The sequence below is a fragment of the Oncorhynchus tshawytscha genome, linkage group LG26, assembly GCF_018296145.1.
Source record: "Oncorhynchus tshawytscha isolate Ot180627B linkage group LG26, Otsh_v2.0, whole genome shotgun sequence".
NCBI lineage: Eukaryota > Metazoa > Chordata > Actinopteri > Salmoniformes > Salmonidae > Oncorhynchus > Oncorhynchus tshawytscha.
Window position 1 is genome coordinate 30,787,422 of NC_056454.1, and position 144,179 is coordinate 30,931,600.

At 43.7% G+C, this 144,179-nt stretch overlaps 3 protein-coding genes and 1 long non-coding RNA gene across 5 annotated transcripts; 2 read left to right on the forward strand and 2 right to left on the reverse strand.

Moving 5' to 3' along the window:
* Positions 1 to 14,297: 14,297 nt before the first annotated feature.
* On the reverse strand, positions 14,298 to 42,757 carry LOC112223290. Its single transcript, XR_002949269.2, has 5 exons — positions 42,089 to 42,757; positions 19,280 to 19,387; positions 18,926 to 19,083; positions 14,798 to 14,864; positions 14,298 to 14,606 (listed from the first exon to the last, which is right to left on the reverse strand). It is a non-coding gene; the product is annotated as an uncharacterized LOC112223290 (long non-coding RNA).
* A 2,737-nt stretch (positions 42,758 to 45,494) lies between these two features.
* LOC112223576 (serine-aspartate repeat-containing protein I-like) lies at positions 45,495 to 73,835 on the forward strand. Its single transcript, XM_024386650.2, has 10 exons — positions 45,495 to 45,736; positions 60,189 to 60,542; positions 60,691 to 60,744; positions 63,497 to 63,529; positions 63,843 to 63,875; positions 68,042 to 68,125; positions 68,974 to 68,991; positions 73,390 to 73,506; positions 73,608 to 73,661; positions 73,785 to 73,835. Exons 1-10 carry the CDS (start codon positions 45,676 to 45,678, stop codon positions 73,814 to 73,816), a joined length of 840 nt encoding a protein of 279 aa, XP_024242418.1. The 5' UTR covers positions 45,495 to 45,675; the 3' UTR covers positions 73,817 to 73,835.
* Positions 73,836 to 84,935: 11,100 nt separating this feature from the next.
* Positions 84,936 to 89,773, forward strand: arsh (arylsulfatase H). 2 transcript variants are annotated; one of them, XM_024386647.1, is made up of 11 exons: positions 84,936 to 85,017; positions 86,442 to 86,588; positions 86,807 to 86,928; positions 87,048 to 87,170; positions 87,248 to 87,450; positions 87,618 to 87,838; positions 87,976 to 88,112; positions 88,328 to 88,462; positions 88,547 to 88,706; positions 88,779 to 88,900; positions 88,977 to 89,773. In XM_024386647.1, exons 1-11 carry the CDS (start codon positions 85,013 to 85,015, stop codon positions 89,390 to 89,392), a joined length of 1,791 nt encoding a protein of 596 aa, XP_024242415.1. In that variant the 5' UTR covers positions 84,936 to 85,012; the 3' UTR covers positions 89,393 to 89,773. The 2 variants fall into 2 exon arrangements, with proteins under 2 accessions (XP_024242415.1, XP_024242416.1); XM_024386648.1 differs by lacking the exon at positions 84,936 to 85,017 and adding an exon at positions 85,024 to 85,319.
* Positions 89,774 to 109,193: 19,420 nt separating this feature from the next.
* LOC112223577 (matrix-remodeling-associated protein 5-like) lies at positions 109,194 to 141,931 on the reverse strand. Its single transcript, XM_042306960.1, has 11 exons — positions 141,596 to 141,931; positions 135,784 to 135,986; positions 135,573 to 135,702; positions 133,466 to 133,704; positions 133,168 to 133,319; positions 119,754 to 119,955; positions 118,230 to 119,398; positions 117,114 to 117,190; positions 114,957 to 115,587; positions 113,765 to 114,794; positions 109,194 to 111,836 (listed from the first exon to the last, which is right to left on the reverse strand). The coding sequence occupies exons 2-11, from the start codon at positions 135,963 to 135,965 to the stop codon at positions 109,679 to 109,681; spliced, it is 5,970 nt and encodes a 1,989-aa protein (XP_042162894.1). The 5' UTR covers positions 135,966 to 135,986; positions 141,596 to 141,931; the 3' UTR covers positions 109,194 to 109,678.
* Between the last annotated feature and the right edge of the window lie 2,248 nt (positions 141,932 to 144,179).

Consider the following 144,179-nt stretch of genomic DNA (forward strand, 5'->3'; position numbering starts at 1 on the left):
TTGGTCAAATAGCCCTTAAACAGCCTGTAGGTGTGTTGGGTCATTGTCCTGTTGAAAAACAAATGGTAGTCCTACTAAGTGCAAACCAGATGAGATGGCGTAATGCTGCAGAATTCTGTGGTAGCCATGCTTGTTAAGTGTGCCTTGAATTCTAAATAAATCACAGACAGTGTCACCAGCGAAGCACACCCACACCATCACACCTCCACCTCCATGCTTCAAGGTGGGAACCACACATGCGGAGATCTTCCGTTCACCTACTCTGCATCTCACAAAGACATGGCGGCTGGAACCAAAATCTCAAATTTGGACTCATCAGACAAAGGACGGATTTACACCGGTCTAATGTTCATTGCTTGTATTTCTTGACCCAAGCAAGTCTTCTCTTCTTATTGGTGTCCTTTAGTAGTGGTTTCTTTTCAGCAATTCGACCATGAAGACCTGATTCATGCAGTCTCCTCTGAACAGTTGATGTTGAGATGTGTCTGTTACTTGAACTCTGTGAAGCATTTATTTGGGCTGTAATTTCTGAGGCTGGTAACTAATGAATTTATCCTCTGCAGCAGAGGTAACTCTGGGTCTTCCATTCCTGTGGCAGTCCTCATTAGAGCCTGTTTCATCAATACGCTTGATGGTTTTTGCGACATCAGTACGCACACCTGCCTTCCCCCGTCATGCGCATCAGCGATCATTGGACTCCCGTGATGCTGTGCATTTGACGCATGCACACACACATTGAAGGTGTTAATAGACAGCTGTACTGTATGGTTACTCTACATACTGTTATTATACACTGAGTGAACAAAACATTAAGAGCACCTTTCTAGTATTGAGTTGCACCCCTGTTGAAGGAATTCTAAATTCCTCTGTTTTAATTCCCAATCAAAATTAAACACTCTGTCAATGCATTAAGGGTTTGTAAGACCCTTATTTTATAAGAATGGACAGAGCCCCGGTCTTAAAAGTCAGGTAACAGCCTTTAATTCAAGAGAGTACTAAGTTCATACACATTTTACCACAGGTTATAAACTGAAAATGACGTCAGCGTTTTCTAAATGTTCGGTCTCTTCTTGACACTGGTAGAGAGGCCCTATAGTTCTCAAGCCTTCCCTCCTCGCCTAGAGCCAAGGTCAGTCAGTGTAGATAAGCATTCTAGACAGTCTGGAGATAGTCCGTCCCTGCCATCTGGAGATAGTTCATTAATTTGTACAAAGGAACAGACCGTCATTGTACTAAACTCCCGACTACATTCACTACATTATATTCAATAATGGGAGCAAGATAGAAAATTCATACATGTACAGTAACATAATAGCCCTTTAATTCATCCTGATTGAAATGTATACATAATTAGTCATTATAGATAAAAATTCCCTTAACAACCCCCTTTTACCGTCAGACTGCCTCAATTCATCGGGGTATGGACTCTACAATCTGTCGAAAGCGTTCCACAGGGATGCCGCCCATGTTGACTCCAATGCTTCCCACAGTTGTGTCAAGTTGGCTGGATGTCTTTTGGGTGGTGGACCATTATTGATACACACAGGAAACTGCTGAGCGTGAAAAACCCAGCAGTGTTGCAGTTCTTCTTCTTCTTCTTTTTTCTATATATTTTTCCCTCCCAATTTCGATCTTGTCTCATCGCTGCAACTCCCCAACGGGCTTGGGAGGCGAAGGTCGAGTCATGTGTCCTCCGAAACATGACCCACCAAACCACATTTCTCAACACCCGCCGGTTAACTCGGGAGCCAGCTTCTCCAATGTGTCGGAGGAAACGCCATTCAAGTGAAAATCGAGGTCAGCCTGCAGGCGCCTCGGCCCGCTACAATGAGTCGCTAGAGCGCGATGAATAAAGTAAAGCCCCCTCGGCCAATCCCTCCTCTAACCCGGACGACGCTGGGCCAATTGTGTGCCGCCTTATGGGACTCCCGATCACGTACGGTTGTGATACAGCCCTAGCTTTGCAGCTCTTGACACAAACTGGTGCGCCTGGCAACTTCTACCATACCCCGTTCAAAGTCACATAAATATTTTGTCTTGCACATTCACCTTCTGACTGACACTCACACAATCCATGTCTCAATTAGAGGTCGACCGATTATGATTTTTCAACGCCGATACCGATTATTGGAGGACCAAAAAAGCCGATACCAATTAATCGTCCGATGTTTTTTTTATATATATATTTTTTAAATATATTTGTAATAATGACAATTACAACAATACTGAATGAACACTTATTTTAACTTAATATAATACGTCAATAAAATAAATTTAGCCTCAAGTAAATAATGAAACATGTTAAATTTGGTTTAAATAATGCAAAAACAAAGTGTTGGAGAAGAAAGTAAAAGTGCAATATGTGCTATGTAAGAAAGCTAACGTTTCAGTTCCTTGCTCAGAACATGAGAACATTTAACATGAGTCTTCAATATTCCCAGGTATGAAGTTTTAGGTTGTAGTTATTATAGGAATTATAGGACTATTTCCCTCTATACCATTTGTATTTAATTAACCGTTGACTATTGGATGTTCTTATAGGTACTTTAGTATTGCCAGTGTAACAGTATAGCTTCCGTCCCTCTCCTCTCTCCTCCCTGGGCTCGAACCAGCAACACAATGACAACAGCCACCACATCGAAGTAGAGTTACCCATGCAGAGCAAGGGAAACAACCACCCCAAGGCTCAGAGCGAGTGAAGTTTGAAACGCTATTAGCGCGTGCTAACTAGCCAGCCATTTCACTCGGTTACACCAGCCTCATCTCGGGAGTTGATAGGCTTAGGTTGATAGACACACAAGAAGAGCTGCTGGAAAAACGCACGAGAGTGCTAAGATACTTAGATACTTGTATGCTTGTATGCTCAGTCAGATTATATGCAACGCAGGACACGCTAGATAATATCTAGTAATATCATCAACCATGTATAGTTAACTAGTGATTATGATAGATTGTTTTTTATAAGATAAGTTTAAGGCTAGCTAGCAACTTACCTTGGCTTACTGCATTTGCGTAACAGGCAGTCTCCTTGTGGAGTGCAACGAGAGAGAGGCAGGTCGTTATTGCATTGGACTAGTTAAATGTAAGGTTGCAAGATTGGATCCCCCGAGCTGACAAGGTGAAAATCTGTCGTTCTGCCCCTGAACTAGGCAGTTAACCCACGGTTTCTAGGCCGTCATTGAAAATAAGAATGTGTTCTTAACTGACTTGCCAAGTTAAATAAAGATTAAATAAAGGTGTAAAAAAAAAAAAAAAAAAAAAAAAAATCGGCAAATCGGTGTCCAAAAATACAGGCCCCAATTAATCGGCCCTAATTAATCGGCCATTCCGATTAATCGGTCGACCTCTAGTCTCAATTGTCTCAAGGCTTAAACATCCTTCTTTAACCTGTCTCCTCCCCTTCATCTACACTGATAGAAGGGAATTTAACAGGTGACATCCATAAGGGATCATAGCTTTCACCTGGATTCACCTGGTCAGTCTGTCATGGAAAGAACAGGTGTTCTTTATGTTCTGTACACTCAGTGTAAATGCATTGAGACATTTCATGTATTGATCCTGCTCACATTTTAGGAACTGACTGTAGACTACTTTAAATGTTGTATAAGCACTCAGAAATGAGTCCCCAGAGCTGCAGTATTGGCTGCAAAATGAGAGGAGCAGAGAGGGAGAAAGAGAGAGTTCAAATGGCTGCAAGCTGTCGCTGAAATGGTGAAGAAAAAAAAGTTTCAAAGTTTTGATTATTTATGTGTAAAGTTTGTGTTTTGATAATATAAATGTCTAATTGATTCAGTATTCGTCTCTCCTGTCACCATCAGCTCTGAGCTATACAGCCTCTGAAGACTGCAGCGATCTCCACACACTGCTTTTCTCTCTGTAATCACACACACACACACAATGCTGCTTTCTCTCTGTAATCACACACACACACTACTCTGCTTTTCTTTCTATATAATTTGCGGCAAATCAGCATATTCAAAAATGTTATCCTTATGATTCAAACAACAACACACACACACACACACACACACACACACACACACGCACATGCAAACATGCATGGACGGACGCACGCACACACAAACACACACTACACACACACAGGCCTTATACACACCTCCAGTGTCAGAATAAGATATTAGTAGCTTATTCCCATGAAGCAGCAGGAAAGCCCATCTGATAGGTGTCTGAGGCATTACCATAATGATTGGTTCTCTCTCTGCTACACACAGGAAACTCCTGCTGGAACACACAGAACACTAACCAGGACTTTCTGGAGACTGTATTACTGAGTTAAAGCCTTGGCATTCTCCCAGGGAGAAAAGGCAAGTCTTCAGGTCTCAGGCAAGGTTCCTATGACAGACATAATTGTGGGTGACTGAGTGACTGTGTATTATGTATGTATGAGGTAAATAACAATCTGAGTACTCATGAGGCAGGAAAAATGCTTCCCTACTGTCCTCTCATCCTGCCCTTAAAACATACAGCTTGTTTAGTCACTCATACTAACAGATAGTCATTCTAGCCTCTAGTCCAGCCAGAGTCATAGTAAACCCACTTATTTCCAGCCTGATACACACACACACACACACAGTCTTACCCACCTTTCCTTCTGTCAAGCCTCTGTTCAACCGTTCCTTCCCCAGGGTCGGTTCGTCTGTCTGTCGGCTGGATCTGACTCATTATGGCACTACAGGGGGCTGGACACACACTGCTCTCACATCCATCAAGGTGGCAGCCTGTTACCAGCAGGCTGGAAAGAGCTGAGGCCCGTGGCATAAACAGCCTGTTTTTAATCTGGACTCCTATGTGTGTGTTTTTGTGTATGTGCCTGCGTGTGTGTGTATGAGTGTGTGTGTATCTGTGTCAGGCAGCAGCAGAAACACTGATCCATAGTGGCAGCAGAGGGACAGTAGAGCCAGATATAACGCAGGACTGTCATTATGACACAGATTCTGTCTGTTTAAACCATCTGTAGCTTTATAGAATGACACTCATCTGCATGCATGCCTGTGTTTGATACATGTATCTGTCTTTAGTGACAGGATGCAGTCTAGAGAGAAATACGCCTGTTGGATGAGAAAGAGATGATTCACTCAGTATTACAGCACATATGCAGACGTGTATAGTGACTTGCCAGGAAGAGCACAGAGTAATGGAGGCTTCTGTTTCTTTTAACTGTAGACTTACAACACTTGAAAGTGGGAAATAACAGTAGCAATCTGTAACCCAATCTGTTCATTGGCAGCCATATTGGACTGGCAGCCATCTTGGAAAGGCGCTAAAGTAAAGAAACTAGCTAATATCAACGGCAATCAGAGATTCAGCACCACGGACAGCGGCAATCAGAGATTCGGATCCACGGACAGCGGCAATCAGAGATTCAGCTCCATGCACAACGGTAATCAGAACCCTGTGATCTGACCTTTCAGACCATCAGGTGCAGTCATCCCTGATATAGGCTACAGGAAAACCTAGTAAGCAGCTAGGAACCTGAAGGGCAAGACTCCCCACAAACTCTGTTTGCATAGACTGTTCACAAACAAACCATTTCCGAGATAGAAACATTTGATGAATCTGGTGTGGGTGTGTATGTTGGCCTTAGCAGTGGAACATGCTGCATGAATGTGTGTGTGCCAGTGTGCGTGTCAGTGTCAGTGTGTGCACACGTGCATGTGTGTTAATGGAGGACTCTCATATATGACCCTCATCCCCCCCACTCCTCTACAGACCTATTACATATCTCTGACTCCACACCTTCGTCTCTCTTCCCCCCTCTCAGGAGGAGTGCCTCTCCATTAGATCTGAAATGGAGAGTCTTGACATTGTTGTGGATGAAACAAAGGAGGCAGGGGAGGTGTGTGTTGGTATTGGTGTGTGTATTTGTGCCTGTGTAGGGAGGATGGTTTTGCTCACTGATGTGCTTTAGAGGCTGTGCAGGTATTTCCCTCTGCCAGCAGTCTTAATATAGATAGCTAGATGTATAAGTCTTAACTCTGTGGAAGTGAAGAGGTGGGGAGGGATCAAGTCAGACTTTCTTCTGGTCTTAACTGTGATCTCACAGAGATGGAGATTCTCAGCCTTATCTGTCATGTCAGCTCCTCCTCAGCCATTTCTCTTGTGCTTTTCTCATGGTAGCACTCTTATACAGGTGTGTGTTTTTGTGTGTGTGTGTACTCTCATCATTGATAGAGATTATTAAAAGCTCAGATCAGAAGGAGTCATTTCAGCAGATCTTGACACCTGACACATGAGTACACACACAGGATAGAGAGAATGTCGGGATGAATACTTCAAAGATAGTATGGAAGAAATTTAGGGAGGAGAAGGTGGAGGAGAGGATGTAGGTATGATACAGCAGGAATGAGTGGGCAGAAGGAAACCATATGCCGTGGGAGCTGTTGTGCGTGTGCGTGTGTGTGTGAGCCTTATAAATAAGACAAATGATCTGTCTTCAAATAACAAGGAATAGCGATATCATCCCTCCACACGCACACACACACACACACACACACACACACACACACACACACACACACTGTGTGACCTGAAATTACCATACAAACCTGAAATTACCATCTGAAATGTAAGCTGTGATTGTTAGTATTTCTAGGAGAGGATCCGGCCTCTGCTGGGACATAAATACATTAAGATGAATCAGCGAATGAAATGATCAGTTACTGAATGAATCATTCTAGATGTGACTTCCTGCTGTGTTGCTGTTCCTCCACACTCATATGCTTTCTTCTTTTGTTATTCTCCTCTTCCGTTTTATTCTGCCCCTGTGGAACATATTTGTTGTTGATTAATTGGAACATTTGGAGGAGGCAGCTCAAATAGGAGAGAGATGACTCATAGCAGGAGGGAACAGGATTGTGTGTATGTGTGTGTGCATGCTCATGTCACTGATGTCCTCTACGACTTTCAGCTTCATCCCTCCTCTGGTGCCGACACACACACCAGCAGTCTAGTGATTCTGAATGAGGCATTTGGTATTGTTGATGGCAGAGGGGAGATGGTCGTTAATTACAGAGGGGAAAGGTAATGACTGTGTGTCTGAGGGCAGGGTAATGGCTGCTGCCAATACTCTGGTATGAGAGCCACACAGGACTCAGGAGACTAACTATGATGAATAGCGAACTAACATCTCTCAATATGCTAACGCCAGTGAGAGTTCTCACTGTGCAAGTGTGTGTATACAGTGCCTTCGGAAAGTATTCAGACCCCTTGACTTTTTCCACATTTTGGTACTTTACAGTCTTATTCTAAAATTGATTAAATAATAAGAAATCCTCATCAATCTACACACAATACCCCATAATGGCAAAGTGAAAACAGGTTTGTATTCATTTTTGCAAATGGATTTAAAATAAAAAACAAAAATACCTTATTTATTCAGACTCTTTGTTATGAGACTCGAAATTGAGCTCAGGTGCATCCTGTTTACATTGATCATCCTTGATTTGTTTCTACAACTTGATTAGATTCCACAGGTGGTAAATTCAGTTGATTGGACATGATTTGGAAAGACACACACTTGTCTACGTAAGGTCTCACAGTTGACAGTGTATGTCAGAGCAAAAACCAAGCCATGAGGTCGAAGGAATTGTTCTTATAGCTCCGAGACAGGATTGTGTCGAGGCACAGATCTGGGGAAGGGTACCAAGAACACATGGGTCTCGAACATCCTTTGGAACAACTAAGACTCTTTCTAGAGCTGGCCGCAGGAGCAATCAAGGGAGAAGGGTCTTGGTCAGGGAGATGACCAAGAACCTGATGATTATTCTGACAGAGCAACACTCCACAAATCAGGCCTTCGTGGTAGAGTGGCCAGACCGAAGCCACTCCTCAGTAAAAGGCACATGACAGACCACTTTGAGTTTGCCAAAAGGCACCTAAAGACTCTCAGACCATGAGAAACAAGATTCTCTGGTCTGATGAAACCAAGATTGAACTATTTTGGCCTGAATGCCAAGTGTCACATCTGGAGGAAACCTGGCACCATCCATACGGTGAAGCATGGTGGTGGCAGCATCATGTTGCAGGGATGTTTTTCAGTGGCAGGGACTGGGAGACTAGTCAGGATCGAGGCAAAGATGAATGGAGCAAAGTACAGAGAGATCCTTGATGAGAACCTGCTCCAGATTGCTCAAGACCTCAGACTGGGGCAAAGGTTCACCTTCCAACAGGACACCAACGTAAAGCACACAGCCAAGACAACACAGGAGAGGTTTCGGGACAAGTCTCTGAATGTCCTCGAGTGGCCCAGCCAGAGCCCGGACTTGAACCTGATCTAACATCTGTTGAGAGACCTGAAAATAGCTGTGCAGCAACGCTCCCCATCCACCCTGACAGAGCTTGAGAGGATCTGCAGAGAAGAATGGGAGAAACTCCCCAAATACAGGTGTGCCAAGCTTGTAGCGTCATACTCAAGAAGACTCGATGCTGTAATCGCTGCCAAAGGTGCTTCAACAAAGTATTAAGTAAAGGGTCTGAATACTTATGTAAATGTGATATTTCAGTTTTTTATTTATTTATAAATTATTTATAAAATCTGTTTTTGCTTTGTCATTCTGGGATGTTGTGTGTAGATTGATGAGAGGGAAAAAACATTTAATCAATTTTAGAATAAGGCTGTAACGTAACAAAATGTGGAAATACTCTCAGTAGGGTCCTAGGAGGGTGTGTGTGGTGCAGCTGAAGGATCCAGAGATCAGACGCTGTCTGTCGCTGAAGCTTTACAGAAATGTAAAGATCATTTCCAATTGAGCCGACCTACAAATGTAGGATCTTAATTTGATTACTCTTTTGTGGCTGAGAATTTTCCTGCACATCAGGAAATGTAAACTTGTTGTTTATTCAAGGTTTAAAAAGGCCTCCAAAATTCTTAATTTGCACTTTAGTATGTCAGAATTGATTTGCCCTAATGAAAAATGTATCAACCCCTACAGAAAATGGCCATTAATTATAATCCACATAATCATTCACATTTTCTGGTGCTGCAGGATTCTTTTCCTGCTGTTGCAAACTGTCTCACATTAAGATCCTACATCTGTATACAGCACTTACCATGAAGGCAGTCTCCACTAACGCGGGAACATTGACTTTAAATTTCAATCACGCTGTAACGTTGAACTTCCTCAATACGGATTGAATAGATGTCTCTCATGGTGAACATCAGACATTCTTACACACACACACACACACACACACACACACACACACACACACACACACACACACACACACACACACACACACACACACACACACACACACACACACACACACACACACACAGCATTAAAGAGCAGGCTCAACAGTGGAGTGGCACAATGAAATGTTTATGGAGGTTTTGGGTGGTAGAAAAGGAGGAGAACATCACAACCACATAAAAATACTCTTCATATTGACAAACACTGACCTCCATATTCACACTAACCATAATCTCCATATGACACAGTCTTCATAGTGAACAGAAGTCTTTCTCCTGCAGGTATAAGGTCTTCATACTTCTCAAACAGCAGACCACTGTTTATCAAAGGTTTTTACAGAAATATGACAATAACAAGACACTACAGTTCAGTTTTACTACAGCTAAATTACATGGAAATTCAGTCGAATTCTACATTTGAGGGAGTTCAGGCACAGCAAAGCAAGAGATACATTTTCAACCAAAATATATTTTGCACATTTTAAATCAACATGATCAATATCTTGTCTATTCTCCTGTAGCCCCCTATGTATGTCAACAGTCTGGAATTCAATCAAACACATCATGGTGATGTTCATACAAACTTCTGCAAACACACACTTCTTATTTTAAAATCTGGAATTATCTACATGTGCCTGTGATGGGATTCTCACAGCTGGGAATAAAGTTATGTTTTCAGAAACCAGAAACATTCTGTGATTAATTTGACAATGGACTGTAGGACTACTGTGTTTGATTGAGTGGAGCCCTGTGTGTTTTCCCATCCGACTGGGACAGAACCATTTAATACAAACCCTAAGGGTGTATTATATGGGCTGTGTACAAAATGGCACCCTATTGCAAAGTACTCTGTTGGCCCAATGAGGTATACAGCAGATAACCTTGGTTTAGTCCAAACTAACCTGACCCTACCCAGAATAATCAACCCAAAGAGCATGCAGTCTGACAGCTACACACTCACACACCTCTCTGGAAGACATGAACCTTGTGTTCAGTAGGGGGATTCCGACCGAGCTAAATGCGCGTAAATGGAACCTTATTCTCTTGTTATGCACTTTTCTCTTCACGATTATTCTGACCTTGAATTTAAGAATGAAATATCATGCTATTCACCCACTATTCCTTTGGGGTGGAGATCAAAGAAATTAAAGTGGGGTGGAGATCAAAGAAATTCAAGTGGGGTGGAGATCAAAGAAATTCAAGTGGGGTGGAGGTGTGTCTACAGAAACGCTGTATTCTTGACTTAATTCCCTCATAATTCCACCACCTTTACGAGTGATGAAACAACGATTAAGGTCAAGAAACTACTTTATTTTTTCCAATCTACATAACGCCATTCTCCATGCACTGTATTTAAAAAAAAAGTTAGGTAAATGAGTAAATATAAATGATAATTGTTTTAGATCTATTTTACCTTATGATTGCTGAAGACAAATGTGAAACCAGTACTACAGTATGGCAGCAAACTGAAGCATATCAACATATCACCTTTTCCACAGTGCAGTTTATGAAATGCTGTCCTTATAACTTACAAGGATGACATTTGGAGACCCAAACTATAGGCCTTTATAGCCATGTGCAAATGAACGTATAGCGCCAAACCTACCAAGTTGATTTATGATGTCTAGAGTTTTAATTATATGGTCAGACTTTTCACTGTATTTTTTTACGATTGGTTTCATGTTTTACGATTGGTTCCACCGTCAGTTATACCCACATACATGTATAACTTTCACTTGTGTTCGTTTCCTTACATTTTGCATCATCACGTTTGTTGCGGTTGTTCCTGAACAATATTTAATGAATTGAACAATTAAATATATGGCAACTTTCAGGATGAATCAACAAATATATTTAGTGCGTAAAGGCTCTCCAAATGTTATTTTATTATTCATAAATACTTTCCTAACCCTAAATAATACAAGAGTATTTTTTAATTTACCAATTGGTGATGAAAAAGAGACAAATGAATTTAGGCCTACATAGCTTTCTTCTATTGATCCCTAATATACTGACCCATTCTCTCCATATATTCTAGTGAACACATTTAAAAGAATGTCTTTAGATAAATGTACTGAAAACCCTATGAAAACACCACGAGAAATTCTGTTGGCCAGCAATTGAGAGGTTTTTCAGCAGTTTAAATATATTAATTCAGCGTGTACAAGGGAACCATGCCTGCAAAGCCTGTTACACACCTTCATAAGGTAAGTCTGAAAGGCGTGCGTAAGAAAGGCGTACACTTCCTATGTTGGAATCAGCCCCTAGGAGACTGGAAGGGTAAAGTAAAGGAAGGTTACACACAGAGTCTGTAGTTATCCCCTGTCCTGATATACTAGTCTCTGTGGGAATGTGTGTGTCATATAAAGGAAGCTAGTTTGATATAAGCCTGTAAATCAGAGCACTGTTGGTAGATAAATCACAGTGGGTATGGTTTGGCCATGAGCAGGGGAAGACTGGCTGGTCCGTTTTTAGCACATTGGGCTAACTTGGGTTTTTTGGGCAAAATTAGCATTATCTGGCTAATAATGGGGGCCTCAATTAATAAAATGGGCCATTGTGTTTGAAACTCCAGGGCCAATTTCTGGTCCCAGTCTGCCCCTGGCCATGAGAGTGTGACTTGATTGTTTCGATAAGTCTGTGCTTGGTTGCACAGGTGGTTATGTGTGTGTGTGTGCGTCTGTTTGTCTTTGTCTTCACTTTGCATAATTTCCACTGGGAAATCTACCTCCCACATGCACTGGGAGCAAGGGAAAATGAGGTAGCAGCAGCGAGAGAAGATGAAACACCACAGAGGAAGAATCTCTCTCACTCTCTGTCTCTCTTTCCCGCTCTCACCGCCACATTCATCCGTATTGGTTTCAGTTGTACAGCCGTTTTATTGATGCATACCAGTGGTGGATTTAGGTACAGGTGACATGGGCAGCACGGGACGCCCACACAAAAACGTAATGGTGACATTTGCGCGATCGGTTTTCTATCGCTCAGTTGCACGTCACGTCAATGATATCATGTCACCGTGTGGGACTGTGGGTCAATTAAACTTGTCGGAGTGGGTGCCCTGATTCTAGTTTGTGAGCTAGACAGGTTACTGCCTGGGAAGGTCTCCCACTCAGAAGTACGAGATGGGAAGGGGGCGGACGAGATGACGAGAAGTACGAGATGACCTCAGGTCTCCCCACTGGAAGCCAGAGGTAGGGGGAGTGAGGGAATCTATCAAATAGCGCACCTCTAACTCTGTACAGTACTAATGCAATTAGTAAAATCGGTCACACTACGAAAGTATACCAAATAAACCACCATAAATAACCACAGTTTCACAGACATATTGTTGCATTTTTTTCTGGACACCACCAAGGTGAATTGGTTTAATCTTGACTCTTGGTTAACAGTGTTGGGGGATGGGTAATGGGACGATGTTCAAGTGCCAAATCAACACAAATTTGTTTCTATTTGTCTTTGTTACTTCTTTTTGATATTTATGCATCTTATTGTTGTATATATTTTTATATTTATATAGTTTTAAATGATGATTATTTATTTGCGTTGTTCCAAATGTCTGAATAAAAGTACAGTTAGTGCAGAATTGTGTATTTTAGAGGGGGGGGGGCGTGCTGAAGGGGGGGTTCGCCCAGTGAGCCATACAAGCTAGAACCGCCACTGATGCATACAAACCAATGACTGTAAGAAACACACAAACAGTGCACACTGAAAGACACACACACACATACATACTGTGCCCAGAAACACACACAGCAACATGATGTATTGAGAGAGGTGTATGTATGTATTGATAAAACATCACTCACCTCTAACAGTAACAAAGGCGGACAAACACCATGACACAGTGTGTGACTCACAGCCCAGCAGATAGGACACAATCTAAAAGCATTCATTCTCTCAGATGGTGTTGGCTCCATGGGGAAGTAACCCACAGCGTTGGGGAAAATTCCACAAAATACCTTTTGCTTGCTTTCACAAGAACTGAAAATATCAGTTTCAGGCTGTGATTTACTGATGTTATTGCCATGCCGGCTTGTTCCTTGGTCCTGGACCATCCAGTCAGGCAGGGATCAGGATATGTTTCATAGACACAGGATGCTACTGACAAAATCACTCACACACACTGATAACTGATACGGACACATACACACACTGATGACACTTGTTTATGGTTAAATCAAGTTTTCCCATGGAGGGAAGGTTCTTTCTGTTCTGATCTGTGTACCAACCGGCATAAGGTTGCTATACATTTTCAAGAGGTCACTATGAACACTCATAGCAGCACTATAAACACTCATAACACAGTGTGTGTGGGTTCACAGTGCCTGAGGGAGAAGGTTGGTTCATTTTCATCAGCCCATTCATCTGAAGAGTATGCAACAGGTCTTACCGCTTCACTAACCAATCACAGTCCAGCCTTGGTCATCAGTCTTTATCCAATCACAGTCTGGCGGTGAGGAGATTGTGAAAACAAAGATAATGGCAGGATGACAGATGAGGTGTTGGGTCTCAGCCATACAGTGTTGGTGTCAGGGTCATGGACTAAGAGCTCAGGGGTTAGAGGTCAGGGGTCATGGTTGGTGCTGCTCCTGCAAGCTCACTAGTCTGCAGCTGAAGTCCCAGAGGCTGAGCTGGAGCCTGGGGTGGTAGGTGTTTGGTGTTGACATCTCTGTGCGTCCGTTGCTCCAGTAGCCCCCTCTCTCCCCTTCCAGAGACGGAGACAGAGAAGTGTAGAGGACCATAGACGCTGCCTGGGACGGGCTCTGGGGACACGACAAACACTGTCAGAATGTTACACACACACCATCCCATCCTCCAGACATGAACAGTGTCTCCAAGCCAAGTAATGATGTAAAAAATGCAACACATTCTAAAATAACCCCACTAAAATAAACAAGTAAGTAAGCAAACCATCAAATGTTTTAGAACTACATTTTCAGATGAAATACGTGTGTGTGTGTGTGTGTGTGTGTGTGTGTGTGTGTTTGAGAGTCATGGGATAATGATTTATGCATTCAGAATTTTCCCTCTTAAGCTTGACAAGTTCTCTCTCCGCCTAACTTTGCCTATATACTGACTTAGTGAAATGCCACAGGACACATTTTAAGATACTTATTCTGTAATTAGCATCTTGAATAAATCATTCAGATTTCTTCTGAAAACTTTGACAGTAGTGTCAGTGATGCTCAAGTTAGTTTGGGGAATTATCACTTATGTCCTCTCTTTTTTTTAGATACTGGATTAGTACCGTGTGTACCCTAAAGAGTAGGCGTGTGATGGCTGTCTGTGCAAGACGACCGGGGGGGAAGAGGTGGCGGTAGAGCGACGTGTCGACCATCCCAGGGTCCACTGCACATGAGCTCACTGGGAACCCTCTTCTATACAGCCTCTGTTGCAGGTGGGACAAAAATAAGAGCAGCGCCAGCATGGGACGAATAATAATGTCTAAAGAGAGAAAGATGTTGAGAAAAGTGGGAGTGTGAAGAAATAAGGAGAGGTGGAGTGTGTTTATGTGTGTGTGCGTGCGAGTGCGCGTGTGCGCGTGTGCATATGAGTGTCATGTGCAGCAGTAGGCCCCACCTCTTGAATGTCTTGATGAATTGCCTTACTGACAGCAAAGACGCCAAATCCAACTGCTCAAACACCACTGAGTACAGAAAACACGCACAGAGCAGTCACTTAAATACACTACACACTACACACACGTATTTATTTATTTATTAGAAATGTTGCAGGATGAAATCTCTTGAGACGCACCATCTAATTTTCAACAGTATATTCAACAGTATATACATATACTATACACACGAATAGATTGTCCTTTGGGCAGATCATCTGAGCGCACACATAAACACTCACGCACACTCACGCACACTCACGCACACACACCCTTACAAAAAAAACATGTCAAATAGCTGTTTTCACATGTCGAGCTTAAATTTCACGTGAAACCATATTTTCACATGTATTACATTTTGAGTTCACACGTTAACACCACCATTTCACATATAAGGAGAATAACATGTTTTCACCTCACATGTAAATTGCCGTTTCACGTGTGAGAATCGGATATGCAGTTTCACGTGAAAATCTTTCACATGGGAAAATCTAATTTGCAGATTCATATGTGAAAAACTTTCACGTGATTGTTTTTCACATGTGAACTTGCAATTCCACATGTGAAAGTGAGATTAACACATGTTAAAGTTTCACATGACACTGCAAATTAGATTTTTACATGTGATTGTTTTTTACATGTGAACTTGCAATTCCACACGTAAAAGTGAAAATCACATTTGCAGTGTCATATGTAAGAAAACTCCACATTTACTCCAATGTTTGTAAACAAAGTAATGCAAAAAATAAAAATTAAAAATAAAAACTTTATAGCCTAAAAACATGATTAAAACTATAATTTTGATATCATGGCTTGTCAGTCCTTGCATCCATATTGTAGTCTATGGATTTGAGAGTGGTTGCATTTCTACAGCCTCATTGTCACGCCCTGGCCATAGAGAGGCTTTTATTCTCTATTTTGGTTAGGCCAGGGTGTGACTAGGGTGGGCATTCTATGTTCATTTTCTATGTTTTGTATTTCTTTGTTTGGCCGGGAGTGGTTCTCAATCAGAGGCAGCTTGTCTATCGTTGTCTCTGATTGAGAACCATACTTAGATAGCTTTTTCCCACATGGGTTTTGTGGGTAGTTGTTTTCTGTTTTGTGTCTTTCTGCACCAGACAGAACTGTTTTGGTTTTTGTTCATTCTCTTTGTTATTTTGGTTAATCAGTGTTCAGTTCCAATAATAAAGATGAACACGTACCACGCTGCACCTTGGTCCTCCACTCCTTCCAACAGCCGTTACACTCATCCCTCAGCTGTTTACAGAACTGTGGCTGGGATAACACTTTGTTAATGTTTCAATGAAGGATTGCTGCTTTAAACACCTTTAATAGAGTCATGGTGTTATTACATGGTGCAATCCTCTAGCGTGAGTTCCTTTTGTGCCATTAATACCAAGCAAAACAACTGAAGTCGGGAACAACATTCTTAGTATTGCAAACAAAAATAATGATATTAAAAGCAAAACATAAACCCAATAGTAATGATACGAAAACATGACAAGGAAATCATTAAAAGCGAGAGCCAATTACAGTGGCAAGAAAAAGTATGTAAACCCTTTGGAAATACCAGGATATCTGCATAAATTAGTCATACAATTTGATCTGATTTTCATCTAGGTCACAACAATAGACAAACACAGTCTGCTTCAACTAATCACACAAACAATTATACGTTTTCATGTCTTTATTGAACACACCGTGTAAACATTCACAGTGCAGGGTGGAAAAAGTATGTGAACCCTTGGATTTAATAACTGGCTGACCCTCCTTTGGCAGCAATAACCTCAACCAAACGTTTTCTGTAGTTGTGGATCAGACCTGCACAACGGTCAGGAGGAATTTTGGATCATTCCTCTTTACAAAACCTTTTCAGTTCAGCAATATTCTTTAGATGTCTGGTGTGATCTGCACTCTTGAGGTCATGCCACAGCATCTGAATTGGGTTGTGGTCAGGACTCTGACTGGGCCACTCCAGAAGGTCAGGACTCTGACTGGGCCACTCCAGAAGGCATATTTTCTTCTGTTCAAGCCATTCTGTTGTTGATTTACCTCTGTTTTGGGTCATTGTCCTGTTGCATCACCCAGCTTCTGATGAGCTTCAATTGGTGGACAAATAGCCTAACATTCTCCTTCAAAATGTCTTGATAAACTTGGGAATTCATTTTTCCGTCGATAATAGCAAGCTGTCCAGGCCCTGAGGCAGCAAAGCAGCCCCAAACCACGATGTTCCCTCCACCATACTTTACAGTTGGGATGAGGTTTTGGTGTTGCTGTGCTGTGCCTTTTTTTCTCCACACATTGTGTTGTGTGATCCTTCCAAACAACTCAACTGTAGTTTCATCTGTCCACAGAATATTTTGCCAATAGTGCTGTGGAACATCCAGGTGCACTTTTGCAAACTTCAGACGTGCAGCAATGTTTTTTTTGGATAGCAGTGGCTTCTTCCGTGGTGTCCTCCCATGAACACCATTCTTGTTTAGTGTTTTATGTATTGTACACTCGTCAACAGAGATGTCAGCATGTTCCAGAGATTTCTGTAAGTCTTTAGCTGACACTCTAGGATTCTTCTTAACCTCATTGAGCATTCTGCGCTGTGCTCTTGCAGTCATCTTTGCAGGACGGCCACTCCTAGAGAGAGTAGCAACAGTGCTGAACTTTCTCCATTTACAGACAATTTGTCTTACTGTGGACTGATGAACATCAAGGCTTTTAGAGATACTTTTGTAAACCTTTCCGGCTTTATGCAAGTCAACAATTCTTAATCTTAGGTCTTCTGAGATCTCTTTTGTTCGAGGCATGGTTCACATCAGGCAATGCTTCCTGTGAATAGCAAACTCAAATTTTGTGAGTTTTTTATAGGGCAAGGCAGCTCTAACCAACATCTCCAATCTCGTCTCACTGAATGGACTCCAGACTCCAGGGTTCACATACTTTCCCCAACCTACACTGTGAATGTTTAAATGATGTATTCAATATAGACAAGAAAAAGACATTAGTTTAAGCACACTGTGTTTGTCTATTGTTGTGACTTAGATAAAGAGCAGATCAAATTTGATGGCCAATTTATGCAGAATTCCAGGTAATTCCAAAGGGTTCACATACTTTTTCTTGCCACTGTAATTGTAAAATATTTTTATAATGCAATTATATAAAACGCCTCTCCTTTTCCTGCAATTTCCCCCATCTTTGGTTATGTTACCCTGGCCTTTAATTTCTCTGCCTTTTTATCAGTTGCAAGTTTTGCCACATTAATTCCATCAACATAACACCCTGCATCCCACAAATGGTTTTCATCTGAAGCTAGGCAAGGTCGTGAGGGAAAAACACATGAAAAATGTACATGTGAAACTTCACTAACTTCACTAGTTTTTTTGTAAGGGAGCATGCATGCACAAACACACACACACCCACCCACGCACGCACACACACACACGCACACACACACACACACACACACGCACGCACGCACACACACACATACACACACACACACTCACACACACACACACACACACACACACACACACACACACACACACACACACACACACACACACACACACACACACACACACACACACACACACACACACACACACACACACACACACACACACACACACACACACACACACACACACACACACACACACACACACACACACACACACACACAAAGGAGCTAGAGGACATTTGGTGAGAAGCTCTTTCCTCACATAGTAATAAACCTTCTGTCAGATTGTCATTCAGAAACATGCACGCGCATGCAAGTGCATACACTCCTCCCTACCCCCACCTCATCGCCCCATCGGCACATTGTCATTCAGAGGACAGAGCTAGATGCTGCTCACCTCCCCCTACTTCCTCCCCCTCCCAACTCACCCCCATCAATCTGAGCACTGTCACGCTGACCCCCCCCATTCCCTAACACCCCTCAACGCCTGCCTCTTAGTCTTAACAAAGAGAAATCGATCCTGCAACAGTCCCAGCCTGGAAATCCACTTCAATGATGCCCTCTCTACCTCTAACTGATGTGACGCACTGGAGCAGAGGGTCATTCTGTCTTATAACTAGGGAATGATTTCTACCTTTGAAAAGGTGTGTTCACTCTCCAGCCAATCAGTAATATCCAGAGCCAAGGAGACACAAAACCAAACAGGGTTGTGGGGACTGTGACCTTTGGCCTCTCTGTTCTCCTCACGAATCCTCTTCACAGCAGACACACCCTCCCGCTCCTGCTGTCCAGCTAGAGAGAGAAAAGGGGGAAGAGAGGATACTGAGGTATTTAAACTCCTAATTAAACACACCCAGTAAACACTCAGAGAGAGAGAGAGAGAGAGAGAGACACACACGCACAAACATGCACCTGAACTATGTTAGGAATAATACATTCACACAGGTAGGCCTATAGAGTACAGTATGTTGTGTTACTGTAGGCCTACCTATGATAAAGTGTGCCCCCAGGCTGGCCATGTGTCTTGCGGTCTCAAAGCAGATTCCACTGATGCCTCCCGTCACTATACCAACTCTGCCATGTTGTCTGGGCAGCTCTGGAGAAAGGAAGTAAATAAAAGTACAAATGGAATGGAGCAATAAACATGAACGTACTTTTGTGCGAAAAGTGGAAATCAATCCCAGAACAACAGCAAAAGGCCTTGTGAAGATACTGGAGGAAACAGGTACAAAAGTATCTATATCCAGAGTAAAACGGGTCCTATATCGACATAACCTGAAAGGCCAGTCAGCAAGAAAGAAGCGACTGCTCCAAAACCGCCATATAAAAGCCAGACTACGGTTTGCATCTGCACATGAGGACAAATATCGTACTTTTTGGAGAAATGTCCTCTGGTCTGATGAAACAAAAATAGAACTGTTTGGCCATAATGACCATCGTTATGTTTGGAGGAAAAAGAGGGATGCTTGCAAGCCGAAGAACATCCTCCCAACGTGGGTGGCAGCATCATGTTGTGGGGGTGCTTTGCTGCAGGAGGGACTGGTGCACTTCACAAAATAGATGGCTTCATGAGGATGGAAAATTATGTGGATATATTGAAGCAACATCTCAAGACATCAGTCAGGAAATTAAAGCTTGGTCGCAAATGGGTCTTCCAAATGGATATAGACCCCAAGTTGTGGCAAAATGGCTTAGGGACAACAAAATCAAGGTATTGGAGTGGCAATCACAAAGGCCTGACATCAATCCCATACAAAATTTGTTGGCAGAACTGACAAAACATGTGCGAGCAAGGAGGCCTACAAACCTGATTCAGTTACACCAGCTCTGTCAGGAGGAATGGGCCAAAATTCACCCAACATATTGTGGGAAGCTTGTGGAAGGCTACCCGAAACATTTGACCCAAGTTAAACAATTTAAAGGCAATGCTACCAAATACTAATTGAGTGTATGTAAACTTCTGACCCACTGGGAATGTGATGAAAGAAATAAAAGCTGAAAGAAATAATTCTCTCTACTATTTCACATTGTTAAAATAAAGTGGTGATCCTAACTGACCCAAGAAAGGGAATTTTTACTAGGATTAAATGTCAGGAATTGTGAAAAACTGTGTTTAAATGTATTTGGCTAAGGTGTATGTAAACTTCCCACTTCAACTGTACATTTTGGAAGTTAATAGATTGCATTTAGTTAAAAGACAGTATTTGTAATCATAAGATACTATTAACATGTCAATATTATTGGTAACAGAATAAATATCATAAGAATAACTGCAGATTAAATAATGCTTATAATTGAAAATTGTACACCCAATCTTGGTTACTGCCCCTAGAATAGAATTGAGTTAGGGTACAAAATCTATTCTATGTTGTGATTCTCACCAAATATGTTGTCTTCTCAGACTATTCAAACCCCACCATCAATAAACAGCTTATGAAGCTCTATTAGCCGATAGATCACATATTGAAAACAAATCATCTGAACTGAAAACTCCACACATATTTTGGAATTTCTATGCATCCTTGACAATTGCTAATCAATATCCAAAAACAGCACACATTTTTTTCTGCGAACCTGCACATGATCTTCTTCTCTCATTTGTGGCACCAATGTGGGGGGTTGTGGCAGGGGAAATGGTGTTGCAGTAGTCTAGTGTGTGGTGAGGGTATCAACTGGGGAGCTTTGTGTTCATATTGCCTTAAAAAAGGGAACCGAACCGTGGAATTCAAGCGAACCGAACTCAGACCACCTCTCGAGATGTTGTGTTTGTGTGTGTTTGTGAGTGCATGCTCAGTAGTAGAGTTGGGACAAAATATGAATTATTCTACAGTACATAATGATATGGTTGGGACAGTAGTTTACAACATGATTGACACGATAGTTTAGTATGTGTGTGACAGGCCTTAACAATTCCCTTTACACAGGGTGCACAATGTGCAGGCTTTAGTTTCAACCCATCTCTAGCAAAATCTTGTCCACCTGAATAGGTGCTGTGCAAGTAGTGTGCAGTTTGAACCCGCTTCAATATGCTTTGTGTTGTAGTCACGATAGACAAATATATACAGTACTAATCAAACGTTTGGACAAACATACTCATTCCAAGGTTTTTCATTATTTTTACTATTTTCTACATTGTAAAATAATAGTGAAGAAATCAAAACTATGAAATAACACATATGGAATCATGTAGTAACCATAAAAGTGTTAAACAAATCAACATATATTTTATATCTGAGATTCTTCAAAGTAGCCACTATGACATATTCGCACACTCCTGGAATTCTCTCAACCAGCTTCTTGAGGTAGTCACCTGGAATGCATTTCAATTAACAAGTGTGCCTTTTTAAAAGTTAATCTGTGGAATTTCTTTCCTTCTTAGTTCATTTGAGCCAATCAGTTGTGTTGTGGCAAGGTAGGGTTGGTATCCAGAAGATAGCCCTATTTGGTAAATGACCGAGTCCATATTATGGCAAGAACAGCTCAAATAAGCAAAGAGAAACAACAGTCCATTACTTTAAGACACAAAGGTCACTCAATCCGTCTGGGTAGCCTAGTGGTTAGAGCGTTGGACTAGTAACTGGAAGGTTGCAAGTTCAAACCCCCGAGCTGACAAGGTACAAATCTGTCGTTCTGCCCCTGAGCAGGCAGTTAACCCACTGTTCCTAGGCCGTCATTGAAAATAAGAATTTGTTCTCAACTGACTTGCCTAGATAAATAAATTACACATTCCAAGAACAGTCGCAAAAACCGTCAAGCACTATGATGAAACTGGCTCTCATGATGACCGCCATGTGAAAGGAAGAGTTACCTCTGCTGCATAAGATAAGTTAATTTGAGTTACCAGCCTCAGAAATTGCAGCCCAAATAAATGCTTCACAGAGTTCAAGTAACAGACACATCTCAACATCAACATTTCAGAGGAGACTGCGTGAATCAGGCCTCCATGGTCAAATTGCTGCAAAGAAACCACTACTAAAGGACACCAATAAGAAGAAGAGACTTGCTTAGGTCAAGAAACATGAGCTGGTGACACTGATTTATTTAGAATTCAAGGCACACTTAACCAGCCTGGCTACCACAGCATTCTGCAGCGATACACCATTCCATCTGGTTTGTGCTTAGTGGGACTATCATTTGTTTTCAACAGAACAAGGACCCAACACACCTCCAGGCTGTGTAAGGGCTATTTGATCAAGAAGGAGAGTGATGAAGTGCTGCATCAGATGACCTGGCCTCCACAATCACCCGACCTTAACCCAATTGAGATGGTTTGGGATGAGTTGAACCACAGAGTGAAGGAAAAGCAGCCAACAAGTGTTCAGCATATGTGGCAACTCCTTCAAACTATTGGAAAAGCATTCCAGGTGAAGCTGGTTGAGAGAATGCCAAGAGTGTGCAAAGCTGTCATCAAGGCAAAGGGTGGCTACTTTGAAGAATATAAAATCAAAAATATATTTGGATTTATTTAACACTTTTTTGGTTACTACATGATTCCATATGTGTTATTTCATAGTTGTGACGTCTTCACTATTATTCTACAATTTAGACAAAATTAAGAAAAACCATTGAATGTGTAGGTGGGTCAATTTTCTTTACTGGTACTATATAGTTAAGCAAACTTCTCTATGCATGTTGTTAACCAGCACCTCAAGAACAAGATCCTAAGTAACAATTGATTGCAGTTCCCTGTGTAACATTAATATGAGTAACATCACTGCCTGGTATGGCAACTGCTCAGCATCTGACTGTAAATCAAATCAAATCAAATCAAATTTATTTATATAGCCCTTCGTACATCAGCTGATATCTCAAAGTGCTGTACAGATATCCAGCCTAAAACCCCAAACAGCAAGCAATGCAGGTGTAGAAGCACGGTGGCTAGGAAAAACTCCCTAGAAAGGCCAAAACCTAGGAAGAAGCCTAGAGAGGAACCAGGCTATGTGGGGTGGCCAGTCCTCTTCTGGCTGTGCCGGGTGGAGATTATAACAGAACATGGCCAAGATGTTCAAATGTTCATAAATGACCAGCATGGTCGAATAATAATAAGGCAGAACAGTTGAAACTGGAGCAGCAGCACGGCCAGGTGGACTGGGGACAGCAAGGAGTCATCATGTCAGGTAGTCCTGGGGCATGGTCCTAGGGCTCAGGTCCTCCGAGAGAGAGAAAGAAAGAGAGAAGGAGAGAATTAGAGAACGCACACTTAAGATTCACACAGGACACCGAATAGGACAGGAGAAGTACTCCAGATATAACAAACTGACCCTAGCCCCCCGACACATAAACTACTGCAGCATAAATACAGGAGGCTGAGACAGGAGGGGTCAGGAGACACTGTGGCCCCATCCGAGGACACCCCCGGACAGGGCCAAACAGGAAGGATATAACCCTGTAAGGTGCTACAGATGTTAATGCGTACGGCCCAATACATCAATGGGGCCAAGCTTCCTGCCATCCAGTCCTACATACTAGGCGGTGTCAGAGGAAGGCCCAAAGAAGTGTCAAAGACTCCAGTCACCTAAGTCATAGACTGTTGAACAATTAATCAAATGGCCACCCGGACTATTTGCATTGACAACCCTCCCATTAGTTTTTACAGTGCCGCTACTCACTGTTTATTATCTAAGCATAGTCACTTTACCCCTACCTACTGTACATGTAAAATTACCTCAACTAACCTGTACCCCGCACATTGATTCGGTACTGGTATATAGCCTCATTATTGTTATTCTATTGTGTTACTTGAGTACATTTTTTAAATGTTTTATTTTAGTTTCTTTTGTAAATATTTTCTTAACTCTATTTTATTAAAACGGCATTGTCGGTTAAGTGCTTGTAAGTAAGCATTTCACGGTAAGATCTACCTGTTGTATTCGGCGCATGTGACAAATAAAATGTGATTTCATCAATATTGCTACATGTTCTCTTTTTTAATAAAAAAATAATAATTTTTAGAAGAAAGGCAGACTCTATCTAACTTTGGCTTTTAGTCCATGTCTGCAATAAACTAGAATTTGAACTGAACGGTTGTTTAATGTCTCTGACTGTCCATTAAATTATGTTTTTATATTATTTACGTTCACACAAAGTCTTTCAGATGTATAGGTCTTCAGGTGGCCCTACTAGGCCTTGTGTGGGGAGTGTTGATTACATCAGGAGGTGCTTGACCTGAGATGTTTGGATCTTATTGTTGAGGTGCAGCGTCCACCTCTAGGTTGTGCTCCGCACCCTGCTGGGCATCAGCTGGTGCTCTGTTTACTGGCTCTGTGCCAGGCTCCTCAACAGTGAGGAAATCCTCTATTTCTCTGCTCTTCCTCAGGTGTTTCCTGTTCCTCCTGAAGACTTGTCCCTGTCCTGTCTTCACCTCGTAGGACCTTTGCGCCACAGGTCTGACTACTGTGGCTCTCTGGCACCACTGTTTCTGTCCTGTGAGTGGTTGAACTCTCACCCTGTCATCTTGTTGCAGCACTGTTAGTTCCTTAGCAGAGGTGTCGTAGTACTTTGTACTTTGTCTCTGCTGTCTTTCTTTGAACTTCTCCTGCTGACAGTTTGTCATCACCGGTCTAAGTAGATTTTCACTCATTACCAGTAGTGTCTTTGTATCTCTCCCCATGAGCGCCATTGCAGGCCTGCTGTATGTTCCTTGTGATAGGTATTTCTGTGATCCAACATGGGCAGGTATGGGTCAGTGCTCTCTTTCCTTTTGCCATTAGTCTTTTGGCTGTTTTCACAGTCAATTCCACTTTCTCATTACTTTGCGTGTATTCTGGAGATTGTGTTTTGTGGTTAAATTCGCAAGCCTTGCTGAAAGAGTACTGGGGGCCATTGTCTGAGTAAAGGATGTCAGGTATCCCATAGCGTGCAAAGTGTGTTTTCGGTTTTGGAATGACCTTTTTCGACTGTGTTTTCTCCAAATGGTCCACTTCCCAAAAGTTTGAGAGGTATTCAACTGTGACCATGTAGTCTCTGTCATTGAAGTGGAACAGGTCGATCCCTATTTTTTCCCCAGGGAGCTTTGGTGCTTCGTGTGGCCTCAGCATCTCTTTCTGCTGCTTCACACCCCATGCAGTGCAGGTGCTACATTGTTCCATTCATGCCTGGCCAGTAGACACACTTGAGAGCTCTTCTCAGACATCCTTAAATTCCTGTGTGAGGAATGGATTCTCTGCATTGTCTCTGACCTGAGGGCAGCAGGCACAATGACTCGCTCACCTCTGAAGATAACAATATTTTGCACACTCGGCTCATCTCTGTTGTGAAAACACATGGCTACTTCAAAGGGTACATGTTCTTTCACTTCAGGCCAACCCTGCAGGATCAACATTTTCAGTGTCTGGAGCTCCTGGTCCAGATCAGTGTCTCTCAGAATGGCCTTTAGTCTCTCGGTTGACACAGGCAGGTCGGGCAGCACCACTTGTCTTCCAGGAACGTATCGGAGACTGACCTTGTAGTTTTGGTGTCTCATGATCATGCGTTGTAGTCTTTTTAGTGTGTTGAGGAGAGGCTTTGTCATGATGCTCTCTAGAGGCTTTTGATCTGACTGCACTTCCACAGTTCGTCCATATGTGAATTTTTGGAACCTCTTCATGCCAAACACCACTGAAAACAGCTCCTTCTCTATCTGTGCATACCCTTTTTCAGTCTGTCAGGGCTCTGCTGGCATATACTATTGGTTGTCCTCCCTGCATCAAGGCTGCTCCTAACCCACTGTCTGAAGCATCAGATTGTAGTACAAGCTGTTCTGTTGGGTTGTAGCATTTCAGCACAGGGGTCTGTGCAATGGTAACCCTGATTTTCTTGAAAGCCAGCTCGTGTCTCTCTGACCACTCCCACAGTGAGTCCTTATGTGTTAGCTGCAGCAGTGGCTCACATATCTCCGTGGTGTGGCTGCAGAACTTGGCTAGGTAGTGTACCATGCCCAGGAAGCGCTGCACCCCCTGCACATCTGTAGGCCTAGGCATCTGTCTGATGGCTGTCACTTTTCCTGTGTCCACTTTCAACCCCTCTGATGTTAGCAGGGGGCCAATGTAGGGCACTTCCTTCAGCCGGAGCTGCAGCGTCTCCGCATTCAGCTTGATATTGAGCTTCCTGCATCTGTACAGGAGCATTCTCAGGTTCTTGTCATGGTCTAGTGTCGCTGCTTCATCACTGTCTCCTTCTCCCACAATCAGGATGTCATCTGCCATGATTTTGGAAGACCTTACATTGCCTGGTTCAACTTCCTCTGAAAAATGTCTGGGGCTGGACTGATTTCCATTGGCATGCGCAGCTAATTGTAGCGTCCCATGGGGGAAGAGAACGTGGTGAGATAGCTGGATTCATACTCCAGTTCCACATGCCAAAATCAGTTTTTCACATCACAAACAGAGAACACAGGTGCTCTGTTCAGGTCTGGCAGCACATCTTCAATAGTGGGAAGTGTGTAATGGCTCCTCTAGAGCGCCTAGAGAGGTTTTAGATCAATATACACTCTTTGTTTTTCAGATGGTTTCTGCACTACAATCAGGCTGCTAATCCAATCTGTGCTTTTTTCAACTGATTTTATCATCCTTCTTTTCTCTAGACCAACAAGCTCCTCTTCGGGTGGTTTATATAGTGCTGCTGGCACTCTTCTCTTTGGCAGCTGGACAGGCCTCACTCGCTCATCCATTTCCAGCTTCAGTTTGCCGGGTAAGCAGCCGTCTCCCTGGAATACATCAGCATAATCCTATTTTATTTGCTCTTTAGTCCAGGATCCTGTTGTTTTCTCGATGGCCAGGATGTTGTGATGCTGCACTGTAATCAACTCTATTGTATGGATAGCCTTAATGCCTAGAATGGGCATGTGCACGTTATTGTTGACTACGATGAACTCAACTCTATAGGTTTTCTTATTACGTGGATTGATCACTGTAAGTGTACACTTCCCCAGAGTACTCTTGTTATACATCACCAATACCTGACTGCAGGGCTATAGGTGACTGTCTTTTGTGAGGTTTGCAGGGATAACATTACAACTAGCACCACAATCTTGCTGAAATCTGACTTACTTTTGTCGACCAGCATGGTTGTTAAGAGAGCTGCATTGGGGTCTGTGGTTTTCTCCTGAACCACATTGATGCTCTCTGACTTGGCCCTAGTGTGATGCAGAGAACATCCTCACCGCTATCTGAGTCAGCTGACACATTTTCCATTGCCAGGATTCTGTTTCTCTTGCATTTTTGTAAACTGTAGAGATTGTTTTATCACAGAATTGACATTTTTGTCCATATGCAGGGCATTTTTCTTTTTTTCTCATGTGTCTGTCCACAGTATCTGCATTGTATAATGCTCTGTCCCTCTGTAGGGTCTCCTCTCCCTCTCGGTCCCTCTGTAGGGTCTCCTCTCCCTCTCGGGCCCTTATAGGGTCTCCTCTCCCTCTGTCCCTCTGTAGGGTCCCCTCTCCCTCTCGGTCCCTCTGTAGGGTCTCCTTTCCCTCTCGGTCCCTCTGTAGGGTCTCCTCTCCCTCTCGGTCCCTCTGTAGGGTCTCCTCTCCCTCTGTCCCTCTGTAGGGTCTCCTCTCCCTCTCGGTCCCTCTGTAGGGTCTCCTCTCCCTCTGTCCCTCTGTACGGTCTCCTCTCCCTCTCGGTCCCTCTGTAGGGTCTCCTCTCCCTCTCGGTCCCTCTGTAGGGTCTCCTCTCCCTCTGTCCCTCTGTAGGGTCTCCTCACCCTCTCGGCCCCTCTGTAGGGTCTCCTCTCCCTCTGTCCCTCTGTAGGGTCTCCTCTCCCTCTCGGGCCCTCTGTAGGGTCTCCTCTCCCTCTCGGACTCTCTGTGTGTTACTGCATGCACTGCTACAGGGCCCTACACATTTATGACTTTAGCTCTCTGTCTGGACAGTTCTGCAGCTCTTCCAATCTGCATGCATTTCTCTAAGCTGAGATCAGTCTCTCTGAGTAAGTGCTCTCTTAAGTGTGGGTCACACGTGCCACACACAATCCTGTCCCTGATAAGAGAGTCTGTGATTACTCCAAAGTTGCAGGGGGCCACTAGAGTACTCAATTCAGTGAGATATTTGTCTAAACTCTCATCTTGGCCATGACTGCGCATGAACAAATTAGATCTCCCAATTGTTTTCATTTTTCTTGGGATCACAAAATGCATCCAGTGCTGCAATTACTCCTCAACAAAGGGAATGTATTTTGTATAGCCCACACAGCGGGGCTCACAAATCTCTCTGCTTTTCCACCAATGAGATAATACAGTAGCTTCACTTTGTAGTCCTCAGGTTTTTCTCCCATTGTAAGAGCCATGTACAAATTGAATTCCTCTGTTCATCTTTTCTAGGTAAGTGCTAAATTGCAATCATCCGTCTTTTTCCCCCTGGAGGTTTCAGTGCATTTTAGATAGCAATTTATTTGTGGAATGAAATGTTAGGTACTTACGAATCTGCTTCTGTCCCATAGCCAGTTAGCTTTAGCATCACTCACGATAGCCAGCTAGCGTTGACGTTCGGCTCGATGACTAGCTTGTAAACGCGGCACTTGTCCAAACTACCGCCTGGGATGTATTCTTCAAATACATCGATGAGATCCAAGTTCTTTTGAGTACAGCTGCCACCATGTTTCAATATGCTCTGTATTGTGGTCACGACAGACAAAGATATATAGTTAAGCAAACTTTACTATGCATGTTGTTTACCAGCACCTCAAGTACATGAAGACGGTAAGTAACAATTTGTTTCCATTTCAAGTGTAATAACAATATGAGTAACATCAATATTGCTACAGAACCCACTGTTTATGGGGGATTTTTTACTGGGTGATTTGAAAAGTCATAGTCGATCAATAATCTAATCTGAAGCATTAGCTTCAGGTAAATGTTGCAATTCCTGGACCTGTGACCAAAAACGAGCTACATATGGACAGTACCAAAATAAATGATCTAATGACTCTGCCTCCTCGCAGCAAAATCTTCAGAGCTGGGAAGGTTGTATCCATATATATATATATATATATATATATATATATATATATATATATATATATATATATATAACATTATATTAGATAAAATAATTTTTTAAATAATTATTTAAATTGATAAATTCTACGTTTTGAATCTGGCGTCGTTTTGCGTGTCAATTCATGTTTTTAATTATTTTATTTATTTATTAACAATTATTTAACTAGGCAAGTCAGTTAAGAACAAATTCTTATTTACAATGACGACCTACAAGTGTCAATTCATAAACCACCAGCCATGGAATTGGTACATCGAAAATCTCTTCCCAACTATTTTGCAATCTATATGGCACAGCTGTCAATGTTTTGGTCCTTAAATTAAACTGGTATATATTTTTATTTATTTTCTTTAACCACTTTTGGTCTTTAATGCAGGGCCGACGGACAAGTTCCTTACTTTTTCCCCCTTCCACTTGCCTCTTCCATTTTTGCGGTGATGCTACAATTAGTTGGTTGAAATGTTGGGTAGAGCAGACGTTTCCATATATATTTGTGTTAGCTGCATGTGTGACATAACTCCACCAGTCCTATTTATGCTATAATTTACAAATATCATACCTTTTATAAACATTTAATCGAGATTTTTAATTTTAATTTATTTTTTAATTAATACATTTTTATTTCACCTTTATCTAAGCAGGTAGCCAAGTTGAGAACAAGTTCTCATTTACAACTGCGACCTGGCTAAGATAAAGCAAAGCAGTGCGACAAAAACAACAACACAGAGTTACACGTGGGATAAACAAACGTACAGTCAATAACACAATAGAAAATCTGTATACAGTGTGTGCAAATGAAGTAAGGAGGTAAGGCGATAAATAGGCCATAGTGGCGAAGTAATTACAATTGAGCAATTAACACTGGAGTGACAGATGTGCAGATGAGGATGTGCAAGTATAAATACTGGGGTACAAAAGAGCAGAAAAAAACAAAAACAAATATGGGGATGAGGTAGGTAGTTGGTTGGATGGGCTATTTACAGATGGGCTGTGTACAGCTGCAGCGATTGGTAAGTTGCTCTGATAGCCAATGCTTGAAGTTAGTGAGGGAGATATAAGTCTCCAACTTCAGTGATTTTTGCAATTCGTTCCAGTCATTGGCAGCAGAGAACTGGAAGGAAAGGTAGCCAAAGGAGGTGTTGGCTTTGGAGATGACCAGTGAAATATACCTGCTGGAGCGCGTGCTACGGGTGGTTGTTGCTATGGTGACCAGTGAGCTGAGATAAGGCGGGGCTTTACCTAGCAAAGACTTGTAGATGATCTGGAGCCAGTGGGTTTGGCAACGAATATGTAGCAAGGACCAGCCAACGTGAGCATACAGGTCGCAGTGGTGGGTAGTATATGGGGCTTTGGTGACAAAATGGTTGGTACTGTGATAGACTGCATCCAATTTGCTGAGTAGAGTGTTGGAGGCTATTTTGTAAATTACATCACCGAAGGCAGGATAGTCAGTTTTACGAGGGTATGTTTGGCAGCATGAGTGAAGGAGGGTTTGTTGTGAAATAGGAAGCCGATTCTACATTTAATTTTGGATTGGAGATGCTTAATATGAGTCTGGAAGGAGAGTTTACAGTGTAGCCAGACACCTAGATATTTATCAATTAGTATATTTGAGTTTAACCACAATAGTTAATAGTTGTTGTATTATTTGTTCTGTCTTTTCTGGTGGATTAAACTGAAATTGCAACCAACTTTCTACAGCTTGTTTAAAAAAATAATGATATTTTGGAGATGATTTCGTTTTCAAATAACTGTAAGTGGGCGGTTGGAATCTGAATAAAGGGAAAAAGGCCATTCTTGGTGAGACAAATTTAAGTATAACTTTTGTATGACTGATGCCTTTAATGAGAGGTCTAATGCTTTAATATTTTATCATTTCTGCCCTCCAAATTCATATTCATAATATAAATAGACCCTTTTAATTTTGTCTCGCTTGCCATTCCAAATAAAATGGAATATTTTTTGCTCATATAATTAAGAAAAAACAGGTCTCTAGGTGGAGGCAAAACCATAAGAAAATAGGTGAACTGTGACATGATTAAAGAGTTCCTGTCACGCCCTGGTCTAAGTATTTTGTGTTTTCTTTATTATTTTGGTCAGGCCAGGGTGTGACATGGGTTATTTATGTGGTGTGTTTTGTCTTGTTTTTTTTTAGGTAATGGGATTGTGGTTAGTGGGGTTGTCTAGAAAAGTCTATGGTTCACTGGAGTGGTTCTCAATCAGAGGCAGGTGTTTATCATTGTCTCTGATTGGGAACCATATTTAGGCAGCCATATTATTTGAGTGTTTTGTGGGTGATTGTTCCCGTCTTTGTGTTTGTTTGCACCAGATAGGGCTGTTTTTTTTTTTTCACGTTACGTTTAGTGTTTTGTAATGTTCGATATTATCTTTATTAAAGATGAATCGAAATAACCACGCTGCATTTTGGTCCTCCTCTCCTTCACCGGAAGAAAGCCTTAACAGAATCACCCACCACAAAAGGACCAAGCGGCGTGGTGACAGGCAGTGGCAGCAGGAGCAACGAAGTCTGGATTATACGACTTGGGAGGAAATAGACAGGTGGGCGGTCGACCCAGGGCGAGTGCCGGGGCCCGCCTGGGATTCGCTGGAGCAGTGCGAGGAGGGTTATAGGAGAATGGAGTTGGAGAGACGAACACGGCGGCGTGGATGGAAGCCCGAGAGTCAGCCCCAAAAATGTATTGGGGGGAGGCACAGGGAGAGTGTGGCAGAGTCAGGAGTCAGACCTGAGCCAACTCTCCCTGTTTATCGTAAGGAGCTAAGGAGGAAACCAGAACCAGAGCCGGTGTTGGAGGTGAGCGACGCAGAGACTGTGAAGGAGTTAATGGGGAAATTGGAGGAGAGAGTTATGAGGGAGTTGCTGTGTTGGTGCATGAGGCACGGAATTCGTCCGACGGAGCGTGTCGGGGATTTGATGGTACCTGGGTCAGCTCTCCATACTCGTCCTGAGGTGCGTGCTAGTCGGCTGGTGAAGATTGTGCCAGCCTCAAGCACCAGGCCTCCTGTGCACCTCCCTAGCCTTGCACGTCCTGTGCCAGCTCAGCGCTACAGTGTGCATAGCAGTGCTAACCATGGCGGGCGTGGTACTGGTCAGGCACCGTGTTATGCCGTGGAACGCACGGTGTCCCCAGTACGCGTGCTTAGCCAGGTACGCTACATCTCAGCTCCTCACATCTGCCGGGCTAGGGTGAAGATCAAGCCAGGGCGGTTGGTGCCAGCCCTGCTCTCAAGATCTCCAGTACGCCTTCACGTTCCGGTCCATCCTGTGCCACCTCCACACACCAGCCCTCCGGTGGCAGCTCCCCGCACCAGGCTTCCTGTGCGTGTCCTCGGCCCAGTATCACCAGTGCCAGCACCACGCATCAGGCCCACAGTGCGCCTCGCCTGTCCAGCGCTGCCAGAGCCTTCCTCCTCTCCAGCGCTGCCGGAGTCTCCCGCCTGTTCAGCGCTGCCAGAGCCGCCAGTCAGCATGGAGCTGCCAGAGCCGCCAGTCAGCATGGAGCCGCCAGTCAGCATGGAGCCGCTAGTCAGCATGGAGCCGCCAGTCAGCATGGAGCAGTCCATGGAGCCGCCAGTCAGCATGGAGCAGCCAGAGCCGCCAGTCAGCATGGAGCAGCCAGAGCCGCCAGTCAGTATGGAGCAGCCAGAGCCGCCAGTCAGCCAGGATCTTCCAGATCCGCCATTCAGCCAGGATCCGCCATTCAGCCAGGGTCAGCCAGGATCTGCCAGTCAGCCAGGATCTGCCAGAGCTGCCAGTCAGCCAGGATCTGACAGAACCACCAGCCAGCCAGGATCTGCCAGAGCCATCAACCTGCCCGAGCTTCCCCTCAGTCCCGAGCTTCCCCTCAGTCCCGAGCTTCCCCTCAGTCCCGAGCTATCCCTCAGTCCGGAGCTGCCCCTCAGTCCAGTGGGGCCCTTGGTTAGGTTCACTAGGCCTAGGTTGGCGGCGAGGGTCGCATATCTAAGGACGCGATGCAAGTGGACTAAGACTTTGTTGGAGTGGGGTCCACGTCCCGCGTCGGAGCCGCCACCGTGGACAGACACCCACCCGGACCCTCCCCTATGGGTTTAGGTGTGCGGCCGGGAGTCCGCACCTTGGGGGGGTTCTGTCACGCCCTGGTCTAATTATTTTGTGTTTTCTTTATTATTTTGGTCAGGCCAGGGTGTGACATGGGTTATTTATGTGGTGTGTTTTGTCTTGTTTTTTTTTAGGTAATGGGATTGTGGTTAGTGGGGTTGTCTAGAAAAGTCTATGGTTGCCTGGAGTGGTTCTCAATCAGAGGCAGGTGTTTATCGTTGTCTCTGATTGGGAACCATATTTAGGCAGCCATATTCTTTGAGTGTTTTATGGGTGATTGTTCCTGTCTCTGTGTTTGTTTGCACCAGATAGGGCTGTTTTGGTTTTTTCACGTTACGTTTAGTGTTTTGTAATGTTCGTTATCTTTATTAAAGATGAATCGAAATAACCACGCTGCATTTTGGTCCTCTCCTTCACCGGAAGAAAGCCTTAACAGTTCCACGTACAGACAACTGTTTTCCTTTCCATGGTAGCAAGATCGTATCTATTTTTGCTAACTTTCTTTTTAAATGTATTGGAGTGAGATAAATTATTTATTTCGGGATATGTTTACCGAGTATATCCACATCTCCGTCAGACCAATTTTATTGGTAAACTATCTGGTAATGTGAAAGTTGTATTTTTTTTGTGATCCAATACGTAATATAATAGATTTATCATAATTTGGTTGTAATCCAGAGAGGTTAGAAAAAGTATCTAGATCCTCTCTGAGGCTGTGAATGGATTCTAATTGTGGATTTAAAAGAACATGAATTGTCACCGTACAATGACACCTTTGTTTTTAAACCCTGGATTTCTAGCCCCTTATTATTGTTGGATCTGATTTTAATAACTAACATTTCGATGGTAATAATAAATAGATATGCCGATAGTGGACCTTTGTTTTACTCCTCTTGACAGTTTAGAACTTTCTGAGAAGTAGCTATTTACTATTTTACACAGGATTACTATACATAACTTTAACCCATTTTATAAGATTCTCCAACATTTAAATATTCCAGGCATTTATATATATTCTACATTGTAGAATAATAGTGAATAACTTAACTACAAAATAACATAAGGAATCATGTAGTAACCAAAAAAGTGTTGCACAAATCAAAATATATTTTAGATGTTAGATTCTTTAGAGTAGCCACCGTTTGCCTTGATGAAAGCTTTGCACGATCTTGCAAAGTATGCCATTCCATGAGTGCAGCATTTATTTTTCAACTCAAAACAATGAGCCCAATCAGTCCTCCATGACAACAAAATCATAAACAACGGAGTAAGGCTGGCTAATAAATCCTTAATTTTGGGGTTATGCTCAGGTAAAACAATTTGGCTAATCTATACTTCAATATTTCCAAATCCTATTCTTGAAGATCAAGGGGTATAACATTTATTGAAATGATTGGAATTCTGATAGACTTTGGTTTTTAATGTAAAGATATAATTTAATTGTATTATATGAAGTAGAAAGCGATGGGTTAAAAGAAGCCTACATAACCAACTCATAAATTAAAATGTAACATCCATATACGGCCACTATGTAAACTTTAACATTGATTTATCCTTCAATAGATGTCTTTCTAATCTAAAAGTAAAGGAATTTAATCAGATTACGTTACTGAGGTTGGGTAATCCAAAAGTTAAATTACTGATTACAATTTTATACAGGTAACTTGTAACTGTAATGGATTATATTTAGAAAGTAACATACCCAACCCTTCCACACTGGTATGCCATTCAGCCCTGGAGTTTTCCCAGACTTAAAGGCTTTAATTGCACCAAGAAGTTCCTCCTATGTAAGACGTAACCTGCGTGTGTGTATTTTATTTATTAGGATCCACATTAGCGAAAATAGACATTACAGACAAAATACTTTACAATTTACATACATTGAGAGAGAGAGAGAGAGAGAGAGTGTGAGTGAGTGAATGAGTGGGCTTCTAGGTTGAGGGTCAGTGAGGTGGCCCACCCCTCTATTGGAAATCGCATCTCACGCATGACTGTGGGATTATTTAGGATGATGGGACAGTATTGTGACAGCTTCGCGGGCGTGTACACACACACTATTGCATACACACTCTATCGCATACACACATGCACACATGAATACATACACAACCACATTCTCACATAATCACACAAATGAACACGAAACACACACATCCCTTCGGATTGTGATTGTTATTCAGCAATGTGTACTAACAAGATCATAGACAGACTTATCACATCTCTGTGTTGCTGTGTGTGTGTGTGTGTGTGTGTGTGTGTGTGTGTGTGTGTGTGTGCTACATGTTGCATAACTCAAAGATAAGTACAGTGGACATGGAGCATGACAGGACTCAAGGGTATGTGTGCTATCCAGCACAGAGAATACATTCAGCTTAGCCCAGGTCTAAGAACTTCCAAAGGCTAATGGAGCCTTGAAGCCCAGGGCTAAGGGAGGTTTGAAAGTGGAATAACCCGGTGGAGGACAAAATGGCGCCGTAGAGAGAACACAGTGTTTCAGCGAGCTCCCGTGGCATTCGTAAATTTATATTTTTACATTAATCTCCTAGCTTGAAAAATGTGGTAGAATTGGCTAAAGAAGTTATCCTATAATGAGTCTTGACGGCTATTTCGCAAAAATCTCCGACAACATGCCCAACAGAACTACTAAGAAGTCGACCAAAACCACCACCCCTGTGGATGTGCATGAGGAGCTAGCTAACGTTAGCGAAGCTAACACCATTGCGGATCCAGGCACAATGGACCTGGTGATTCAAAAGATGACTGATAACATTACTAAAGTGATCGATGCTAAGATAAGAACGGTATTGGAAGCAATAGCAGTCCATTCAGCTGAACTACAGAGGGTTGTGAAATGTGTTGTTGAGGCGGAAGGAAGAATTGCTGCAGTGGAAACTTCAACTACATCTATGGACGCTAAGATAAAAGCACTTGAGAAACAGGTGCGCGAAATGGCGGAGTACATTGACGACTTGGATAATCGAGGACGCAGATGCAATATTCGTGTTGTGGGACTCCTGGAAAATTCTGAAGGGACACGTTCAGTAAAATTCTTTGAGGAATGGATCCCTGGCTACCTACAAATGGACACTAAGGCTGGTCGTGTGAAGCTGGACAGAGCCCATCGCTCTCAAGCACCGATACCCGGTCCCAATCAGCGTCCACGGCCGGTGGTTATAAAGTTCCACAACTTCACCGACCAGCAGCGCGTCATGGACGCGGCTAGAAACATCGGCTCTGATGGTAGTCAACATAAAAGTCCAAAGGTCTCATTCTTCAATGATTATTCCACTGCGGTTGTATGAAGACGCAAAGCGTTTGATGAGGCGAAGGCTCGACTCAGGAGAATGAAGATGGACTATGCACTGTTGTACCCGGCCACATTGAAGATTATGGTCAACGGATCGCCTAAAAAGCTCTACACACCTGAAGAGGCTGCTGCGTTTATTGACTCTCTCGGGTAAATAACTTTAAGCTGCACCTCCGCAGCATTGGATAACTTTGTTTATTTTTGGTTGAATCTGATCATGAAACAGTGGTGTGAGTCCTCACGTACTCCGGCTCAGTAATATTCGTATCTTTATTATTTTTCTTGCTAAAGTAATAGCCACTATAGCTCAGGCTGAGATATGTGTGAATCCATATTGGTGCCCAGGCTTGGTTTTAGGTGGAAGAGCCTCAATCTTCTTCTATTGATTTTCTTTTCCATACATATAAAGGATGAGGCTATTGAGCGGCAATGCGGACTTAAGAGTCTACATTGGAGAGTTGAAATCCCCTGCATGTTAGCTAGTGGGAAAACCCCCTTTTGGATCTTTACATGTTTAATTTTTGGGTTTAGTATAGTTCGAGTTCAGGGTTCATATCGTTTGTTTATGCTCGGTGAGATAGAGGAGGGTTCAACACATTGAAAAAGGTACCACCCCACTTTTACAGTAGGATCCAGTCTGGATATTGAATGGTCAAGACACAATGGCAGGTAACGGACTGCGTGTATGTACATGGAACATTAGCTTCTTAAGGATGACGCAGAATGCTGTTCCCATGCAGGAACAACACTCAGCGGATTTCAGAGCGCCACCTATAGTTTTTGATAAAACTCATAATTTCATTAAACTTTCATTAAAATACACATTCAAGGTAGTGAATTAAAGCTACACTCGTTGTGAATCTATCCACCAAGTCAGATTTGTAAAATGCTTTTCGGCGAAAGCATGAGAAGCTATTATCTGATAGCATTTACCCCCAAAATACTGCAACGTCACCTAACACGACAGATTTTGCGGTAGCCGGCGCTACCCAAAATGCAGAAATAAAATATAAAACATTCATTACCTTTGACAAGCTTCTTTCTTGGCACTCCTAGATGTCCCATAAACATTTATTTGGGTCTTTTTTCGATTAAATCGGTCCATATATAGCCTAGATATCGATCTATGAAGACTGTGTAATCAAGGAAAAAACTGAGTTTGATAACGCAATGTCATTTAAAAAAATTAAAAAAGTCGATGATAAACTTTCACAAAACACTTCGAAATACTTTTGTAATGCAACTTTAGGTATTAGTAAACGTTAATAATCTATCAAAATGATTATGGGGCGATGTATATTCTTTAGCTTCACGTCTTGAAATCATGTCTGGATATGTCTCAACCAAAACATCCTGTCGGAGACCGGAATAAATCGGCTGCCTTGTTTCGGTTTGACCAAGAAACAAATCCGAGACAAATGACAAGACTGTTGACATCGTGTGGAAGCTGTAGGTATTGCAACCTCGGCCCCATTTAATGTTGGTCACTTTTAACAATGGGTTGAAGTGGCGCATGGATATATTTTCCCATTTTCAGTGATCAGATTTTCCTGCACTTTTCGATGAAACGCACGTTCTGTTATAGTCACAGCCGTGATTTAACCAGTTTTAGAAACGTCTGAGTGTTTTCTATCCACACATACTAATCATATGCATATACTATATTCCTGGCATGAGTAGCAGGGCGCTGAAATGTTGCGCGATTTTTAACAAAAAGCTGCGAAAATTCGCAGCCTCCCTAAGAGGGAGCCATAACCCCATTAAAAGGAAGAAGGTACTGTCTTTTTTTGAAAAAAGAAAATATTGATATTGCCCTGTTGCAAGAAACTCATTTGGATGATAAGGAGCACCTGAAATTACAACAAGGGGGGTTTGGTCAAGTGTTTTTCTCATCATTTACATCCAGAAGTAGAGGTGTAGCAATTCTGGTGAAAAAGAACTTACCACTTAAGGTCTTGAATTGTGTGAAAGATAAATTTGGTCGCTTTGTTATAATTAATGGTACTTTACAAGGGCAGAACATTTCCATAATGAATATTTACTTCCCCCCTGCTCACCCCCCTGATTTCCTCACTAAGGTATTTCTAGACTTTTCAGAATTAAACTCGGACACTGCAGTGGTTGGAGGAGATTTTAACTGCTTGTTGAACCCCCTTATTGATAAGTTTCCCAGCGGTATAGCTCCACTCTCTCCTCAAGCTAAGTCACTTAAAGCTATTTGTGATGATCTGGGGTATGCGGATGTCTGGAGAGCTTTTCATCCCTCCAACAGAAAGTGGAATAACCCCAACTTTAGCCCAGGGCTTAGCCAGACCTGCTCCAGATTAGGGTTAGTAGTACCGACTTTTAGATTTTCAGACAGCCAGTGTGGCCCTGGGGTTTGGTCTAGTGGTTACTGCCAACGCCTTTGGTGTATGACCATCAATATGATCGAGTGTTGGATTGAATCCCCGTCCCACCGCTATTCCCACACACAACCTTCTCTTTCTATTACCTGGCTGCTTCTACTCTCTTCATCCTCTTCAGGGAACACGTGTGAGCCGACCTTTAACCCTGGTTTAGCGTTAATCCTTGGGTTAACAAATGCCTGTGTGCAAGGAGGGTAAACTAGCCCTGGGACAGTTTTAGCCTGGGTTAAAGAGATTGAGAAGGAGGTACTGTCTGTAAGGAAGGAGAAAGGAGGGAGAAAGAGAGGGGAGGACAGAGAGGAGAGGAAGGAATATCTAACCTCAATGACCTCTTACCTCTGCCATCGACTTGTTACTAGTACCCAGTGTATATAGCCAAGTTATCATTATTCATTGTGTATTCCTTGTGTTATTCTTTTTCTATTATTTAACCTTTTTTCTCTCTGCATTGTTGGGAAGGGCCCATAACTAAGCATTTTACTGTTATTCTACACCTGTTGTTTGTGAATGTGTGACAAATAAAACTTGATTTGATTTGAAGGGAGTAAAGAAGGAGATGGAGTGACAGAAGGAGAGAGGGGGAGGGAAGGAGAGGATAATGACAAGTCACATCACAGGGACCTTGAGCTCATAGCACAGACAAAGAGGAAACCGTGGGGGCCACTTCATACTGACATCTCAAAAATTACTATGAGTCACACACAGTACAGGACTCTGGCTTTACCACTGAATGTTTGATAATAATAACTACTGAGTATGAGTATGATGACACAGAAGGTTTGTGTGTGTGTTTGTGTGTGTGTGTGTCTAGACAATCTATAGTTGACCATGATTGACCGGCCTGACTCCTAGAGAAGCAACTTCAATCACTCGTAGCCCAGTCAGAACACTGTCTTTGTGGAAGCTCATCTGTATAAAATAATGGAGCCTGCTCCATGTTGGCTTGATGAACTATGTTTTTTTGTGTAAAAATATTTCAGATTTCACAGACTGTCTCACATACCATAACCTAGTTGTAGTGTTAGTAATCTAAAGACATCTGTTCCCTATACTGTCATCTTCCTGTGTGACATGCACACTTAGTCTCGGCCCATGAAATCTCCACACACACAAGGATGGACCGCTTCACTGACCCTCAACCTAGAAATATATCTTACACACACACACACATGCGTGCACACATGCTCACGCACACACGCATCCACACACACAGAGAAGGGCGGCTATATGTTGTGTCCTTGATATGTCCTTCAGCCCCTCATGTTGCTATTCTGGATGGTTTATCTGTTTCTTCCAGGCATGATAGAAGCCGTATTCTGTTAGTCAGTTTATACAGGTTCAGCTGGATCAGAACACTGTCGGACTGTTGATCTATTTATACTTTCTTTAAGTCGGCCTATTATTTAAGTATATGGACAAATACAATGAAACATTTCAAGGGTGTGTGAGGAATTTTCTACAGACACGTTGATTTATGTTGAACATTGAATGTGCCCAAGAACACAGTGGCCTCCATCATTCTTAAATGGAAGATGTTCGGAACCACCAAGACTCCTCCTAGAGCTGGTCGCCCAGCCAAACTGAGCAATCGGGGGAGAAGGGCCTTGGTCAGGGAGGTGACCAAGAACCTGATGGTCACCCTGACAGAGCTCCAGAGTTCCTCTGTGGAGATGAAAGAAACTTCCAGAAGGACAACCATCTCTGCAGCACTCCACCAATCAGGCTTTATGGTAGTGGCCAGATGGAAGCCACTCCTCAGTAAAATGCACATGACAGCCCCGTTGGAGTTAGCCAAAAGGCATCTAAAGACTCTCAGACCATGATAAACAAGATTCTCTAGTCTGATCCAAGAAGACTAGGATGCTGTAATCACTGCCAAAGGTGCTTCTCACACGCATGCACACAGACACACTCACTCAGACACAAACACTGCCAAGTGGTCGACATGCCTAAAGGTGTATTATGTATTGAATACAACCACGCAACATTGACTCAGCATGGCTATGATGATTAGAGGAATAAATGGCATGCTCACTGCTATTCTTGTAACAAATGTATTTGGGTGCAGGGTTGTAAAGGCATATGATAGAAGAGATTAATCCCCCACTAAAAGACAGTTTTTTTTATTGGGCAGCAGCAGTCACAAACGAACGCGTTGGTCAGCGTCAGGGTATAGAGTACCAGTGTCAATCATCAAATGATTAATGCATGACACAAGAAAAGCTCAGGTAAGAAATTGGATTCAATAGGGTGAAGAACAATCTTGTTTTTGTAGCTTCTTGTTTGAACGTGTTAGGCGGCAGGTAGCCTAGTAGTTAAAAGCGTTGAGACAGTAACCGAAAGGTCACTGGTTCTAAACACCGAGCCGACTTTGTGAACGTTGCTCTGAATAAGAGCGTGTGCTAAATGTAACAATGTTCGATGTTAATGCCAATGTCAGATCGTATAGGACTATGCAGCTCATATGCTCAATCCACGCATGCACGGGCGAACACACACACAGCGATGATACATTGGTATCGCCACAGCCCAAACTTGCCCACTGGGACAGCGCCGGTTCCCGCGCAGTGTCATTGCCTGTCCTCGTGCGCTCATCTAGTATTCTAGCCGCTACCTCTCCGCTCAAACTGGAGAAGGTAACAGAACATTCCTGTCGGGGGGACATTGTGTCACCTTAGGCTCTGTGGCCAGCCCACATACTGTTATTTTGGGGCATTACAGGCGAGTAAGACCCCAATAAACCAAAACGAAGACACATTTATGCTCCTCGTTTTGTATTGTGAATGGCCAAAATATATATATAATATATATAATTCCTAACTGACCTTCTTTATACATAGATTCTAGATTATACATACATTTCATAACGGACTGGAACCTGGAGGCGCAACCTGGAACCAGTTTATGCGCGGGACTGTGTCTGTTTCTGTTTCACATGTTCTGACACTACGGAGCCACACACATACACACAAACACAGGAACGTGAAGCAGAGGAGACGCGCTGACTTACCAGGGTGACCCTCTTTCAGACGGGTCTCTATCCACCGTTAGGTTATTCGGTGGTGTTCCCGGTGTTAATCAGATCAGATACCGTGGTCGCAGTCCACGTCTCTACAGATGTACCAGAGGATCACATAGAGGATAAGGAGGATGGCGAAGATGAACAGAGCTACTAGAATAGCCTTGTTCACTGGAGAGAGAAACGACTGCATGACAGAGCTCATCGGCAGACAGTGTGTGACAGCACTGTGTGTGTGTTTGGGGGGGGGGTTCTGTGTGTGTGTTTCCACGCTAAGTGTCTCAATAACACACTTCTCTGCTCTCTGACAGCATTAACTGTTGAGGATGGACGTGCGGAATCCTCACACAATTATTCACACAGTCACCTAAACACCCACACACCCACACACACACACAAGCAAGCAGCTCGGGCTTCCCAATTCCTGAGAGTAGAAATCCAGAAATCCACCAGAAGTCCGCTCTGTTACAAAGTCGTTATGAATCCGCTGTCTCTGTCTATTAAACAAAATGGTATCTCCATGTAGTAAATTCACAGTCAACAATACTGATGAATCCAACAATGAACATAGTGATGGATAAAGACTAAATAATACATCTAAAACCAACCAGAACACATTTGAATCGGAGGATCTCCAAGTTGCGAGCTGTTGCTGTTTGCTGCGCTCTGTTTGCAAGTCGCGGAGGAAACCAGTTGATTAGCATTCCTATCCTCTCCGTGAGGCGTGCATGTGGTGAACTCGGTTAAAAGTGCCGGAGGGCGACCAGCAGGCAGCACACGCTGTGAGGGGCTTGGTAACAATGATAATAATAACACGGTCCTGTCTTGACTCGAGGCTATAGAAATCGCTGTGGCTATATATATGCTCTGTGGGTAGCTAGTAACATAACAGGGTTGTATGTTTATCATATTGTATTTTAACAGATCGCACAGCTAGGATACTTTTTTTCATGCTAGCAACAACATTCGTTCAGTTGAACATGATTAAGATTTATTTCAGAGAGCTATGTAAAATCATTAGTATAGGCCTATATTTATAGATGAATTTTTCGGTCATCAACATTAGCCTATTCATTTCATTGGGACAATTCGGATAAGCTGATAGCCCAATGGTTAGGCTACCATCAATAATAATCTAAATAGGATATCTTATTTGGTATAAACGGATTAAAATGAAAAGCCAAATAAAACAATGATCAGCATGGTGCCTGTTTAGGGTTCGTGGAGCGTAGAAATGAATCAGAATGTGATTCTTCTTAATTACCTATATTATAAGAGCGGCGAGTACTTTTATGAAGCACTAGATGGCGACAACAGACTGCTGTTTCCATATAGTAGCCTCTCAAAGTTACGCTTGTCACACTACCATTGAGGTAGTACTACCCAGGGCTGGTTCTAGCCTTTTGGGGGCCTTAAGCAAGATTTGGGCGAAGAGAAAAGGTTTCAGTTTTCTGCAATTCTACTCAGTTCTACAAATTTTTGCAAGGGGCGGAGAGAACATTTAGAACATTTTCTAAAACATTTCATGCAATTCTACTAGTTTTGCCATGGGGCAGAGAGAAAATGTAGCAGTTATAAAGCAAATTTCCTGCAATGCCACACATTTGACCATGACGTATGCTATGTTAATGTTATCTGGGTGGGACGAACTAACAAAATCAATGGGGGCCCCCTGGAGGTCAGGGTCCATGGGCACGTCCCCTGCGTGCCCGGTCGGCATTCGTCCATCATAACTACAAGTTTAGATAACTGGCTAGACTAATTTACCAATCTAAAAACTGTTAGCCGACATGGCTAATTGAGTGCATGAGAGCACCAGCTGTTCTGGACGACTGTGTGATCACTCTCTCCGCAGCCGATGTAAGTAACACCTTTAAACAGGTCAACATTCACAAGGCTGCTGAGCCAGATGGATTACCAGGACGTGTACTCCGAGCATGCGCTGACCAACTAGCATGTGTCTTCACTGACATTTTCAACCTCTCCCTGTCTGAGTCTGTAATTCCAACATATTTCAAGCAGACCACCATAGTCCCTGTGCCCAAGAACACTAAGGTAACCTGCCTAAATGACTACACCTGTAGCCATGAAGTGCTTTGGAAGGCTGGTCATGACTCACATCAACAGTATTGTCCCAGAATCCCTAAACCCACTCCAATTTGCATACCGCCCCAACAGATCCACAGATGATGCAATCTCAATTGCACTCCACACTGCCCTTTCCCACCTGGACAAAAGGAACACCTATGTGAGAATGCAATTCATTGACTGCAGCTCAGTGTTCAACACCATAGTGCCCTCAAAGCTCATCACCAAGTTAAGGACTCTGGGACTAAACACCTCCCTCTGCAGCTGGATCCTGGACATTAAGTTTGTCGATGACACAACATTGGTAGGCCTGATCACCAACAACAACGAGACAGCATATAGGGAGGAGGTCAGAGACCTGGCCGTGTGGTGCCAGGACAACAACCTCTCCCACAATGTGATCAAGACTAAGGAGATGATTGTGGACTACAGGAAAAGGAGGACCGAGCACGCCCCCATTCTCATCGACGGGTCTGTAGTGGAGCAGGTTGAGAGCTTCTAGTTCCTTGGTGTCCACATCACGAACAAACTAACATGGTCCAAGCACACCAAGACAGTTGTGAAGAGGGCACAACAAAACCTATTCCCCCTCAGGAGACTGAAAAGATTTGGCATGGGTCCTCAGATCCTCAAAAGGTTCTACAGCTGCACCATTGAGAGCATCCTGACTGGTTTCATCACTGTCTGGTATGGCAACTTCTCGGCATCCGACCGCAAGGCACTGCAGAAGGTAGTGCGCACGGCAAGCGGCAGCGCCAAGTCTAGGTCCAAGAGGCTTCTAAACAGCTTCTACCCTCAAGCCATAAGACGCCTGAACATCTAATCAAATGGCTACCCAGACTATTTGCATTGCCCCCCCCCACCCTCTATTTTATGCTGCTGCTAATCTCTGTTATTATCTATGCATACGTCACTTTAATAACTCTACCTACATGTATATATCACCTCAATTACTTCAACTAATCGGTGCCCCCGCACATTGACTCTGTACCGGTACCCCCTGTATATAGCCTCGCTATTGTTATTTTACTGCTGCTCTTAATTATTTGTTACTTTTATTTCTTATTTTTGTAGGTATTTTTCTTAAAACTGCATTGTTGGTTATGGGCTTGTAAATAAGCATTTCACTGTTGTATTCGGCGCATGTGACAAAAACAATTTGATTTGATTTGATTCTATGTAATTGGTTACTCCCCGACCCTGCCACTTAACTATCAGTTACTCTGTCCCAGCCACACCCCAGACAAAGACACACCCCCTAAAGTTGGGTCCATGTACAGACAAAAGAATACATGAGAAGATTGGAGCTGCAGCAGGGGAGAAGGCAACATGAGAATATAGCCATCGCACATCATACCACATCATACACATAGCTAGTAAACACTACCAGAAACATCATCACCATCATCATTACTACTTTTATTATTTTATTCTCACTATTTAATAGAAAAGTTTAAAACTCCAGTTTTGAAATTCAGAACTCTGTTCCCATGATGTTATACCTGTGGATTCTCCTGCTGGGCAGTTTGGTGATTGGAGCCAAGACACAAGGTAAGCACTTTAACATCCACTAATGTACTTTGGTAAGCACTTTTACAACTAGTTTTATGGTGCTTTATGTTTCTGTTTCTACTTGAGAGAAGTCAGTTAAAGGCCCAATGCAGCCGTTTTATCTCAATATCAAATCATTTCTGGGTAACAATTAAGTACCTTTCTGTGATTGTTTTCAATTAAACATTTCAAAAATTGTTTCTTGGCCATGAGCAATTTCTCAAGCAAGAATTTAGCTACGACTGTCTGAGAGTGGTCTGAGTGGGGAGGGGGAAACTGAAAACTAGCTGTTATAGGCAGAGGTTTGGAACTCTCTTTATTAGATGCCTATTAACTAATGATGATGATGTCACCAGGCAGGCCAAAACACAATCCCACCAAAACAGGCCAAAATTTCAGCCAATCTTTTAAAAAAGCTCTTAGGGGAGAGTGGGGTAAGTTGAGCCACCCTTGTTTCTAGGAAAACATACACAAAATTGATCATTTGACAAAATATTTAAGACGAGGTCCATATGGAAAAAGTGGCAAGCAATTTAGCTCCAAAAAAAGATTTTCACCAAGTCAAATTAATTTATTGTGTTGGAGGTTTCATGATGCTTGTTTCTAAAACAAAGTAGATCATTTAAAGATTGTTCTATACATCAGTTGGGGTCTATAAGCTTCAATATCAGGTCCTAAACCTAGCATGAAAATGCATCCTTGTAGCTATGTTGTCTAATATAGTCAAAATGTTCGCCGGTAAATTGAGCCAATGGCCAAGGGGTAAAATGAGCCAATGGATGAGCCAATGACAAGTTAAGCAAATTAAAGTATTTTCTTCCCAGGCATAATGCAAGGCATTATCTCTGGGATATGAGGTGTCAACAGGGCCTGGCCTATGTTAAAAGTGTTTTAAAAAGTTTAGTGTTTTTTAGGTGTAATCCTGTGTTAAAATATGATTCAAATGATTGAGAGGCATAAAAGCTATTGTGATGGTGTTGAATTGTGTTTGGTTAATAAAGATAAACATAGTTTTAAAAGGGTAGTGGTAATATTGTATTCAGTACAGAAATGTGTAGGTGGCTTAACTTACCCTGTCCCTCAGTTTAACTTACCTTGTCCCTCAGCTTAATTTACCCTGTCCCTCAGCTTAATTTACCCTGTCCCTCAGCTTAATTATCCCTGTCGCTCAGCCTAATTTACCCTGTCCCTCAGTTTAATTTACCCTGTCCCTCAGCTTAATTTACCCTGTCCCTCAGCTTAACTTACCCTGTCCCTCAGCCTAATTTACCCTGTCCCTCAGCTTAATATACCCTGTCCCTCAGCCTAATTTACTCTGCCCCTCAGTTTAATTTACCCTGTCCCTCAGTTTAATTATCTCTGTCCCTCAGCTTAATTTACCCTGTCCCTCAGCTTAATTTCCCTGTCCCTCAGCTTAATTTACCCTGTCCCTCAGTTTAAATATCCCTGTCCCTCAGCTCAATTTACCCTGTCCCTCAGCTTAATTATCCCTGTCCCTCAGCTTAATTTACCCTGTCCCTCAGCTTAATTTACCCTGTCCCTCAGTTTAATTTACCCTGTCCCTCAGTTTAATTTACCCTGTCCCTCAGCTTAATTTACCCTGTCCCTCAGCTTAATTTACCCTGTCCCTCAGCTTAATTTACCCTGTCCCTCAGCCTAATTTACCCTGTCCCTCAGCTTAATTTACCCTGTCCCTCAGTTTAATTATCTCTGTCCCTCAGCTTATTTTACCCTGTCCCTCAGCTTAATTATCCCTGTCCCTCAGCTTAATTTACCCTGTCCCTCAGCTTAATTTACCCTGTCCCTCAGCTTAATTATCCCTGTCCCTCAGCTTAATTTACCCTGTCCCTCAGCTTAATTATCCCTGTCCCTCAGCTTAATTTACCCTGTCCCTCAGCTTAATTTACCCTGTCCCTCAGCTTAATATACCCTGTCCCTCAGCTTAATTTACCCTGTCCTCAGCTTAATTATCCCTGTCCCTCAGCTTAATTTACCCTGTCCCTCAGCTTAATTTACCCTGTCCCTCAGCTTAATTTACCCTGTCCCTCAGCTTAATTATCCCTGTCCCTCAGCTTAATTTACCCTGTCCCTCAGCTTAATTTACCCTGTCCCTCAGCTTAATTATCCCTGTCCCTCAGCTTAATTTACCCTGTCCCTCAGCTTAATTTACCCTGTCCCTCAGCTTAATTTACCCTGTCCCTCAGCTTAATATACCCTGTCCCTCAGCTTAATTTACCCTGTCCTTCAGCTTAATTATCCCTGTCCCTCAGCTTAATTTACCCTGTCCCTCAGCTTAATTTACCCTGTCCCTCAGCTTAATATACCCTGTCCCTCAGCTTAATTTACCCTGTCCCTCAGCTTAATTTACCCTGTCCCTCAGCTTAATTTATCCCTGTCCTTCAGCTTAATTTACCCTGTCCCTCAGCTTAATTTACCCTGTCCCTCAGCTTAATTTACCCTGTCCCTCAGCTTAATTTACCCTGTCCTGCAGCTCAACACGTTGTGCCAAGAGACCACTTTTTTTTGACAAGCTATGTTTTAAATACTGTAATGTTTACATGAATTCTGGCAGTGGTGGAGTACCCAATTATCATACTTGAGTAAAAGTATAGATACCTTTAATTGAAAGTTACTCAAGTGAAAGTCACCCAGTAAAATACTACTTGAGTAAAAGTAAAAAAGTATTTGGTTCTATATACACTTAGGTATCAAAAGTACATTTAATTGCTAAGATATATTTAAGTATCAAAAGAAAATGTATAAATCATTTCAAATTCCATATATTTCATGTCTTTAAAATATACGGATAGCCAGGGGAACACTCCAACAATCAGATTTCATTTACAAACTATGCATTTGTGTTTAGGTGAGTCTGCCAGGTCAGAGGCAGTAGGGATGACCATGTGTTATCTTGCGTGAATTGGACCATTTCCCTGTCCTGTTAAGCATTCACCATGTAATGAGTACTTTTGGGTGTCAGGTCAAATGTATGGAGCAAAAAGTACATTATTTTCTTTGGGAATGTAGTGAAGTTAAAGTAAAAGTTGTCAAAAATATAAATAGTAAATTAAAGTACAGATATCCCCAAAACACTGCTTATGTAGTACTTTAAAGTATTTTTACTTAAGTACTTTAGACCACTGAATTCTAATTATATGTTGATATCTTTGTTCGAAAGAATACTATATTTCCCTTGACGGAGTGACGCTGAATGTAAAAGAGGGCTCAACTTTTTTATTTAACCTTTAGGCAAGTTAGTTAAGAACATATTCTTATTTGCAATGACGGCCTAGGAACAGTAGGTTAACTGCCGTGTTCAGGGGCAGAACGACAGATTTTTACCTTGTCAGCTGGGAGGATTTGATCTAGCAACCTTTCGGTTACTGGCCCAATACTCTAACCACTAGGCTACCTGCCTCCTCAAAAATACCCTACTCTCCCCTACACTAAAAGGGCGTTATCATAACGTTCACAATTTCACAGTATTATTACAACCTCATAGTGTGGAAATATACACTGAGTGTATAAAACATTAGGAACACCTGCTCATTCCATGACATAGACTGACCAGGTGAATACAGGTGAAAGCTATGATCCCTTATTGATGTCACTTGTTAAATCCACTTTAGTTGGTGTAGATGAAGGGGCAGAGACACGTTAAAGAAGGACTTTTAAGCCTTGAGACAATTGAGACATGGATTGTGTATGTTTGCCAGTCAGAGGGTGAATGGGCAAGACAAAATATTTAAGTGCCTTTGAACGGGGGTATGGTAATATGTGCTAGGCGCACCGGTTTGAGTTGTCAAGAACTGTAACACTGCTGGGCTTTTCATGCTCAACAGTTACCCGTGTTTTATCAAGAATGGTCCACCACCCAAAGGACATCCAGCCAACTTGACACAACTGTGGGAAGCATTGAGTCAACATGGGCCAGCATCCCTGTCGAACCCTTCCGACACCTTATAGAGTCCATGCCCTGAAAAATTTAGGCTGTTCTGACTGTTCTTAGGAAGGTGTTAAAGTAAAAGGTTTTGTACACTCAGTGTATATAAAACACAGGAAAATCACGTTTTGGAATTCACTTTGTCTTTAAGTACAAACCTTTCACACCTGCTACTTCTAGTACATCCTGTCTGTCTATCTGTACCTGAGGCTGAAATGTAGAATTTAAAAAAAAATGTTTATAAACCCACTCAGATTTATCATTATATTATGTCAAATGTAATTTCCCAAGACATGATGCTGGTGCTGGGAGTTGTGTTCTACTGTATATATATATAGTCCTATAGGTTGTGGCCTACTGCATGTGTCTATTCTATTTCACAGTATGCGGACACTAGTGTGGAAAATGTGTTTTATAAAACATTTTGTGACAACTGCTGATGTAAAAAGGGCTTTATAAGATACATTTGATTGAGTCTCTTAAGGGTGTGTCCTACTGAACATGTTATGTGGGGTGTGGACCATGTGAATTTGTACTGTCTAGCTGTGTCCATGCTCTTTCTTTCTTTCTTTCTTTCTTTCTTTCTTTCTTTCTTTCTTTCTTTCTTTCTTTCTTTCTTTCTTTCTTTCTTTCTTTCTTTCTTTCTTTCTTTCTTCTTTCTTTCTTGTCTGTTTCCTCTCTTTCCCTCGCTTTCTCTCACTTCCCCCTGCTCTCTTTTTTTTCTCTCTCTCTTACCAGTAGGCCGTTGTGTTTTCCTCTGAACAGCCTCAAGTCCACAACTAGCAGGGACACAGGCATCTGGCTTGAAGAATGATTAACTAATATCAGTATTGCTCACAATCTGTTGATTTACGAGTTATTAGTCTCACCTGGCTTTAGTCATGTTGGTGAATGTTGTGACATAATAGTTGTTGTTGTTAAGTGTTGTTTTCCACAGAGAGAGGCCTCACTCTCTGAGGGTTGTCAGGGAGAGTTGAGATTTGCAAAAATAAAAAAACATTTCCAATTCACACATGCTATTAACACACACATGTACATGTGTGAAATAGTACAAATATAAGCACCCATTACATGATTATTAATATTATTCTTGGCTGCCACACCCACCCCTTGGTAGACTCTGGCTGGGATCTGAAGCCAGTTCATTAAAGGTTCAGTGCAGTCATTTTATCTCAATATCAAATCATTTCTGGGTAACAATTAAGTACCTTACTGTGATTGTTTTAAATTAAAATGGAAAAAAATAGCAATTTCTCAAGCAATAATTTTGCTTGGACTGACTGGGAGTGGTCTGAGTGGGGAGAGGAAAACTGTTATTGGCAGAGAGGTTTGGAACTATCTTTCTTATTGGTCTATTAACAAATTTACTCCATGGTGATGTCACCATCGAAGGCCAAACTCCATCCCTCCAAAACAGGCAAAAATTTCAAGCGGTCAAACAGCACTTACACTAAAAGGGCATTATCATAATTTTCACAATTTCACAGGCAAATTTACATTCAATGATGAGACCGCCCATTTCCAAATGACAGAGGCAAATGCAGCACATTGCAATGCTCGCAGTTCTACCTCCAGTTACTGCAGGTGCATTTGAGCCCCGCGCTCAACAATGCCTGCCGAAGCTGGTAAATAGCAAATTTACAAATACATTTAAAAATGTTAAACATTAAGACACGATCATTAAAAGTAACTCATCAAGGTGAGATGAAGTAAAACTCATATAGGCCTATGTTTATATTATTAAACCTAATCATTTTTAGGGTTATTTTTATTTCCCTGGACTTACTTTAATTGTGTACATTTGAATATAGGAAATGACATATAGTCAATAATATTGTGTCTAAATGGTTGCCTTTTTAAAGTAGATTCAACACATCATGTTTTACAGTGTACTGAGAATGTGTCAGTACACATGTGTTGTTTCCCACCATTTGTTCATTCTGCTACATCCCATCCCCTTCTTTGATCATCAGCTGTTGTCAAACACACATGGATCTGAAAATACTATTATCTTCCTCAATATTGTGCAGCGAATTCTACTAGATAAAAGGGTGAAATTAGTATGACATCCTGGCATTTAAAGCATACTCAATTTTTAAAATGTCACATACTATAACACTTTCTGTTTTTACATGCCAAAAATGGCTTCTATTTAGAACGCAGGTATGGATATTCCTACATAGACATGTCCTACATTCCTACATGTCTTCATGTAAAGACAGGAGCAGCAGTAACTATTCTAGATCAGTGGTTCCGTAGAATTTTCTAGATCAGTAGTTCTGTGAACCACCTGGATTCTACTGTGAACCTCCAGATAATCTAAACAACTGGTATATATGAAACGGCACGCTATTCCCCACAGTGCATCATCCTGTTGTCCATTGTGCTCTGTCTGGCCAAAAGTAATGTGTTATTCTACAGGGAGAAACAACAACAGGGGTCTACGCCGCCACACAATAGAAATACCTGACAACACATTGTTCTAACTCAGGGTTTCCCAAACTTGGTCCTGGGGCACGTTTTGGTTTTTACCCAAGGATTCAAATAACCAACTCATTATCAAGCTTTGTTTATTATAAATCAGCTGTGTAGTGCTAGGGCAACAAAAAAATGCATCCAGGGGGTGCCCCATGCAGGACCAAGTTTGGTATCCCCTGTTCTAACTCACCTGAACATTACCTGTCAATCACCTCACGCATTGGCAAGGTTACCCACACAATTACTCATTAACTCTCACAGCTTATTGTACAATATAGATTCCATACAAGCTCTAACAGTCTCATGTCAGAATTAGACGTCCATCCATGTTTCTCAAATGTCCAATTTTGAAGTTGTTCCAAACAAAGTGTTTAAGGTTAGGCATTAACTCAGAATTCTTAAGTTTAGGCATTAACTCTGAATTCTTAAGGTTAGGCATTAACTCTGAATTCTTAAGGTTAGGCATTAACTCAGAATTCTTAAGTTTAGGCATTAACTCAGAATTCTTAAGGTTAGGCATTAACTCTGAATTCTTAAGGTTAGGCATTAACTCTGAATTCTTAAGGTTAGGCATTAACTCAGAATTCTTAAGTTTAGGCATTAACTCAGAATTCTTAAGTTTAGGCATTAACTCAGAATTCTTAAGTTTAGGCATTAACTCTGAATTCTTAAGGTTAGGCATTAACTCAGAATTCTTAAGTTTAGGCATTAACTCTGAATTCTTAAGTTTAGGCATTAACTCTGAATTCTTAAGGTTAGGCATTAACTATGAATTCTTAAGTTTAGGCATTAACTATGAATTCTTAAGTTTAGGCATTAACTCAGAATTCTTAAGTTTAGGCATTAACTCTGAATTCTTAAGTTTAGGCATTAACTCTGAATGGTTAAGTGTTAAGGTTTTGGGTTTTGATGTCCTCAGATATGAATAGATGTCGAATACTGACTTGTGTCACAGGTGAACTGCCTGAGATTGCTTGAATCTGCGCTGTGTGTGTAAATGGAGCCCATGTTGTGTATTCTCTTTAGGTTCTTATGACAATGACAAGTTACAGTATATTACAGTCTGTTACAGTATATTATAGTCTGTTACAGTATATTACAGTCTGTTACAGTATATTACAGTCTGTTACTGAATGTCAGAGTCAGAACTGCCCATGTAGTTAAACTCCTTGAGTTGTAGTTTGCCCTGCTTTTATTACAGCACTGTGTAGGAGAGGGTCTGCTCCCTCTCTCTCATTCTCTTGACTCTGTGTGTTTGTGTGGATGTGTGTGTGTGGGGGGGGTGTAACTCTGCCAATATCAGCCAGCCTCTTATAGTTCCTATAGGTAAAGCCCTCGCTCTGTAATGTTGTGGAGCCTCCAAACACAAACATTCTGTTCTCTTCTCTTCCCTAGGTTGTCTATTTAACACACACAGAATATAGGAAGGAGGCTTTCTATTTAACACACACATGGAATATAGGAGGGAGTCTGTCTATTTAACACACACATGGAATATAGGAGGGAGGCTGTCTATTTAACACACACACACATGGAATATAGGAGGGAGGCTGTCTATTTAACACACACATGGAATATAGGAGGGAGGCTGTCTATTTAACACACACACACATGGAATATAGGAGGGAGGCTGTCTATTTAACACACACATGGAATATAGGAGGGAGGCTGTCTATTTAACACACACATGGAATATAGGAGGGAGTCTGTCTATTTAACACACACATGGAATATAGGAGGGAGGCTGTCTATTTAACACACACATGGAATATAGGAGGGAGGCTGTCTATTTAACACACACACACATACAGAATATAGGAGGGAGGCTGTCTACTTAACACACACATGGAATATAGGAGGGAGGCTGTCTATTTAACACACACATGGAATATAGGAGGGAGTCTGTCTATTTAACACACACATGGAATATAGGAGGGAGGCTGTCTATTTCACAGATACACACACACACGGACACACAGGACACACGGACACAGAATTTTTAGATTTTACCTTTATTTAACTAGGCATGTCAGTTAAGAACAAATTCTTAATTCTTTTCAATGACAGACTAGGAACAGTGGGGTAACTGCCTTGTTCAGAGGCAGAACGACAGATTTTTACCTTGTCAGCTCGGAGATTCAATCTCGCAACCTTTCGGTTACTAGTCCAACGCACTAACCACTAGACTACCTGCCGGCCCAATATAGAGGGAGGCTGTCTATTTAACACACACATGGAATATACTGTATCTGTACAATATATCTTTATAGAATCTGAAACACAGACTGTCTGAGCAAAATTCGGTGCCGACCTGGCTAGGCTGGGAGATTTGGGAGAGGACAGGGAGTGCTTCTCACGGTCTCCCTAATCTTTGTCGGCTGGGTAGTGATACAGTATGTGCGAAGGATACCTACTGTTTGTGTGTGAAGGTATGTGCGTAAGGAGCCTGTATAAAATGGATGGTTTTGTTCAACGGACTAGGACGTCCTCGTGAATAAACATTTTGGCTATTCAACCATAATCTTACAAATTCAGGTTTGCAGACTGAGCAGTTTAATTGAAGCTCAGTTTATGAACATTGATAACATAATTCATATAACACTAATACATACTGCTCCTTAAAACTACTGTTCCTTAAGACTACTGTTCATTAAGACTACTGTACCTAATACATACTGTTCCTTAAGACTACTGTATCTTAAACATACTGCACATACATGTGGGTGGGGGATCCACATACAATTATACAGCGTGTTGCTGTTCTCCTCTGATATCAGAGCTTTTCTTAGCTGAATGACTTGTGTGTGTGTGCATGCGAGTGTGCATCTGTTTAATACAGATAGCCTCACTCTTATATTCCGTATGTGTGTGTGTGTTAAATAGACAGCCTCCCTCCTATATTCCATGTGTGTGTTAAATAGACAGCCTCCCTCCTATATTCTGTATGTGTGTGTGTGTGTTAAATAGACAGCCTCCCTCCTATATTCCATGTGTGTGTTAAATAGACAGCCTCCCTCCTATATTCCATGTGTGTGTTAAATAGACAGCCTCCTCCTATATTCCATGTGTGTGTTAAATAGACAGCCTCCCTCCTATATTCCATGTGTGTGTTAAATAGACAGCCTCCCTCCTATATTCCATGTGTGTGTGTGTTAAATAGACAGCCTCCCTCCTATATTCCATGTGTGTGTTAAATAGACAGCCTCCCTCCTAGTATATTGTTTTACCCTAATTCTGAATAAAACTACACACCTCATTAATGATACTTTTACTGATTGAAACTTCACACATCATTAATAATACTTTTATGATTCTAATCAATTTCATACAATTATATGGTTTCAGGGTGGAATATTCTAATCATTAATGTAAACATATAAATTCCATTATCAATCCACCATTAATGACTAAATAATAAACACTGAGATATCAAACACTAGATGGAAACATAAATGGTACACAAGAATAATCCAAACCAATACATGTATGTACATTCAATATTCATCCGTGACTGTTATAGGCCTATATCCAATTATAACTCTTCCTGTTAGGATTTTTATTACAATCTTCATAAAAAAACAGTCTAAACATTAAAAATAGTCTCATCCAACATTGGCTCCTCGTAGTTAAAAGAAACGGAGCCATCTACTAGGCCTGGAGGCTTGTACTCGTCATCCCACTGGCCGGAGCTCGGAATCGGTCCATATCTCACCATCTGTTGCGTCACTGACCTCTCCAGAGTCCTGGTGATCAAACCTCTCACGCATGGGACCAAACAACATCCACACAGAACCAAAACACTCATACAGGTGAAAGTTGCCCACAACACAGTGATTATGAAATTTTTCCATTTCCCAAACATACTGTCAAACCACTTTGTTAGAGAATTATCCAGCCCAGAGTTTTCTGCTAATTCGTGAGCTAATGTGGTTAAACCAGCTAGGGCCTTGATCACTGATCCATCTGGAGCTGTGTTATCGGGGATGAAAGTACAACATTCTGATCCGAATATCACACACACCATACCCTTATCAGCCAGTAACATATCCAATGCTATTTTATTCTGCCATACCATCAAACTAGTAGCAGCTGTTTGATCTGCTAACCCTTTTATCGCATCTCTAGTATAATTGGTGAACCGCTGTTGGTTATAGTAGATATAATTTATCCAATCTACATTTTTATTGAGGGTTGACCACCAGAAGATGCTTGATTCCAATCCAGCCCATATCTGATTCCAATCCAGCCCATATCTGATTCCTAGCTTTGAACTCATCAGGCACCCCCCTTGGAACCCCAATGCTATTGATGTAAACTCTATTGTCAAAGGACCCTGATGGAGCACTCCTTCTTTCTCTTCTACCTGGCACTAGGTCTTTGTGTTGGATAAGGGTGAAGGGCATGCCTAACTGCACTAGTGCACAAATACCGGTCCAATTTGTAGGCAGGTTAGGCCACAGCTTCATACCTCCACACCCCACCAAACATCCGCTCTAGGCCTTTTTATCTTACTAAAGTCCTCGGGAACTCAACCATCCAGTCAGGTCCCTCATTGTCTTGTCGGTTGTAACATTCTCTGTCCTATTGCATGTTCTTACTTCCCCTACGTCCCACCCATGTGTGATGTATCGAGCCATACAATAGTAATTTCCTCCTGTAACTGTGAAAGGGGGAAGTCTGGATGTAATGGGCACATGGGGATACAGATAATGCAGATCAATGCAACTGTCATTGTATGGCTTCCCTGCCTTCATGAACAGCTTTACCATACAGGCCGTTCCCCTGGGTGAATCAATTCCAACAAGTGGAAACGCGGTGGTTGTCAACTGAGGTTTGGCTATGGCACAGGCTTAACATTCTTCTTTAGCTACTGATCTGGCTGTATACTGAATCCATTCCAACCATAGGTTGGAATCCCCAAAACCAGTTTCCACCTCAATCACTTCCTTCAGATCTTTCATCTGAACTATCCGCACCGGTCCCTGGCTCTGGACGACTCCACGGGTAATGTCCGTTTCGTCAGGGGTACTGCTGGTATTCTGGATGGCTGTAGAACTCTCGCCAGCTCTATCCTCTGTTACCCGGAATGGTACTGTAGTGTCAACCGAAACCTGGTCAAAACCAACATACCATAACCCTAGATCCTCTTTCTTTACATTTTTAATGGTAATTCGTACCTTTATGCAATACTTCCCTTGCTCCAGGTTACAGTCAAAAACCCTCACCTTCACTATACTCCATCTTCTTCCATACTGGGTATGTGGATTTATATAACCCTCTCTCTCAGTGTGAGCTATGACCTGTTTCCATGAACTACATGGGGACCTGCACAGATATCTTCCATAAAGGCTCATAGTTCTAGACTGCCAAGGGGTTAGAGACCCCATTTGGTCTACATAGAACTCGACTGTCTCGCTATTATTTAGAATGAATTAGTCTTTCAATTTAACCTAAACAAGCTATTCAAATGTTCAGTTTATATCTTAAACAAACACTAACATCCGTATCTTTCCAGGCAAAATATATCAATAGTTGTTTTACAATCCGAAACCCAAATTTTAGTCTATCGCATCTAGGCTGAGATACAAACCAGAGTGTCTCGTGTGGTAGGCAAGAATTCTACCACTGGACCACCAACACAATTGAAATGACAGAGACGCAAATTACCCTATTATCATAAATATCTGTAGTAAAATCAGGCACGTACTACCGAGACAATTCCCAGAAAATAGCCCTAATTTAAAGGTCCAAGCATTTCTCCAGCGAGGAATCTCATTAATCTCGCTCTCGTTGTCTCTGCCTCTCTCTTTCTCTCCCGATTGTCGCACCTGTCCTTCCCCTTATGTTTGCAATTTCGGTGGTTGTGTCCTACTCAGTCACAATGTTTACAGGGAGCCTTACATTCCTGGGTGAAATGTCCTGTCTCATCGCAATTGAAACATTTTCTATTCTCCTTAACCTTTCCTCGACAACATTCCCCTGAAAAGGCAGCATGCGAATTTCAAACATATAAACATATAAAAAAATATGTAACTTTCACACAGCAAATGAAAAATAAACATCTTGTTAATCTACCCATCGTGTCCAATTTAAAAAATGCTTTACAGCTAAAGCACAACATATGATTATGTTAGGTCAGAGTCAAGTCACAAAAACACACACAGCTATTTTCCAGCCAAATATAGGAGTCACAAAAAGCAGAAATATAGATACAATTAATCACTAACCTTTGATGATCTTCATCAGATGACACTCATAGGACATCATGTAACACAATACATGATTGTTTTGTTCGATAATGTGCATATTTATATCCAAAACTCTCAGTTTACATTGGCGTGGTATGTGCAGTAATGTTTTGATTCCAAAACATCCGGGGATTTTAGCAGAAATACTCATAATAAACATTGAGAAAAGATACTAGTGTTATTCACAGAATTACAGATATACTTCTCTTTAATGTAACTGCTGTGTCAGATTTCAAAAAACTTTACGGAAAAAGCATAATCTGAGAACGGCGCTCAGAACTCAAAACAGCCAGAGTAATAGCCGCCATTTTGGAATCAACAAAGTTAGAAACAACACCATAAATATTCACTTACCTTTGATGATCTTCATCAGAAGGCACTCCCAGGAATCCCAGTTCGACAATAAATGACTGATTTGTTCTATAAAGTTCCATAATTTATGTCAAAATAGCCACTTGTTGCTAGCGTGTTCAGCCCAGTAATCCATCTTCATGAGGTGCGAGAATTTCATCCAGACGTGTCATGAGACCGAGGCTCTCTGCCAGACCACTGACTCAAACAGGTCTCATGAGCCCCTCCTTTATAGTAGAATCCTCATTCAACTTTCAAAAGACGGTTGACATCTAGTGGAAGCCCTAGGAAGTGCAACCTTATCCATATCTCAATGTTTACTCGGTAGGCAAAGCTTTGAAAAACTACAAACCTCAGATGTCCCACTTCCTGGTTGGATTTTTCTCAGGTTTTCGCCTGCCATATGAGTTCTGTTATACTCACAGACATCATTCAAACAGTTTTAGAAACTTCAGAGTGTTTTCTATCCAATACTAATAATAATATGCATATATTAGCATCTGAGACAGAGTAGGAGGCAGTTCACTCTGGGCACACTATTCATCCAAAAGTGAAAATGCTGCTCCCTATCCCAAAAAGGTTATATATTGTACAGATATAATGTTTTACCCTAATTCTGACTAAAATTACACACATCATTAATTATACTTTTACTGACTAAAACTACACACATCGTTTATAATAATTTTATGATTCATGATTTATTTAATTTATGATTTATGACATAAAATTATATGGTTTCAGGGTGGAATATTCTAATCATTCATTTAAACATATAAATTCCATTATCAATTAGGTACAGTAGTCTTAATGAACAGTAGTCTTAAGTCTCTGTCTTTCTTTTCCTGACATACAGTACATATAGTACACACACATTATGACATGCCTGCCTTGGTCATTGTTGATGGATTGTGTTTCAGGACTATTGATTCTGGTCTTTAGAACAGGGATGGGCAACTCCAGTCTCTGAGGGTCATAGAGTGTGTAGACTTTTGTTCCAACTCAGCTCGAACACCTAATTCAACTAGTCAGCTATTCAGTGTGGCCCATTAAATCAGAAGGTGGATCAGGAGTAGGGCTGAAACAAAAGCACACACTCTGCACACACTGTGCCCCACTAGGGCCAGCTGGCCATGTCTGGTTGAGAGAAAGAAGAGTGTTGGAGTGAGAAGGTAGTCTGCTGTTTCGCCTCTACACTCTCTGGCACAATGCTGCACCTTACTTACAATAGGGGAATATCACTGCCCCCTATGACTGCAACGCACACACACACACACACACACACACATACACACACACACACACACACTAGAGTAGTCCTGCCAATCTGAAAGTCGACGTCTGTCTGAATATTTATTGATGATGTTATAAAATGTGATGTGGGACACCATACCTGTTGCCTGCTAAAGGAAAAGTATGTTCCTCTCTCCAGAAGACCCTGCTGCTGAGCCAGAAACAAAGGAAGCAGAGGCAGAAGCAGCAGAGCCTGAGGCAGAAGCAGAGGAAGTAGCCGCAGAGGAGGCCCCAGCAGCTGAGGAGGGCCCGACAGGAGAAGTGGAGGAGGCTGCAAGTTCTGAGGTTGCTCTGACTACAGACCAAGAGGCTGCAGCTGCAGAAGAGGAGGCTCCGACTACAGACCAAGAGGCTGCAGCTGCAGAAGAGGAGGCTCCGGCTACAAAGGATGAGGCTGCAACTGCAGAAGGAGAGGCTTCGACAGAGGACACGGAAGTAGTAGAAGAACCAGCAGTGGAAGTAGAGGTGGCCCCTGAAGCTGAGCCAGAACCAGGTGAGCCACACGCACACGCACATACGCACATACGCACGCACGCACACACACACACACACACACACACACACACACACACACACACACACACACACACACACACACACACACACACACAGTTGTTAATGGTTATTGTTGTGTTTCAAAGGGGAGGTGGCAGAACCAGAAGCAGAGGAACCTGCTGTAGAAGAGGAAGCTGCAGGTCAGACACCCCTTATAACTACAGTACATTCATGACCTTTGCATGTCTATTAAGTGTATGTGACCCATTTCCATTCATTTAGCTGTATGGTAGTGTTGTGTATGAACAAGTTCTTGGATCCATTTGTCCTTACTTTTGGGAATCTAAAGTGGAGGGGCTGGAGGTTCAGGTGAAGTCGGTGGGGAGAGTCAATTTAGTTTGCCTTCTGAGGACTGACTGACAGAGTCAACAGCCTGCCACAGCAACAGATCCTGACATTCTAGCCAATGACCTTTTAGAGTTCCCACAGGACAATGTAGAAGTTCAATTATAGACAAAATGTATGTTGGAATGCAAGGCCAAAGTGTCCTGAAAGAAGTTTTAAACTGTTGAACTCAAACTGTATATCCAAATATATTGATACTGTGATTCTGCCAGTGTGTAGGCCTCAATGCACTCTCCTCTAACAGTGTAAATTAAAATGAATTTATATTAGTTTTCTCCTTCAAAATACACATGCTGGCATACACACTCACCCCCATCCCTCTCTGTGTAGTTCTTACTTTATTATGAAATGTGTGTTTAATGCCTAGATTCACTCCAGACCGTGGAAGATCGACTTCATGGCTGACTTCACATTTAAAGATAATTTACGTTTGAACTGGCATAATGAGCTCAGCCGCCCCCACATTCCCATGTTCACAGAGACTGCATACACGGAAGACGCTGAAACGCAGTCGAACATGGGAACATAGCCTTTAAAGGGCGGCTGAACTCACCGTTTTTGCCTGGGCTTGCTCCTAGGTTTTCTGCTGCTCATTAAAAAAAAGTGATTTGCGTAATGGGGTGTGGTTCGATGTGGGTGTGCTATGATCGCTATATCGTACCCTGGAAGTTATTGTTGTTTGTCCCTCTTGAATCCTCGCAGCCACAACATAGCCACAACCACTTCACTCTCAAAATAGTTTATTAATTGAAGATACACTATATATACAACGGTATGTGGACACCCCTTAAAATGAGTAGATTCGGCTATTTCAGTCACACCCATTGCTGACAGGTGTATCTGGAGTGGTGTAAAGCTTGTCGCTATTGAACTCTGGAGCAGTGGAAATGCATTCTCTGGAGTGATGAATCACGCTTCACCATCTGGCAGTCCGACGGATTAATCTGGGTTTGGCAGATGCCAGGAGCACGCTAACTGTCTGAATGCATAGTGACAACTGTAACGTTTGATGGAGGAGGAATAATGGTCCATACAGAAGTGGTTTGTTGAGATCAGTGTGAAAGAACTTGACTTGCCTGCACAGAGCCCTGATCTCATTCCCATCAATCACCTTTGGGATGAATTGGAACACCAACTGCGAGACAGGCCTAATCGCCCAACATCAGTGCCCAACCTCACTAACACTCTTGTGGCTGAATGGAAGCAAGTCCCTTGCAGCAATATCCAGTGGAAAGCTTACCCAGAAGAGTGGAGACTGTTATAGCAGCAAAGGGGGACCAACTCTATATTAATGCCCATGATTTTGGAATGAGATGTTCGATGAGCAGGGGTCCACATACTTTTGGTCATGTAGTGTAAATCAATAAATCTGTAATACATTTTGATGTTTCTGTCGGGGAGGTCTTAGTCGTGAAATTTCTGCTAAGGTGTTTTGTGCAGTATTTCTGAAGTATTTTTTTTTGCATGAAAACGAGTCAGCTGCTGCGGTGCTAAGCTAACTCACCATTGTTTAGAAACATGCTGTTAGTACGGACTGATTTCTGAGAATAGGTCTACAACTTCATCAGCAAGCTGTTAAACTATCCTTAATAAAGGACAAGCTACACACTGTTTATCAGTGCCCAAAATCAACAGCTAGCTAAGTTCCATTTTTGTCAATGAAGCTATCTAGTAGCTAGCAGGCACATTCAGCAAGCAGGCTACGTTAGCTAAATCAGCTTGTGTGCTTCGGTGCTGTTTTGTTTTTACAACTTTCTCACTATCTATTACCATCTAGTTGGCAGTGTTTCATAGGGAATCATGCTACAGAACAGGTTGTGATTGGACACAAGACGCTCGCAAATAGGTTTTGAATTTTGGAATAATGACAATTGACATTTGGGATGCAAGTGTGCACTGTCTAAATTCTCATTTTGCCCAAAACAGTGTGCAGATTCGAGTGATCACTGTCATATCAGCAAGTGGCCACTCGATAAAGGGCTTAGGGACCAAGTGTCCTTTCAACATAACAATGGCAATGTGTTTTCTTATGTAAACAAGTCTGAGGCGCTGCATAATGGACAGGTCTGTCTCGATGTCTGTAGGTTCTGCTATTATTAGAAATAGTGCGATCAGCGCAGCTGTTTCTCTGTGCATGACAATTCTCCCTAGGCGTTACCATCCCCGTGTAGTGGGCATCATTGAAATCAAAACCCAACCCTCAAATATCCAATGTATCTCGGAACGTAACAGATTCCCTAAATCTCGTAAATCTCGGTTTTGGAAGATACTGACTTTATGACCAGAATTATGCTATTTACACTTTGTGTAAATATAGGATGTTTCCAACCAGTTAAGATGTTTTTCGAGATCAGCTGCCCTTTAGAAGGTGCATAGCCGAAAGGGGCGATCAGATTAAATCCCGACCTAAATCACAGTTTAGATCTGTTTTCTGTGAGTGATAAGAGTGATGGGTTAAAATAGTATTACTGTAATAAGTATCACATTTGCCAATGATGTCCTCTCAGTATAGTCATGGTATCTGATAAAGGTCTGTTTGTTTCTCAGAGTCTGAAGCGGCGCCTGCACCAGAAGACGGAGGTAAAACACGTCAACACATTCACACCCCTCCTACCTCTAAACCCCTGATCTATTAACCATCACCTCTCACCTGCACACATTTACAGTTAGACATTGACATCTGAGTGGTGTTCATTAGGCCCAAAACACAAAACACTTGAAATGGAAAAATGTAAATATATAGCTCAGGTAGTACCTGCTCTGTTTTCAACGTGTTTTCCCCGGTATGCTGAACAAACAACTCTGCATCTCAGACAGTCATCAATCAACCTGCATGTGCTGCTTATATTTATCTGTGTTTATGGCTGTTTCTGTGTGTCTGTTTCCATTGCAGGTGAACTAGATCTGTCTGAAGCTGTTGAACCAGGTAAGGATGGTTTACTTACTGTGGTACTGTCAATACCAAAATAGCAGTATTCCCCTCTGCATTTATAAGACTGCAGATTTCTGATGAGACAGTAAAGATGGTTTACTATAGAACTAGTAGAACAAAACAGTTACTGTGTTTCAGAAGCTCTGTTATCAGACTCTCGCGAGGTGGCATTTATTAATGTTAGGTAATCCAGGTCACCTTCCACTGCTGCAGTTACAGCTAGGCCTACAACAGTGGTGTCACAGATACCACTAGTCTGTGCAGTCTGTAGTGCTACTGTAGTCCTCTGTGTTTAGCTTGGCCATTATTGCAGCAGTCCTATCTGTACTGACATCCATTCCAGGGCAGTGCTCTATGTTCTCATCCTCAAGGGACATTCCACCTGTTCTCTTCAGTTCTGGATGTTGTTCTTTACCATAATGACTGCCACAGCCGGGTTCTGTCAACAATCAGAATAGATACACCCGCGAGGTGTGACCATGCTCCAGAGTAGGCTACTCCCCTTACTCCAATGTAATTAGCCTACCTTTAGCGTCATCCTAAGCAAACTACTGACACGAGTTTTCAGCAGCCTCACATATCGTTATTAACATAAGTGAATGTTACAACAAATGATTTGCATGATACTTATTCTGCCTCTCTAATTTGTTAACCGGCCTTCTAACACTGACAGTAAAGCTAGCAAAGCTGTCGTATTATACTTTCTTCACTGTTTGTTAGATTTTTTGCAAGTTAGCTGACGTTAGCTGGCTGGCTAGCGAGAGAAGTTCATCTCAATCTAATTTGCTAGGCTTAGACACGTCATGTAACTACTTCCAGCCTTTGCCTGCCCTTGGAACGGTCTAGGTATATAGAAAAATTGATTATTTTTGGCTTGCCTATATGTCCTTTCAACTTGCCGGAAACCAGCTGAAGAGACAACCCTACTATTGCTCAAACAAAACGGTACCTAACAGCTTTTCGCATCTTAAAAGCAGGGTTAGTTAGCTAATTGAAGAAAGTCAATGTCAATAGGCTCTTTGGCTGATAATCATGACGTACATTCCATGCGACAGTCTGTTCATGCTAACATTTTTACGTTTAGAATGAAAGTGTTTTTTTAGGTATAATGTAGTTTGTTGATTAAGACAACAAAGTATTTAAAAAATGACCAACCAGACTTGATACATATGAATTAATTAAGCAGGGTTTATTAAAAATAGACATTTCCAAACAAATAGAAGAAGATGTTTCAGTATAATACAATACGCTATGAAAAAAGATACATTTATCAATAATAGCTGTAGATGACAAAAAGGCTTTTGACCGTCTTGAATGGCCTTTTCTATTAAAAACATTGTAAGCTTTCAACTTACCAGCTGAAATAATTAATTTAATACAAATATAATATACAGGGGGGCAATCAAGTATTTAGTCAGCCACCAATTGTGCAAGTTCTCCCACTTAAAAAGCTGAGAGAGGCCTGTAATTTTCATCATAGGTACACTTCAACTATTGACAGACAAAATGAGGAAAAGAAATCCAGAAAATCACATTGTAGGTTTTTTAATGAATTTATTTGCAATTGAAAACTCAATGCCCCCCTTGCTAAAAATATTTTCAGAATACTCTAAAATCTCAGGATATAAAACGTGGAAAATGTTATAATGGCAAAATAATAACTCACGGTGCAAGTCCTAATCCAGGCACTTGTCCTCTACCTTCTGGACTACTGCAACTCGCTCTTGGCTGTTGTAAACCCCTGCAACGTATCCAGAATGCACAACCTGCCTGGTTTTCAACCTTCCCAAGTTCTCTCATGTCACCCCGCTCCTCCACACACTCAATTGGCTTCCAGTCGAAGCTCGTATCCTCTACAAGACTATGGTGCTTACCTATGGAACAGCAAGAGGAATTGCCTTTCCCTACCTTCAGGCTATGCTCAAACTCTACACCCCAGCCCGAGCACTCCGTTCTGCCACCTCAGGTCTCTTGGCCCCCCCACCCCTACAAAAGAGCAGCTCCCGCTCAGCCCAATCTAAACACTTCTCTGTCCTGGCACCTGGCAATGGTGGAACCAGCTTCCCCCTGAAGCTAGGACAGCATATCTTCCAAACAGTATCTTAGTCCTCCTCACTTTGACCCCCCCCCAAAAAAATAAAACAAGCCGAACCAGCATTTGCACATGAACCGACCCCCTTTCTCTGACTCTACTGATAGCTACTTTGAGGAAAAATGACCTTTCTATTCCTGTGATATGTGGTTGTCCCACCTAGCTATCTGAAGATGAATGCCATTGAATGCCATTACTAAGTAAGAGCATCTTCTACATGACTCAAATGTAAAAAGTACAGATCTACACAGCAATCCTTTAAGTGTAAAACTAACAATAATCAATGCCTTCTGGGAATGATTTAGTACAAAAGTTATCGGCAGAGTCAGAAAGTTGGCTGTCATAAGTATTACAATGTAAATGTGCTTTTAATCTGTCTGCTTATTTCAAGACGTCATATGTGACTCACCACCTGGATTTGATATTATGTAGCAACATTTGAAATTGTGTTTTTTACATTGGATAAAAGGAGAGACTCAGAGCTACAAAATTATATATCATACACTGCATTTGAGGAACAATGGGAAAGTAATTCTGCTTTTAAAGTTGATAAACTTGTAAACTCACTTTTGAAAAAATGGCCTTTGAATATTTTGGTATCTAGTGAAGAGCTCTTTGTCTACACCCATTCAGCATCGTTCACATCCTCTTAAGCTTTAGCCCTCCCATCTCGTTTTGCTCTCGGAGCGTTCAGAGCGCACACTAGATGCTCTGGCCAATTATTTGTTTACCACTGGATAACATGAAAACAGCCTAACCAGCCAGTCAGTCATTCAGCCAGCCAACCTCTCACTCATGCTTTGCTGACACTGGCCATATTCAATGGGTGTTGTACCCTTTAGCTTAAGACTAGCTAAACAATGAACCTAGCTAGGTAAACTATGTGTAAGATCACACACATGTAACGATAACAAGCCAGCCACCTAACTTTACTTAGTTAAACATCAATGAACATATTGCCAAATCATGTTCTTACTAGCTAACCAACCATGTTCAATGGTTGCCAACGCAATGAAACAAAATAACCACAACCAAAATCTGTCTGTCTGCATGGAGATTGTCTCCTCAATGAATGGGGAAAGGTGCATTTATCCTGGGACACACCCGAGCCCAGGTGTGTCCCATTTCACTGACGACCCTCCGGGCTCCGCCCACCGACATCCTATTAAGGAAAACAAGAGCAAAGAGAAAGAATTCGGCAGACAGAGTGGGAGGGTCATCACACATGCAAGTTTGTTATTAAGGCACATGAAAGTTCACATGATCCAGAAGGCATTTCTGACAAAAAAGCACTTTGATAAAAAATAAAAACATTCAAAAAGCTCTGAAACGGGTCACATATTTATTTTTTATTTAACTAGGCAAGTCAGTCACAAATTCTTATTTACAGATTTTTACCTTGTCAGCCCGGGGATTCGATCTAACATCCTTTCACGATGGGTTGGCTGATGCTCTTTTTGTCAATTGTCTTGAAAAAACATATACTAAAAACTGGAAATCAACCAATTCTCCCTCATTAAGACAATCGAACAATCATATGCTTCATTATCTGAATATTGAAAGAGCGTGAGAGACAGAGAGAAACAAAATGGTGGAATTTGAGGACGTGGCAGAGAGTAGTGCAGGCACTGGAGATTGGGGTGGGAACAGGTGGGTCTGGGCATGGGTGATGTTGTTGATGTTTGTGTTTGTCTGTGTGTTGTTTTTTGTATGTGTATGTTTTGGTATCTATTGTTTGAAAAAAAATGTCAATAGAATCAACACATTTTTTTAAAGACTAACCAAGCATATCCTAAATGTTTAATTAGAATTATAAAAAAAATGAATATTGCCGTTGACGGATTATGAGTAAAGGAAGAACATTTCACATAATAGTAACGGAAGTGCCCTACGGCTGTACCCTACAGCACGTTAAAGCCATGCCTCGCCGTGAGAGAGAGAGAGAGAAAGAGAAAGAGAAAGAGAGTTAAAACAACTGAAGGACAAGAGTCTCTGTTCTTCTTCCTGTCTCACCTCTCTTCGATCCTCCCTGACAACCCCTGTCTCACCTCTCCTCCCTCCTTCACAGAAGCTGAGCCTGAAGCACAAGAGGAGAGCGAGCCCACAAAGGAGACACCCATGGGAGGGAAGAGCCGCCGAGGGGGCTCAGTTGGTTAGTATCTTATACTGGTGGTGGTGGCTACAACACATACAATATATAGGAATATATATATATATATACAGTGGAACCAGGCAGGCTAGAAAGTTATACAACACTATTAAATATAAATGTTATTACAGGCCCAGGCTAAAAGAACTGACTAAAGCACAATATAGAACCAGGCAGGCTTGCGAGTATGGAACCAGACACATGTCCTGAACATTCCTACATCATTATTGCTGTTGAATATCTTTATGTTTGAAGCCTGAAATGTCACTTGCTCCAGCATTAAAAGGATCCATATGCAAAGTTCAGCAGAGGGGCCAGAGCATCAACTACATTACAGACACTCTTTCCAGACCATACCACAGAAGCAGGCACTGTATATATATATATATATATATATATATATATACATTACCTTTACTAGGCAAGTCAGTTAAAAGGTATATATATATATATATATATATATATATATACATTACCTTTACTAGGCAAGTCAGTTAAAAGGTAAGGCACAAGGGGGTGTGGTATATGGCCAATATACCACGGCTAAGGGCTGTTCTTATGCACAATGCAACGCGGAGTGCCTGGATACAGACCTTAGCCGTGGTAAATTGGCCATATACCACACCCCCTTGTGTCTTATTGCTATTATAAACTAATTACCAACATAATTAAAGCAGAAAAAATAAACGTTTTGTCATTTATACCACAGCTGTCAGCCAATCAGCATTCAGGGCTCAAACCACCCAGTTTATAATATGTGAATTATTGTGGATGTGTTAGTGTGTGTGTGTTTTATTTGTGTGTGTGTTATGTTAATAATTGTGTGTTTCTTTCTATTCTCTTCTGAACAGGCACAGCGGAAGCTCAAGGTAAGTCCTTCTCCCTCCCTCTCTGTCTTTTTTCTCTGTGTCCATCCTGTGGAATGGTTTTTAGTTTCCATACTGTGGAATGGTTTTTAGTTTCCATCCTGTGGAATGGTTTTTAGTTTCCATCCTGTGGAATGGTTTTTAGTTTCCATACTGTGGAATGGTTTTTAGTTTCCATACTGTGGAATGGTTTTTAGTTTCCATCCTGTGGAATGGTTTTTAGTTTCCATCCTGTGGAATGGTTTTTAGTTTCCTAACTGTGGAATGGTTTTTAGTTTCCATACTGTGGAATGGTTTTTAGTTTCCATCCTGTGGAATGGTTTTTAGTTTCCATACTGTGATAGCGGGGATCATTGATGGGGGCTAAGTGTTTTACCTGTCCCTTCTTGTCTCAGAGGGTTCTCTCCCCCACATTCCATTTCTATCGTGTGTGTGTGTGTGTGTGTGTGTGTGTGTGTGTGTCTGCGTATGTGCGTATGAGGACACGGTGTCCTCTCAGACACTACTGAGCACGTGCAGACAGTGTGCATGGGGGATGTGTAGTTTCTATAGTACCTGCCTAAACCGCCCACCTGCGAACGTTTGGTGCAGTTTATTACTGTGTAATGAAATTCCGAAAATCTTGAAATCAGCATTTCTCCTACCACTTTTAAAAGGGGGAGATCCAACTCTTTTAAATATTTATAGGCCAATCTCAAAGCTGTCAACCCTGGTGAAAATACTTGAAACCCTTGTGAGTGAACAGCTAAAAGAGTTTTTATTTACTTACTCTATTTTACCAATCGGGCTTCAGGAAGAAGCATAACACAATTACAGCAGCCATGAAGGTTTTAAATTATATCACTGAAGCCATTGACAAAAAACAGCACTGTGTCTCACTTTTTATTGATCTCTCTTAGGCTTTTGATACAGTTGATCATGCTATACTAAGGCAGAGAATGTCAAGTGTAGGTCTTTCAGTGCATGCAGTTGCATGGTTTGCTAACTATCTGTCTGATAGAACTCAGTGCACTCAATTTGATGGGCTTATGTCTGTTAAATTGTCTGTCTTTAATGGTGTGCCCCAAGGCTCTGTACTTGGTCCTCTCTTATTCACTATTTAAATAATTGATTTAGACAAAATTGTCCAGAATGCGCAACTTCATTTTTATGCTGATGATACTGTTATTTACTGTTGTGCCTCGTCTCTTACAAAAGCTTTCCAGAACTAGCAAACTGCTTTTTATACTGTTCAACATACCTTGTGTCAATTGAAGCTTATCTTCAATACTGACAAAACTAAACTAATGGTGTTTTCTAAAGCAAGAAATAGACCTCTGAACCTTTTACCACCTGTCAGGGCAAGGAGATTGAGGTTGTAACCTCATATAAATATCTTGGAATTTTAATTGATGACGGCCTCTTTAGAATTGCATATTCAACAACTTACCAAAACATTTAAGCTGAAATAGGGATTTTATTTTAGGAATAAGGCCTGTTTTTCTTTTGAAGCCAGAAGGAGGCTAGTATCAGCTACATTTATGCCTTTACTAGACTATGGGGATATTGTAACGGCTTTCTTTAGGTGAAGTAGAGGCGGACCAAAATGCAGCGTGGTGGTTATTCATGTTCTTTAATTTATAAAGACACTACACATGAGATAACTAACAAAAAACATGAGAAAACCTAAAACAGTCCCATCTGGTGCAAACACAAAGACAGGAACAATCACCCACAAACACACAGTGAAACCCAGGCTACCTAACTATGGATCCCAATCAGAGACAATGACTAACACCTGCCTCTGATTGAGAACCATATCAGGCCAGACATAGAAATAGACAAACAAGACATCCAACATAGAATGCCCACTCAGATCACACCCTGACCAACCAAAACATAGAAACATACAAAGCAAACTATGGTCAGGGTGTGACAGATATTTTATATATGAATGCTTCCACTCAGTGTTTGAGATCAATTGACACCCTTTACCATGGCACTTTGAGATTTATTTTAAACTGCAAAACCCTTACGCACCACTGCACTTTGTATACCAGGGTTGGCTGGCCTTCTTTAGTCACTTGTGGGCTCAGGCACTGGTGTACTTTTATTTACAAAGCCATTTTGGGTTTACTAACTTTTTATTTGGGCATTTTTATTGTTCAGAAATGTGGTGGGTACTCTCTTCGTTCCCTCGACTTTATCCTGCTAACTGTTCCAAATGTCCGAACTGAATTTGGTAAAAGGGCTTTTATGTATTCTGCGCCATCGTCTTGGAACACCTTACAAAATACTTTTAAACTTGTCCTGATTGGTGTTTTTACTGATGAATGATCTTGAGACTGATTCCCTGACCTGTCAATGTTTTTAATTTGCTGTTTTTGATTTTGTTATACTCTTGTGAATTCTATGGTTTTTACTAGATTATGTACTTGTAGGTTTTCATGTTGTTTGTTTGTAATAATTTTTGTAACGACTTGGTGCTGCCTATCTTGGCCAGGACGCTCTTGAAAAATAGATTTTGAATCTCAATGAGCCCTTCCTGGTTAAATAAAGGTTTAAACTTCTTGGTGACAGGGGGCAGTATTTTCAAGTCCGGATGAAATGCATGCCCAAATTCAACTGCCTGCTACTCATCCCCAGAAGATAAGATATGCATATCATTAATATGCCATCTTGAACTAGGGTCACTTGAAGTGTGCTGTTAGATAGAGGTGCGTGACCAGAAAGCATGCTACAGTTTGTTTTCCTGCTGTATTGAACACAGATCATCCCGTCTTCCATTGTATCAATTATTTACCTTAAAAATACCTAAAGTTATATTACAAATGTAGTTTGACATTTTTTGGCAAAGTTTACAGGTAACTTTTGAGATATTTTGTAGTCACGTTTCGCAAATTGGAACCGGTGTTTTTCTGGATCAAACGCGCCAAATAAATGGACATTTTGGATATATATTTCTGAAACCTTGCTCCATTTCCTGAAAACATTAAACACAAAACCTCATCTTCATTATTAAGCACTATTTACATATCCTCTGACTCCTCTTGCAAAATGAAACATTCGCCTCAAAACAGTTTTACCTGTGTTCAAAATCAAGCACGGCTCTCAAATCATAAACAAAGTGATCAAAATGATATACACTCTCAACCAGTCAGTAAACAATACACCGAAAAATAGAAAACACATTGTTCAAAACATACAATTCTCAGGGAGAAGTACATTTTTAATCTAAAAAATGATGAACTTTTGATGAACGAAAACATGTTCTATCATAGTGGCTCAAAATGGATCAGAAATTACTTCTCTGCTTTGCTCTTTGCAATTTTGTTCTTCCTCCTCCTTGTACCCCTATTTTTACAGTACTTTACCCTGCATCTCACAAACTTGTCCTTTGTCTCTGTGATACTTTAATTCTTGTTCTTTGTTGATATGAACCTGCAACCAGTCAAAATCTATTGAGCAGTTAGTACTGTTAATAAATGGAAAGCACAATGTTCAGGGCCATACAATTCATCCATTGTACAGCATACAGCCTACAATGCATTGTACTACAGTATCCATTCTCAGACTTTCTCCTTCCCACCTTCAACAACCTGTTTGCTCTCTGAACTGGCTTATATTGGTTGTGTCGCATCATTTGAAACAGGTTAAATCAATTTTGGTTGTGTTCAATCAATGACATATGTTCTCTATTTGTATTTGATTGTTGCCACTTGTGTTTACCAGTATGGATGACATGTGCATTAGAGTGCAGAATGTGGTTTGAGAATGAGAATGTGTTTAGAGTCTAAGTGAGATCTGCAAATTGTGTTTTATCATGTGAAATGGTTTAAGGTATTGACAACAGACTGCATAATTAGCTAAATGAGTCCAGGCAACTGAGAACTTTGTTCAGCCAATGGGTTTTAGTGTTTTAGCAATTGAGAAAAACTGTAAACTATGGTTGTTATTTCTTGTGTGTAGTGACTCTGTTGTGATGGCATTCCGCTCTGTCGTATTGTCTTACTGTATGTGCTTCGATTGACGCAGTGACAGCGTTAAGAACTGGATGTGTTGACAGAGTTAGTAGTTGTACCTGCTGACAGTTGTGTGGAGGGTAGTGTACTGACTGTAATTATTGGATGTATGTTTCAGAATACTCTCTGGCGTTTTAGACACGCATTATAATGCAAACACATACAACCTCACCACATTTCACAAGGAACGCCACTGCTCTGGACACAAGCAGAGCCCTACAGTGTATGAACAGTATGTCTGGATGCAACATACTGTATGTCTGAATGTAACAGCATCACACTGCACTACCTGATATGAAATAAATCTGCTGTGAAAATACTGTACAGAAGCACCTAATAGAACCACGCAACAAGCTGCATTAAAGGCAGCGTTATAACCAGTGTACTGTTGTCTCTATAGGGGCTAGCTCTGGCTCGGTTGTGAGCATTCTGTGTGCTATCGGCGTGGCGATCGTTGGAGCTGCCACCGGATACTTCGCCTATCAGAAGAAGAAGCTCTGTTTCAAGAACAGTGGAGGTGAGATACCATCAACTACATAATGTACAGTCTGTTAATGTAGCTACATTTACCACTAGAGAGAGAGAGAGAGATAAATTCATTCCCTGTCTCTCCATCAGGGGATGTAGTAAGTAGCCCTAAGGAGAAGGCTGAGACCCAGTCAGATCCCCAGGGTACGTAGTACGTAATGTCTTAATAAATCAAACTAATAAAACACTATTCTGCGGTGTGGTGTTGTGTTTGTCTGGTGTTGTGATTGTCCGGTGTTAATCCAGCATGTCCTTTTCTGGTTGCAGTTCTCAGCAATTTGCTGACTAATTCATCCTAGATCATCTGAGATTCTACTGGAAAAGAACCAGGACCAGCGGCAGAGTTTCCCACAACGCACACACACACACACGCATACGCATACACTCAAACACAGATTTGTCTCAATCTTTAGGCCTTGAACTGATATAGCTGTAAAACTGTGAGATAGTTGTGTGGGGTTATGCACCTTCAGTACCACGTTAGAGTGTGAGACCAATCAGTAGTATCTCTGTGTCTTCTAATGATCACATTTGTAATCTGTTTAAAGGGGTGACAGTTTCTGTCCACTAAACCGCACCGAAACAATGTATGCCTATTTCTACTAATACTAGTCCTGGGATGTACTGTACTGTAGCTCAGAACCTCATTCTATGTTGTCTATGAGAAGGCAGCGCAATTTATATGGATCTATCGTAAACAATGTGTATAGGCACAGCTCATGATTATTAGTTTCTAGGTTATTTTGGATAAAATGGCTCCTCTATTTGAAATGGTACCTTTGTTTGTTGTTGGTTTCTTGATTTAGCCTGGTCCCATGTTGATTGTGCTGTAGCCAACTCTTTTAGCCTGGTCCCATAATGAATGTAGCCAACTCTTCTCTCATTGTCAAGCCATACACATTTGGGGTAACAATTAAGGAACTCCGAGATGAGTTGGCTAAAGCTGCAACAGACTGGACCACCTGGCTAGTAGTGTTGTTCAGGAAGCTGTATGAGAGCTGGGAAGTGGAAGCTGTATGAGAGCTGGCAAAGAGGACAGAAGATGTCGCCCCTGTTGTGTGTTTGCTTGGTATTTTTGGGGGCTTGGAGACCTTTACCGGCGGGTTGTCTAAAATGTGACAATGAATGTGAACATTTATCAAATCAAATCAGAGTTTATTTGTTGCATGCAAAGGGTCGCAGATATAATTGCAGGGTACTGCTCTGTAGATGGTTCACCTGGCAGGCCTGATCACGATTCTATCTCACTACTAGTGCCAGTCTGAAATGGCTCCCTGTTCCCTCTATAGTGGAATTATTTTGGAGCCCTGCTATGAAAGGAATAGGGAGCCATTTTGGACATAGCTCTAGACCGGGGGGGTAAAGTAGTGACCCGCCGGACACTTCAATCCAGCCCGTGAGACATACCCCCTTTTCTCCCCAATTTCGTGGTATCCAATTGGTAGTTACAGTCCTGTCCCATTGCTGCAACTCCCGTACGGACTAGAGGTGAAGGACGAGAGCCAAGCGTCATCCGAAACACGACCCAACCAAACCGCACTGCTTCTTGACACAATGCCCACTTAACCCGGAAGCCAGCCGCACCAATGTGTCAGAGGAAACACCATACACCTGGCGACCGTGTCATGCGCCCGGCCCGCCACAGGAGTTGTTAGAGCACAATGGGACAAGGAAATCTCGGCCTGCCAAACCCTCTCCTAACCCGGACGACGCTGGGCCAATTGTACACCGCCTCATGGGTCTCCCAGTCATGGCCAGCTGTGACACAGCCTGGGATCAAACCCGGGTCTGTAGTGATGCCTCAAGCACTGCAATGCAGGAGGCCCCCAAAATGATTTTAACAAACAATTGGTCCCCCAATTGTTGAATTTCAAAATCCCGATGTGGCCCTCAAGCAATTAAGGTTTGCCCACCCCTGCTCTAGACTTAGGCAGGACTGTCACACACTTCACCATGGAGACTGTCAGGGGTCTCCAACGCCCGTCCTGGAGAGCTACTGGGTGCACTGTGCTGTTAATGCAGGTCTGGAACAAAAGCCTGCACACCCAGCAGCTCTCCAAGATCACAATTTGAGAACCCAGTACCTGCTTTACACTATAGGGCCGACCCGAACAGTACTGTGCTGGCCATCATATTTTCTTTTCATATTGTTCTTTCCAACAAGGCTCCAGCAACTATGGTGGATGCGTAACCAGGCCAGCCCAGTACAGCTTCACAGTCGAAGACTTAAACTCCAGAGAAGCACTTTCTGATTAGCTTGGTCCCATGATCTGTGTGTCCTTTAGCCAACTAACTGCTCTGAATATCATTATCTTGACAAGGCCTCTTTTGGAGAAGCACTTTCCCAATCTGATCATGTTTTTAGTAATGATGATACAAGTTGGTACCGAATACTACGGTCTGCTATTTAAGGAATCTGTCTTTATCTTGTGTTTGAGAATTGTGTGATTTTAATCTTTTAGCACTTATTTGTTTTGCTTTGAATAATGTTGGAGACCTGAATAAAGGAGCTGTTAAGGGGGAACTATGTGTCATGTGCCTGTTGTGTGTGAAGGGTGTGGCAAAGTCTGGTTCAAACCCAGTCAGTAACATATGGGTCAGTGCTATTTGAGACACAGCTGCCTGTATGAATCAGACATGACCAGGACAGCTTGATATGTCAGGTATTCATCATCAGAGGGCGGACACACACACACACACACACACACACACGGTTGTAGTGATTGATAGTGACAGATACATAAAGCAAGGCCTGGAGCATAAGGTGCATTACTACAGGTATATGTGGGAACCTGCGCTGAATAACTTCTCACCTTACGGGTGCATATCATCATCATATCATCCATAAGCATTCACCAGCTAATTAGATCAGGAAGTGCACACTGGCATAATTGGTGTTTTGAAATATTTGATTGTAAGTCAAACAGACAACAAACTTGTGATCATGGAATGCAGAAACAAATATGATTATTGGTGTCACGACAGACTAATACACTTTAGTAGTTCAAGGCAAGACAGGTGGTGGTAATAAATATTGAATATCGAGGATATTGTATTAAATTGGGCCAATTCATGAATGAATTAGAGCTGAAATGTCAGAATGCGTTGTTGGCTAGACTCACAGTCATCTTAATATATATTATTCAAATGTATTTATGTGTATTGTGTGTATGAATATTTGTAGTCAACTATCCTAACCTATCAACTGTAATCCTTCCTTTGCACATGGCATTGACCTTGGTGCTGGAGGAATTTTCTGCAGCAGAACTGACAAGATGCCCTATTCCACATGATAAATAAGTGTGTCTGTCTGTGAAGGAGTGCCAAACAGTTCACTGGTCTTGACGATTATGATCCACTTGGTATTATCAATCAAGGAGGGGGATAATTTGGTTTTAAAAGCATTTGCCTTGTTCACACTGCAGGCCTTAACGATCATTTTATTTTTTATGTGTTTTGGAATACTGACGGTCCAAACAGCAATTTACAAGTGACAAAATCAGATTTATGTGTGTTCAGACAGCAATCATTTGCTGATATTGCTATGCTAGTTGTCATAGTAATGATGGGTGGTGGTGCTTGTGCTTTCTATCACTCAGAAGTCATGTAAAAAGATAAGGTTGGTAACAGCAATGCCTGCCATGGACGTTTTTCAGTTGCTTTGAGTGCTTTTTGGTTCTAGGTAGAACCCTTTTTGGTTCCAGGGAGAACCCTTTTGGGTTTCATGTAGAAAGGGTTCTACATGGAAAGGGAAAGGGTTCTACATGGAACCCAAAAAGGTTCTACCTAGAACCAAAAAGGGTTCTTCAAAGGGTTCTCCTATAGGGACAGCAACATAACCATTTTAGGTTCTAGAGACACGACATGACCAAAAGTATGTGGACACCGTTTCATTGAACATTTCATTCAAAATCATGGGCATTAATATGGAGTTGGTCCCCCCTTTGCTATAACAGCCTCCACTCTTTTGGGGGGGCTTTCCACTAAATGTTGGAAACATTGCTGCAGGGACTTGCTTCCATTCAGCCACAAGAGCATTAGTGAGGTCGGTCACTGATGTTGTGTGATTAGGCCTGGCTCGCAGTCAGCTTTCCAATTTATCCCAAAGGTGTTCGCTGGGGTTGAGATCAGAGCTCTGTGCATGCCAGTCAAGTTTTTCCACACCGATCTCGACAAACCATTTCTGTAGAACCCTTTTTTGTGTTCAGGGGCATTGTCATGCTGAAATAGGAAAGGGCCTTCCCCAAAATGTTGCCACAAAGTTGAAAGCACATAATCTTCTAGAATTGTGTAGCATTAAGATTTCCCTTCACCCAGTGTTTCATTTGAGTCACCTCTCAGTTTTGGACTGTTTCGTTTCTGAACCTATTTGCCAGGGTCTGGTACCTCTCGAGGCATGAAACATAATTTTCACTGTTTGCAATGTAAACATTAGAATAAAAGCGATCAGAGTTAATTCGAGTTGCCTCTTCTTTATGTGAAGAGGTAGATTTTCAGCCCGCGCCCGATATTCTAATAACTGATTCGGGTTGGGCCAGCACAGGTTTATGATTTGCAAATCTGTCAGTGAACAGCATGCACCCAAAACAGGCCTTTCACAATATTTCAAATACAATAATGGGATAGCACAAGTTGGAAAGCAAATGGCTCCTGCTGAAACAACAATGCTTCTCTATGTAGGCTATGAAAATATTTGATCATCTTCCAAATAGGCCTATGAGTGAACCAAATTTTTTTAACAAACTTAACTGAGAGAGATTATGGAATGCCGTTTGGGTCTTTGCGTGTCAAAAACAATACACATCAGATATCACTGTTTGACCGTCAAATAACACTGTCAGTATCTGTAGCACTGTCAAAGCTGTACAACAAAGTCTGCAAACAAGCAAACACCGGCCACGAACGGTGTGTTTACAATACAGCATTGGTAATAAAGCATTATTTGTTCGACCGAACTTCTGGGGTACCTCGCCAGTGCAAATACAACCAGCCTGAAAACAATGACCAGTAAAAACTGCAGTCATTTTCATTATTCTTAGCAATGATTAAGGAATCCTTGTAAGTAAGTATTATCTAGGTAGCCACTTGTTGTTCGCCTATTGAAATTGAACTTCAGTTCATTCAAATAAATAGCTAGCCAGCTACTTAATAGTGAAGGGTCATTCGCAAACGAGTCGGCTCTAAGAGCTGGCTCTTGTAGGTGAACGTTGAGAGCCAGTTCGCATATCAGAAGAGCTGAATCTATTTATAAAAAAAATTAATTAAATTTAAAAATTAAAAATTAATTAAGATATGAATAATCAAAAGATTTAAAGAACGAAAAAAGAAGTAAAATAATATAGGCCTAAATGCTCAAGTGCACACACATTCGTTCTGACTGTCTGCTCAGACAAACAGCCTCACCTGTTGTTCCTGTCAGACATGCAGTGTCAACCAATGAACCAAAGATGCGTGAGGGAGGGCCGAGCAAACTCACTCACAGTCACACTATCACGACTTCCGCCGAAGTTGGTCCCTCTCCTTGTTCGGGCGGTGTTGGTGGTCAACGTCACCGGCTTTCTAGCTACCGTGATTCACTTTTCATTTTCCATTTGTTCTGTCTTTGTCATTTCACACCTGGCTTCACTTGATCAATTACTTGTTTATTATTTAACCCCCTGGTCTACATGTTGTATTTGTGAGTGATTGATTGTTGTATTATATTGTGGTCCGCATTGTGTGGCCGTGTATATTACGTATTATGTTTGAAATTTTGAGTAAAGTATTTTATTACTCATATCTGCTGTCCTGCGCCTGACTCACCTCAAGAATGGAGTCAGCAGGAGCAGACGCCCTCCCAGTTGCAGTGGAGGAGCGCATTCAGCAGCACGCGACCATGTTGCAACGTCTGGGCAAAGCTATGGATCGCGTGCTGCAAACGATGGATCGTTGTGAGAGAGAGGTTATCCAGCGCCTCCACCAGTTCCACGACAACCTGTCCCACTGTCCACCCCTCTTCCACCTGGTCCCAGCGGGATTCTACTCGCGCTCCCGAGGGAGTATGATGGGACGGCTGCCGGATGCCAGGGGTTTCTACTACAGCTGGAGCTCTACCTGGCGACCGTCCACCTGGCTCCTTCGGGGCGTGAGAGTGTGTCCGGCTTCGTCTCCTGCCTCTCAGGCAAAGCCCTGGAGTGGGCCAACGCCATATAGAGTGAGGGAGACGTGCCGTTGGACTATTACGCAGAGTTCACCCACCATTTTCGGACAGTGTTCGACCACCCGCCTGAGGGTCGAGCGACGGGTGAACGTCTGTTCCACCTGAGGCAGGGGACGAGGAGCGCGCAAGATTTTGCCTTGGACTTCCGGACCCTGGCCGCCAGCGTGGGATGGAACGGCAGGGCCCTGATCGATCACTACAGGTGCAGTCTGCGCGAGGACGTCCGTCAGGAGTTGGCCTGCCGAAACACCACCCTCACCTTGGACCAGCTGATGGACATGTCCATCCGGCTGGACAACCTGCTGACTGCCCACGAACGTCCGGATCAGGACCTGTCGGTTCCATCCCCCAGCACCTCCGCCCTGACGCCCATGGAGCTGAGAGGTGCTGCACTTAATGTGACCGGAGGAGGGGCCATTCCTTGCACCATCTGTGGTCGCAGAGGGCACACTGCTGGTCGGTGCTGGTGGGGTTCCTCAGGGAGTCGAGGCAGCAGGCCTCTATCGTGTCACCCCAGGTGAGTCGGCACCAGGCTCACCCAGAGCTCTCTGTTGCTCACATGTATGTGTTTATTTCATTTCCTGAGTTTTCCCCGCATTCCCAGCATAAGGCGCTAAAAGTATACCACCCTGCATACCACTGCTGGCTTGCTTCTGAAGCTAAGCAGGGTTGGTCCTGGTCAGTTCCTGGATGGGAGACCAGATGCTGCTGGAAGTGGTGTTGGAGGGCCAGTAGGAGGCACTCTTTCCTCTGGTCTAAAAAAATGTCCCAATACCCCATGGCAGTGATTGGGGACACTGCCCTGTGTAGGATGCTGTCTTTTGGATGGGACGTTAAACAGGTGTCCTGACTCTGAGGTCATTAAATATCCCATTACACTTATTGTAAGAGTAGGGGTGTTAACCCCAGTGTCCTGGCTAAACTCCCAATCTGGCCCTCAAACCATCACGGTCACCTAATAATCCCCAGTTTACAATTGGCTCATTCATCCCCCTCCTCTCCCCTGTAACTATTCCCCAGGTCGTTGCTGCAAATGAGAACGTGTTCTCAGTCAACTTACCTGGTAAAATAACGGATAATAAATAAAATAAAATAAGGCGCTAGTAGATTCAGGCGCAGCTGGGAATTTTATTGACCGTTCATTTGCTCTTAGTTTAGGGATTCCCATTGTTCCTGTGGATATGCCCTTCCCTGTGCACACCCTAGATAGTCAACCATTATTGTCAGGGCTGATTAGGGAGGCCACCGCTCCACTTGACATGGTTACGCAGGAGGGTCATAAGGAGAGAATCAGTTTCTTCCTTATTGATTCTCCTGCGTTTCCTGTGGTGCTGGGCCTACCCTGGTTGGCCCGTCATGACCCCACTATTTTGTGGCAACAGAGGGTTCTCAAGGGGTGGTCACGAGACTGCTCAGGGAGGTGTGTGGGGGTTTCCATCGGTGCGACTATGGTGGAAAGTCCAGGCCAGGTCTCCACCGTGCGCATCCCCTCAGAATATGCCGATTTGGCTCTCACCTTCTGTAAGAAGAGGGCGACTAAATTACCACCTCATTGGCGGGGGGATTGTGTGATAAATCTCCTGGGAGACGCAGCACTTCCCAGGAGTCAAGTGTATCCTCTGTCACAGGAGGAGACGGTGGTTATGGAAACATATGTCTCTGAATGCCTGTGGCAGGGATACATTCGGCCCTCCACTTCACCTGCCTCCTCAAGTTTATTTTTTGTGAAGAAGAAGGATGGGGGACGGACTGTGTATTGACTATCGAGGGATCAATCAGATCACTGTAAGGATCGAGTCAATGCACGGGGCATGCTTCTTCACAAAATTGGATCTCAGTAGCGCTTACAACCTGGTGCGTATCCGGGAAGGGGATGAGTGGAAGATGGCATTTAGTACAACCTCAGGGCACTATGAGTACCTCGTCATGCCGTATGGGTTGAGGAATGCTCCATCAGTTTTCCAGGCCTTTGTTGACAAGATTTTCCGGGACCTGCATTGGCAGGGTGTAGAGGTGTATATCGATGACATTCTGATATACTCCGCTACACACGCCGAGCATGTGTCCCTGGTGCGCAGGGTGCTTGGTCGACAATTGGAGCATGACCTGTACATCACAAGGCTGAGAAATGTCTCTTCTTCCAACAGTCCGTCTCCTTGTCAGGGGTGGAGATGGAGAGTGACCGCATTTCAGCCGTGTGTAATTGGCCGACTCCCACCATGGTAAAGGAAGTGCAGCGGTTTCTAGGGTTTGTCAACTACTACCGGAGGTTTATCCGGGGTTTTGGTCAGGTATCAGCACCCATTACCTCACTGCTGAAGGTGGGACCGGTGCAGCTGCAGTGGTCGGCTGAGGGCTCTGACCTGACCTGAAGGCTTTGTTTACCTCGGCTCCTGTGCTGGCTCATCCAGATCCCTCTTTAGCGTTCATAGTGCAGGTGGATGCGTCTGAAGCTGGTATAGGAGCCGTGCTCTCTCAGCGCTCGGGCACGTCAGGGCAAGATGTTCAAATGTTCATAAATGACCAGCATGGTCAAATAATAATAATCACAGGCAGAACAGTTGAAACTGGAGCAGCAGCATGGCCAGGTGGACTGGGGACAGCAAGGAGTCATCATGTCAGGTAGTCCTGAGGCATGGTCCTAGGGCTCAGGTCCTCCGAGAGAAAGAAAGAAAGAGAGAATTAGAGAGAGCATACTTCAATTCACACAGGACACCAGATAAGACAGGAGAAGTACACCAGATATGACAAACTGACCCTAGCCCACCGACACATAAACTACTGCAGCATAAATACTGGAGGCTGAGACAGGAGGGGTCAGGACACACTGTGGCCCCATCCGAGGACACCCCCGGACAGGGCCAAACAGGAAGGCTATAACCCCACCCACTTTGCCAAAGCACAGCCCCCACGCCACTAGAGGGATATCTTCAACCACCAACTTACCATCCTGAGACAAGGCCGAGTATAGCCCACAAAGATCTCCGCCACAGCACAACCCAAGGGGTTACAAGGTCCAAGCACACCAAGACAGTCGTGAAGAGGGCATGACAAAACCTATTCCCCCTCAGGAGACTGAAAAGATTTGGCATGGGTCCTCAGATCCTCAAAAGGTTCTACAGCTGCACCATTGAGAGCACTGGTTGCATCACTGCCTGGTATGGCAACTGCTCGTCCTCCCACCGCAAGGCACTACAGAGGGTAGTGCGTACAACCCAGTACATCACTGGGGCCAAGCTCCCTGCCATCCAGGACCTCTATACCAGGTGGTATCAGAGGGAGGCCCTAAAAATTCATAAACTGTTCTCTCTACTACCGCACAGCAAGCGGTACCGGAGCGCCAAGTCTAGGTCCAAGAGGCTTCTAAACAGCTTCTACTCCCAAGTCATAAGACTCCTGAACATCTAATCAAATGGCTACCCAGACTATTTGCATTGCCCCACCCCCCTTTCACAGCGCTGATACTCTCTGTTATCATCAGCGTCACTGATACTACCTACTGTTATCATCTATGACTCTGTACAGTCACTTTAATAACTGCTGCTTTTTAATAACTTGTTAATTTTATTTCTTATCAGTATTTTTTAAACTGCATTGTTGGTTACATATTTTTATACATACATAGTCATTTTTTTTAGGACTATAATTTCCTCCTCATATTGTACAATATTTGTGTCTTCTCCACACTCCTAGACCTAGGCTATTGATGGATTCAAGACGAGGTCATGTTTAATGATCTCACAAACTCAGTTTGCCGGTATCAAAATAGCCTGACATTTAAATCATTGGTGCAGTATTAAAAAATATTAGGCTAAAGTCTCCAGTCATGTAAAATGACATAGAATTGCATGAAATGCATCAATAAAAGTCCCAATTTCTCCAGGCCCTTGGCTACAAAATGAATTCTGCAAGCACCTCTACTCTACTGCTCTAATCTAGACCACTATGCTAATGCAATGATATGATGGTTTTCCAGTACCTCAGAGCTCCCCAGGTCACACCCCTCTAGCGTTCACTTTTTGTTCCTCCAGACTTACAGATTAAGCACTGCCTTCACTGGAACTAAGGGGCCTGGCCCGAACCATGAAAAACAGCCCCAGACCATTGTTCCTCCACCAAATATTACTGTTGGCACTGTGCATTCGGGCAGGTAGTGTTCTCCTGGCATCTGCCAAACTCAGATTAATCCGTCAAACTGCCAGATGGTGAAGCGTATTTCATCACTGCAGAGAAAACATTTCCACTGCTCCAGAGTCCAATGGTGGCGAACTTGGCACCACTCTTGCCGATGCTTGACATTGCGCATTATGATCTTAGACTTGTGTGTGGCTGCTTGGCCATGGAAACCCATTTCATGAAGCTCCCTACGAACAGTTGTGCTGATATTGCTTCCAGGGTCAGTTTGGAACTCGGTAGTGAGTATTGCAACCGAGGACAGATGATTTTTATGCTCTACGCGCTTCAGCACTCGGTGGTCCTGTTCTGTGAGCTTGTGTGGCCACAATAACAGCACTTCAGGGCAGCTAGCAGGGCAGAAATTTGATGAACTGTTGTGGAAAGGTGGCATCCATGAAGGTGCCACGTTGAAAGTCACTGAGCTTTTCAGTAAGGTCATTCTATTGCCAATGCTTGTCTATAGAGATTGCATTTGTGTGTGCTCGATTTTATACACCTGTCAGCAATGGGTGTGGCTGAAATAGCCGAATCCACTCATTTAAAGGGGTGTCCACATACTTTTGTATATAGTGTCGCTCTTTTTTGTAAGAGCGCAGTTTAAGAACACTTTAAAAGCCTCAACGGATAAGATGATGCAACTTTCAAAACTAGTCTTTTTAGCTAACCACAGCAGTCAACTACTATCTAGGTACAGTAGCTGTTTATCTGTCTAGCACATTCACTAATTAACAAGCAATTTAGCTAGCCAGATATGCCAGATATCAGTCTAAAGATCACTTATAATAAATCTGATTTGACCATGGCATGGCCAGGAATCAGATTTTGGCTTGAAATATCTAATTCCATGTTCAGGCTGCAAGAAAAAGAACACGTTCGAAAAGAATATGCAAAGAAATGGGATTTGTGTCACTTCAAACTGCCAGTGTGAACAAGGCTTTAGATTCTGTAGTTCTGCAAGCAACTGAGCAGCTGCCCCCCTCAGATTCACAGCTGCGCATTTAATACCAACAAATCGGTAAAACATGTCGCACATACTCCTGTAACTACGGTAAATGGGGGACAGTTATACAGTGGTGTTATATTTTGGCAACTTGAATCAATCGCGTTATTGTGTTTCAGAATGAGGTAAGAGATGGTGATGTGGCAGACGGTATGGATTGAGCGCATCATTTCGAAAAGCATAATTTATGTGTTGCATTGATTATAACCTTTAGCGATCTATAAGTGTATAGATGCAACTCGATTAACCGTTTGGCTTGGTTTTGTTTCGAACGTTCAACCTGTGTTTCTATCAGGTTATTTTACTGAATGGTTTGACCTTCTGGACTGGCATAAACTAAGACGTTCACCCATAAACTAAAGGAAGTTATAGCGCTGTTACACAACACTGAAGTTAATGCGTGACTGTTTCCTTACGCAAAGAAAGTGTACGTTTATCAAATCAAATGTATTTGTCACATACACATGGTTAGCAGATGTTAATGCGAGTGTAGCGAAATGCTTGTGCTTCTAGTTCCGACAATGCAGTAATAACCAACAAGTAATCTAACAATTCCAAAACTACTACCTTATACACACAAGTGTAAAGGGATAAAGAATATGTACATAAAGATATATGAATGAGTGATGGTACAGAACGGCATAGGCAAGATGCAGTAGATGGTATCGTACAGTATATACATATGAGATGAGTAATGTAGGGTATGTAAACAAAGTGGTATAGTTTAAAGTGGCTAGTGATACATGTATTACATAAAGATACAGTAGATGGTATTGAGTGCAGTATATACATATGAGATGAGTATGTAAACAAAGTGGCATAGTTTAAAGTGGCTAGTGATACATGTATTACATAAAGATGCAGTAGATGATAGAGTACAGTATATACATATACTGAAATAACTAATTGTTCAGACTATATTAGGCTATGCAGGCCATAGTCTACTTTGTGCCTTTATCTGCGTGGAGCCAAGGAGAGATAAGCATGAGGAGGTATCAGTCAGTCGATCAGCTACCAGTGTAAATCAGAGGAAGATAAGAGGACAATCGTATATGTTGTTGACAAAACTAACGTTCTATAACGTTTCACCCTCCTGAACATACCTCATGCTATAGATCACTGAGTTAAGTTAGTGTGACTTCACACACACACACACACACCCCCGACAGATAGGTGATCATTTTCTATTTATTTAACCTTTAGTTAACCAGGCAAGTCAGTTAAGAACACTTTCTTATTTACAATGGCGGCTTCTACCGGGCACACTTGGATGACGCTGGGCCAATTGTGCGCTGCCCTATGGGACTCCCAATCACAGCCGGTTGTGATACAGTAGGAAGGTTAGAGCACCATTTGTCTCTAAGGTATGATCTATATCTCTCCATCAGGCTGTCCCTCTGTTGTTCCATGAGGTGAAATGTTTAGAACCATTACAGTTGGAAACAGTTAATTTAGCTGACTAACATGATCGCACCTGTTCTACAATATACATCTACATATCGGTGAACATTCTGTAAAATGGCTCCTGACCTTTACACCTGACCCCCAGGCTCTGTTTGCTGGCCCTGTTGCTGTTCCTGGTTACAGGAAGTGATGTCCCAGCATCAGAGGAGGACAGGAAGCCCAACTTCGTCCTGATGATGGTGGACGACCTTGGCATTGGGGACATCGGTTGTTACGGCAATGACACCATCAGGTAGCAGAGGCAACCAGGCAATCTGCAGCCTTCCCAAAAACAACTACAGTTTTGAGTTTATAACACTTGCTTCCTCTCTCTCTCTCGCTCTTTTTTTCTCGCTCGCTCTCTCTCGCTCTCTCTCGCTCTCTCTCGCTCTCTCTCGCTCTCTCTCGCTCTCTCTCGCTCTCTCTCGCTCTCTCGCTCTCTCTCGCTCTCTCTCGCTCTCTCGCTCTCAGGACTCCTAATATCGACCGTTTAGCAGCAGAGGGAGTGAAGTTGACTCAGCATATAGCTGCTGCTCCTCTCTGTACACCCAGTAGAGCTGCCTTCCACACAGGACGCTACGCACTGCGCTCAGGTAGCACACACAAGTATACATGTAACACACACACACACACACACGTACAAAGACAATATTGGAAGCATTAGAGGAGTTATTGGAATTCATGGTGTGTGTGTGTGTGTGTGTGTGTGTAGGTCTGGGCAGTACAGGGCGTGTGCAGGTGTTGTTGTTTCTGGGAGGTTCTGGGGGTCTACCCCCCACTGAGACCACCTTCGCTAAGAGACTACAGGAGCATGGATACACCACCGGACTAGTGGGTAAGAGAGAGAGAGAGAGAGAGAGACACACACACACTAACCCACACACACACTAACACACTGATGTGTACCTGTAGGTAAATGGCACCTGGGTGTGAACTGTGAGCTTCGAGGGGACCACTGCCACCACCCTAACACACACGGCTTCAGCTACTTCTACGGCCTGCCTTTCACCCTGTTCAATGACTGTAGACCAGGGGAGGGGAAGGATGTACTAGCTGACCTGCAGAACACACTGTGGCAGCTAACACTACTGGGGGCCCTGGCCCTGCTCAGCCTGGTAGGGTCCAATGACTCCTTATTCCATATGACAGAGTATCATGTCTGTTCTACATACTCTATCTCTATCTGAGTGCCTCAAACAGTTCACTGGCCTTGATGATAATGATTCAAATGGTTTTATGAAAGTCTTGTGGGTGTGTCTAACTCCTCTCTCCCTGTCTGTAGGTGTGTGTCCGTGTGTGTGGTCTGCTTGAGGTGAGTGTGTCCGTCATCGTGGCGGTGACTTTTCTGAGCCTACTGGCGTTCAGTGTGTGGTTCGTGCCCTTTGAACTCCTGATGACCTGGAACTGCATCATCATGAGGAACCAGGAAGTGGTGGAGCAGCCCATGGACCTAGACACGTTATCACAAAGACTACTGGGAGAGGCCCAAGGCTTCATAGAGAGGTCAGAACAGTCAATCAATCAATCATTACATTTTTAGAGATTTTCCCCACATAGATATAGCCAATCTAGTACATTCAGGGTAAAGGCTAGGGGTCAGTATTGGGTGAGAGTTCAAAGCTTGTTTGTGTGTTGGATAGGAATGCTGACAGACCGTTCCTCCTGTTCTTGTCTCTGGCCCACGTACACACTCCTCTGTTCTCCTCTCCTGGCTTTGTTGGGAAGAGTCGCCATGGTCTCTATGGAGACAACGTAGAGGAGGTGGACTATATGATAGGTGAGCGGTTTGTGTGTGAAAGCTCTGACCAATAACACATTGATATATTAGAATGTTTATTATGTTTACGATGTGTATTAATGATCTTACTATGATGTATATGCTCTCAGGTTGTATGACTGAAGCAGTGGACAGGTTGGGTCTGGCCAACAACACTCTGTTGGATTAGAATGAGTTATGTTTCTGATATGTATTAATGATTGATCTTCTGTCAGGTCGTATGACTGAGACAGTGGACAGGTTGGGTCTGGCCAACAACACTATGATGTATTTCACCTCTGACCACGGTGGCCATATTGAAGACGCAGATGAACGAGGACAGAAAGGAGGCTGGAATGGAATCTACAAAGGTAACAACCAATCAAATAGAGCCATTTGAGCAATCAGGAAAAATGAAACAGATGTGAAAAACATTGTCTCCTCCTCTCATACAGGTGGGAAGGCGATGGGTGGATGGGAGGGTGGTATCAGGGTGCCAGGTATATTCCGGTGGCCTGGCAGGCTGCCAGCAGGCAGAGTGTTTGACACACCCACCAGTCTCATGGACCTCTACCCCACACTCACACACCTGGCCGGCGCAACACACAGCGACAGGTACGTGTGTGTGTACTTGTTGTGTGTGTGTACTTGTGTGTGTCTGCCTATCCTCATGTCTGTATATTCCAGGTTGTTAGATGGCTATGATCTGATGCCTGTGCTAGAAGGAAGGACCGAGCGGTCGCAGCATGAGTTCATGTTCCACTATTGTGGTGCTTACCTCAACGCAGTTCGCTGGCACCCACCTGGGAGTGAGTACACACACACACACTACTATACACTACAACACACACCATCATCTGTCTCATTACATGTGTGTCTCCCCAGGTGAGTCAGTCTATAAGGTCCACTTCTTTACCCCTAACTTCTCCCCACCGGGCGCTGGCGGTTGCTATGACACCAAGGTTTGTTCCTGTCATGGAAGTTATGTGACACACCACAGCCCCCCCATCGTCTTTGACCTTCACACTGACCCCTCGGAGTCCCGCCCCCTGACCCCAGACACTGAGCCACGCTACCAGGAAGTTCTACAGCAAACTGCCAGGGCCGTGGAGCAGCACCGGGCCACCCTCACACACTCACACCCCTCACACACACAACCAGACCCACACTCTCCTCAGTCCGAGCCTGTTCTCAACCAGCTGTCATGGGAAAAGATTCTGTGGCGTCCATGGCTGCAGCCATGCTGTGGAACATTCCCCTTCTGTGGCTGTACGGAGAACACTACGTCTACTCTGGCCTAACACACACACCTCTGGCAGAGAAATGTGAAGAGAAAGATGAGGAACATAAAACTATGAAGAACTTTTAATGGATCAACTGCTTTTTAAAATATTTATAATATTTTTCAGACTAAGTTTTCAATGATGTCTAGACAATTGTACATAGCTATATGAAATATGGTAATAATTTGCTCAAAGATAATTTATGTTTTGATATCTAGACCAATCTTGTAATTTGCAATATTGATTTTGATAGATTTGTATTTTTATAACCTAAACAGTCTGAACAATCTGTTTGTTTCTTCTTTGAAGTTTGTAACTGTACAGTATGCTCCTGTCAGTTACTGCTCTTCACCACATGGTGGAGCCAGCTCCCTGGAATAAACATTCCTTTCTGCTGCAGTACATGTATGGTCTCCTTTTTTGATCTAGTTCAGCTGTGTCTATGTTTACCTGGAACTGTGCAGGATTAGGTCCCAGTAGTCTGGAGTGTCTAACAACCCACTGAGTCACAGTAACTTTGCTATTACAGGCCACGGTTACTGAGTTGGCCAAGGCTATGGCCCGTGAGAGCTTTGAGAGCTATGCTCTGTAGGTGGGTCTTAGTACCACCAGGTGGCACTGCAGCCACGTGTATCAGAGACAAACAGCAACATAGACGTCAGTACAATGTGCATGCTGTACAGTAATCAGTAGGATAATGTTTCAGTAGGATAATATTTCATCTGTGGTAATGTGTGGACCCACTGACTTCCAACTGGTCATTAGTGTGTGTATTTTATGAAAGTGATGGAGGCAGTGCATCTGATATTGTTGTGGTGACTGACACGTTTTATCCTACTCTACTGTGAGGACAGGAGACCAATTATATTTTTCTTCTGATACGATTAAAATCTCATCTCGCTTCTGTTAATCCTTCAAGATATTCTCTGTTCTGTATTAAATTATAATTTTGGGATTTTTGAGTGTTCTAAAATCACACTGACATGAATGGCTCTCTACCTCAAACACAGCCACGACTGCTCTTATCTAAATAAACAGACCACAGTCATTGTGAAGTTATACTAGAAGACATGGTTAGAGTGAAGTGTGTAGGCCTCCTGTTGAGTCTAGGGCTCTTGTAGGGTATTTTTAGGGTCTCTGTGTCTCTGGCCAGCCAGGCTTTCTCCTGCCTATTGTTGCTCCCTGGTCAGTCATCTTCACTCATTGTGTTCATGAATCAGCCCTGTGGTCATTGGGCCAAGCCTGGCAGAACTGATCACTGGCCAGCGGCGTGACTCAGTGCTTCATGTCCATATTTCTCTAGCCTCGCCTAGTCTGACCTGGACTGGAAGAAACCCTTCGGTCACCACAGGCCTACATCGACTGCAACCACTGGTTCTATCTGCTGTCTTTTAGGTCACTGGCCCTTTAACGACTTGAAACCATAAAGCATCTTTACTGGTGTGTTTCCCAACTCTGGCTGCTCTATAGAACGAGAAAGGCTGTGGTAGGAGAGCCACAGGAATTAAATCACTTCCATACATCCAGAGCATGAGGCATAGGGTTCGTTCCAGTGAGAAACAAATGTTTGGCAGCAGAGTTCAGTAGTACTGTGGCTTCTAAAGGTCTCTGTAACTCTGGCTTGAGTCAGAGACCAGAGTTTTGTAAAGTAATCAATATAGAATGAGAGGAGTGACTGAACAATAGCAGATCAACTGAAGACTATCACATGAACATTTGATTGGCTTTAAGACATGGATTTGACCAAACCAGATACAGGATCAAGGGAAACACAGGCTTTTAATTGCAGACAGTTAAACCGGTTTGTCTCTTTCAAAACAACTCCATCATGCCAAGTGTTCTAAAGAGGGATGGATGGAGTCCACTTAGGCCTGATAGACCCACAGCAATGGCCTCCATGCCACCTGCAAACTAAACACACACACACACACACACACACACACACACACACACACACACACACACACACACACACACTGGGATAATGGAGCAAGTTTAAGCTAAAGTGTTTCATGGTTGTAATTTCACACAGGGCTGCTTCCATATGGATCTCTGGCCCTGAACTGATATACTGACAACTCACCCAAACCTCTCTCCCCTGGACTCCTCTGTTTTTCCCACCCCCGCCACCTATCTTCCAACATCCCTTAATCTCCCCTCCCTCCCCCATCCTCCACCTGCCTCCCCAGTCTGCCCTGGCATCAGGAGTGAGAGTGTTCAGTCAAAAATCTGCTGTGGACTCAGGAATGTTCTGCCAAATAGTCAATAACCCAACAGTCAGCCAAATCCACACAGATGGCTTTTAGTCAGTGCCTGGGTGGAGTCATTCAGTCATGTAGTGTCTTACTGGACTCAGAGGGGCTCAGTATAAATGACTACACTTAGTCCATTGTCCTCTGGCTACAGCTTCCTATTCCCTATACAGTGCAGTGCAGGACTTTTGTCCAGAGCCCTACTGTATGATTTGTCCTATACTTCTCCATATACTGCATCCTGCTCCCAGTCCCTTTTTAACCAGAGGAATGATGACATGTCTATACTCTGAGAATCGACTGTAAGGCCTGACCTCAGTGGAAATGCTGACAACATGTCCCCCTGAAGGGGAGAGAGAGGTAAGAAAGGGGGAGGGGGGATAAGAAAGAAAGACTGTGTCTCTGTACCCAGTGTGTAGCCAACCCCCTAGTTTAGTTTGGTGGAACTATTCCAACAGAATACAGTCCATTCCATAAAAATGTGTACGTTTTATTGTCACACACCAGATAGGTGCAGTACGTTGCGCTAAATGCTTCTGAATATGTTGCCTTGTAGTTTGTCAGTACTGTCTAATAAATTGGACATCTTCAGTCAATTTATGGTTGTAAGGATGGTGGAGTTAGCACAGCTCTCTGTGTTGGTCCAGGCTAAATGATTCCTGTGTGATAATGCTCCAGGGTTAGACCACAGAAACACTCAGCTGGAGAGCTTTCATTCTGTACCCCTAGTTCACCCTAGTGTGTGCGTGTTTCTCTTCTTTAGTTTCTGTTCTAACTCACGACAATCCCTGTGGCTTCGCTGGGTTTCTACTACTTTCAGAGACATCCCTTTCTCCCCTCTCCACCTCTCTCGCCCCTCCAATCAATACCTTCCTAACCTCTGATGCTCTCTCTCGTTCTCTAACATCTTCCTCTTTTCCCCTCTAAATCCCTCTCAGTCCCTCTCTGTATGTATTTGTGTGTATGTTGGTTTTAGGGATTTGACTGTATGTAGTTGTGAGAATACGTGTTGTTAAATATTGTGATGTGATATGATGTGTAGTGATGTGATGATGTGTTGTTGTATTGGGAGATAGGTGGCCCATCTGTTCAGCATTATCATACTCTTTACAGGGGACCCAGCCTGTGACTGGCAACATGGCTTTAAGTGAGCGCTTGCTCCAGTGTGTGTGTGTGTGTGTGTGTGTGTGTGTGTGTGTGTGTGTGTGTGTGTGTGTGTGTGTGTGTGTGTGTGTGTGTGTGTGTGTGTGTGTGTGTGTGTGTGTGTGTGTGACCCGTCAAAGCAGTACCCCATCTGCTGCACGTCCCATATTCCAGGCACACACACATGCACGCTGATTAATTACCATGCTCTCACCCCACACAGCTTACGGGGCTTATTACAAACACAGGAAGTATTGACAGAGGTGGGGCCTGATGAAGGACAGATAACTGCACTGGTCTGGCTTTAACGCACACACGCACCAACACACACATACACACAGTCTACTGCAGTAACACAGCTATAATGCAGCTATACAGTTTCTGCATTCCTAAACACGCTGGGTCAATAATTGTGTTCAATTGGCCAGTGCTCTACAGGGGAAAGAGGTGCACTATGGGTGTGAGAATACAACGCTGTCAGCCACAGGAAATACAAAAAGTAAATTACCGTGTCAAGCAGCCTCAGCTATATCTCTAGTTCTTTCTTTTCTTAGTTTATAGCTTTAGCACATTGTACAACCACTATGGTCAAAGCACATTTCATTCCACTTAATGCTAAGGGCTGGTTTTACACAAGACTGATGTTTCAGAAGGTAAATGACAGAATTACAGTTCTGTTTTTACCCACCCACCCCCACCCCCCTCCTTCTTGGTCCCCACATATGCTATTGCTAATCAGCCAGTGATTTCCCTATGCAGCCATCCCCTCCTCCTCTTCTCTCCATAACCCCCAGACATCAAAGCCCTGTCAGCGACCATGATGTCATCAGGAACTGTGTCCAATAGGAAACATCCTGGAAATAGTAAACGGAAACAGTTTCCTGTAGGGGTTCCCTATGGGCCACTTCTACCTACTACCCCAGGCCTGTCGCTGTCTGTTTATGTGTTTGTGAATGTATGTGTATGTGTGTGTTCATCCCTGTTTCTATCATGAATGATCCCAGCTTTGAGAGGGAAGGACAGAGAGGGAGAAACATAAAGACAGCAAAAGATGGAAAGGTTGAGGGAGAGGTTCTGGGTCGTGGGTTGTGTTTCTGGGAATCAGTGTGATAAGATCGTAACAACATCTGCAGGGGGGGACACTAGATGGGGAGAGGGGAAGAGAGGGTGGTCACTTATCAGTAACAGTAACCCTGGGACTGCTGTCCCTACCATTCATCTCTCTGACAGACATACTGTAGTCCACTCTGACATACTGAACCTGTCCTGTCTCCTGCAGGTCAGACCTGCCTTTATCTGATGTAGAGCTATATTGCAACAGCTGGTTAGTCTTTTTAAAACAATGTCGGCCTCATCTGATCTGAGAGCAGTCGTTTGAGACGCACAGAAGGACAGCTTTCTTGATCCTACAGAGATGATGACAATCTGCTGATTCTCCTCTGTCTCTCACCTTTTCCCCAGCCGCGGGGAGTGACCACTTAGTATGAGGTAACATTGTTATGAGAAGACTTCTTCTAACTGTAAATCACCAAGCACATGCCATATCTATGTGAAGATGAACCAACTGAACAGAGAGGGTTGGTAGGACTGCTCTGTCTACTAGTTGAAGCCTTTACCAGCAGTCTGAAAGGCTGTCACACAACATAATATTCTCACCAAAAAATCTGATTGATTCTAGGTGGGTGGATGAGACTGGAGGAGGTTGAAAATGGGAGAGAGAGGTGTGATGGAGTGACAGTGAGGACAGGAGAGGGTCTGAGATGAGGAGAGGAAGTAGGATGATGAGAGGAAAGAGGAGAGGATGAGGAGGCAGGCGTGTCAGAAAGACAGACCGGCTGATGACATCTACCCGAGACGAGCCTGGGCCAAAAAGAGCAGAGAGGTGGAGGGAGAGAAAGGGTTTGGTGGTAAGGTCTTTCTGTTATGAAACTCAGAGGCAGATGGTCCTCCCCCCTCCTCTTCTTTTACTGTCCTTACCTCTTCCTCTCTCTTCCATTGAGCCTTTCTCTTTTTTGGTCTTCCTTTCTGTCTTTCTTTGTATCTGTCTGTACAACTCTCCATGTTTCTCTATGAGTGTTGGGTTGGCACACCTGTTTGGGAGTGAAAATGGGAGAACTACAATTACTGTAACTTTGGACTTAACTGTCTTTTCTCCTGACTGGACTGTCTCCTCTCCTCTCATTCCTGTACTGTCTCCTCTCCTGACTGTACTCTCTCCTCTCTTGACGAAACTGTCTCCTCTCCTGACTGTACTGTCAAATCTCCTGACTGTACTCTCTCCTCTCTTGACTGTACTGCCTCCACTCCTGACTATAATGTCTCCACTCCTGACTATAATGTCTCCACTCCTGACTATAATGTCTCCTCTACTGACTGTACTGCCTGACTGTACTCTCTCCTCTCCTGACTGTACTGTCTCCTCTCCTGACTGTACTGCCTCCTCTACTGACTGTACTGCCTCCTCTACTGACTGTACTGCCTCCTCTCCTGACTGTACTGTCTCCTCTCCTGACTGTACTGTCTCCACTCGTCTCCTGACTGTGCTGTCTCCTCTCCTGACTGCACTCTCCTCTCCTGACTGTACTCTCCTCTCCTGACTGCACCCTCTCCTCTCCTGACTGTACTCTCTCCTCTCCTGACTGCACCCTCTCCTCTCCTGACTGTACTGTCTCCTCTCGTCTCCTGACTGTAATGTCTCCTATCATCTCCTGACTGTACTGTCTCCTCTCGTCTCCTGACTGTGCTGTCTCATCTCCTGACTGTACTGTCTCCTCTCCTGACTGTACTGTCTCCTCTCGTCTCCTGACTGTAATGTCTCCTATCATCTCCTGACTGCACTGTCTCCTCTCGTCTCCTGACTGTACTGTCTCCTCTCGTCTCCTGACTGTGCTGTCTCATCTCCTGACTGTACTTTCTCCTTTCTTGACTGTACTGTCTCCTCTCCTGACTGTACCGGCTCCTCACCTTGCTGTACTCTCTCCTCTACTGACCTTACTGTCTCCTCTCCTGACTTTATTGTCTCCTCTCATCTCCTGACTGTACTTTCTCCTCTCCTGACTGTCTCTCTCCTCTCATGACTGTACTGATTCTTCTCCTGACTGTACTCTCTCCTCTCATGGCTGTACTGACTCCTCTCTGACTGACTGTGACTGCCTCTTCTCCTCTCCTGACTGTACTGAGTCTCTCTCACTGACTGACCGTACTGTCTCCTCTCCTGACTGTACAGTCTCCTCTCATCTCCTGACTGTACTGACTCCTCTCCTCTCCTGACTGTACTGTATCCTCTCCTGACTTTAGTGTATCCTATCCTGACTGCACTGGCTCCTCTCCTGACTTTACTGACTCCTCTCCTGACTGACTGTGACTGCCTCTTCTCCTCTCCTGACTGACTGAGTCCTCTCCTCACTGTACTCTCTCCTCTACTGACCGTACCCTCTCCTCTCCTGACTGTACTGTCTCCTCTCGTCTCCTGACTGTAATGTCTCCTATCATCTCCTGACTGTACTGTCTCCTCTCGTCTCCTGACTGTGCTGTCTCATCTCCTGACTGTCTGTCTCCTCTCCTGACTGTACTGTCTCCTCTCGTCTCCTGACTGTAATGTCTCCTATCATCTCCTGACTGCACTGTCTCCTCTCGTCTCCTGACTGTACTGTCTCCTCTCGTCTCCTGACTGTGCTGTCTCATCTCCTGACTGTACTTTCTCCTTTCTTGACTGTACTGTCTCCTCTCCTGACTGTACCGGCTCCTCACCTTGCTGTACTCTCTCCTCTACTGACCTTACTGTCTCCTCTCCTGACTTTATTGTCTCCTCTCATCTCCTGACTGTACTTTCTCCTCTCCTGACTGTCTCCTCTCCTCTCATGACTGTACTGATTCTTCTCCTGACTGTACTCTCTCCTCTCATGGCTGTACTGACTCCTCTCCTGACTGTACTGCCTCCTCTCCTGACTGCCTCTTCTCCTCTCCTGACTGTACTGAGTCCTCTCCTCACTGTACTCTCTCCTCTACTGACCGTACTGTCTCCTCTCCTGACTGTACAGTCTCCTCTCATCTCCTGACTGTACTGACTCCTCTCCTCTCCTGACTGTACTGTATCCTCTCCTGACTTTAGTGTATCCTATCCTGACTGCACTGGCTCCTCTCCTGACTTTACTGCCTCCTCTCCTGACTGTACTGTACTGCCTCCTCTCCTCTCCTGACTGTACTGGCTCCTCTCCTGACTGTACTGTCTCCTCTCCTCTCCTGTCTCATCTCCTCTCCTGACTGTACTGTCTCATCTCCTCTCTTGACTGCACTGTCTCCTCTCCTGACTGTACTGTCTCATCTTCTCTCCTGACTGTACTGCCTCCTCTCCTGTCTGTACTGTCTCATCTTCTCTCCTGACTGTACTGCCTCCTCTCCTGTCTGTACTGTCTCCTCTCCCCCTTCTCCTGACTCTACTCTCCTCTCCTGCCTAACTTTAGTGTCTCCTGTCCTGACTTTATTTGCCTCCTCTACTGACTGTACTGTACTGACTCCTCTCCTCTCCTGACTGTACTGTCTCATCTCCTGACTGCACTGGCTCCTCTCCTGACTTTACTGCCTCCTCTCCTGACTGTACTGTACTGTCTCCTCTCCTGACTGTACTGTCTCCTCTCCTGACTGTACTGTACTGCCTCCTCTCCTCTCCTGACTGTACTGGCTCCTCTCCACTCCTTACTCTACTGTCTCCTCTCCTCTCCTGACTACTCTCTCCTCTCCTGACTGTAATGTCTCATCTTCTCTCCTGACTGTACTGTCTCCTCTACCTGACTGTACTGTCTCATCTCCTCTCCTGACTGTACTGTCTCATCTTCTCTCCTGACTGTACTGTCTCCTCTCCACTCCTTACTCTACTGTCTCCTCTCCTCTCCTCTCCTGACTGTACTCTCTCCTCTCCTGACTGTACTCTCTCCTCTCCTGACTGTACTGTCTCATCTTCTCTCCTGACTGTACTGTCTCCTCTCCTCTCCTGACTGTACTGTCTCCTCTCCTCTCCTGACTGTACCGTCTCCTCTCCTCTCCTGACTGTACTGACTCCTCTCCTCTCCTGACTGTACTGTCTCCTCTCCTGACTGTACTCTCTCCTCTCCTGACTGTACTCTCTCCTCTCCTGACTGTACTCTCTCCTCTCCTCTCCTCTCTCCTCTCCTCTCCTCTCCTGGCTGTACTGTCTCCTCTCCTGACTGTACTTTCTCCACTCCTCTCCAAGAAGATTATACAGCAGCAACTTATTACTCAGGAGTTGCTATAAGGTTGTGGTCCCCTGGCTTAATATTATTCCTGGGGTTGGATGTCTTCACATGGGATCTGCTTCAGAAATGGTAGATTCATTGAATTGATAGGTAACATAAACATGGCCCTTGAGCAGATTCCACCAAGCCAACCAAGGCTCTGCCCCAGGCCCAAATATAATCTCTCTAGGAAAGGTAGAGGTTACTGTCTCTGAGAGTGAAGATATGTCCATGGGTTACTGTCTCTGAGTGTCACGCCCTGGCCTTAGTTATCTTTGTTTTCTTTATTATTTTGGTTAGGTCAGGGTGTGATATGGGTGATTTATGTGTTTTGTCTTGTCTAGGGTTTTTTGTAGATTTATGGGGTTGTGTTCTTTTAGGTGTCTAGGTAAGTATATGGTTGCCTGGATTGGTTCTCAATCAGAGACAGGTGTTTCTGATTGGGAGCCATATTTAGGCAGCCATATTCTTTGGGTATTTTGTGGGTGATTGTTTCCTGTGTCAGTGTTTGTGCCACACGGGACTGTTTTCGGTTTTCTCGTTTCTTGTTTTATAGTTGTGTTCATGTTTAGTGTCTCTTATTAAAGAACCATGAACTATAACCACGCTGAGTTTTGGTCCGCCTCTCCTTCCCAGGAAGAAAGCCGTGACACTGAGAGTGGAGATGTGACTATAGGTTACTGTCTCTGAGAGTGGAGAGATGACTATGGGTTACTGTCTCTGAGAGTGGAGAGATGACTATGGGTTACTGTCTCTGAGAGTGGAGAGATGACTATAGGTTACTGTCTCTGAGAGTGGAGATATGACTATGGGTTACTGTCTCTGAGAGTGGAGATATGACTATGGGTTACTGTCTCTGAGAGTGGAGAGATGACTATGGGTCACTGTCTCTGAGAGCGGAGATATGACTATGGGTTACTGTCTCTGAGAGCGGAGAGATGACTATGGGTTACTGTCTCTGAGAGCGGAGAGATGACTATGGGTTACTGTCTCTGAGAGCGGAGAGATGACTATGGGTTACTGTCTCTGAGAGTGGAGAGATGACTATGGGTCACTGTCTCTGAGAGCGGAGAGATGACTATGGGTTACTGTCTCTGAGAGTGGAGAGATGACTATGGGTTACTGTCTCTGAGAGCGGAGAGATGACTATGGGTTACTGTCTCTGAGAGCGGAGAGATGACTATGGGTTACTGTCTCTGAGAGTGGAGAGATGACTATGGGTCACTGTCTCTGAGAGCGGAGATATGACTATGGGTTACTGTCTCTGAGAGCGGAGAGATGACTATGTTTTGAAGGAGCATATCTTATCTCCTACACCCAGTAGCGCCCCTAAAAATGTGTTGGAATATGTCAGTAAGATGCGGGAGAGACTGCACGCCGCATGTGCGTTAGCCCAAAAGTCTCTCTCCTCGTCTCAAAAACGCATGAAGTTGCATTATGACAAAAAGGCTGTTGGCCGTTCATTTGCACCAGGGGATCAAGTTTTAGTTGTGTTGCCAATCCCTGGCTCATCTCTGTCAGCACGTTTTTCTGGACCATATCTGGTGGAAAAGAAAATCAATGACACCAATGATGTGATAAAGACCCCAGATCGAAGGCGTTCTTCCCGTGTGTGTCATGTTAACATGCTGAAAACATATTATGTGCGTGATTCTCCCGACAGCTCCTCAGGTAAGCCGGTCCAGCCCGCCGTCTCCAGTGTGGCTGCGGTGGTGCTGAAGCCTGGCTGGGACCTAGATGAGGATAAGGAGGACGGGTTGGAGTTACGCCATATGTTACAGCAAGGTGAACGCCTATGTAATTCAGAGATGCTGAAGAAGTTACCCTCTCAAATGGAACATTTGGATAACGATCAAACTAAGGATCTTATCCTATTGATAAACAGTTTTCTCAGTGTGTTTCAGGACATTCCAAGTCGCACATCCATCTTGGAACATGACGTGGATGTGGGGAACGCTGTTCCTATACGTCAGCATCCGTACCGGGTTAATGCTAAGAAAAGGGAGGTAATGAAAAGTGAGGTAGCTTATTCATCACAGAATGACATGGCAAAACCCAGTAACAGCTCCTGGAGTTCCCCATGTATTCTTGTTCCTAAGCCTGACGGTACGTCCCTCTTATGTACGGACCATCGTCGCGTAAATGCAGTTACAAAGTCTGATTCTTTTCCTCTACCTCGCTTAGATGACTGTATTGATAGAATAGGCTCTGCTGCTTACGTTAGTAAGTTAGATTTGCTAAAAGGTTATTGGCAGGTGCCTCTGACCTCTCGAGCTTCTGACATATCGGCTTTTGTTACGCCAGATAACTTCGTACAATACACTGTGATGCCCTTTGGCATGTATAATGCACCTGCTACTTTTCAGCGGCTAGTTAACATTGTGTTTGCAGATCTGCCAAATTGTACTGCTTACCTTGACGATGTGGTGATTCATTCGTCTACTTGGACTGATCATCTCTCCACTTTGAAAAGTGTGTTTCAGCGGTTGGAGAATGCTTCTTTAACCCTCAATTTGGCCAAGTGTGAGTTTGGGAAGGCTACAGTGACTTACTTAGGGAAACAAGTGGGATGAGGTCAAGTGCGCCCAGTAACTGGCAAAGTGGAAGCAATTGTTGCTTTTCCTGCTCCCACGACTCGCCGCCAGTTGTGCACATTCCTAGGGATGGTAGGGTACTATCGTACCTTCAGTAAAAATTTCTCAACGGTAGTAGCTCCCCTTTCATCTCTGCTTAGTCCCAAGGTACCATTCAAGTGGTCCAAGGACTGTAACTACGCTTTTGAGTCCGCTAAAGCGCTACTTTGTAGTGCCCCAGTGCTTGCCGCTGTAACGGTTTTCTAGTGGTGATGAAGGAGAGTCGGACCAAACTGCAGCGTGTCGATTGAGATTCATGTTTAATCAAATAAAGAAACACGAACACTACACAAAACAATAAACGTAATCGAAACCGAAACAGCCTATCTAGTGCAAACTAACCGAGAGTACACATAGGACACTAAGGACAATCACCCACGACAAACTCAAAGAATATGGCTGCCTAAATATGGTTCCCAATCAGAGACAACGATAAGCACCTGCCTCTGATTGAGAACCATTCCAGACAGCCATAGACTTTGCTAGATAACCCACTAAGCTACAATCCCAATACCACCACCAAAACCCCAAGACAAACACACCACAATTACAAAAACCCCATGCCACACCCTGGCCTGACCAAATACATAAAGATAAACACAAAATACTTTGACCAGGGCGTGACAGCCGCCCCCAACTTTGACAAACCTTTTAAGTTGGAGGTAGATGCTAGTATAGTGGGGGTGGGTGCGGTTCTCTTACAGGAAGATGAAGACGGAGTGTATCGGCCCGTCAGTTTCTTCTCCCGTAAGTTCAACTCGTGTCAGTCAAGGTACTCTACAATTGAACAAGAGACGCTGGCTTTATTGCTTGCCTTACAGTTCTTTGAGGTATATGTGGGCTCCAGTGCCTTGCCTGTTATGGTCTTCACGGACCATAATCCATTGGTGTTCTTGAAGCAAATGTACAACCAGAACCGCCGCCTTATGCGGTGGGCTCTGATTGTACAAGGATATAATGTATAGATCGCTTATGTGAAGGGCTCGGTGAATGTGGTTGCTGATGCTCTATCACGGGTTTACTAACTGGGGATGCATTGGCTTTTGTTATTGCAAAACTAGGTTTGCAATTTTTGTGGTGGGCGTGTTACGTTCCCCAGATTATGTGTTGTAGTTTGTGTATTTGCATGTGTTTATTTCAGGAAATGGCTTCCTGAAATCCCTCAAGCAGCTGATTGGTCGACTCCAGGGCTAATTGGAGAGCTGACCCCGCCCCCTCGTCAAGACACAGCTGTCTCCAATTACCCATTCCTTCAGAAGCTATATAAAAGCCAGTGTTCTGTTCAGGAGAGAGAGATTTTGGAGGTAGGGATTGCCGAGAGAGATTTTGCTAGAGGTAAATTTGCTGGGAGGTCATTGCAGAGAGTTGGTATGTTCTGTGAGTTTGTTGCTCAGGTAGAGCTTATTTGATGTCCTTTGTTTCTTAGTTTGTTTGTGAAAATGGTTTAATATTCTGTTACATTTGTTCCCAGGGGGGAAGGGGAAGGCACCTAGGGAGTGCTTAGGCAAGAGGCCCGCGGGCATACATATACCCGTAGTATATTCATTGTCTATGCACAATGGGTAAGACCTGGGCGGACCACCCCCTGTATTTTGGTTAGGGCACCAGGTGGTGCTAAATTAGGTAAGAAGTGGGTAGGCAGGTAAGATAGGAGAGGGGGGGCTTTGAGATTTACTTTCTTTGCTTTGGTTCCGTCCAGCCCATTTTCCCCATATTACCGTGTAAAGGAATAAAGTCCTTGTAAACAGTACCACATTCTGCCTGTTGTCATTCTTACTCGCACCTACAGTCCATACCTTTTTTCACTTCACGGAGAGTTTAGTTGTAGCAGGGTGTTGCGTTCCCTCTTCATAGAGGCGTGCGTAACAATGACTATGGGTCACTGTCTCTGAGAGTGGAGAGATGACTATGGGTCACTGTCTCTGAGAGTGGAGAGATGACTATGGGTCACTGTCTCTGAGAGTGGAGAGATGACTATGGGTCACTGTCTCTGAGAGTGGAGAGATGACTATGGGTTACTGTCTCTGAGAGTGGAGAGATGACTATGGGTTACTGTCTCTGAGAGTGGAGAGATGACTATGGGTTACTGTCTCTGAGAGTGGAGAGATGACTATGGGTTACTGTCTCTGAGAGTGGAGAGATGACTATGGGTTACTGTCTCTGAGAGTGGAGAGATGACTATGGGTTACTGTCTCTGAGAGTGGAGAGATGACTATGGGTTACTGTCTCTGAGAGTGGAGAGATGACTATGGGTTACTGTCTCTGAGAGTGGAGAGATGACTATGGAGATGGTTACTGTCTCTGAGAGTGGAGAGATGACTATGGGTTACTGTCTCTGAGAGTGGAGAGATGACTATGGGTTACTGTCTCTGAGAGTGGAGAGATGACTATGGGTTACTGTCTCTGAGAGTGGAGAGATGACTATGGGTTACTGTATACTGTTCACAGGGAAATCATAATGTATGTTATGGGGGTGATATGGTCTTTTTTTTTTGCAGTAGATGAAATATGTTGGTTACTCACCCATTTTTCAAGAGATCTATATTGTCTTAAATGTCATACATGATTATCAAATGCACATTTAGATCAATAGATGTTTTAAGTTGTCCAGTGGTAATGTCAGAGACGTGCAGTATTCCATCTGTAATCCAGTATTATAGTGTAAAAGCTGCAGGCTGTATCTAGTAACCTCGGCCCTCTGTCCAGGGGGGAAGTTTCTCCAGTTGTCTCCAGATGTTTCTATGGAGCAGAGGGGACAACAGTGATACAGTAATAACTAGCAGAGCCATGACACACGCACGCACACGCACACACGCGTGCGCACACACACACACACACACACACACACACACACACACACACACACGGTAATAATACAGTAATAACTAGCAGAGCCATGACGCACGCACGCGCACACACACACACACACATGCGCACGCGCACACACACACACGGTAATAATACAGTAATAACTCCCAGAGCCATGACACACGCGCACACACACACACACACACACACACACGGTCATAATACAGTAATAACTCCCAGAGCCTTGCCTGAATCGGTTCTATCTGCCTGTCCAACTGTAACACCCCACCCCTGCCTGACCCACATACTAAACTATCCCTGTGTGTGGGTGGGTAGGGACTGACCCAGATCTCGCTTTAGCCACTAGCTGAGTCACAAATGGACCTCATCCATCTACGTCCTCATCCTACAGCCCAGTCACATACGTATCCCTCTTCCACTAGACTGAAAAGGAATCCCCTAACTCACCATCTCCCCTTAAAATAACCCATCTCCTTTTAACTAATACATCTCCTAAACTAATCAATTTCCTCCTAAACTAACCCATATCCTACTAACTATCCCATCTCTTTCAAAATGAACCCATATTCTCCTAACTAACCCGTCTTCCTCCTAAACTAACCCATCTCCTCCCAAACTAACACATCTCTTCCTAAACTAACCCATTTCCTCCTCACTAACCCATCTCTTCCTAAACTAAGTGTTAGAAGTTTAGGTGGTGGAGATGGTGTTGTCTGGCCCATTCAGTAAGAACCCAGTGTGCTGCTCTCCCCATACCAGAACAATGTGCACGCACACGGACGTACCCACCACGGAGGGTATGGCATCATCCACCTCAATCAGACACAATTGGACCAGGTCTCACTGGGCACTGCACTTCATGACTCAGCATTTCCCCTAAGCCCCCCCACTCCCACTCCCTCACCTCCAACCCTCTCACTCCTCTGTTTTGGTATCAGTGCTATATGGGATTCAATAGACTTTGGTATGTTTTAATCGTCATGTCATGAGTCATGTCTAGTGGACCGACTGTCTGAAACCACTTGCTGACTGAAATGATCAAAACAGATGAAAAACTTTCATCCACCTGAATTGATTTTCTTACATCTGCATTAGTCATGTCTACAGACCCTTCCCATCAGATATGTAGATAAGTGAGACATATTGTCCATAGGTGAAATAACATTGCTCTATTATTATAATGCAGCTGCAATGTCCTGTGAGAGGAATACAGATAGCGATTTTTGATGAAGATTTTAGACTGTTTGTAATAAAGAAAATGTCTCTATAATACTAGTGTGATAGAATTAATACCTGTCTAATAAGAGAGTAATTTAATTAATACATGTCAAATAAGAGAGTAATGGAGTTTATAAATCTCTAATAAGAGAGTTGTAACGGTTCTCTTTTGGTGAAGGAGAGTCGGACCAAAATGCGGCGTGTAGATTGCGATCCATGTTTAATCAACAAACGTAAAACACGAATCAATACAAAAACTACAAAAAACAACAAACGTGGAAACATAACGAAAACAGCCCTATCTGGTGAAAACACAGAGACAGGAACAATCACCCACAAACACACAGTGAATCCCAGGCTACCTAAATATGGTTCCCAATCAGAGACAATGACTAACACCTGCCTCTGATTGAGAACCATATCAGGCCAGACATAGAAATAGACAAACTAGACATGAAACATAGAATGCCCACTCAGCTCACACCCTGACCAACCAAAACATAGAAATATACAAAGTAAACTATGGTCAGGGTGTGACAGTACCCCCCCCCAGGGTCTGGGTGGGCATCTGTCCGCGGTGGCGGCTCTGGTGCTGGACGTGGCCCCCACTTCACCGTAGTCTTCCTCCACCTTGTCCGCTTCCGTGACCTCCTAGCCATGGCAACCCTACTTAATAACACGGGACAGAGGGGCAGCTCGGGACCGAGGGGCAGCTTGGGATAGAGGGGCAGCTCGGGACAGAGGGGCAGCTCGGGACAGAGGGACAGCTCGGGACAAAGGGGCTCTTCAGACTCCGACAGCACAGGAGAGGAGGAAGGCTCTGGCAGATCCTGGCTGACTGGCTGATCTGGAAGAGTCTGGCAGACTGGCTGATCTGGAAGAGTCTGGCAGACTGGTGGATCTGGAAGGGTCTAGCAGACTGGCGGATCTGGAAGGGTCTGGCAGACTGCCGGATCCTGGCTGACTGGCAAATCTGGAAGAGTCTGGCTGACTGGCGGATCCTGGCTGACTGGCTGACTGGCGGATCCTGGCAGACTGGTGGATCCTGGCAGACTGGCGGATCCTGGCGGATCTAACTGATCCTGGCAGACTGGCGGCACTTGCGGCGCTGGACAGACTGGCGGCACTGGGCAGACTGGCGGCACTGGCGGCGCTGGGCAGACTGGCGGCACTGGAAGAGTCCGGTTGACTGGCAGATCTGGAAGAGTCCGGTTGACTGGCGGATCTGGAAGAGTCCGGTTGACTGGCGGATCTGGAAGAGTCCGGCTGACTGGCGGATCTGGAAGAGTCCGGCTGACTGGCGGATCTGGAAGAGTCTGGTTGACTGGCGGATCTGGAAGAGTCTGGCTGACTGGCGGATCTGGAAGAGTCTGGTTGACTGGCGGATCATGGCAGACTGACTGATCTGGCTGCTCCATGCTGACTGGCGGCTCTGGCTGCTCCACGCTGACTGGCGGCTCTGGCTGCTCCATATAGGCTGACAGCTCTGGCGGCTTCTTACAGACTGGCAGCTCTGGCGGCTCCGTGCAGACTGGCGGCTCCTTGCAGACTGGCAGCTCCGTGCAGACTGGCAGCTCCGTGCAGACTGGCAGCTCCTTGCAGACTGGCAGCTCCGTGCAGACTGGCAGCTCCTTGCAGACTGGCAGCTCCTTGCAGACTGGCAGCTCCTTGCAGACTGGCAGCTCCGGCTGCTCCATGCAGACTGACATCTCTGGCTGCTTCATGCAGACTGGCAGCTCTGGCTGCTCCATGCAGGCTGGCAGCTCTGGCTGCTTCATGCAGACTGACAGCTCTGGCTGCTTCATGCAGACTGACAGCTCTGGCTGCTTCATGCAGACTGACATCTCTGGCTGCTCCATGCAGGCTGGCAGCTCTGGCTGCTCCATGCAGGCTGGCAGCTCTGGCTGCTCCATGCAGGCTGGCAGCTCTGGCTGCTCCATGCAGGCTGGCAGCTCTGGCTGCTCCATGCAGGCTGGCAGCTCTGGCTGCGCTGAACAGACAGGAGACTGCAGCAGCGCTGTAGAGGAGGAAGGCTCTGGCTGCGCTGAACAGGTGGGAGACTCCGACAGCGCTGGAGAGGCGAGGCGCACTGTAGGCCTGATGCGTGGTGCTGGTATTGGTGGTACTGGACCGAGAACACGCACAGGAAGCCTGGTGCGGGGAGCTGCTACCGGAGGGCTGGGGTGTGGAGGTGGTACTGGATAGACCGGACCGTGCAGGCGCCCTGGAGCTCTTGAGCACCGAGCCTGCCCAACCTTACCTGGTTGAATGCTCTCGGTCGCCCTGCCAGTGCGGCGAGGTGGAATAGCCCGCACTGGGCTATGCAGGCGAACCGGAGACACCGAGCACAAGGCTGGTGCCATGTAAGCCGGCCCAAGGAGACGCACTGGGGAGAGCCGGCTTCATGGCATTTGGCTCGACGCTCAATCTAGCCCGGCCGATACGCGGAGCTGGAATATACCGCACGGGGCTATGCACCCGCACTGGGGACACCGTGCGCACCACTGCATAACACGGTGCCTGCCCGGTCTCTCTAGCCCCCCGGTAAGCACAGGGAGTTTGCGCAGGTCTCCTACCTGGCGTAGCCCTACTCCCTGTGACTCCCTGTGAGCCCCCCCCAAGACATTTTTGGGGCTGACTCTCGGGCTTCCGTCCGCGCCGCCGTGCTTGCTTCGCCAACTCCATTCTCCGATAACCTTCCGCGCACTGCTCCATCGAATCCCAGGCGGGCTCCGGCACTCTCCCTGGGTCGACCGCCCACCTGTCTATCTCCTCCCAAGAAGTATAGTCCATACTCTTGTAGTCCAAACCGTACTGTTCGTCCTCCCATGTCCATAAATCCTTATGTTTCTCCTGCAGTTGCTGTTGCCTGTTACCACGCCACTTGGTCCTGTTGTGGTGGGTGATTCTGTAACGGTTCTCTTTTGGTGAAGGAGAGTCGGACCAAAATGCGGCGTGTAGATTTCGATCCATGTTTAATCAACAAACATAAAACACGAATCAATACAAAAACTACAAAAAACAACAAATGTGGAAACATAACGAAAACCGAAACAGCCCTATCTGGTGAAAACACAGAGACAGGAACAATCACCCACAAACACACAGTGAAACCCAGGCTACCTAAATATGGTTCCCAATCAGAGACAATGACTAACACCTGCCTCTGATTGAGAACCATATCAGGCCAGACATAGAACTAGACAAACTAGACATGAAACATAGAATGCCCACTCAGCTCACACCCTGACCAACCAAAACATAGAAATATACAAAGTAAACTATGGTCAGGGTGTGACAAGAGTAATGGAGTTGATACTTGTCTAATAAGAGAGTAATGGAGTTGATACATGTCTAATAAGAGAGTAATGGAGTTGATACATGTCTAATAAGAGAGTAATTTAATTCATACATGTCTAATAAGAGAGTAATTTAACTAATACATGTCTAATAAGAGAGTAATGGAGTTGGTACATGTCTAATAAGAGAGTAATGGAGTTGACACCTGTCTAATAAGAGAGTAATGAAGTTGATACCTGTCTAATAAGAGAGTGATTTAATTAATACATGTCTAATAAGAGAGTAATGGAGTTGATAAATGTCTAATAAGAGAGTAATGGAGTTGATAAATGTCTAATAAGCGAGCAATGAAGTTGATACCCGTCTAATAAGAGAGTAATGGAGGAAGCAACTGTTTTGAAAAATGGACTCCCCGGGAAGTGTTAGTGTGACGATGTTATAAGCACGACATATCTGTCCTTTCCTGGTTTTTCTGCTGAGAGTCATGGGATACAAAGCCTGATGTTCCTAAACAAACCCAGTTTCTGTCCCCCCCAGGACACACACACACAAACACACACACACACACAAACATACATCCACACAACCACGTTTTGATGAGCAGACTGAATTCCTCTTCTCTTTTATTTATCAAATAAAGCAGTTGAAAATAAAGCATAACTTAAAAAGGCTATTGAGAGATTAGATATACAGTACATCTCTCTCTTTATGACAAGAGGCACAACATAACAACTTTACATCACAGTCTTTACAGACAAATAATTTAAATGAAATGAAAACATGAATGATATCAGCTTTCACATGGATATTACACATACTTAATGTAACACTGGAGCCACACAAAAATCTATGCTACTCTATATGAAACATATGTAATTACTACAAATACCATCTTCAAAGACTTGGTAACTGTTGTGTTTATTTGACATGATCTGGGACGTATGTATAGCCTATGACTGGAAGAGTGGTCGAGGTTGCAGGGTTGGAGAGCTGCAGACACAGAGAGCTGCAGACACAGAGAGCTGCAGACACAGAGAGCTGCAGACACAGAGAGCTGCAGATACAGAGAGCTGCAGACACAGAGGGCCGCAGACACAGAGAGCCGCAGACACAGAGAGCTGCAGACACAGAGAGCTGCAGACACAGAGAGCTGCAGACACAGAGAGCTGCAGACACAGAGAGCCGCAGACACAGAGGGCCGCAGACACAGAGAGCTGCAGACACAGAGAGCTGCAGACACAGAGAGCTGCAGACACAGAGAGCTGCAGACCCCTGAGGCTCCACAGAACTATCACTGGAGCAGTTCTGTGACCACTATCAAACATTTGATCTGCTCAACAGTACACAACTATACAACAAGATAAATAGGGCAGGTTGACATAAACATACAGGTTGTGATACAGAGCTGAATGTGTTGTATTGCATGACGTGTTTTGAGAGCTGATGCTCTTAAAGCCTGGTATAGTTTGTGTTGACACTTTATTTATTGATGATGGATGCTGGTGCTTCTCAGCTGCTGATTTCATGTACATCTTTAACACACTCTGGCTGTAAGATGCATGTGTTTGTTTTTATCTCTATTTACAATCTTTAATCAACACCTCAGTCTTTAGTTGAACAGTATCTTCTACACTCAACTTTGCAGTTTCTTTGGGCAAAAATGATGTGTGTGTTCTGTTAGATCACATGTAGATAAGAGGCCTTGGTGTCAGTTCCGATGACGTTCCGTGCAGAACAACGGTAGAAACCTGTGTCTCTGCTGGTCGGGTTCTGGATCACCAGGGAACCCTGAGGACTCAGGTACCGGTTGCCATAGAGACGGGCCTGACCTGTGACCCTGAGCTGGGATTGGTCCGGCATCTCCCAGGTGATGGTCGCTCTGGGGGTTGCTATGACGTAGCAGGTTAGCTGAACGGCAACACCAGGACGGGTGTAGGTGAGGGGAGGGGGTCCGTTGGTGATGCGAGGGGGGTAGGCAATGACAATCACTGGAACTGTCAGGATAGATGATGTGTCCTGATTGGTGGATCGGCAGGAGTAGGTCCCCCTGTCAAACACAGATACCTGCTGCACCGTCAGAGTCCCGTCATCCAGGACTGAGTACCGACCCGTCCCTGCCGCCTGGCCCCGAGACACGACCACCCCGCTTGGCAACTTCCAGGTCAGAGACTCTGTCTGGCTGGAACCCTGACTGGGGCTGTCTGTCTGGGGGCAGGGTAGCTGTAGATTGTCTCCGTTGATGATGCTGACCAGAGAGCCTGATATGCTGGTGACCACAGGCTTCCTTTCCAGGACAACACTCCTCCCTGCCTCTGGCACTGGGCCTCTTGGGTGAGGTGTGCCCCCTTGGACTGGGACTCCTGGCAGAGGGTTCTCTGTGCTGACTGGGCCTCCTAAGTGAGGTTTCTCATTGGTGACTGGGCTTGTAGGGCGAGGTGTCTCCTGGCGAGATTTCTCTGTGGTCACTGGGCCTCTGGGGCGAGGTGTGTCCTCTCTGTCTGGGCCTCCTGAGCGAAGTTTCTCTCTGCTGACTGGGACTACTGGATGAGGTTGTTCTGGGCCTACTGGGCGAGGTTGCTCTTTGCTAACTGGGCCTACTGGGAAACGTTTCTCGGTGGTCACTGGGTCTCTGGAGTGAGGTGTGTCCTTTGTGTCTGAGACCTCCAGGTGTACCATTATCCGAGCCTCACCCCTCTCGCCACGATTGACACACACCAGCATGCCGGAGTCGCTTGCCCTCACCCCCCTCAGCTCCAGGGTTCCATTGCGGTGCACGGTGAGTCTGCTGCCATAGTAGGGCACTGGGAGAACCCCGTTACCAGGCAGCAACCAGGCCAGGCGGGGGAGAGGGAAGCCCTGGGATGGACATGGCAGAAGAACTGTCTGGCCTCTAACTGCTGAGACCCTTTGGTCCCCTACTTTACAGTCTCCATTATTACTGACACAATTACCTGCACTGACCCTATGATCCCTCCCTGCAGACTGACTGATGGAGATCACAGCACTCAGTCCACTACCACTAACAACAGCTATCTGTCTGTCTGCCCCATTGATCCCACCCCCAGCCCCATTGAGAGTGAAGCTGGGTGGTGTCACCATCACCTCCACCCCCATCACCTTGCTCCTCTCCCCAGCAGCATTGCTGGCTCGGCAGGTGTAGTTTCCTCCGTCAGCCCCTCTAGCCCCCTGGATCACCAAGGATCCGTCTTGCTGCACCACAACCGGACCTGATGCTTCCACTGGGAGGACACGATTCATTGGAGAGAGCCATGTGATCGTAGGGACAGGCTCTCCTTTAGCCCCACAGTTCAGAGCCACTGTGCCCCCTTGTTGCACCTTGATTACCTCATATTTGGTACTGGGGAAGGAGGGAGGTGAGGCGAGGACTTTGACCATCACACTCATAGTGTCCCTCCCCCCATGGTTCTCAGCGTGGCAAACATACTCCCCTTCCTCCCCCATCCCCACCGAGGGGAGGAACAGTGTTCCATTGTCAAAAACAACCAGTCGCCGGCTGCGCCTCCCACTCTCTTCCACCTGCAACAGGACACTTTTCACTGAGGTTCCATCCGGGAGGCTCCATCTTACCGCGGGGTTGGGCTGGCCGGTCGCCAGACAGTCTACATTTAGAGCTGCTCCGTACAATACCACCTTCTGATTTGATGGCTGCTTTGGCTCAATCTTAGCAGGCTTTGTTGCCACGGTGACCTGGAGGAGGCGGAAGTCGTCAGCCATCTTATTTCGCGCGACACATAAATAGTCCCCCCCGTCTTTCTCCGTCACGGACTGGATATACAGCGTTCCATTACTGTGCACCTTTATCCTCTTGTCAAAACTGGAAATACAACCCAGAGAGGATGAGGTTAGATAAGCACAAGATACAGAAACTGAGTGGACAAAACATTAGGAACAACTGCTCTTTCCATGACAGTAGCTAGGTTTCCTTCCGTCACAGCAACAGATTTTCATGCAATTATTCTAGAATCTGCATTAAGAAAATATCAAAATTTTCCCATCAGTGGCATGTTTCAGATTTCAGACAAATGGACTTGTTGTGGATAGAAATCAGTGGGTTATGACATAGTTCACACAAAATGTACTTTTTCGCTTAAGTTTTCATGTACCAAATCAAAATCTAAAGTTCAATGTGTTTCCATCGCATTTTCAACTCTTTGTCACAAAAACGGTTGCCTTAAATAGCAAATGTGTCAACTCTGGTCTCATCACATACGCTCCAGCCAACAGTTCGCAGATACAGTGTCGGTATTGTGTGTTGGCTGGTTCATCTACATATTGAGATTATTATGGATAAGAGCTAGAATATTTTTATTTGTCAAATGGCAGTCAAGGATCGATCATCTTGTCACCAGAATAAGAACCTCGATATTTATTGGAAAGGAGCGTCAAGATCACCGTGCAATTTGACCACCCTGTGAAGTTCATAAATTATTTCATCTGTAGCCTAATAAACTGCATTGTTTCCAGAGTCGTAGTGGGAGGACCTCATACCATATCATTGCATGACTCCAAATTTACCTCAATGTGATGGTTATTCTACCACCATTTCCTGCACAATTAATTTTACAGACACAAAAAGACACCACCATGTCCAACGAACAAATTATCTGTCTGCATTTATACAATTACACCGAAACTTCCTTTCCAGCTGTCGTGATTTTGTTTTTATATGACTTTACTTGCATGAAAACTGTCGATGGAAACTTGATTATAGACTGACCAGGTGACTCCAGGTGAAAACTATGATCCCTTATTGATGTCACTTGTTAAATCCACTTCAGTTAGTGTAGATGAAGGGGAGGAGACAGGTTAAAGAAGGATTTTTAAGCCTTGAGACAATTGAGACATGCATTGTGTATGTTTGCCATTCAGAGTGTGAATAGGCAAGAACAGATTTAAGTGCCTTTGAACGGGGTATGGTAGTAGGTGCCATGCGCACCGGTTTGAGTGTGTCAAGTACTGCAACGCTGCTGTTTTTTCACACTCAACAGTTTCCCAAATAGTCCACCACCCAAAGGATGATCCAGCCAACTTGACACAACTGTGGGAAGCATTGGAATTGAGGCTGTTCTGAGGGCAAAAGGGTGTGCAACTCAATATTAGCGAGGTGTTCCTAATGTTTTGTACAAACTAGACCAGGAATGGGCAACTTTGATGGGGGTGGGGGCCACAAAAAACTGAACTCCTCATGAGGGACCGCAGTGGCTCGCGAGTCTGACATGCAGTCAGAGATGGCCCTAGCCTTTTGACAGCGGAGAGAAGTTTTGGAGTTCATTTCCTGCAATTCCACCCATTTTGCCCTGGGGCATGTGTGGGAGAAATTATTGAAGTTTTAAAGCAAGTTTGCTGCAATTCTACACATTTTGCAATGAGGTGGAGAGAAGATTTAGCAATTTTATAACTAATTTCATGCAATTCTACCCATTTTGCCATTGGGCGGACATAAATGTTTGCAGTATTTTATATTATATCTCGGTGAGAGTGACTAAAAAAATCAATGGGGGCCACGGTTGGTAATTTAACTATGTAAACTACAAGTTTAGATATCAGGCTAGACTAATTTACCAATCTACAAATATTTTGCTGACATGAGCTAATTGAGTGACTGTCAGTGACTGACATAACAAGACAAAAACTGCTAATGCACAACCAAATTTCGAAATTGCACCTTGTGCATTCCACTATAAGGGGGGCGGTCCTGGACTCGGTTAAAAAGATTGGTAATCAATAAGGACAAACACGCACCTGTAACGGGCATCCACTAGTTTCTTGCCAGGTACCCTCCAGACCACTCTAGGCTCTGGGTTGCCGGTTGCTGAACAGTAAAGGAGCAGAGATTCACCATATATGACTATAGAACTGGATGGAGAGGTCGAGAGGATCCTAGCCTTACTGAGGGGGGAGGAGGGTGGGAGGGGAGGGTTAAGGACGGGGGAGGAGGGGGGGAGATCAAATTTACTGTTGATGGAAGAGAAGGTAATTTTATCCATGGAGACAACTTCTCCTCCATCTCCAGTCACCTCCACCCTCACCGTCCTCTTATCCCTGCCCACCGCATTAGTCGCCAGGCACTCGTAGCTCCCAGAGTCCTTAGTGGCTAGCTTGCGTATCAACAAGGTGGCATTGGGGAGGACAAACAGGTTCCCGTTGAGGAATTGAGAGGGGAGCAGAAAGGTGCCGTCAGGTGTCCTCCAGCGGATGGAGGGGGGGGGAGCTCCCCGGGCAGAGCATTGGGCGTAGAGAGGCAAACCAGCGGGCCGGGTTACCTTCTCCTCTCTGGGCTCCTGGATGGCTGGAGGAAGAGAGGACACATGGAGTCGGACTGACAGACTGCCAGCCCCTGCTAGGTTGGAGGCTACACAGCGATACAGTCCTCTGTCTGCTGGGCCGGCCACCAAGATACGCAGAGTACCATTAGGGAATATAGACACCCGGGGGTGAGTTCCAAGGGCAGGGTTGGGGTTAGGGTCAGGGGTTAGGACGGAGAGGTCAGGTAGCACCCAGGACAGCAGAGGAACCGGCACCCCCTGAGCCCGACACTCTAACCTCACCTCACCCCCCTGGTGCACCGTTGCATCTCTGTGGTTGGGTAGCTGAATCCGGGGTGGGTGGGACCAGACCTCCAGGGTCACCATGGCACGGTCCAGGCCCACAGAGTTCTGTGCGCTGCAGATATATGTCCCCCGGTCCTGGACCTGCACGCTCCGGATGAGAAAGGTTCCGTTGGGTAGGACCTGGAAACGCTCTGCCTTGTAGTCCAGTGACATCACAGCTCCTGGGACAGACAGGAATACATATTGAGTGGCATATTGTGTGTAAGAGTGGCAATAGTGAATGTATTGAGTAAAGTGTGGGTATGACAATGTACATTTTGTGTATATGTGAGTGACAGTAGAATGTATTGTTTGTATAACTGAGAGTAGTGTGTGTAGCGTACCTGTGGAGACCTTGGTCCAGGTGATTGTTGGAGGAGGCTGTCCAATGGCCTCACAGGGCAGGAGGGTATCAATCTCAGCTGGGACAGACATGGGGCGCATGTGAGGGGGAGCGATACGGGGCCGGACACGCAAGACGGAGGTCTGAGGGGGGCGTTGGGCTGTCACACTATGGGCTGGAGACGCGGGAGGGGAATGGGGAAGGGTGGACTCAGGGTTGAGTCCAGCCTGACTGTCTGTGGTGGGTGGGGAGGTCTTTGGGGAGCTGAAGGGAGCTCTGGTGGTGGGGACTACAGAGGAAGGGATCTCTAAAATGTCTGGGAGAAGAAGTTTGGGCTTGATAGGGTGTGGTAGAGAGGGTGTGTGTTTTATAGGGGGTGACGTTTGAAGTGGAGTTCTTACTGGGTCAGGCCTAGTGATGACATAGGGGTGCCGGCTGCTGGAGTGTTGTGAGTAGGTGGGGTAAGATGGGGGGCGGTAGCGACTACCATGTGAGTCTTGGATGGAGTTTACTCCTGGGTTCCTCCAGAATATTGTACTAGTAAGAGTGGTAGTAGTAGTGGGAATAGTAGTAGTAGTTGTAGGAATAGTGGTAGTAGTTGTAGGAATAGTGGTAGTAGTTGTAGGTATAGTAGTAGTAGATGTAGGTATAGTGGTAGTAGTTGTAGGTATAGTAGTAGTAGTTGTAGGAATAGTGGTAGTAGTTGTAGGAATAGTGGTAGTAGTTGTAGGTATAGTGGTAGTAGTTGTAGGTATGGTGGTAGTAGTTGAAGGTATAGTAGTAGTAGTTGTAGAAATAGTGGTAGTAGTTGTAGGTATAGTGGTAGTAGTTGTAGGAATAGTAGCAGTAGTTGTAGGAATAGTGGTAGTAGTTGTAGGAATAGTGGTAGTAGTTGTAGGAATAGTTATAGTGGTAGTTCTTCTAATAAAGGTGATGACTGTAGAGGAGGTGATGGCTGAAGCAGTGATAGCTGCTGTATTAGCTGTAGTTGGGGGCAGTAGTTGTTTTGTAGATGAAAAAGAGCTCTCTATTTCTGACTCTGGCTGTCTCTCCTCTGGTTCATCAGGTGCTAGATAGACTGGTTTTATCTTATTGGGTTCTTCTTCAGTGATTGGGTAAAGTGGTTCTATCTCACTGGGTTCTTCATCAGTTGCTGGTGGTTCTATCTCACTGGGTTCTTCTTGATCAGTTGCTGGTGCTTCTATCTCACTGGGTTCTTCATCAGTTGCTGGTGGTTCTATCTCACTGGGTTCTTGATCAGTTGCTGATGGTTCTATCTCACTGGGTTCTTTTTTAGTGGCTGGTGTATCTATCTCACCGGGTTCTTCTTCATCAGTTGCTGGTGGTTCTATCTCACTGGGTTCTTTTTCAGTTGCTGGTGGTCCTATCTCACTGAGTTCTTCCTTGGTTTCTGGGTAGAGTGGTTCTATCTCACTGGGTTCTAACTCACTGGGTTCTTTTTCAGTTGCTGGTGGTCCTATCTCACTGAGTTCTTCCTTGGTTTCTGGGTAGAGTGGTTCTATCTCACTGGGTTCTATCTCACTGGGTTCTTTTTCAGTTGCTGGTGGTCCTATCTCACTGAGTTCTTCCTTGGTTTCTGGGTAGAGTGGTTCTATCTCACTGGATTCTAACTCACTGGGTTCTTTCTCAGTACCAGTAGGTGTTGTTCCACCTGGTGTGGTTCCAGACCGAGTGGTAGTTGCTTTGACATCCTCTGCGTTGTGTCGGTTGAAGACATATGGATCCTGTTCTTTTAGAGTGGCCAAGACCTGACCGTCTGTTATAGCATAACTCTGTTTTTCTGTGTGACTGTGAGTGACTGTGGGTGTATGTTTGCCTGTGTGTATGCTAGTGTGTGTGCGTGTGATAGTCGCTTGGGACCTGTCAGGGAGCCGAGCAGCAGTGTTTGTTAAGTGAGTCACCCTGTCTGTGTATGTCTGGGGCGAAGGGGGCGAGGCAGAAAGGAAGACAGGGGGGGAGACAGATGTGCTTGATGGAGCAGTGATCCTAGTTAAGGATGGAGTAGTAGTAGTAGTAGTAGTGGTAGTAGTAGTGCTTATAGTAATGGTTGTAGCAGGTGCTGTCAGTTTCCTGGGCTTTGTAAGTGCTGCTCTGGTGGTAGTGGGACTTAAGTTATTCTGGAGAGGGGAGGTCGGACCTGGGGGCATGGGTCGTCCTCTGAGTCTGTTGATGCGTCTCCTCTGGCCAGGCCTATTGCTGGCATTCCAGGGGCTTCTGGGTCGCGACGGAACAGAGTTGGAGAACATTACCTTTCCAGAGTTTGTTGTTCCAGTCCTCTCCCCCTCACCTGGAGTCCTTACAGGGATAACACTCTGTCTCCTTTCCTCTGCGCTAGTGTAATTGACATTGGAGGTTGGCTTTGTGCTTTTAAGAGAACCCTCTGTCTCTGTTTCTGTCCCTGTCTCTGTGTCTGTGTTTGACTTAGGTTTTTGGGGGAAGTTATTCCTCGGATCTGAAGTGTTTGGTGTCTCTGGGGCCACTCTATCCTTTGTTAGCAGATCTGGGATTAGTGATGTATGGGTGTGGTTTAACCACTCTTCCTGTAGACTGAGGACATCTATGGAAGAACTCTTTGAGGTATCAGGCTCTGAGTCCAATACAAGACGTTGATCAGAGTTTCTTCCCACGCTTACCTCTGGTGTGCTGTTTGGTAATGTTGTGTCTGTATGTATTCTGGTTGTCTGTGTTTTAGTTGTCTGTATTCTCTCTGTCTGTATTCTGTCTGGCTGTGTCCTACTTGGCTGTGTGCTGCCTGGCTTTCTTCTGGTTTTATGTCTGCCGTCTGGCTGTGTACTTTCTGGCTGTGTGCTGCCTGGATTTGTTCTGGTTGTGTGATTGCTTTCTGTATGTCTGCTATTTGTCTGTATTCTGGTTGGGATTGAGGTGGTTGTCTGTGCTTCAATTGGGATTGAGGTGGTTGTCTGTGCTTCAGTTGGGGCTGAGGTTGTTGTCTGTGCTTCAGTTGGGGTTGAGGTGGTTGTCTGTGCTTCAGTTGGGGTTGAGGTGGTTGTCTGTGCTTCAATTGGGGTTGAGGTGGTTGTCTGTGCTTCAGTTGGGGCTGAGGTGGTTGTCTGTGCTTCAGTTGGGGCTGAGGTGGTTGTCTGTGCTCCAGTTGGGGCTGAGGTGGTTGTCTGTGCTTCAGTTGGGGCTGAGGTGGTTGTCTGTGCTTCAGTTGGGGCTGAGGTGTTAGTATGTGCTCTTGTCGGGGGTGGTACATACAGGGAGTCTGTGATTTTAGGGGCAGTCCTTTCACGTATCTTAGTCAGCAGGTCGGCCCATTTCTGAGGGTCTATTTTGTGCTTGGCCAGGTTAAAGCTCCGCCGACCCTCCAACCTGTTCCTCCTCTGCTCCACAGGGAAGCCTCTCCTCAAGGGCTTCTTGCCCTTTTGGGGTGGTCTGCTACCCTCCACCCTCACCATGTGGGATCTGATGGGGGGACGCCATGTCCTGTTGTAACCTGCCCTGGTGGGCAGTATGTTCTCCCCCTCATCATCTCCTGACCCCCCCTCTTCAATCTCCTCACCCCCTAGAGGGGCTCGTACCCTGTTGGACACCCCCGCCGCAGATTGTGGCCTCATGGGATATCTCATAGGTGATGAGGTGTCAGAAGGATGCGGGGTGAGCGTCAGTCTGGTGGAGAGAGAGTCAGCACCGTACTGGTTCAACGCTACACACCGGTACAGGCCTGCATCTCCCAGCGCAGGGATGGGGAGAGACAGGGTACCGTTGGCCAAGACAGTAAACCCTGCCTCGTCCTTTCTCCTCCCCTCGTTCCTACTCCCTACCACTCTCCCGCCAGGAAGAACCCAGTTCACCTCAACCCTTGGTGTACCAGAGGCCTCGCACGGCAGACTGACAGGGTCTCCAACCAATCCAGTCACAGCCGGGCCTAGCTCCTCCCCTGGGGGAGGATTGGATGATTCTACCACCGCCAGACGGAGGGGGAGGACATCAACATCTCCCCCCGCCCGGGCCACGCAATAGTACAGTCCAGCATCAGAGTGATCCACTCTCTGCAGGACCAGCCCCTGGCCAGACACCCGGACCCTACCATCTGAGCTGCGGTAGGGAGAGGAGACTGTTGAACCATCTGGGAAAACCCATTGGAGCCTGTGGTCTCCAGAGCTTAGGTCTCCAATAGAGCTGAGGACAGGGCAGGGCAGGTGGATCTGTCTCTCTGCAGCTGCAGTAAAAGCTGTGTGGGTGTGGTTGGTCTGGATGAGGACCCAGGAGTGTGGGGATGGGGGGTCTGGGGGAGCAGACACCAGGGTGGACAGGGTCAGTTTAACCCTGTGTGCGCTGGACTGAGCTCTGTTGAGCTCTAGACTGACATGTGGCTGCAGTAACCAGGCAGGCTGGGCTTGAATACTGGCCCTGACCCCTGTATGGTAGTAGCCCTCCTTCTCTGCTGTCTGTCTGTACCTGAAGGACAAGAAAGGACAGATTTGATCTATGTGTTGGGGTTACAACAAAATTGTACAGGTAAAGAGGAAAATAACACAGGAATGTGTCTGTATTTTCATACCTGTAGGCAAGTCTTGGGGCTTTACTCAACATTATTTCTCTTTGAAGCCTGACAGGTGTCTCACTGTAGTAGGCCAGCAGCCTCCACAGCCTCTCATAGCCATGCCCATCCACCCCACAGTCCAGTGAGAGGGAGAGGGAGAGGGAGATGGGGATGGAGGAGGAGGAAAGGTGTGGTGGGGTAATGTCAGGAGTCTGTGAGGAGTGTGTGATGTTACACTTCAGATCAACAGCATTCCCCTGTTGGTCAGACATCCCCAGGGAGGCGTTGCCTAAAGCCTCTCTAAAGGTTTCTATTGGTTGAACTTCGCCATCCTCCTGAGATGAGGTTCTGGGATTGGTGGAGATGACAGGCGAGGTGCAGGATAGGTCTTTCTGCTGCAAAAGGCCACGACCCTTCATGTGTTTGGGTGAGGCACAGGCCAGGCAATGCGGCCCTGGACATTTCAACACCCCTGAGAGAGAAGAGAAGAATCAGTATTTCCTCACCCAAATAAGCATCCCAATTCCATTGAATCTGATTGAGACTCAGTAGGTAGCAGTGGAGGCTCCTCAGAGGAAGAAGAGGCGGACCATAAATATTAAAATTGTAAAATATTAAAAAAGTTATCAGTTTTAGATAAAACTATATATATTCACGTCACCAAATAATTTATTAACACACTGTTTTGCAATGAAGGTCTACAGTAGCCCCAACAGCACTCTCTAGGGTAACACCATGGTGTAGTCAGAGGACAGCTAGCTTCCATCCTCCTCTGGGTACATTGACTTCAATACAAAACCTAGGAGGCTCATGGTTCTCACCCCTTTCCATAGACCAACACTGTAATTATGACAACTTCCAGAGGACATCCTCCAACCTATCAGATCACTTGCAGCATGAACTGACATGTTGTCCATCCAATCAAAGGATCAGAGAATTAATCTAGTACTGAAAGCATAAGCTACAGATAGCTAGCCTTGCAGTGCATAAAAAGTGGTGAGTAATGTCTTTGACTCAAAGAGAGACAAAGACATTAGTTGACAAAGACAAATTAATTTATTCCAAAATTAAAGAGAAGCAAGAGAGAGAGAGATTTATTTATTTATTATTACTTTGTTTCACTTACTAGAAAATGCAGCTAGCTAGTTTAGCCTACTCCAACACCCTACTCAAACAGAAGGATGCTATGTTAGCTAGCTGGCTATGCTTAATCAAACACAACACTGGAACTCTTCCAAGTCAAGGTAAGCTTTTGGTTTGACTAATTTATTGCACTGGGGCCCGCCGGTGTAAGTGCTAAACTGCTTACTGACTGTAAACTGTAACGTTACTGCATGATTGTAGCGTGTTTACTAATGCGTTAGGTCTATTAGCTATATTGACTATGCCGTTTCTTTCGGTAATATGGGGACAACGATGTAGGCTGTCTGTAGCGGTTATGATGTGGTTTGGCTTGGAAAGGTTTTTTCACCTGGTCACATATAGCTGATGTGTTGTGCATTGAAGTCCAGAAGCAAAGGGAAAGGGTGAGAGGAGGAGGGTGCATAGATGTGAGAAGGAATACAACGAGGCTGCTATGAAAGTGAACTGTGTTTACACGTGATCAGGGGTGTGCTCATTGTTTTACTTAATTTTATTTAACCAGGTAGGCCAGTTGAGAACAAGTTCTCATTTACAACTGCGACCTGGCCAAGATAAAGCAAAGTAGCCCAATAAAAACAACAACACAGAGTTACACATGGGACAAACAGACATACAGTCAATAACACAATAAAAAAAGGACATTCCACCGATTCTGTTGAAAAACGTTTCTTAAACTGAAGCAAATGGAACAAAATGGGGATAAACATACCTGAATTTGTCCAATAGAAACTCTCGTTTGCAACTGTTGGACTAATGATTTCAACCTAGATCAGCTAGATGCAGGCAAGAGTGTGCAAGGCGGTATTGAATATGTCACTGCCTGTCCATGTGTCACTGTGTGCTATGTTTTAAACTTTCATTCATAGGCTAAGTTGTACCTACCTCATGATGGGTAAAGGGAAAATGTGAGTATCATGTAGTAGCCTAAACCTATCGCTGTTACATTGAACTGGGTGAATGGAATATGAATGACAGTCATCCAATATGCTGTAATAGAAATAAGGCCATGCTCATGAATAAAAAAAAGTCCTTTCTCATCTTAAACGGCACCAACCGTCACTGGTAGGTAGGAATGTGCTTCTTTCCCTTTCATGATGATTCAATAGTATTGTCACACCTACTCCTGCTCCCTCCCTCTGGCGCTCCACATCCCCGGTCAACCCACATTGCGCACACCTGCTCCCCATCTTTACGCACACCTGGACTTCATCACCATCCTGATTACTTTCCCTTCATATAGTCCTCAGTAGCCTCTGTAATCAGGCAGTATTGGTTACATTCAGTAAGCTTCTCCTGTTTTGCATTATCTTCATGATTATTAAACTCACCTTCTGCACCTGCTTCCTTGCGTATACGTTACACATATGTGGATACATGGGCTCTGATATGGTACATTTTACATACACTGGTTGGAGTCATTTAAACTAATTTGAAAACCACTCCACAAATGTCTTGTTAACAAACTATAGTTTGGACAAGTCGGTTAGGACATCTACTTTGTGCATGACACAAGTCATTTTTCCAACAATTGTTTACAAACAGATTATTTCACTTAAAATTCATTGTATCACAATTCCAGTGGGTCAGAAGTTTACATACATTAAGTTGACTGTGCCTTTAAACAGCTTGGAAAATTACAAAAAAGGATGTCTTTAGGCTTTAGAAGCTTCTGATAGGCTAATTGACATCATTTGAGTCAACTGAAAGTGTACCTGTGTATGTATTTCAAGGCCTACCTTCAAACTCAGTGCCTCTTTGCTTGACATCATGGGAAAATCAAAAGAAATCAGCCAAGACCTCAGAAAAAAATTGGAGAACTCCACAAGTCTGGTTCATCCTTGGGAGACATTTCCAAACACCTGAAGGTACCACGTTCATCTGTACAAACAATAGTACCCAAGTGTAAACACCATGGGACCACGCAGCCGTCATACCGCTCAGGAAGGAGACACGTTCTGTCTCCTAGAGATGAAGGTACTTTGGTGCGAAAAGTGCAAATCACTCCCAGCAACAACAGCAAAGGACCCTGTGAAGATGCTGGAGGAAACAGGTACACAAGTATCTATATCCACAGTAAAACGAGTCCTACAAAGTCAATGTATTGGAGTGGCCATCACAAAGCCCTGACCTCAATCCTAGGGAAAATTTGTAGAGGCAGAACTGAAAATGCGTGTGCTAGCAAGGAGGCCTACAAACCTGACTCAGTTACACCAGCTCTGTCAGGAGGAATGGGCAAAAATTCACCCGACTAATTGTGGGAAGCTTGTGGAAGGCTACCTGAAACGTTTGACCCAAGTTAAACAATTTAAAGACAATGCTACCAAATACTAATTGAGTGTATGTAAACGTTTGACCCACTGGGAATGTGATGAAAGAAATAAAAGCTGAAATAAATCATTCTCTCTACTATTATTCTGACATTTCACATTCTTAAAATAAAGTGGTGATCCTAACTGACCTAAAACAGGGAATTTTTACTAGTATTAAATGTCAGGAATTGTGAAAAACTGAGTTTAAATGTATTTGGCTAAGGTAAATGTAAACTTCCAACTTCATCTGTATATGCAGCATTAGTTGAATAGGATGGCATTGACTAAAATACAGTGTACATATGAAATTAGTAAAACAGTAAACATTATCAAAGTGACCAGTGTTCCATTATTAAAGTGACCAAAGATTCCACGTCTATGTACATTGGGTAGCAGCTGTTGATCTCAGGGCATCGGCTTTGGCTGCCTCCAGCTCTGACTCTCTCTCTCTATCTGAGATGTCTCTGTTGTAGATACAGTGCATTCAGAAAGTATTCAGACCCCTTCTCTTTTCGCACATTTTGTTACGTTACAGCGTTATTCTGAAATGGATGAAATTATATTTTTCCTCATCAATCTACAGACAAAACCCCATCATGAAAAAGTGAAAACAGGTTTTTAGAAAACAAAAATACCTTTTCGTCCTCGTCTGAGGAGGAGTAGGAGAGATCGGACCAATATGCAGCGTGGTACATGTCCATGTCAATTTATTCAACAGGCTACCTAAGTATGATTCTCAATCAGAGACAACGAACGACACCTACCTCTGATTAAGAACCATACCAGGCCAAACACATAAACACAACCTAGAAAAACGAACATTGACTACCCACCCCAACTCACACCCTGACCCTACTAACTCAAAGACAAAATAAAGGAACTAAGGTCAGAACGTGACAGTACACCCCCCCCCAAAGGTGAGGACTCTGGCCGCAAAACCTGAACCTATAGGGGAGGGTCTGGGTGGGCGTCTGTCCGCGGTGGCGGCTCTGGCGTGGGACGTGGACCCCACTCCATCATAGTCTTGGCCCACTTAAGTGGCGCCCCTGGCGCGGCAACCCCCGAATGGAAGGGGGGATTCCGGCAGCACCGGACAGGCGGGAGACTCTGGCAAGCTCCTGACTGATGGGCGGCTCCGGCAGCTCCTGACTGATGGGCGGCTCCGGCAGCTCCTGACTGACGGGCGGCTCCGGCAGCTCAGGACAGATGGGAGTCTCCGGCAGCTCAGGACAGACGGGCGGCTCTGGCAGCGCTGGACAGGCGGGAGCCCGGGAGGAAGGAGACGGAGAGACAGCCTGGTGCGTGGGGCTGTCACCGGAGGCCTGGTGCGTGGAGGAGGCACCGGATAGACCGGACCGTGGAGGCGCACTGGAGGTCTCGAGCACCGAGCCTGCACAACCTTTCCTGGCTGGATACTCCCCGTAGCCCGGCCAGTGCGGCGGGGTGGAACAGACCACACTGGGCTGTGCTGGCGAACCGGGGACACCGTGCGTAGGGCTGGTGCCATCTACCCCGGGCCGAGGAGACGCACTGGAGACCAGATGCGCTGAGCCGGCTTCATAGCACCTCGCTCGATGCCCACTCTAGCCCGGCTGATACGAGGCGCTGCGATGTAACGCACCGGGCTATGCCTGTGCACTGGGGACACAGTGCGTCTCACGGCATAACACGTTGCCTGCCCGGTCCACCTCTCTCCACGGTAAGCACAGGGAGTTGGCTCAGGTCTCCTTCCTGACTTAGCTACACTCCCCGTGTGTCCCCCCCAATAATTTTTTGGGGCTGCCTCTCGTCCCTTTTGCGCTGCCGTGCTAGCTCCTCAAAATGCCGCCTCTCGGCTTTGGCTGCCTCGAGCTCTTCCCGGGGGCAGGCGATACACCCCAGCCTGTGTCCAGGGTCCCTCTCTGTCCAAAATCTCCTCCCATGTCCAGGAGTCCAGAACTCGCTGCTGCCCGATACCACGCTGCCTGGTCCTTGGTTGGTGGGTGAATCTGTAACAGCGTGGTACGTGTCCATGTTAATTTATTCAACAGAACACAAAAAAAATAACAACGGAGAATGAAACAAAACAGTTCTGAAAGGTGACATACACTAAACAGAAAACATTCACCCACAAAACACAGGTGGGAAAAGGCTACCTAAGTATGATTCTCAATCAGAGACAACGAACGACACCTGCCTCTGATTGAGAACCATACCAGGCCAAACACATAAACACAACCTAGAAAAACAAACATAGACTGCCCACCCCAACTCACGCCCTGACCCTACTAAAAGGTAAAATAAAAATAACACAAAGACAAAATAAAGGAACTAAGGTCAGAACGTGACAACACAAGTATCAGACTCTTTGCTGTGAGACTCAAAATTGAGCTCAGGTGCATCCTGTTTCCATTGATCGTCCTTGAGATGTTTCTACAACTTGATTGGAGTCCACCTGTGGTAAATTCAATTGATTGGACATGATTTGGAAAAGCACACACCTGTCTATATAAGGTCACACAGTTGACAGTGCATGTCAGAGCAAAAACCAAGCAATTGTCCGTAGAGCTCAGAGACAGGATTGTGTTGAGGGACAGATCTTGGGTAGGGTAACAAAAAATGTCTGCAGCATTGAAGGTCAGCAAGAACACAGTGGCCTCCATCATTCTTAAATGGAAGAAGTTTGGAACCATAAAGACTCTCCCTTGGTCGGGGAGGTGACCAAGAACCTGATGGTTACTCTGACAGAGCTCCGGAGTTCTTCTGTGGAGATGGGAGAAACTTCCAGAAGGACAACCATCTCTGCAGCACTCCACCAATCAGGCCTTTATGGTAGAGTGGCCAGACTCTGCCACTCTTCAGTAAACTGCACATGACAGCCTGCTTGGAGTTTGCCAAAAGCCACCTAAAGGACAAGATTCTCTGGTCTGATGGAACCAAGATTGAACTCTTTGGCCTGAATGCCAATCGTCACGTCTGGAGGAAACCTGGCACCATCCCTACGGTGAAGAATAGTGGTGGCAGCATCATGCTGTGGGGATGTTTTTCAACAGCAGGGACTGGGAGATGTGTCAGGATCGAGGGAAAGATGAACAGAGCAAGTACAGAGAGATTCTTGATGAAAACCTGCTCCAGAGCGCTCAGGACCTCATACTGGGGTGAAGGTTCACCTTCCAACAGGACATTGACCCTAAGCACACAGCCAAGACAACGCAGGAGTGGCTTTGGGACAAGTCTCTGAATGTCCTTGAGTGGCCCAGCTAGAGATCGGCTTGAACCCAATCGAACATCTCTGGAGAGACCTGAAAATAGCTGTGCAGCGAAGCTCCCCATCCAACCTGACAGAGCTTGAGAGGATCTGCAGAGAAGAATGAGAGAAACTCCCCAAATACAGGTGTGCCAAGCTTGTAGCGTCATACCCAAGAAGAATTCAGGCTGTAATTGGTGCCACAGGTTCTTCAACAAAGTACTGAGTAAAGGGTCTGAATACTTATGTAAATGTGATATTTCAGTTTATTTATTTTAACCTGTTTTTGCTTTTCATTATGGGGTATTGTGTGTAGATTGATGAGAAGAAAAAAAAACTATTTAATCAATTTTGGAATAAGGCTGTAACGTAACAAAATGTGTTAAAAGTCAAGGGGTCTGAATACTTTCCGAATGTACCGTATATGAGGTTACCACCAAACATGCTGCTGGAATTCATATTAGTGTCTGGCCTGCATTCTGTAATGGCATGATGTCAACAGCACAGAGCAGAGCAGTGGCAAAAAAAGTATGGGCTCATTTCCCTCAGGGGTTTCTGGGCATCGTCTGAATCAGTAGTTTGCGATAGTTCATATTGGGTATGGTCCAAATATGGGGTCAGGGCTGGGAGTCTGTGTGCGTGTGCGTGCATGCGTGTGTGTGCGTGTGTGTGTGTGTAAATGATGTATATGTCTGTGTTGTATGTAGGCCCCTGAGTTGAGACCCCGACTTTTGATCTGAAATCACAATCACCCACTAATTATTTTGTCATTTTTGCAGATTAAAAGAGTTAGAGCTAGTAATGTATCAATATTTATCTTTAAAATGTGCTATGACATAGCAAATGAATATATAGCACAACTTTGGATTTCACCCCCAACTCATCGTTTGGAAGTTTTGACTGACTTGGAGTGAGCTTCTCTTCTTCTCCTGCTTCGACCATGCAATGCGGGTATCAAGTGTAGCAAAAGTGATTGCTGTCCTCTTTATGAAATGATCAACTTTACCATGTATATTTAATAATGACCATATATACTGATTGTTTTAAAAAACTACCAAAACTTGATGGTGAACCTGAACAATCAAAATCAAATTGAATGTAAACCACAATCAGCATATAGCCTGATGAGAGTTGTGTTTCCCCGGTGGTATCTTAGGCTACTTTAAACCTGGACCATTTTCAAGAGCACATGTAATAAAAACAACCAAGCAAATTACATTGGCTGTTACTCAACTAATAAAGCCTAATATTGCAAAAGCCATTTAGCATAAATTTGAATGTTGAAGGTGACAGGCCATGATCTGGCACAATTGCACATCTTTTATTGGTCAGCGCACATAGCTGCGCACAGCACGCAGTTTGACTAGGCTACTGATATTGCCTGGGGTTTTTCGGCATGGAAAATTACTTGTAGATCAATGACTGTCAACATAATTACATGCTTAGTTTGACACTGAAGGAGAGGACACAGTCATTCCATGTGATTTTATCAAGCCATGACACCCACCATCTGAAATCGTTTATGTAGTTAGAAACAGATCCATCTGAATTCCTGAAACATAATTTTTTTTTATTAAAAAAAGAAAGAAATTAAGCTAATTGATTGTACCCAAATTGGCCATTTTAATTGATAGGATTCATATAATCTTCAATAAATATGGTAACTAACATCATATTTCTACCATATTTCTTCCTAACAATGAGTAAGACATGAGGAATCCCACCCCAATAACCAGTATACAGTGTCAGTTCTCTATGTATGACAAGTAGTATGGCGCTTTTGCTTGGAGTATTGCTTCTTCAACCTTTATAATGTACTCCCTGTGAATCTGGGGATGTTTTTTTCCCCTGTTCAGAGAAATTAGCCCAATCGCTTGCATTCTATACCATAAATTAGTGTGAAAGTACCAAAGTTTTGCCCACTAGATGCCACTGTTCCTGCTACTGCCACCATACCCTTTAATCAATGTTGATGGTCTCTTATGTTAATTAAATCTACCACAACATTTTCTTTCCAACTTTGGGTAGGAAACCAACAGCTCATGATGAAAATAAATTGTGTGGTCATCCTCGCAATTCAAACCAGTCCTCCATGAAAGCAATTAAGCTTGTCCTTCTCTTAGACTTAACTTATGTCCAGGAAACGGCCCCTCTGTGTATGGTTTATTTCCTTAAAAAAGGTCTGGATTAGTTAGACCATTCCTGGTGATTGGCAAACAAGCAAACCATTAGGCTACAGCAGTTCTAATTGTTTCAATATTATGGTCTCCAAAGGTCTTCAATGGTAAAATTCCCAAACACACACTGTATAGTGTTTTGTAATGGTATCAGGTTGGGTTTAATGGAACATTTCACTAATCACACTACATATAGAGATATTTTATTTTCATTTTATTAAAAAACCTATGACTGCCATGCAATGGTTTATAATTTTATTATTTTATTAGGGTTGTCGCAACATTTTAATCACTAGCCCAATTCTCCATCAAAGTTTTGAGCTTGTAGGAAAAGTCTTCACATGAGAATTGCACCATATGGATAGCCCTCTCAGAGAGCTGCCATTGTTTGGACTATTCGAGGAGAGTTGGGTTTAAGCATTAGGTTGCTAAGAGAAGGACAAACTGAATTACTTTCATGGAGGACTGGCTTGACCACACCATTTATTTTCGTAATGAGCAAAAGCTATTGGTTTTCTACCCAAAGTTGCAAAGAAAAGTAGGTGTTCCATTTAATAAATCAGCTAAATGGATAAAAGGGTGTGGTGGCAGTAGCAGGAACAGCAGCATTTAGTGGGAAAAACTAGGTACTTTCACATTAATTTATGGTAAAGAATACAAGCGACTTCAATGGCTAATTTCTTTGAACAGGGGAAAAAAACATCACCAGATTCACACGGATTACAAGGTTGAAGAAGCAATACTCCAAGCAGCAGCTCCATACTACTTGTCAGACATAGAGAACTGATACTGTATACAGGTTGTTAGGATGGGATTAGGTTCTATATTTATTGAAGAGAATATGAATCAGAGGAGGCTGGTGGGAGGAGTTATAGGATGATGGGCTCATAGTAATGACTGGAATGGAATAAATTAAATGGAGTCAAACCTGTGGTTTCCATACGTTTGATACCGTTCCATTTTATTCCATTCCAGCCCTTACAATGAGCCCATCCTCCTATAGTTTATCCTACCAGCTTCCTCTGAAATGAATCGTTCAATTAAAATTGCCAATGTGGTTGCAATCAATTACCTTAATTTCTCAGAAATCAAATTATATTTAAACAAAATAATGCTTCAGGAATGCTCTTCTCTTTCTAACTGAAATGCTTTCAGAACGATCTGAGAGGGTGAGTATTGAAATCCTCTTTCTTGTACTTTTCGATTTGGAATGAAGTAATTTGAGCAACATTTGTTACATTGGGATCGGTTTGGGGCATAGCCATGGGAAGTAGGGTTGCTGAGGTTGCTGCAGTACCCACTAAAAAAAAAAAAACAGTTGAAGTCGGAAGTTTACATACACTTAGGTTGGAGTCATTAAAACTTGTTTTTCAACCACTCCACAAATTTCTTGTTAGCAAACTATACTTTTGGCAAGTCGGTTAGGACATCTACTTTGTGCATGACACAAGTAATTTTTCCAACAATTGTTTACAGACAGATTATTTCACTTATAATTCACTGTACCACAATTTCAGTGGGTCAGAAGTTTACATACACTAAGTTGACTGTGCCTTCAAACAAATAGGAAAATTACAGAAAATGATGTCATGGCTTTAGAAGCTTCTGATAGGCTAATTGACATATTTTGAGTGAATTGGAGCTGTCGCTGTGGATGTATTTCAAGGCCTACCTTCAAATTCCGTTCCTCTTTGCTTGACATCATGGGAAAATAAAAAGAAATCAGCCAAGACCTCAGAATTGTTTTTGAGACCACAAATCTGGTTCATCCTTGAGAGCAATTTCCAAACGCCTGAAGGTACCACCTTCATCTGTACAAACAATAGTACCCAAGTATAAACACCATGCGACCATGCAGCCGTCATACCGCTCAGGAAGGAGACACGTTCTGTCTCTAGAGATGAAGGTACTTTGGTGCGAAAAGTGCAAATCAATCCCAGAACAACAGCGAAGGACCCTGTGAAGATGCTGGAGGAAACTGGTACAAAAGTATCTATTTCCACAGTGAAACGAGTCCTGTTTCGACATAACCTGAAAGGCCGCTCAGCAAGGAAGAAGCCACTGCTCCAAAACTGCCATAAAAAAGCCAGACTACAGTTTGCAACTGCACATAGGACAAAGATTGTACTTTTTGGTGAAATGTCCTCTGGTCTGATGAAACAAAAATAGAACTGTTTGGCCATAATGACCATTGTTATGTTTGGAGGAAAAAGGGGGAGGCTTGCAAGCCGAAGAATACCATCCCAACCGTGAAGCACGAGGGTGGCAGCATCATGTTGTGGGGGTACTTTGCTGCAGGAGCGACTGGTGCACTTCACAAAATAAATGGCATGTTGAGGATGGAAAATATTGTGGATATATTGAAGCAACATTTCAAGATATCAGTCAGGAAGTTAAAGTTTGGTCGCAAATGGGTCTTCCAAATGGACAATGACCCCAAGCATACTTCCAAAGTTCATCACAAAGCCCTGACCTCAATCCAATAGAACATTTGTGGGCAGAACTGAAAAAGCTTGTGTGAACAAGGAGGCCTACAAACCTGACTCAGTTACACCAGCTCTGTCAGGAGGTATGGGCCAAAATTCACCCAACTTATTGTGGGAAGCTTGTGGAAGGCTACCTAAAGTGTTTGACCCAAGTTAAACAATTTAAAGGCAATGCTACCATATACTAATTGAGTGTATGTAAACTTCTGACCCACTGGGAATGTGATGAAAGAAATAAAAGTTGAAATAAATAATTCTCTCTGCTCTTATTCTGAAATTTCACATTCTTAAAATAAAGTGGTGATCCTAACTGACTTAAGACAGGGAATTTTTACTAGTATTAAATGTCAGGAATTGTGAGTTTAATGTATTTGGCTAAGGTGTATGAACAACTTCCAACTTCAACTGTGTATATATACACTGCTCAAAAAATAAAGGGAACACTAAAATAACACATCCTAGATCTGAATGAATGAAATATTCTTATTAAATACTTTTTTCTTTACATAGTTGAATGTGCTGACAACAAAATCACACAAAAATTATCAATTTATCAACCTATGGTGGTCTGGATTTGGAGTCACACTCAAAATGAATGTGGAAAACCACACTACAGGCTGATCCAACGTTGATGTAATGTCCTTAAAACAAGTCAAAATGAGGCTCAGTAGTGTGTGTGGCCTCCACGTGCCTGTATTACCTCCCTACAACGCCTGGGCATGCTCCTGATGAGGTGGCGGATAGTCTCCTGAGGGATCTCCTCCCAGACCTGGACTAAAGCATCCGCCAACTCCTGGACAGCGAGACATGGTGTCCCAAATGTGCTCAATTGGATTCAGGTCTGGGGAACGGGCGGGCCAGTCCATAGCATCAATTCCTTCCTCTTGCAGGAACTGCTGACACACTCCAGCCACGTGAGGTCTAGCATTGTCTTGCATTAGGAGGAACCCAGGGCCAACCGCACCAGCATATGGTCTCACAAGGGGTCTGAGGATCTCATCTCGGTACCTAATGGCAGTCAGGCTACCTCTGGCGAGCACATGGAGGGCTGTGCGGCTCCCCAAAGAAATGCCACCCCACACCATGACTGACCCACTGCCAAACCGGTCATGCTGGAGGATGTTGCAGGCAGCAGAACGTTCTCCACGGCGTCTCCAGACTGTCACGTCTGTCACATGTGCTCAGTGTGAACCTGCTTTCCTCTGTGAAGAGCACAGGGCGCCAGTGGCGAATTTGCCAATCTTGGTGTTTTCTGGAAAATGCCAAACGTCCTGCACGGTGTTGGACGTCGGGCCTGTGGACGTCGTCCACCTGTGGACGTCAGGCCCTCATACCACCCTCATGGAGTCTGTTTCTGACCGTTTGAGCAGACACATAAACATTTGTGGCCTGCTGGAGGTCATTTTGCAGGGCTCTGGCAGTGCTCCTCCTGCTCCTCCTTGCACAAAGGCGGAGGTAGCGGTCCTGCTGCTGGGTTGTTGCCCTACTACGGCCTCCTCCATGTCTCCTGATGTACTGGCCTGTCTCCTGGTAGCGCCTCCATGCTCTGGACACTACGCTGACAGACACAGCAAACCTTCTTGCCACAGTACGCATTGATGTGCCATCCTGGATGAGCTGCACTACCTGAGCCACTTGTGTGGGTTGTAGACTCCGTCTAATGCTACCACTAGAGTGAAAGCACCGCCAGCATTCAAAAGTGACCAAAACATCAGCCAGGAAGCATAGGAACTGAGAAGTGGTCTGTGGTTATCACCTGCAGAACCACTCCTTTATTGGGGGTGTCTTGCTAATTGCCTATAATTTCCAACTCTTGTCTATTCCATTTGCACAACAGCATGTGAAATTTATTGTCAATCAGTGTTGCTTCCTAAGTGGACAGTTTGATTTCACAGAAGTGTGGTTGACTTGGAGTTACATTGTGTTGTTTAAGTGTTCCCTTTATTTTTTTGAGCAGTGTATATATATACACAGTATATATATATATATATATATAGTGTATATATATACACAGTATATATATATATATATACACAGTATATATATATATACACAGTATATATACACAGTATATATACACAGTATATATACACAGTGTATATATATATATATATATATATATATATATATTTTAAAAACACTTAAATACTTGCTGGCTTTCACTAGTCCTATGTTAACAGACTGATATAGCCATCTGTAGCGCATCAATATTGAAGTCTGTAGCACCCCCAACCTCAAGCATCTTCCCACGGGCTGATATGACCGGGGACCGATGTATATTTGTGAATGTTTCATCCCTAAGACTCTGTGTAGGATTAGGGGTTAGTGTAGTATCATAGGCACCTGGGTGAGAGATGCTCCAGGCCTGCATCCAAGCCATGCTGCAATCGCAGGTCCAAGGGTTGGCCTGCAGAGCCAGGGACTCCAGAAGAGGGGCAGTCCTCAGTGTGTCCCTAGGCAGGATAGTTAGACTGTTGTTGGACACATCCAGATGCCTTGGGAGAGGAGGGGGATAGTCCAGTCACAAATGACACCCTATTCCCTAAGCAGTGCACTACTCTAGTGCACTACTGTTAGGTGTGACCTAAGACTAAGAGTGAATAGATTAATAAATGCACAATTAAGGCACACGAAAACCCACCTGAGGGTGGAGTAGCAGAATGTCTGCAGTAGGGACAGAGTGCAGAAGGCCTGCGGGTGCAGCTGGTGGAGCCGGTTCCCCTGCAGTCGGATCAGTCTGAGGTTGGGGAGGCGGAGCAGGGCCTGGGGGTGCAGGAACTGCAGCTGGTTGTGATCCAGGTGGAGGCGCAGTAGTGAGGACAGGCCTGAGAAGCTCTCTGCTGAGATCTCCCTCAGCTTGTTATAACTTAGCTTCAGGACCTGGGGGAAAGAATGGATGGATGGAGCAATGAATGAATGAATGAAGGATAATTGAAAATACATGGTATAAACCCCTCCAGTTATAAACAACAATACATACAGTGCCTTGCGAAAGTATTCGGCCCTCTTGAACTTTGCGACCTTTTGCCACATTTCAGGCTTCAAACATAAAGATATAAAACTGTATTTTTTTGTGAAGAATCAACAACAAGTGGGACACAATCATGAAGTGGAACGACATTTATTGGATATTTCAAACTTTTTTAACAAATCAAAAACTGAAAAATTGGGCGTGCAAAATTATTCAGCCCCCTTAAGTTAATACTTTGTAGCGCCACCTTTTGCTGCGATTACAGCTGTAAGTCGCTTGGGGCATGTCTCTATCAGTTTTGCACATCGAGAGACTGAAATTTTTTCCCATTCCTCCTTGCAAAACAGCTCGAGCTCAGTGAGGTTGGATGGAGAGCATTTGTGAACAGCAGTTTTCAGTTCTTTCCACAGATTCTCGATTGGATTCAGGTCTGGACTTTGACTTGGCCATACTAACGCCTGGATATGTTCGTTTTTGAACCATTCCATTGTAGATTTTGCTTTATGTTTTGGATCATTGTCTTGTTGGAAGACAAATCTCCGTCCCAGTCTCAGGTCTTTTGCAGTCTCCATCAGGTTTTCTTCCAGAATGGTCCTGTATTTGGCACCATCCATCTTCCCATCAATTTTAACCATCTTCCCTGTCCCTGCTGAAGAAAAGCAGGCCCAAACCATGATGCTGCCACCACCATGTTTGACAGTGGGGATGGTGTGTTCAGGGTGATGAGGGTGTTGCTTTTACGCCAAACATAACGTTTTGCATTGTTGCCAAAAAGTTCAATTTTGGTTTCATCTGACCAGAGCACCTTCTTCCACATGTTTGGTGTGTCTCCCAGGTGGCTTGTGGCAAACTTTAAACAACACTTTTTATGGATATCTTTAAGAAATGGCTTTCTTCTTGCCACTCTTCCATAAAGGCCAGATTTGTGCAATATACGACTGATTGTTGTCCTATGGACAGAGTCTCCCACCTCAGCTGTAGATCTCTGCAGTTCATCCAGAGTGATCATGGGCCTCTTGGCTGCATCTCTGATCAGTCTTCTCCTTGTATGAGCTGAAAGTTTAGAGGGACGCCAGGTCTTGGTAGATTTGCAGTGGTCTGATAATCCTTCCATTTCAATATTATCGCTTGCACAGTGCTCCTTGGGATGTTTAAAGCTTGGGAAATCTTTTTGTATCCAAATCCGGCTTTAAACTTCTTCACAACAGTATCTCGGACCTGCCTGGTGTGTTCCTTGTTCTTCATGATGCTCTCTGCGCTTTTAACGGACCTCTGAGACTATCACAGTGCAGGTGCATTTATACGGAGACTTGATTACACACAGGTGGATTGTATTTATCATCATTAGTCATTTAGGTCAACATTGGATCATTCAGAGATCCTCACTGAACTTCTGGAGAGAGTTTGCTGCACTGAAAGTAAAGGGGCTGAATAATTTTGCACGCCCAATTTTTCAGTTTTTGATTTGTTAAAAAAGTTTGAAATATCCAATAAATGTCGTTCCACTTCCTGATTGTGTCCCACTTGTTGTTGATTCTTCACAAAAAAATACAGTTTTATATCTTTATGTTTGAAGCCTGAAATGTGGCAAAAGGTCGCAAAGTTCAAGGGGGCCGAATACTTTCGCAAGGCACTGTATGCATCAATGTGAGTCAAATGAACACAAAAATACAATAGCAGACTGTGCCTAAGCTCAATAGAACTATGGACATTTGCATCCAATCATTAGCTCATTTCAGCCCTCTCCTCTCCATGTCAACTCTATAAGCCTCAGTACCTGAAGTGAGGACAGATCTTGGAACGCTCGGTCAGGAATCTCACGGATGTCATTCCCATGAAGCATCAGCTGCTCCAGCCTCCTCAGACCAGCTAATGAGCTATCTGGGATCCTGCTGATACTGTTGAACCTTTCAAATACCAGAGAGAACCAGCATCAGCCAATGGGGGGGGTGTATGTATATATATATATTTATTTGCACAAGCCTTACCCTAGATTGATGTGTAGTGTATGTTGCGGTAGAAGCTGTGGTATGGTGAGCAGGGACCTGAAGGTGCAGTGTAGTTCAGTGGGCTGGTAGCAGGAGCAGGGCCGAGGGCAGGCACCACTAGGAGACACCAGGGTCACTAACACCACCACAGCCAGAGACACACCACACACACTGGGAGCCATCTTCAATAGGAGGGACCCTCACTGCCAATATAGAAATATTTACAGTACCAGTCAAACGTTTGGACACACCTACTCATTCAACGTGTTTTCTTTATTTTTACTATTTTCTACATTGTAGAATAAAAGTTAAAACATCCAAACTATGAAATAACACTCATCAAACCAATGACAGGACAAAGCTGTCATCAATGCAAATGGTGGCTATTGTCCAGTGTACTAGTGGGCTTGATGCCACTGACATACACAGCACTGACACACATTCTCAATGCTTGTGCTGACATTCCCATGGAAATAAGCCTACAGTCTCAGTCTGTTTATTCTATCGTCCTGACCAGCATTGAAAACGACCATGCTATTTTTGACATTGTTCTGACATTTCAAGGTATGTGAAAAAATGTCAACAGTTGTTCACAAAGGAGAAGAATGAGCTATCTAAAGTACCGATGTAAAGACAGTTTCAGGTTGGATATTCAATGGATATTCGCCTGTAGCTTTCCTTACATCCACCAACAGCAGTTAGGGACCGTTAACATAGTGACAAATCTAATTTATTCAAATTGCAATAGCTATTTATCCATTACTCCTAAAACTTTCAAAACTGGTTCTAGCTAACCCGATGGCATAGACACACATTGCACACATTCGTTTTTTTGTCTATTTACATCTTGCACTACTTTAAATTATTTATTTACATTTTTGAATTTCAATAGCTCATTGGTCATATGACCTACTGGACTCAAACAAGGTGCAGAATTTCCACTGACTACCCTTCTATATTGCACACCCTTTAGTTTGTCCATTCATCTCACATGCTTTTATGTGAATTTTTCTAAATTTAAAATTTCAATAACTCCTTGGTCATGTGACCTAGTTACTTCAATCAAGGTTCAGAATGTCCACTCAGTGGGCCTACACATTGCACACCCTTTAGTTTGTCCATTTTTTTTTTATCTCACATGGTTTTACATGAATTTTTCCAAATGTAGAATTTCAATAGCTCCTTGGTCATGTGACCTACTGACTTCAAACAAGGTTCTGAATGTCCACTGACTACCCTTCCATATTGCACACCATTTAGTTAGTCAATTTTCATCTCACAAGATTTCACATTCATTTTTCTAAATTTAAAATGTCAATAGCTCCTTGGTCATGTGGCCTACTGACTTCAAACAAGGTCCACTGACTATACCTTCATATCACACATTCTGATGTTTGTCTACTTTCATATCATGCTATTAGACTTAAATCTGTACGTTTTGCAGGCCTTCATTTCACATGGGTGTTAAAAAATGTTTTTGAAGTTAGAGGTGCGTAAAGGAAGGAGCACAGGTAGGCCTCATGAAAAACAATGTTTCCTATGCTCTTTGAATCATAGTAATAGGCAGTGATTTGTCAGTCAGAGTGATCTTGATAAGGTGAAAGAATCCTTTTCATAGCATCACTTTCATATACTGTACATTAAGACAAATCCTTCTACGTTGAGTATTAGAACACAGTTTACAGAACCTGATAATGACTTGATATTTGAGTGCATTCAAAACAAGCCACCTGCAGACAACTTACAAAATGCAATAGTGTATTTGAGGGTTCATTTTTCTGATGAAAATAGTTATTCGATGCATGGCCTACTATTTCTAACTGGAAAAATAAATTCCTACGTCTATTGTGAGTAAAATCCTTTTTCCAAAATTGATATAGTTACATTTTTGGTATATGTGTAAAAATACCAAGGTGTCTGGTTAGACTGTAAACTTTCCTTCCAGGCTCACATTAAGCATCTCCAATCCAAAATTAAATCTAGAATCGGCTTCCTATTTCACAATAAAGCATCCTTCACTCATGCTGCCAAACATACCTTTGTAAAACTGACTATCCTACCGATCCTTGACTTCGGCGATGTCATTTACAAAATAGCCTCCAACACTCTACTCAAAAAATTGGATGCAGTCTACCACATTGCCATTCGTTTCGTCACCAAAGCCCCATATACTACCCACCACTGCGACCTGTATGCTCATGTTGGCTGGTCCTCGCTTCATATTCATCGCCAAACCCACTGGCTCCAGGTCATCTATAGGTCCTTGCTAGGTATAGCCCCGCCTTATCTCAGCTCACTGGTCACCATAGCAGCACCCACCCATAGCACGCGCTCCATCAGGTATATTTCACTGGTCATCCCCAAAGCCAATTCCTCCTTTGGCCGCCTTTCCTTCCAATTCTCTGCTGCCAATGACTGGAACGACTTCCAAAAATCACTGAAGCTGGAGACTCATATCTCCCTCACTATCTTTAATGATCAGCTATCAGAGCAGCGTACAGATCATTGCATCTGTACATAGCCCATCTGTAAATAGCCCATCCAACTACCTCATCATTGTTAAAAAAAATTTTTGCTCCTTTGCACCACATTATCTCTACTTGCACATTCATCTTCTGCACATCTATCACTCCCGTGTTTATTTGTGAAATTGTAATTATTTTGCCACTACGGCCTATTTATTGCCTTATAACTCCCTAATCTTATTTAATTTACACACACTTGTATATAGACTTTTCTATTGTGTTATTGACTGTACATTTGTTTATCCCATGTGTAACTCTGTGTTGTTGTTTGTGTCACACTGCCTTGCTTTATCTTGGCCAGGTCGCAGTTGTAAATGAGAACTTGTTCTCAACTGGCCTACCTGGTTGAATAAAGGTGGAAAAAAATAATAATAAAAAAATAAAAAATACTGTATGTGGGAATGTCTTATGTCTGTCCTACATGTAGTGTTGGTACATGGAATATTGCTCAACTGCATATATCATAAATTGCTATTGCAAATAGAAATATTATGTTCAACAACTGACATTTTCAGATATTATTTTGACAAACACACTTTGGTTCTTACAATTCATTCTCTATTGTCATAGATTTGGTGGGTACTGTCATCTGTGATCTTTGTGATATGACTTTCTTTAAGCACGTACTGATGAAACTGTCACTTAATATTTTTTTCTTAAAGTCTACAAACACTCTACATTTATTCGCTCTGTGATAGGGTTGGATCCTATATGCTACTTTCATTATTGTCATGTAAATGGTTCAGTGCCTATAATTTAGGCTGTGTGTAGAATGGGGCATAAAGGAAATTACCTCTACTACTAAATTACTAATAGATTATAGTGATAAGGAAAACGGCATTCATTTGCCTATAACTAATCAGAATTCCATTATGTTTACATAAAAAAGAGAATACTTCAAAATGAGAAGATCCTGCCATGGAAAAGACGACTGTGTGGACATAAAGTGGAAATGAGGGGAAATAACTCACACCATGCAGCAGGACACCTTCAGCTGCTGGGTCTTTGTAATGCAGGTTTGATAGTTATATTTTCAATAATGAATGGTTAGCTGTTATGTGACAATTAGGTCAAAAACTCTATTTTATTTTTTGGTGTAGATGGCCAAGGAAGTTGCACAGAACTTCCCCAACATCCCCTTCCAAATTGATATGGAACCTTCAAAAACACATGGAGCAACTGCGAAAAGAAATTTGCTGAGGATATACTAAAAATGTCTGGTATGTAATAACATTTAATTCAAAGTAAATGTATATTCTTTATTTTTATGTAGTCGTGTGAGACAGCCATATGTTCAGTTCATGCTTATGATTTCAGAGTTCAACAAAGCCAACAACTGCTTCATGTGTGCCACTGATAAAGAACCTGGATGTGGCACAAAGACAGCCTGGGTTAGTAACTTTATTTAACATGTTTATAATCTTTTGACAACAGTGACGGCATGTAAGACAATTTATGATATGCCACAATGGATGACTAATTCGTCATTAGTCATACTGCATTGATATTTTATATTATTTATAACGTGTTATGCTTCGTTTTGTTTTAGATTGAATGTTTTGCATGCCAACTGTGGTTCCATGTGCTGTAACTAGGAATGAAGACAAACTGGAAGTGCAGTCTTTGTTGTTGAAAATGTATGCTATACCCCATCCACACTGAAGAGGCTCTGAAATGTACATCAACCAGGGTTAATGTATGCTATACCCCATCCACACTGAAGAGGCTCTGAAATGTACATCAACCAGGGATAAAGACAAAGTTAACACTGTGAAATGTTTCAAACGTATTTGAAGTTAAAGAATCTGACATGTTGGAAAAGATTAAAGGGCTACAATTTGTTTAATTTGTCAATATTCAATTTTTATTCATTGATTTTCTGGCCACCATTACTGTGGTTACATGTTCAGTATATGTATTGACCAGAAATTGTAAGCAAGCCCACTGCAGCCTAGCTCACTCTCCATCCCTGCTTTGGACAATTAATGGCATGACTCTCATACTTTGCCCTTTTCCTTTATGGTTGATATTAACGACGAAAGGAGATATTATCTGTCTCTCTCCTATTGTGTACCGCTGTTAAATACTGTGGAAAAATAAAAAACAGGGAAAATAAGTACTTAGAACTACCAATCATTATAGATAAATACAAAAAAAAGGGTAAACACAACACTGGACTGAAACCCCTAATTGTCAAACTAATATTAATGTACAACAATATAGAAGAGACATAACTGGAGGTTATGCAATATGGGTGTATAGCCACTGCACGCTTCTTAGGTGTGTAATTGACATGACCAAGGATCTATTGAAATTTAAAACTATGAAAAATGTACGTTACACCGCGTAATTTTACAGTACACAAACAAGCAATATAGAAGGGTACATTCTGCACCATGTTTGACGTCACTAGGTCACATGACCAAGGAGCTATTGAAATTTTAAATTGAGAAGAATTCATGTAAAATCTTGTCAGTTTCAATTGGACAAACTAAAGGGTGTGCAATATAGAAAGGTAGTCAGTGGACATTCTGGACCTTGTTTGAGTCAAGTAGGTCACATGACCAATGAGCTATTGAAATGCGAATGTAAAAAGTTTGTATTTTGTTTACGCTCCCTAACTAATTCAACTAGGAATACAAAATGCTGCTCACATTTCCACATGTTTATTAGCTTTGGAAAGCTAATTAATGTCCGAATCGTGAAAATAAGACCTGGGCAATGTTGTGCGCAATTTTTCCAACGTAATGACACTTATTTGGAGACTGGCTCAAGTGGTTTGAAAGCTATTGAGGTTTGAAAGCGCGAATATCCGTCAAATATCCAGATTGAAACTGTCTTTACCTCGGTATCTAATAGGCCGAATTTAACGCATCAAATCCGAGCAGCAGCTCCAACTGTTTCCTATTGTTTTACGCGCGAGTCTGCATCAAAGAACCTGTCCTCTAATCATTCCACAGGCGAGCAGTTAACGATCATCCTCTGACCTCTATACGGATACTGACCTACCTCTATAGTCGAAACGGATACTGACCTCTCTATTCTTTGACGCACTGCTAAACGCTGTCACAGAGAGTGATGAAATTGAAGACAATCATTATTTTTCCTCGGTAGGTAAATGCATCTATATGTAGGACACAACTTTACAGCTTTACATTGCATGGAAATACTTAGTTGAAAAAAGTTTTAGCATCTGGTGGCAATTTGACAGCAATTCCCCCCGTCATAATATGAATAGTAGGATAAGCATTTCATTTGGGAGCTCAGAATGATTACTGTCAATTTACCTTGCAATCCTTCAAACCGAAGATATCAAGATTCTTCATTTCGTTACAGCCAAAATCCCTTCAAGTCTCATTTTTATCCAAATGACGATTCGGCAACGCATTCATGTAATTCCAGGTCTGTTTAATAATATAATATTGGCATTCAAAACGTTACTGACGTTTCAATAGGCTACAACTTTTGCAAATGAATATAAGAGAGGTGAAAACAATCAACAACAAAAAAATATCCTTGCTTTTGTGAAAAATATATATTTGTTTGGATAAAATAACGGATAGATTCAAATGTTCTTGCTATTCCGACAGAGCAGGTATTGTTCCCCTGTGCAGCTGAAAGGACGGGAAGGAATCAGACATAATGGATGGTAAAAACTATTTGGGGAGGAGAGTGTTTGAGTGGGTGACGCTTGGAGAGGAGAGTAGGAGAGCTGAGGGGCGGCGCTGGCGAGAAGAAACTGAGAATCCTAAAACCTAAATAACTGTGTGTAGCCTTTCATTCTTTTAGAAACGTTAAAAACATGTAATATTTTGAGTGACTTTCACAATGTATCAACAACATAAAAATTAATGTATATCCAAATGAATGTAAGGAGCTCTAAAATTATATCTGCAATGGAAAGTGAGACTTTCACCTGTTACCCACCCTGGCCCTGGATCTGGGGGATCCTTGATTTCTCTGTCCCAGCTCTGGCTCTCTTGCTTTCTTTCTGTCTGAGATGTCTCTGTTGTAGATACCTGGAGTTCTGTAGCTGTTTTCCTGTTCTTGTGTAATTCATCCAGTCAGGCTGTAGAAAGCATTAGGCCCAAACCCATTTAGACAGTCCCTCAGTTCCACACTGTTACATAACAGCCAAGCAGCGACCCAGTCCCACTTGGTCCAACACAGCCACCATTATAATATGAGGTTACCATCAAAATGCTGCTGGAATTCTTATTAGTGTCTGACTGTCTGGCCTGTGTGCTGTAATGGCATGATGTCAACAGAACAGAGCAGAGCACTGGCACAGAAAGTATGGTCTCATTTCACTCTGAGGGGTTTCTGGGTATCGTCTGAATCTGTAGTTTGTGATAGTTCATGGTCCAAATATGGGGTCAGGGCTGTTAGTCAGGGTTTGGAGCTCCATGGGGTCAGGGCTGGGAGAACGCCTGCTCAATTAGGCTGGAAAAGGGAAGGAGTAGTGGGGGTCAGGGCTGGGAGTCTGCCTGGCTGTAAAGGTGAAAGGCAGGGGTCAGAGGCCAGGGTGTTTATTTTTTTCTATTTATATTTCACCTTATTTAACCAGGTAAGCCAGTTGAAAACAACTTCTCATTTACAACTGCAACCTGGCCAAGATAAAGCAAAGAAGTGTGACAAAAACAACAACACAGAGTTACACATGGGATAAACAAATGTACAGTCAATAACACAATAGAAATATCTATGTACAATGTGTACATAGATGTACAAGGGCGGTAAGGCAATAAATAGGCCATAGAGGCGAAATAATTACAATTTATCATTAACACTGGAGTGATAGATGTGCAGATGATGATGTGCAAGTAGAGATACTGGGATGCAAAAGAGCAAAGAAAAGGTATAAATAACAATATGGGGATGAGGTAGTTGGGTGTGCTATTTAAAGATGGGTACAGACAGGTACAGTGATCAGTAAGCTGCTCTGACAGCTGATACTTAGACAGGTAGATATATATAAGTCTCCAGATTCAGATATTTTTGCAATTCGTTCCAGTCATTGGCAGCAGAGAATTGGAAGAAAAGGTGGCCAAAGGAGGTGTTGGCTTTGGGGATGACCAGTGAAATATACCTGCTGGAGCGCCTGCTACGGGTGGGTGCTGCTATGGTGACCAGTGAGCTGAGATAAGGCAGGGCTTTACCTAGCAAAGACTTATAGATGACCTGGAGCCAGTGAGTTTGGCGACGAATATGTAGCGAGAGCCAGCCTACAGCATACAGGTCGCAGTGGTGGGTAGTATATGGGGCTTTGGTAACGAAACGGATGGCACTGTGATAGACTACATCCAATTTGCTTAGTAGAGTGTTGGAGGCTATTTTGTAAATGACATCGCCGAAGTCAAGGATCGGTAGGATAGTCAGTTTTACGAGGGTATGTTTGGCAGCATGAGTGAAGGAGGCTTTGTTGCAAAATAGGAAGCCGATTCTAGATTTAATTTTGAATTGGAGATGCTTAATGTGAGTCTGGAAGGAGAGTTTACAGTCTAACGAGACACCTAGGTATTTGTAGTTGTCCACATATTCTAAGTCAGAACCGTCCAGAGTAGTGATGCTAGTCGGGCGGACAGGTGCGGGTGTGGGCAGCAATCGGTTGAAGAGCATGCATTTACTTTTAATAGCATTTAAATGCAGTTGGAGGCCACGGAAGGAGTGTTGTATCGCATTGAAGCATGTTTAGAGGTTTGTTAACACAGTGTCCAAAGAAGGGCCTGATGTATACAGAATGGTGTTGTCTGCGTAGAGGTGAATCAGAGAATCACCAACCGCAAGAGCGAAATCATTGATATATACAGAGAAGAGTCGGCCTGAGAATTGAACCCTGTGGCACCCCCATAGAGACTGCTAGAGGTCCGG

Excerpts from the sequence above, each read along its gene's own strand:
- LOC112223576 (XM_024386650.2), top strand. The coding sequence starts at position 45,676 with ATGATGTTATACCTGTGGATTCTCCTGCTGGGCAGTTTGGTGATTGGA. Across the intron at positions 60,745-63,496 it reads TGTAGAAGAGGAAGCTGCAG|AGTCTGAAGCGGCGCCTGCA; the intron begins GTCAGACACCCC and ends TTTGTTTCTCAG. Across the intron at positions 63,530-63,842 it reads GCCTGCACCAGAAGACGGAG|GTGAACTAGATCTGTCTGAA; the intron begins GTAAAACACGTC and ends TTTCCATTGCAG.
- arsh (XM_024386647.1), top strand. Across the intron at positions 86,589-86,806 it reads TACGGCAATGACACCATCAG|GACTCCTAATATCGACCGTT; the intron begins GTAGCAGAGGCA and ends TCTCGCTCTCAG. Across the intron at positions 87,839-87,975 it reads GCCCAAGGCTTCATAGAGAG|GAATGCTGACAGACCGTTCC; the intron begins GTCAGAACAGTC and ends TGTGTTGGATAG.
- LOC112223577 (XM_042306960.1), bottom strand. The coding sequence starts at position 135,965 with ATGGCTCCCAGTGTGTGTGGTGTGTCTCTGGCTGTGGTGGTGTTAGTG. Across the intron at positions 133,320-133,465 it reads TTCTGCTACTCCACCCTCAG|GCATCTGGATGTGTCCAACA; the intron begins GTGGGTTTTCGT and ends TCCTCTCCCAAG. Across the intron at positions 114,795-114,956 it reads CTGGACCAAGGTCTCCACAG|GAGCTGTGATGTCACTGGAC; the intron begins GTACGCTACACA and ends TGTCTGTCCCAG.